Below are 144,179 nucleotides of genomic sequence, written 5' to 3'. Positions count from 1 at the left end.
GGGGCTTCTACACATATTAAAGCTATCTTCTAGAGACTGGGTAACATTTCACTAAATTCCATTTATCCCATTTTAAGGTGCAAATATTTCCATGTGGGCCAACGCACATCATGAACACCTTAGTGTGAAGGAGTAACTTACATGCTGTCTTCTAAGAGTGCAGATGCCAACTAAAAATACTGAGAGAGAGGTTGCAAGAGGAAAGGGGGTACAGAAACAGAAGCCATCCACTTGACTGTTCTTCTAGACCTGTCACTGTTTTAAAAAGTTTATTTATTTTGAGAGAGAGAGAGAGAACGACTGGGGGAGGGGCAGAGAGAGAGAAGGAGTGAGAATCCCAAGCAGGCACCACGCTATCGACGCAGGGCTCGAACCCATGAACCATGAAATTGTGACCTGAACCAAAATCAAGAGTCAGACATTTAACCCACTGAGCCACCTGGGTGCCCCCACTTTTTTTCACTGGGTGGTTTCCTGTTTGGTACATGTATTCCTTTGTTTCAAGGCAGCATTTTCTGGGTGTGCCTGTGCTCAGTCCTGGGCCCCGTAAGCTTTGATGATTTCAGTGTGTGGTTTTCAGGAAGTTAGAAGGTCTAGTTGGGTTTCTTGAAAATTCTTACATACATTGAAGCACCCCCTCCCCTCCCAGGTAAACAGTTTTGTTTAGAGAGTTATCAGGGCTTTACAAATAGTATCTTAGCATACAATGTCTGGTTCATCCCCTTTCTCCTTTCTCCCTTCTGTCTGTCCTTCACCTTTCTCCTTTCTCCTTGAGGTCTGTGGCTTTGCAGGTGAAATTACGACTCACCCAAGGAGTCTGTGGCCTCGGTGAGGAAATGACGTATTCTTCCTTGATCACGCACCCCATCCCCAATTTGTATCTTTCACAGAACTTTTAATAGCACCTATTATGCCTTGTCACTATTGTTTGTTCTTTTCTTGTTCTTTTCTTGTTCTTTTCTTGTTTGTTCTCAGCACGGGGCTGGCACCTGGAAGGTGTTCAGTAAGTGTGGGCTGAATGAATGCATGAGCTGATGAGAACTGGGGTGCTGTGCAGAAACCCCCGATCCTGGGAAGAATGGGCCTTGTCTGGAGTTTCTAAGGTGGGTTTCATAGGGGAGAAGGAGCGGGTGTGAACTCAAGCAGGGAGGGTTTGTAGGCAAGGTGGCAGTGTGCTTTCTTTCCATGTCACAGCCTCCTAGACCAGGAGCCAGAAGATGTTGGAGACAGGACCATCCCTGAAGCCACTTTCAGGGAAGAAGAGGAAAAGGCCCTTTAACCAAGCACTCACTTTGTACCAGCCTAACCTGCTACATCTCAGTTCTCTTAGTGAACACGAGTGGAGGAAGGTAGGTTTCTAATAACCCACCCTCCAGAGCCCCCATTTTTACCGCAGACGAGACAGACATGCAGGGTGGTTAGGAACTTTCCGGAGAGTGTGAAGTTTGCCCTCGGCTCTGAGCCCTGAGCCAGCGACAGCTCAGTGCTGATACCCCAAGGCCTGGGCTTTGGTCAGCCGTCTCAGTGTCTTAGCGAGGGCCTTTCTTTTCTCTCTGCTCGCGCTTCCTCTGTGCTTCCGCACCATCTTCCTCGTGTCCCTCCGGCGCTCCTCCCTGGCTCCGGGGGTCTGCTGCCTGTGGCCGGCCTCCCCTTTATCTTGTCTCCCCGTTTCCACTGCTATCAGCCATTATCTGGCGCGATCCCACCCTGGCCGGGCAGGGCAGGAAGCCGGTCTGTGACTCTCCTCTCTTTACTCTCCATCCTCTTCCTTCTCCAGAGACAAAAGCAAAAACAGCCTGTTCACAGATCTGCCGTTTCCCTTGGCTCCTTGACTCTCATTTCCCACTCTCATTTTTTTACAGGCTCCGCTTTTCCACCTCAGCTAGTGCTCAGGAACCTCTGTGCCCTGAGGCCTGTAGGCCCAGGACTGTCACTTCCTCGGGGACTCTCTGCCAGGAGGCCAGCACCCGTAGACCCAAGGCTGTCCCCTCTGTAAAGCCCCCTGCTCCCTGCTCTCTCTTATCCTTGTAGACATCAGCCCTGCCCCAAGCGGCTGGTCGGCTGGTCAGGGGTCGGTCAGTCGTCTGGCTGTCTGCACCAAGGATGGGGCGGGACAGTGCTCTGGCCTGGCTCATTAGCAGGCTGGCTGTGGCTCTGATTATAACCAAGGGAGGGGTTGTTTTTTGGCCAAAGAGCATCATGCATCCATTCATTATGTCACCGTTCCCTCAGACATTTACCGTGCCCTTCCTACGCTGCTGCTGGAGACCCAGAGATGAGCAAAATGCCACCTCTGCCCTCCAACAGCATGTAATTTGTGGGGAGTGGGGAGGTCACCGGACAGAGTTCAAGTGCTCTATCTAATGCATGGTAGCAATTGCTGAGTGCAACAAGAGGGGTGAACACGAGAGCACTCTGAGAGCTCAGGGGAGGGAGAGGTGGATGCTAACAAGGAGAGCTGATGCTTAGCCGCCAACTGTGCTAAGGAGAGCTGATGCTAAGCCGCCAACTGTGTGATTATCATCCTCAACTCGCAGACAGGAGGCTGAGGCTCAGGGAAGTTAAGTAATGAGTCCAATGCCTAGCTTCATGGCTAGAGCCTCATTTTCCTTGAAGGCCCAGTTCAAATGCCACCCTCATACCAGTTACATCCCCATCTCTCAAGCCCCTTGGTCTGGAGAATGTGCTGGGTGGGAGAGTAAGCTCTGGACCACACCTGTGGCTCGAGGTACTCAATTGCATTGCGTCTCAGTTTTCCTCATCTATAAAAGGGGATCATAACAGTACCTTCTAGGTTTGTTGTGGGTTTTAAAGGAACAGTGCATACAACGTGCTTAGCACAGTGACTGGCACAGAGTATATGCTAGGTAAATGTTAGCCATGATTATTTTGATAATTATTATTACCACTACAGAAAAGTTATCAGGAGGAGACGCTTCGCAAGAGAGTGATTTGAGGAAGTGGATTGTCAGAGTTGGTACAAAATTTGCATCTATTTTCCAAAGACCATGCGACACTTGCCCTGGGCAAGAGGACCCGCACTGGACACAATCCAGAGTCTGTGTTCCCATCCCATTTTTCTCTCAAGTTAACCGTAAGTCTCCCCAGTAATCAAAAAAAAAAAAAACAAAAAAAAAACAAAAAAAAACAAAAACAAAAACAAAAAACAAAAAAACCCCAAAAAACCCCTGTTAATTTCAAAGTCATCTGGGTCCCTGAGAAGCCTGAGTCCCTTCTTTTGTGATTATTGACCTTAATTCTTTTTCCCATTTAAAATATTGTGGTAAAGTCGATATAACCTAAAATTTACCATTTTAGTCATTTTTCCCTGTATGGTTCAGTGGCCTTAGGTACATTGACATGACTCTGCAGCCATCACCACTGTTCATCTCTAGAACTTCTTCATCAGCACCACGTGAAACTGTCCCCCTTGAACATTAACTCCCCACTCCCCCTTTCACAGAGCCCCTGGCAACACCCTTGCTGCTTTCGGCCTCTGTGAACTTGACATCTCTAGCTTCCTCATATAAGTGGAATCATACAGGATTTGTCCTTTTGTGACTGGCTATGTCACTTAGCATAAGCTTCCTCAAGGTTCATTCACATTGTAGCCCGTGTCAGAATTTCCTTTGCTTTTAGGGCCGAATAATATTCCACTGCATGGATAGGCCACACTTTGTTTCTCCGTCATTTGTTCGTAGACACTTGGGTTGCTTCTACCTTTTGGCTACTGACTAATGCTACTGTGAACATGGTGTACAAATATCTGTCCAAACCTCTGCTTTTGATTCTTTTATGCATATATCTAGAACTAGAATTGCTGGATCAAATGGTAATTTGATGTTTAATCTTTTGAGGAACCGTCACACTTTTCCATGGTGGTTGCGTGATTTTACACTCTACCAGCAGGATCCACATCCTCTCCAGGTGCCTCAAAAGAGAGTTTATTCTTTATAGGGGGTCGGGTGCAAATCTAATTGTTGGGAAGTTCTTTTATCCAGAGTTCAAATACTCTTGTATCCTTTACAGTTGGCCTGGCCTGGCCCTGAATCAGCCCATCTTGAGTCTGCTCCTTCTTTCCCTGGGTGTTTCCCTTCAGCAGCCTGGGTCAGCTGCTGCCCAAGCCATCAGCACACTGGCCTGCTCCCTGTGCATGCCTGCTGGCCCCTGCCTTGTTCTGAAGGATGCCAACCATGGGGCTTCCTCACTGATTGCTCGTGAGGCGCCTCCTGCCCTGAGTGGGTGCAGACGCCGACAGGACAGGGGGACTCCACTCCCTTTCTCAAGGAGGGTGAGTTATTGGAGGGAATGCTGGCTCCCTGAGGAGTTAAATCATCCCTTGACTCAGACAAGAGCCCTTTGCCCCACAGGAGAGCATTATTCATCCCGGCACCCGCGGGACCAGGCTCTATGTCAGGGGAAAGTGCGGCTCCTATTCCCCTCGCTCAGAAACTCATAAATCATCCCTACTAGAATTTCAGCTCTTCAGATAGACAAGGAACAGCTGGCCAAGCCAGGTTTCCCAAGTGCCCCAACAGTTTGTTCTAGGGGGTGGTAGGGGATGCATCAGAGGATCAGGGGACCCTGGACACCAGGACTCTGCTTGGACTTCCCTTGAGGCCAGATGACTTTCCCACTCCTGGTCCATGTGAGACAGAAGGACTTCAGGTCCAGCACCCCCCCAGGACTTGAATGGCCTTGGAGGGAATTCATGAAAAGCCTGAGTGTTCTGTTTGTGGTGGCCACCCTGCCCCCAGGCCAGCACTTGGGCAAGACCAGGCTGCCCTGAAGTAACATGGTTCTCCCTGTGCCTCAACTTCCGCATCTGTAAAATGGAAGAAAGACTGGACAATCTCTTTGGCTCCTTTCAGCTCTAACATTCTACGATACCAGCCATCCAAGAGTTCCTTGTGGACTGACCACAAGTCCAAATCAGCTGGTGCTGAGGTCTGTTTGGCTGTTTTAATGGGAGTGGAGGATTGGATTGACCATGCTGGAAGGTGTATAAACTATGAAGATAGCACCAGATGCATGAACAGTCACTTTAAAGAATCAACCTGATGTGTTTTCTTAGGCACAGCTGGATTCACAGGCAGATAACAGTGTGAGTGTATAGTGTGCCTGTCTAGTGTGTCCATTTTGAGGCTCTGGAATTCCTGACAGGAGATATAGTTTAGTGTTGACACCATTGCTAGCTGGAATGTCGAGAACAATACTGCCACCAGCACACCTTTGGATGTGTGGGGCGGGCCAGCTAAGTGGTTACAGGGAGTACTAAGGAGCCCCCAGTGTTGACCATGGCTGCAGGTGGATCTCACCACAAATTCTGGTTGACTGTTCTCCAAATGTGAGCTGTTGGCCCCCACATCTCCTAAGGGGTTGAAATAGCACAAATCATTGTCTAAACAAGGTCTATCAATGGGTCTAGGAATGTGAGCAGATGGAAGGGGGAAAGTACTGGATTAGGAACCAGAACGCTGGAGTGCATACCCACTAATCAGCTGGGTGACTTGGCAAACGGTGGAGAGGGGGAATGTTCTCTTCCCAGCCTCTCCCTAACCCCCAACCCTGACCCTGCATGAGGTCCAGCAGCATATGATGTCCCAAATATTTCACTCGTACTTAACTTTGTCTGAGTTGGATCTTGGTCACTTGCAGCTAAAGGAGTTGCAAAACAGAAGACCATGTCACCCCTAGCACCCCGTTGATTCATTTTATTCATTAAAATATGGGTACTGAAATAGATAATTGCTGACGTTTTCTCAGCTCTGTGATTCTACTTTTGCCTATGACAAGCGAGAAAACATGGTCCAGCTCAGTTAGAGAGCTTACGATTCAAATTGAAAAAATAAAAAGTAAAATAATTAAAAAATTGAAAAAAGGAGTGTCTGGGTGGCTCAGTCCATTAAGCGACCAACTTTGGCTCAAGTCATGATCTCACAGTTCATGAATTCTAGACCCGCATTGGGCTCTCTGTTGTCAGCACGGAGCCTGCTTCAGATCCCCTCTCTCCCTTTCTCTCTGTTCCTCCCCTGCGTGTTCTCTCTCTCTCTCTCTCTCTCTCTCTCTCTCTCTCTCAAAAATAAAAATAAAAAACGCTAAAAAAGTTTGAAAAAAAAAAAGAAGAAAAATTAAAGCTTACAACAAAATCTAAAAGCCAAGCTTTCCCCCCACCCCTCTCAAAATCTTGATATTTACTCCTGGTAGAAGGAAGATAAGGAGTTAATGATTGTTGACTGCTTACTATCTATAGGAACTGTAGACATATTTTCTCATTTAGTATTCACCATAGCTCTTTGAAGTAGGGATTAGCCCTCCATTTCACAGATGGGGAAGCCAAGGTGCAGTGAGGCCCAAGGCCACAGAGTTATGAGAACCAGAGACAGGGTTCGGATTCAGATCTGTCTGATTTGGGCACTCTGGCTTCCCTTCCTTCCAGGGGTAAAGTTTTTAGTCACAAATGATCCCACCAGAATTTTTATGTTGGTAAGGAGGCACCCCAGTGAACTAGCCTGGTTCTGAAGGCAGGTGATACAGTCACTGAGGCGATACTATCACTGAGATGATACTGTCACTGAGTTCCTCATCAGCCATTCTCAAAGGCTATGCAATTATTGCTGTCTGTGTTTTATTGGTGTATGAAGCAATTCTTAAGCAACCGAGTTCTTCCACTGGCATTTTAAAACCCCACCTCTGGCTATCTGTTTCTATCACGTCTCAAGATCCTACCTGGACTTGAGCTTCACACTTGGGTGGGATGTGAGAGGGATGAAAACTCTGGGGAGAAAGACAATGCCACCTCTGAGAGGCGTACACTGGACCCCGAGTGTGACCCTAAGAAGGACGGGGAGTGGCCTCAATCCTACCAATAGTGATTCCTCATGGAACCTCTGCTACATGCCAGGTCCTTTGTGTAGTTTTAGTAATCATTTTGCAAGATGTTATTGTCTCTACTTTATAAATGTCAAAGTAGAGGCTCAAAGAAGTGAAATAACTTGCTCTGCTTTTACGTGGTTTCAAAGTCCGTGCTCATGTTGACACATCACAGATGCACTAGCATGGCCTGGAGATAGATGCCTGGGGATTCCTGCAGAGGTGAAGATTACCCCATGCTGAAGACATAGACAGGGTCCAACAACTGGAGCAGGCAAGCCAGGGGTGGGGTCTGTACCATTGAGGGTGGGAGATCTGGAACTTTAGCTAAGGCCCCTCCTTTGACCACTAATTTCTCTGGCATCTCATTGCGGTTTTAACTACCATCAGTCAGGTCAACACATCTTAAACATGATGAAATAGCCACTACTTTCGGAAAATGTGTTCAGAGAGTACTAGCCATTCTGTTCTTCACAGTGAAATTGTTAGATCTACCATGATTGTACAAGGCCTTTTATTTTATTATTTTTTTTAACATTTATTTATTTTTGAGACAGGGAGAGACAGAGCATGAACGGGGGAGGGTCAGAGGGAGAGGGAGATACAGAATCTGAAACAGGCTCCAGGCTCTGAGCTGTCAGCACAAAGCCCGACGTGGGGCTCGAACCCACGGACCGTGAGATCATCACCTAAGCCGAAGTCAGATGCTTAACCGGCTGAGCCACCCAGGCGCCCCTGTTCAAGGCCTTTTAAATCTCAGAGTTCCCTCTGAGAGGTGGCTCCAAATGTTCACCCTTGGGGCTTGGAGGCTGAAAGCCTAGTCATCCAATGCCCCTCAACAGAACTTTCCGTGGAGCTATCCAAGGTCCTGCAAATTCTTTGACCTGTGCTTTGTGTAATCCACCATCTTTCTACCTGTGTTCTTGACTTTCCCTTTCCTGGCTTTGGACCTCATAAACCCTTTCCTGTCTCATTTACATTCACCTGCAGTTATTTTCTAGGTCCTGCTGAGCTGAGCTCACCTGGCTCTATTCATGTTGGCCTTGACTCCCACCCTCCAAGCTGGTCCAGGTCTCATTTTTAACTACCACTGCCCCTGCTGATAATCAGCTGACCCAACTGTCCAGCACTGCAGGTCATATCCCCTACCTGCTACCATAGCCACCTGGTTTCTTGAGTGGTTATTCCTTGGAATCTGATTGACTTCCAGGAGACACCCAATTTGTTGATTTTGTCCATTCTTCTTTCTGGCCCCATGACTAGCCATTTATGAACTGTTTCCTGGGGTTAGAGCAGTGGGGATATTCTTACTCAAAAAAGCCCATAACTTGAGGAGGCTTGTGGCTCTGTCCCATAATCTGCTCACATCTACTCTGTGTGTCTCAATCCATATTGATACAATTGATTCTTTAAGGAAAATCAGCTAGACAATGAGCTTTCATTGAAATGCATCACCTTGCTTTCTCATGAGAACTGGAGCTTTGGTGTTCTTGTCCTGGCATTGCCCCTGACTAGCTCTGTGACCTCTGTGGTAAGCCATTTAAGCCACGCATCTCTTTATTCTTTTTGTCATTCATTTGCTTTCTCATCAAATATTTACTGACCATGTAGCATGCATTATGTGCTAGGCTAGGTGCTGGGGTTGCTACAAAAAGAAAGATACAGTTTTTGTCTTCAAAGAACCCACAGCCTAATCCTGGAGACCAATATGTATATGGTTAAAGGAAAAGTAATGTGGAAAATTATTACAACAATAGGAACAAAATGCTAAGGGAACACAGAGGCTAGATCTGCACTTGCTGTCCCTTCTGTTTAGAAGGCTTTCCTCTCAGACACTTGTATGACTCACATCCTTACTTCTGCAGTCCTTTGGTCAATGTCATGTTATCAGAGAGACCTTCCATGACCACCCTATTTGAAAGAGGAAAACCACCCTTAGCCTGGCACCTCCCTGTGTCTCTCATCTGCTTTATTTTTTTTCCATAGCACTTATCATCCTCTGGAAGGAAAGGGTGCTCTCATCTGTGAAGTGGAGGACTGAGCTAATGATCCCTGTAGTGGGTTGAATGGTGGCCTAAAGAAGATATGTTTAGGTCTTAGCCCCCAGAACCTGTGAATTTCTTTTTTTTGGAAAAAGGGTCTTTGCAGATACACTTAAGGATCTTGAGATCGTGTCATCTTGGATAAGGCTGGGTAGACCCTAAATCTAATGACAAGTGTCTTTATAAGAGGCACAAGAAAAGACATGGACACATAGAGGAGAATGCCACATGAAGACAGAGGCAGAGAATGGAGTGATATAGGCAAAAACTAAGGAACATTTGGAGCCACCAGAGGCTGGAAATAGCTAGAAAGTGCTCTTCTAAGAGCCTTCAAAGACAGCATGGCCCTGCAAAAATCTTGACTTCAGACTCTGGCTTTCAAAACTGTGAGAGAATACATTTCTGTTGTTTGTCACAGGGTAATGATCATTTGTTTAGGACAGTCACAGCACAGGAATGCAATGTCTATATTATCTCTACGATCATCTTCAGGCTAAACAGCCTGCAGCCTAAACTGGGAATGCCATTCAACAATACCAACCTTTCTAATGACTCCTGAGCTGTATTTGTGGAAGCAGAGACAACTTGGGAAGGACATTGGGTGCTGTTGGCCACTCCGGGCCACACTGGGCAAATATGCATAGCAAGAGGTGGTCTCTTGCTGCTTCCAGCACAAAGAGAAAGATGCATGGTCATCTGGCCCTAGTGGGGACATGGACACCCACCAGCCTTGTCTAAAATTAAAAAAGGGGCACATATTCAATTACAGTATGGTTTATATAGAAAAAAATGAGAACCCCTCCAAATTTCTGTAAGCAAATAGTGGTATAAATCATATGACATTCTTACTTTAGAAACCCTATGTCTATACTCTATTTCTAGTAGATGAGAATAGTATATTAGAATAGCTTATCTCGCATACTAGTGAAGTATATTAGAAATATACTCTACTTCTAAATGTACTCATACATGCATGTAAATCCATTGAAAATGTCTGTAAGGACACATACTCAGCCGATAGCATCAGTTACCCTTGGGAAGGGACAGAGGTGGAGCAGTGTTCAAGAGTTTTCACTTCTCTGCTTTTTACAATGATTCAAACCATTTAAAAAGTTCTTTCATTTCAGCAACAACATCAAAAGACCGGGGGCCGCGGGGGGGGGGGGGAATGCATTCAGCTGAGGGTGTGATGTTGTGATTCCTTACAGCCTTGAAGCCAGCCAGTGTGGCTGGAGTGGGAGGCAGGGTTTGCTGTTCTCTGAAGCTCCACGCTCATAAATTTTGCCTCTCCAGCAAGTTCTTCTCCGGTTCCTGGGCTCTGTGACGTGGCCTTGACGTGGAACCTGTAAATGGACAGAGTCCTAGCACCTAGTGTTCTGGACAGAGAAGGCTGTTCTGGCAAACCAGTGAGGCACCTTCCTTTTATGGTCACTCTTGCAACCTGGGGGAGGTGCTTCCTGGAGCAACCCAGAGCCCACGCCTGCAACGGGCATTCCTCCACCCTGTTTATGAGGCACAACCAGTAACACTCCCACGCCAGCCTACTCCACTTCTGAGGCCACCCGGGTAGGTTTAGAGTGGGAGCTTCTTATCCAACCATGAGGCGTTGGGCATGGACCCGCGGGCTACAGTGGAGGTCCTGAGAGAGAATCGACGCCACTGAGCATGCGCAGCTGTGTCTTCTCCCTCCACCCCATTGGTGCATCGGGCCTCAGGAAGGGAGACGGCTTTTCACCTCTCCATCCAGTGGGGGCCGGAGGGCTCAGATGGTCCGAGGACCCAGGACACCTGGACCACAGAAGGGTTATTGGGAAGGCAGAAAGGACTCAGGCTGGGAAGAATCCTAAAATTGTGCATTTACTAAAATAAATTATTTATTATATTTGGTGCAAAGGGTAAAATGAGCTGGGAATACAACCAGAACAGGCTCTTAGACAATTTTTCAGTGAAAGGAGAAGTCTCATTTGTAACCGAGGTACGTTGCTGATAAGCCAAATGATACAATTCTGACAGAGATCACATTTTTCTCAGAAAATCTTCCAACTCTTTCCCCCACTCCCTACCTCTGGGCCTTGGTACTTTTCTTAGCAAATGTTATAGTTTTGGAATAAAAGAATCAGGCCAGAACTGTCACAGGCAAGAGGATCTTAAGGAGGTAAAAACTAAGGAAATTTGAATAAATTAATAATAGTTTATTATAGTTAATAATAACATATCAATAATAATAGCTTATAATAATGTATCAATATTGGTTCTTTAATTGTACCAAGTGTATCATATTACTATCAAATGTTAACAATGGGAGAAAGTGGGTGGGGGTATATGGAAACTCTCTGTACCTTCTTTGCAACTTTGCTGCAAATCTAAATCTAACGTTTTATTTTTTTATTTATTAAAAAAAATCAAGCCTGGCCTGGTTTAATGAATGCCCATGCCGAATGAAGATTACAGGTGGTAGTGAGAGGAGGTGAGTAGAATTTGAAATTTAAGGGGTTTATGATGAGTTTATTTGAAGTAAGATTTGAGTGCTCAGCCGTAAAATATTCTCCATTGTTGTACTTGACTCTCATGTCAACTGTGTGAAATATTATTATTCCCAATTTACAGATGAAGAAACCAAGCTCAGAGAGGTTACGTGGTTTTCCATCATCTGCCCCAGTTTGTGCTTCATTTGCTCCTGTAATCTGGATAATTCCCCCAATTTGCCACGTCTCTTCAGGTGTCAGTGCCCGCCAAACACTCAGTCACTCTTCTTTTCTGCCTAGTAAATGGTCCAGCCTTTTCCATCCTTTTATTTGTTTTTGTAAATGTTTATTTATTGAGAGAGAGAGAGAGAGAGAACAAGCAGGGGAGGGGCAGAGAGAAAAGAAGAGAGAGAATCCCAAGCAGGCTCCGTGCAGAGCCCCATGCAGGGCTCGAACTCAAGAACCATGAGATCATGACCTGAGCTGAAATCAAGAGTCAGATGCTCAGTTGGCTGAGCCACCCAGGCGCCCTTCCACCCTTCTAAAATTTCCTCAGGTTTCCCCTCCTCTAAGAAGTATTCCTTGATAGTCCCACATAACTAATCACCTCATACTTTGTGCTCATTCTTCTGAACCCCCCAAAATGAATTCTTTCCTTGAAATTATCTGCCTCTGCCTTGGACTGTGAGCCACCCGAGGGCAGGGACTGTGACTTTCTCGTCTTTCAATCTACACTGTCTGGCCCAGTACCTGGCAAACCGTGGCCGGGCAGCTGGTATCTCTTGAATTGAGTGAAATCATTCTTAGCTTGCTCAGGCTGCTGTCACAAATTACTACAGGCTAGGTGGCCTAAATAATAGAAGTTGATTTTCTCGAGGCCTGGTGTCAAGCTTACAGCATCTGCTCTGGTAGACGGGAAGAGCATTGATGCTGGAGGCCACAAACTTGGGCTTGCCCTGGAGTTGGAGGCTTAATCCAGCTGAAAGAAACCTCTGGGAATGGATATCAGAAGATTTGGCCTTAGTATATTTCCAGTGTGACTGATCAGCAGGCTTTTCTCCCCCAAGAAGGTGATCAAAACAAAGGATCATCTAAACAAGAGCTGTATTTTAAATATTTAGACAGTTACTTGTTAGCTGGTTTCTAGTTGAATCGGTTATCTATCTAGTTACCAATGCTGCAGTCGTGCAGTCACCGATACATTATTTAAATGTATTTAACTGTTAAATGCACTTCCCACCAATAATGCAATAGACCTTTATGAAAAAAAGAAAAGGTTGATTTTCTCACAGTTCTGGAGGCTGAAAGCTCGAGACGAAGGTATCGGCAGGGCTGGTTTCTTCTGAAGCCTCTCTCTCTTAGCCTGCAGGTAGCCATCTTCTCCCTGGGTCCTCCCACGGCTTTCCCTCTGCACATGTCTGCGTTCTAATCTCCTCTTCTTTCCGGGACACTGGTCATGTCAAGTTAGGGCCACCCCCATGACCTCATGTAACCTCAGTCACCTCTTCGAAGACCCTATCTTTAAATGCAGTAGCATTCTAATATCCTGGGGGTTAGGATTTCAACGTAAGAATCTGGAGGGGTCACGACTCAGTCCATAACTAAACCGGAGCAGGCTGTGGCTTTGGAAGGTGGTGAGGAACGATCCCAGGTGTCCCCCATTTAAAAGATTTGGATGACATGTGGGCAAAGGCCTGAAAAGTTCTCAGCTGGAGTCACGAGGGCATTTCTGCTATTCCAGGACAAAGGATGTGAGGGGGACTTGTATTGGGAAAACAATCTGAGGTCATAAGATGAAGGGGCTACGGAAGAGGCTTGTTTTTATTCATCACCACTAACAATTGCTTCAGCCAGAAGAGGGATCCTGGCAGCCTCCAGTCTGCACTGTGCTTTCCGGCCTTGAACCCCTGGCTCTCGCTGTGCTCACGGTCTCTCCCTCTTGTCCCTCTTTCCCTTGCACTGTTACTTTTGCCTGGTCCAGCCCACACAGCACACAGCGTCTTCAAGGCCTCACGCCCAGCACAGGGGGAGGCCCCAGGATGGAATTTCAGACTAAACTTGCATTGGCAAGCTACCTTCTCAAGGGCAAGGGGATGTCTCAGGCAGCAGCTGCAGCCGCCCAGGGAGAGCCAGAAGGTTCTAGTTGCTTGTAGTGCATTGAAGGGGATGGTCCTGACAAACAGCCCAATCTGGGGAAGGGCCTGAGAGCCCCATTCCCAAGGGGCCAATCATCTGGGATCCTGGGAATGCACAAGGACATTCGCAGGACCACCAGCAGCTGGCAACATTTTTTAACTGCTGGTCTTGTGCCATTAACACTGCTACTTTGGAAAGGAGGTTTTGTTTTGTCAGGCGGTGGCTACTTATCCAGCACGTGGCCAATACCATGTGGTTGGTGCTTCATGACCTAGAGTTGCCTCACAAACATCCCTCCATTGGATCTGCAAGGTAGAGGGTGGGGCAGATTTGACCGTTCGTCCGTACCCCCATCTTGCAGGTGAAGAAACGGAGGTTCAGCAAGCGTTGCTCAGCTGTTAGGCGGTGTGTTTGCATCTGGGAACAAGCCCTCAGGCTGCTCTCTGCCCGCATGGGCTCCTTTGATTGCCTCAACAACGCCTGACAGGAGATTCTGGCACTTTTCATTTCTCAGGTGAAGCTGATGGCTTGGGGATTTCGTGGATGCTCCCGATCACACAGGTTTGTGGCAGAGTTGACTTAAACGGACTCTGCTAACTTAGATCTCGGGCACTGTTTCCTCCACCATGCCTGGGACGGACAGGACCCAGCAGGTTTGGGAACAAGCCCTGCCCTCAATGTGCTTACAGTGCAGCTGCTTGAGATGAATGGTGGCTGGAAGGAATGGAAGGCGGTGCAGGTGGGAGCGTACGCCCTGGCGAGGGGCCTGATCCATCCACCCCCTTCCTCAGCTGCTACATCTCCTCAATGAGCCAGGGTCTGTGCTGGCAGAGGCTCTTGGACCCACAAACCTAGGAGCACCTTGCCCTTCCCCAACTCCTTCCTCTGGGGGTGACCACTCCCGGGAAGAGACATGAATCACGGGAAAATAGAACACGGGCTCGAGCGTCAGACACATTCAAGTCCAGATTCTGATGCTGCCACGGATGAGCTGCTCCACCTTGTGGGTGTTGGTTAATTTCTCCGAGTCTCAGTTTTTCCACCTGTAAAATGAAGGCAATAATGCCTACTTTGTAGGACTGCTCTGGGGATGAAAATGAGATTGTGTATATCAATTATTGGCACTATACCTGATGTGCAGTAGATATTCAGCAAATAGTAACTAACATGAAGATGATTAGCATGGTGGGGGCTGAGTCCCTGATGTACTACAGTCCTGAGAAAATGTGTTGGTGCCTGTGGCTCAGAACGAGGTGTTGGGTTGATGTGTGTGCTTCTCTGCACTCCTGTCCTCCTTGCTGGCTGACCAAGGGCCAAAGGCTATGTGAGCGGTGGTTACTAGCTGGGGGACCTCGGACACAGAGTGAGTTTCCAGTATACAGAGGCGTGATCATTATTGTCATTATTGTTCCCAGTGCTAGGTGGGCAGTGCGTGCCTGGGTTCGTGTTGAGAAGACTGGGGACCTTGTCACGGTTCAGCAGGGAGAGTGCCATAATTGATCAAGGTGATGTGCACTAAAATGGATTAGGAGCCTGAAATCCAGGAGTTTTCCTTTCCTGAAGTAGGTGGTCTGCAAGATCCTATTAAAATATGACTCTTCCCTACATTGGGTCTCAGTTGTCTTCTCTATCAATGGGGGAGTGGAGCCGGCTGACCTCCGAATTTTTCTTTAGTTTCATCATGCTAGGACCCCAGCGACTCTGTGCCTTGGCCGAGCCAAACATTACCGCAAATGCTCCTCTACAAAAAGTTGGCTGCAGCCGGGAACAGGAAGGAAACCAGCTCCTGCCTGGCGGGGGTCCTCTGGGAAGCGGCTCCGGGCCTCAGCAGGCAGTTTCTGATTGTCAGCAGGAGTCCCTTCCAGCCTGCACACACAACCCTGGAGCAAGCCCTGACCCTGTGTCTGTGTCTGGGGTCCCATCCCCGTGGGGAGCAGTGGGTGAGACTTGTTGCTGTGCTCTCTACCCCAGAGGCAGCGAGAGTCTGGTGGAACTTTGTCGGTATCAGGGCAGGCTGTTGAGTCTGCTTGTGTGTCCATGAAACAGGGCGCTCAGAGCTGTTCAGACCTAAGGAGCGAGGGACCTTGACCGCCAAGAGGGCCTGTGAACAGGCCTTACTCATCTTCCCAGAGGAGAGAAACATGGAAAATTAAACGTGGTCTAGAGAGGAGAATTAACATCTGCTGGGCTTCTACTCTGTCGGCACTGTGTGATTTCTTAGAATTTGAAGAGGAAGAAGACGAGAAGTCTACTGTCTAGGAGGCAGACAAGTTGCTTAGTTTTTAGAATTTTTTTTTTTTTTTTTTTTTATGTCTGTCTCCTCCAACTGGAATATTTGCTGCAGGAGAATGACAATTTCCTGCATCCTGTTCACAAGATGTCCTCTGGAACTGGCAGTGTCCCTTGCACATGGCAAACAGTCACTAAATATTGATTAATTGAATGGAACAATTGACAATATTTCAGAGTAAGACCGCAAGTGTGATCAAGGTTCTGGGAGAATAGTGGAGAAGGCACAAGCCTGAGAGGTGACAGCTGGACTGAGTTTTGAAGAGTTAATAGTGGTTCATCAGGGCATGAATGTAACAAAAGGTTGTTTGTTTGTTTTTTCAGTTAGATTTCATGATAAACTTTCTCTTGATGATGCCTATGAGTCCCTTAAAGTTATGACAGGAGGTGAAGGTGTGAGCCGTAGAGAAATTAGAATAAATGTCTTGAGGTTGCCACAGTGGGGAAAAGATATTAATAGCATGCCTTTTCTGTGCCCAGTGTTATGCCAGGCACTTAATGCCTGATATCTTGTTCCTTCTAACCCTCCCATGAGGTAGGCATTTGACAAATGGGAGTGGGGGCTCCGGGGGCTTTAGTAACTCACTCTGGGTCTCAGCGCTCACTAGGGCTGGAGGCTGGTTGAGACCCAGGGGCTTTCTACCTCCCAGAGCTCCTATTCTTTCCTGGGAAGGCTGGCCCTCCTTCAGAGCAGAGGACCTGGTCATCTTAACCACGGGGTAAATATATCAAATGACCCTCCAGAATTAGAGCCTTGTCTGAAAGCTCTAGGCCCCAAGGCCAGACCTTGAAAATAAACTCTAAGGCTTTGTCATTAAAAAGTTTTTTTGAGCCTGTGGCCTTTCTGCTCTGATCTCTCCCAGGCCACTCCTTTGCCCCCACTGTCTGCCCACCAGCACAAGGTCTCAGAAACACTCAGAAGCTCCATGAGGAGGCTGGAGAAGCCCCATCCATCAAGACCTTGAAAGGCCCCAGGCAGGTCTGGGCAGGGGGGGGGGGGGGGCCGGGGGCGGCCGGGGGGAGAGAAGGTCGGGGGGAGCCTAGTTGTTCCAGAAGGGAATCACAGCCTGGAGGTCCCTAGCCCCATTTCCCTGGAGGGGAGGGCCTAAAGTGTGGGGGTGGAAAGGGAGCGAGGGGCAGAGAAGGAGGGAAGATAAGCCAGTGATCATTTGTCTTTTTAATTGGCTCAAATGCTCAGAGGAGAGCTGTGTTGTTATCCGGGCTGGACCGGGTCCAAGCGCCAGGCTTTGGCCGGCCCGGCGCAGTGCGGGGCCGCAGAGGGAGGCCCTGGTCTGCCCTTCACCCGGGAGGGGCCCCCCGGGCAAGATGGTTCAGGAGACAGAGTGGGAGGCAGCAACACGTGGTCAGAGGTGGCTTTTGCTTCTCCGGCATTTCAGAAATTTAAAACAGTAATTCAGTGACTGAAATAGACATATTTTGAAGAATCCATGGCATCTGAAGGCCCCTCCTAATTCACTCTTCTGCCTGTGGATGAAGCCTGTCAGCCAGCAAGATGTCCACGGGAGAGTTTTGGAGCTGAGTTTTGGAACTTAGAGCTTTCTGTTCATAACAATATGACACTGTTAAAGCACCAAGGATAATAAGAGTGCTCCCTCCTATTTGGCAGCTGATTTATGATCGGCAATGCCCTGTGACATTTGTCATCCCATTTGGGTCTCTGACACCGTCTGGGGAGAAAGGCAGGACAGGTACACTGTTTCCTGTGTCCTGATTGAGGGAAGGGACTATAGCTCTGAGTGGTTAGGTGACATATGCAGGGTGGTTCAGCATTGTGGCTGGGACTCAAACTCAGGTCATCTAATTCTGTGTCTGGGGGAGGGGCCCCTCAAAGCTGTCCACACCCCAGAGGAACTGCATCGGTGGATGCCTGGTGTGCTGTGATGGTCCCCGATGGTGGTTGTTGGTACAGCCTCTAGGGGATAGATGGCTTGGTTCAAATGTCCGCTCAGAGCACATGTCGGGCATTGTGGCAGAAGGAAGAATGCCCCCAATGCAGGAGGGAAGGGTTCCTGGGAGCATGATTGGTCCAGAGAGGGGGGAACATGGGCAGGGAGGGGAGGGGGAAGATGGCATGGTCCCAGTTAGTATCAGGGTATTCAGAGAACTGAGATAGCAGATTTAGCTGGGCCTGAGCGGGTGTTTGTGGGTGAGGGCCCTCTGGAAGCTGGAGCCTGCTGTGATACCGGGTCATTCAAGATCTTCCTTCAAGGAGATGCGTTAACCTTCTCTGGTTAACACATACATCCATTGCCTCAATACATATAGGCCCAACGCACCCAGTTCAAATCTTTGAATCCAAAGCAAAGAAGACACTTTTACCTTCACAAGGGCTCCCAGACCCTTGTGAAAAGGTAGCTAAGCTTCAGAATCCTCTAGCTGGTGAGCCGGCAGCTTCGGTGCCTTTGCCCTCTGGTCCCAGCCTTGGCTGGTCTGCCATCACCTGAACAAAACTCCTCCTGACTCCTCTTTTCTTACTGGTCATTGGCTTCCTGCTCCTGCACCTCACGCTCCAGGGCACTGGGTGGGGGCCAGGGGGAGGTGGCTCTCATCTCATGAGTAGGAAAGTATATCCCCAGGGAGTGGCCTGGCCCAATAGAGGGCAGGCCGATGCCTTCTGCCCCCAGGGTTCTGGAGGACTGGAGAAGGAGTGAGGAGTGGGAGGACCAGCCTGTTCTCGCCCACGAGGCTCCGAGGCTCCGAGAGGGGCTGGTGAGTTAGGGAGGGTGACATCATTAGAGCCTGTTCTGCTTCTTGTGGTGCTGTGGGAGGGGCCACCTCTCAGGGTACTGACTGAGGAGCCAGCATGGAGAAGCCACATCAGAGAAAAGCCTCCGGTGGCAGGGATGGTAGTGCAGAGAGGCTCTGGGTTAGTCCTGTGTGGCATGGAAAGGACCCAGACTGGGGGTCAGCTGAAAGCCCTGCTGGGTGGGCCTCTGGAGGTGACCAGGCTGAGGCTGAGGAAGTGACCCATTAGGTGGATCACTCAGGCAGCACTGAATGGGAGTCAGAGGCAGAGGTGGGGCCACATCAAGCCCTGACCAAGTCCAAGAACTGATGGCCAGTTTGTCAGCCCCGGATCAACTTCTAGGGTGGACGGGACTCACCAGATCTCACCTCTGTGGTTTCCAATCCAAGGCTGGACCTGACCAGTGCAGACCCGTGTGGAGACAGAGAACCCAGAGGGTTCCAGCCCCTCCTGTAGGTTCAAGGGCCCAGTGCTGTCTCCAGGATGCCACGTGCAAGACACCTCTCTGTGGCCCCTCTGTACTCCTCCCCTCTCCACCTGGCCTGCTCCAGGAGCAGACCTGCGTGCACATTGGCCACCTCTGTGCCCTCAGGCTTCTGATGGGCTAGGGTTATGAGGGAAAGTTGCCCACGTCAGGCAAAGTTGTTTGAGAGTTCAGTAGCAGTACAGGGCAAGATAGGTGCTGAGCAGACCCCACTTCTGTCCTATCTTATTTGCCCTCAATTCCATGCCTTTGCTCCCTCTGAACAGGCCCACTCCATTCCCGTTTTCTCTGGATCTTTCTGGTTCCTGGGCTCCAGGAACATGTCTTCCTCCTTGACCCCCCAGGTGCAGGGTGGTGTCTTCCTGCACTGCTCAGCTCCGGGGACCTCGCTGCCTTTGTCAGGCTTGTCGCCAATTCCATCATCTGATTAACCAAATCTTCAGTGTAGAATCCCATTGGGCACCTGGGTGGTTCAGTCAGTTAAATGTCCAACTCTTGATTTCAGCTCAGGTCATGATCTCATGGTTCAGGGGATGGAGCCCTGCTATCAGAGTGGAGCCTGCTTGGGATTCTCTCTCCCTCTCTCTCTGTCTCTCCCTTGCTCACACATGCACTCTCTCTCAAAATAAATAAATAAACTTAAAAAAAAAAAGTCCCATGGCTTTAAGTCTCAGAACAGATTTCTTTTTCCAGGTTGGACCCCGACTGATGCATTTCCCGAGGGCAGTTAATGTTGACCCCACCTTACAGATGAGATTAGCCTAAGCTGAGGTGTCCAGTGACTTGATCAAGGTCCCATAACCAGTTGTGGAGAAGTTGGGATTTGAACCTGGATCTGGTGAGTGTGCAGCCCAAGTCCTTGTCATCACAGCCACCAGCACTGGTTTCACTGCCACCGCTTCACGCTCCTGTGGCTTAGAAGGCTGACAGAGGCTTTTCCACTTGGTCCTCATCGACAGCGAGCGGGCAGGGATTAGCATTGCCACACTCTGCCGAGGACAAGGCGGAGGCGTAGACACGTGGGGTGACTTTCTCTAGGTAAATGCTTGTACCGAGGATTTCAAACTCTGTTTCCGGTACAGACCAGAGAGATGCTTCGTGCCTTTGCTGCACCTCCTGAGTGCTGCCACCACTGGCCTCCAATCTCCAAATACACCTAACTTTTAAAAGAAACCGTGGTGGGGCGCCTGGGTGGCTCAGTCGGTTGAGCATCCGACTTCGGCTCAGGTCATGATCTTGCGGTCCGTGAGTTCGAGTCCTGCGTCGGGCTCTGTGCTGACAGCTCAGAGCCTGGAGCCTGCTTCAGATTCTGTGGCTCCCTCTCTCTCTGCCCCTCCCCTGTTCATGCTCTGTCTCTCTCTGTCTCAAAAATAAATGCTAAAAAAAAACTTTAAAAAATAAAAATAAAAAAAAATAAAAGAAACCGTGGTAAAATATACATGATCTAAAATGTACCATCTTGATTCTTGTTGAGTGTACAATTCAGTGGCTTGAAGTGCATTTATAGTGTTGTGCAATCATCACCACCATCCATCTCCAGAACTATTTCATCATCCCAAACTGAAACTCTGTACCCATTGAGTGCTAACTCCCCTGTCTGCTTCCCCCGGTCCTCTGGGAACCCCCCATCTACTTTCTGTCTCTCTGAAGTTGACTCATGTGAATCGTACAGTGTTTGTTCCTTTGTGCCTGACTTCTTTCCCTTAGCAAATGTCCTCAAAGTTCATTCATCTTGAAGCACGTGTCAGAATTTCCTTCCTTTTTAAGGCTGAATAATATTCCACTGTGTGGGTAGACCACCTCTGGTTTATCCACTCGTCTGTTCATGGTACTTCGGATTGCTTTCGCTTCTGCAAATCTACCTACCTTTCGCGGCCCAGCTCAAATGTCATCTCCACGAAAGTGCACTGCACAGAGTTGCTGAAGACGTGCGGGACTGGAGAATGAGAGCACTGGGCAGGCAGGCCCTCTCTCACCCAGCATCCCCAGGTGGCCTGAACAGGATAGACAACAAAGGTCTGCATGTTGCCCAAAGCTTGTGGCTAATCGGGGCGTGGTGGTACTGTATTCTTGGCACTGACGGTCGTTTGTTGAAAGCAACTGAATAAATCAGACAGAGTGGCCTTTTCTCCCAAGAAGGAAATGTCTGTATCAAGTCCAGGTCAGATACTCTACTGGGTTGGAAACTACTGGAGGATGGGATTGGGCCTCTTGTCTGCACCACATGGGTCCCCTGATCAGCCCTTAGAGCCTGAGGGAGTGAGGATGACTGAGTTTCTCTCTCCGGATTGTTCCTCATGGCTCAGGGTTAGAGATTGGTAAAGCTGGCTTATTCTTCAGCAAGATCCATAATTCATTATCTCACCCTCTCCATTCAATCCTGAACGAGGCAGCCGGGGTTCGGGCCCTGGGAATGAGGCATCAACATAGGAAAGAAGATAAAAAAGGCAGAGTCAAGAAAGTGAAAGGGGGTAAGAACAGAGGCTAAAAGTATCTGGAACTGTGAGATGCTTTCTGAAATTTAGGAGGATTGATCTAGATGCTTAAGAATTTTTTGTTTGTTCTTATAAAATAAATTCAAGAAATCACTTTGGCTTTAGCTTACACATCACCAACCCCCTTTCTGTGCTGAGACTCCTGAGACTTCTTTCTTCTCACATCCCATAGCAAATGGAAGAAAATAGAGAGCCACAGTGCCGTGAGCTGGCAGGAGCATGGTCCCCAGGAAGTGGGGCGCAATTCTGTCCACCACACAGGAGCTTGGTGTAGTCTTCCAGCAGGTGGCGGTAATGAGTCTTGGAGAGCGCCGCCACTTTCTAACTCACACAAAGGCCTTGTACGGGTTGGTGGGTGTACTGGGGTTGGGTGAGGGGCAGGACTCAACATTACCTAATTTTCCTTTGCATTTGACAGGTGTGGAGTATGACCTGCCAGTGGGTTAGAGACTACTTCACACAGGATTGTGGAGGTAGGTTGCCCTTGTTCTACTCGGCCTCAGAGACAAGGGGGAAGACCAGGGAGTGGCTGGTAAGGGAAAGCAAACTTTGGTCCAACACAGAAAGAGCTTTATGATAGTCAAGGTTTGTGGTAGTGAGGTGCCCATCACCAGATGTATTCAAGCAGATGATTCTTTCCTAGGGATATTGTAGAAGATCCTCAAACTTTAGATAAGGATGGATTCGACAGTCTTTCAGGATCTCTTCCAACCCAGAGAGCCTGCACAGTTATTTCACTGAGAAGAAAATGATGACAACATCTTGAGCTCATTGAAGGAAGGAATGTGCCTTATTCGTCATGGACTCACTATCCCTAGAACTTATGGGCACATATAATAAATGTGTCAGTAGATACAGTAGCCTTATTCAACAAATGAGGGTCAGAGAATCAGGATTGGGGCTGCTGCTTGCTCAAGTGAGCCACATGTGAGGTCCCCGGTCACCTGGCTGATCTAGTTAATGAGGCCCCACCCCATCTCTCTGCTGGTTAGTTACCCTATCTATGTTGCCACCTTGAAACTTTGGGTGTGCATTCAAAGAACCCCCACCTCCAAACAGTGGCCCCCAGCATCCACTGGACAAAAGATGGTCAGGGCGACAGTCCCCAGACGCTCTATCGCCCTTCCTTTCTCTCTCAGAGACGGGGCAAAGCAGGAGTGACATTGAGACTTCATAACAGTCTGAAGAGCTGGCCTAAATCTAGCCGTGGGCTCCAAGTGTCCTAAAAATACCAGTCCCCAGCCCAGGGTCCCAGCCCGGCCCCCACGTCCGGAAGTCCTGACAGTGACCATATGCCACCGCGGGGTCAGTCAAAGCAACCTTGGCAAATGTCAGCCACAGCTGCTTGTAATCTCCAGGGAGGTAAGGCGGTGCCAGAAGTGATCGGTTTCTTTATCCACATCACCCAGATATAAACAACATCGGGGAATCATGACAGGGAGATCCTTCTAGGCCAGTCTCCCTAAACCATTTCTTCCTGAGTGAAGTTGCCCTGCAGCTCAGGGCCCTAATGGCTCCCGGGGATTGCAGCCTGTCGCTCTTATCTGCCGGAGGCAAAAGCACCTCAGTGAAAGACATTTTTGGTGCCCTGTTCTGGATGTCTCGGTAATCCTCTCATTTATGTATGCAGACAAGGAGATCAAAGCCCCCCGGGGGTGCATAAAACATGTCAGGGCTGGGAGTTGTACATCCATTAAAGCTGACAAATGCTTTGTCCAGCTGATGGGCGGCCAGATAGCCACCCTGGGGGACAGGAGAGCGGCAAGCGGTGAAGCAGAGGGTGGCATCCTGTGGGGCGGGGTGGGGGTGGGGGGGACAGGGACCAGGAGAGACAGGGGCTGAGAGGACCAGAGCCGAGCTGCGCCAGGACAAACAGGGGATGCAGATGCCCCAATCTCCACAGGTACCCGCAGGCTCTGAAGCAGCCTTATAAAAAGAGCTGTGCAGAAAGTCGGGTTCAAGGTGCCCTTCCAAGAACCCAGAGACCCTTCTATGTGGACATTCCAGAATCAACAGGCATGGAATAGGGATGGGAAATCCTGAGTGAAGGGCGGGTAGAGAAAAGAAACAAGAAATAAAAGACAAGGAAAAAAAAAAAAAACCAAAACAATGTCATCGATACTCTTTTTTACAAATCACAAGACCGCATAGTTCACCTGTCGTCACGCGTGTCACTATTGTAGTCGCCGTCCTGTGCTCTGGTTCTTCCACGGCGGGGCGAGAATGTGCTCTCTGCAGCCCCGCCGAGAAGAGACTTTCAACTGGCATTGGCTTTCTGGGAGGTCACTCTATGAATGCAGGGGCAGAGTGTCCCTGGGGTGGCTTGTAGCTCTTGTGGCCTTTGGGAGGACACAGGCCACCACCTTCAAACCCCAAATGAGAGGTCCTAGGTGAGAATATGCTTGCATGCATGTGTGTGTGTGTGTGTGTGTGTATGCATGTGAGAGAGACAGAAACAGATATAGACACAGGGACAGACAGGCGGACATTGGCACCCTGCTCCTGCTCTCCCAGGACCAGGAACACAGAAGATGAAATTCATAGTTTTGGGAAACTGCAGTTGGAGCTGCTGAGCTGTACCGGTGCCTGCAAACATTATTCTGGTTTCCTAACTCGTGTGCCTTCCAGGGGAGCCTCCTGGGAACTGCACAGTCTCTTCCGGCTAACCAGACCCGGCTTCCTGCTGCACCTCTCACTTGAAAGTCCCACCTGTGGCCATGCCTTGCCTTTTGTTCTGAAGGTGCTCTGCCCAGGATGTGAAGACAGCCCAGTCACTGGGAGAGCAGCCGGTTTTCACAATTGCTCTGGCTTTGCCCTCAGCCCCTGGCTCCCTTTGTCCAGCACGGGTCTTGTGGTAGTATTTCTAGAAAGAGAAGTTCAATCACCGAGTTCTCTGTCTTCTTCATGTGAAGCGGTCAGGATCTGCGGTCCCCCTTGTACCTCCAGCTATCCCCACAGACCTTGTCTCAACTGCAAAGCTAGTGGAGTGATGGCACAGGCAGTCCCTGCTTTTGGGTGGCTTTATCTGCAAATCGTGACACGCCTCCCTGTAAAAACAACGTAATACTTCCCATCCTCCCAACCCCCTGAATCTATTAAATCCAGGGCCTCAAAGGCCATATATCTGCAATGAAAAGTCAATGCTATCGCAAATTCATAATTTAAGTGAACAAAAGAACAAGTTTGATAAAGTGGTCACTTTCCTTCCCCAAATGCTAGTTCCCGAGGAGAGATAGATTTAATCCGAAGCGGAGACATAGATGGGGCACTCATCTGAGGGGGCTTCTGAGCACCAATTAGTGCTGTGCTATGAAGATGGATGACGTTGTTCTGTTTTTTAAAATTGTGCTTAGCTTCAAACCTAATATGTTTTCCTTCCATTAATACAGACCCTTTGCTATCTGTTCCCAATTACGATTGGGGTCATTTAAGACAATCTCCTTCTGTCCCAAAACAAAATGCAGAAAAGCACAAGAGAAAACAAGATCAGACATGGGGGAGGGAGCTTTCCTCTGAGATAATTGGGTGAGAGCTAAGGCCGAGATGCAGGAGCTAAGAGAGGACGTGTGTATATGTGAGCACGTGTCTGATCGGGAATGTGCCAAGCTCTGGACGCAGAAACAAAGAACACTGCAAAGAGGTGAGGGCAGAGTGTTTGCATTCCTTCAAGAGAGAAGCGGGAGATGGCCGCCCTGGAGATCTGGTCTCCCAGTTTTTATTGCCAACCACCAGGTGGCAGCATAGACCAGAACAGTTTTGTTGCTTTCTCATCAGCTTGTGGAGGCAAGATGCAGCTCCTGTCAGGACCTGCCTGCTCTCCAGCTTTCATGAAGCTCCTCCACCTCCCCGCTAAGGCCATTCAATCACTACCTGCACCCCAGGCTTTGAAGCCAGTCTTGATCTTAGTTACCAGAGTTTTAAGGAGCTCTGGTTTTCGTGCTTACCCTCTGATCTTACTACTGTATCCCCAAAGCTTTGGATTTGTGTTCTTGATACTAACTTCTCATCCCAGTTCCCACCACCCTCTTTTGCCTCTTAACTGCTACTTCCTCTTCTTAAAAAAGCTTCCCTAGGTTGCTGTTGTATCTCCATCTCATCTCTCCTCGCTACCCTCAGGACTGGAGTCTTGTCCCCCAGTCTCATGCCGCGGGCCTTACACCTGGTACCAGAACTTCCTGAACGTCACTGCCTATGTAAAGAATGCCATCCATTGTTGATTTCTCTGATGAAAACTGCTTACCTGGATACTGCTCTTGACCAAGATGGTAGGTCTTGTCTGCAATCTCTCCCATCCCCTGTGCTAGGATTGTCTCTTTAGCACCTGTTCTTCCTGATCTGCCCCCCATGCTATTGCAGTTAAAACTCTTGTGCTGGTAATATCGTGAGGCGTGACTGTCGCATGCTTGGAGCCTTGTTGGTGCCACATTGCTTTTAGGATGAAGGACGCACTCTAAGGAATGGAGATGGTAGATTCCACGATCTTTCCGCATCTTCTTCTCCTCATTCGTTTATGCACTTTGCTCTAGTCATACAGAAACTCCTTTCCATCTCCTGGGTAAGTTCTTTTTGCTTGTGTTTCTGAGTCCTTCATAAGTGTTTCCTTCTTTCTAGGACATTCTCCCAATATAAACCTGGCTAGTTCCTCTACTTGACTGCAGAGCTCAGCTCAAGCAGCATGTTTAACAGGAAGCCTTCCCTAATTGCTTACCTGGCGTAGGTGCCTTCCTCCTTCCCGTGTGTCTCCAGCACCCTATGCTATCCTCTATTCCAGCTCCTATTGGATTGTTCTGTGGAATTACACAGCCCCTGCTAAACCAACTGCCCATAGCATCTCTTATGTGGTGTGTTTCTGGTGGACAAGGACTGCCTCTTCTGCACTTCTGCATTCCTTGTGTCTGGACAGCACAGTCCATCTTTATGAATAGGCATCAACTGTTTAATGAATCATGGGGTGTGTTAAGGATGTTTGAATGATATACTTAAGCATTTTCCTAAAGATATTCCAAGAAATTCTATTTCCATAGAATGATAGATATTGGTAGACACAGGTTTTTGTATTTGTAGAAAATTATTTTGGAGAAATGCTACATCAGGCAAAGTACTTGGGTTAGATTACTTCTTTATTGAAGTCTTTTTCACATTTTAAAATATGCTAATATGTATTGTTCTTTCAAGAGGTCTCATTATATAGGGCTGTAGAGCACATCCTTTGGGAACATCTGACATAATTCCTGTATCAATTCTCACATGAAGCGCATTGACTGGAAGACAACAGTGTGATTATTTTTGCGGGAAAAGTCACATGGCCATAGTGACGTTTATTCTGCTGAAATGTTTAATTAACCATGTGTCCTCTACACATACTGTCGTCATTGTCTTCTTCTCCTTCTCCTCCTCCTCCTCCTCCTTCTTCTTCTTTTTAAAAACATTTTTTAGTGTTTTATTTATTTTTGAGAAACAGAGAGAGACAGAACATGAGTGGGGGAGGGGCAGAGAGAGAGGGAGACACAGAATCTGACTCAGGCTCCAGGCTCTGAGCTGTCAGCACAGAGCCCTATGCGGGGCTCGCACTCACAGACTGTGAGATCATGACCTGAGCCGAATTCAGACACATACTGACTGAGCCACCCCGGAACCCCTGTCTTCTTATTCTTTTTAATATTTGTTTATTTTTGAGAGAGAAAGAGAGCACACATGAGTGCGCACGAGCGGGGACAGGACAGAGAGAGAAGGGGACAGAGGATCCGAAGCGGGCTTTGCACTGACAGCAGAGAACCTGATTTAGGGCTCAAACTCAGGAGCCCTGAGATTATGACCTGAGCCAAAAATGGACACTTAACAGACTGAGCCACCCAGGTGCCCCTCTTACTGTCTTGTTATACTAGTAATACTGGTTATTCATAATCTTTAAGATCTATGGAAAACTGATTAAATTTCAAATAAGGTAAGAGAACATTGGGAGATCAGGCCATCTCATCATTTCCTTATATTTTCAACCAGGCCATTGCCTTAGTCAGGGACCTTCTTCCTTCTTGTTGCCAGATATAAATCATTTGCTTAAGTTGTGAGTTTTGACATCACTTGTTTATATTTTCCCGTGGTGCCCTTTTGCTGTACAATTATTTCTCTGGGTTTTCAGTGAGACTCAGCAATCACTAATTGGCCTCCCTTTGGCTCCTGGAAACACACTTATTGGAGAGAGTCTCCAAAATGGCAGCTCACACAAACTGGGGGTCTTCAAAGGTGGCCTCGTTTGGCCTCACAGACTCTGAAGGAATTCCATGACGTGGTAAGGGAACTTCCTGAGGCCATGCAATCCATCTCCAGCCCCAGGGGAGACCTCACCAACCCTCATAACATTTTGTCTGGGCTGATAGTACTTAAAAGGTGGCTGAGTCCTATTCTTATCCAATATCCTCCCTTAGCCAAGCGTGGCACTCCCCTCCCCCACCCCCAACCTGTTTCTTCCAGGTGCCTCTCACGTCTCTTCATCTCTTCAGGGGTATGGGAGGTTTATATCAGAGCAAAAAAAAAAAAAAAAAAAAAAAAAGTTGAAGAATGTCCCATCAATCAAAGAGTGTTTAAAACATGACCCCGGGGATTAGAGTGACCTCTTCCTTGGAGGCCTTCAAGAACATAGACACTGATTGTCTGAAACATTTATTCCTAGAGGAAGGAGCATGAACAAATGACTTCTGACAGTCCCCTCCACATGGGTCATCAAAACCAAGCCGGCTGACCACCAGTCTCTGACAAGGATGGGGAAGGGAAGGTAGCGGGTGGAGCGGGAGGTAGGAATGAAGGCACACAGGGTTTCCACTACAGCATTCATGGATGCCTTCATTGATTCATTCACTATTTGCTGAGGGCCTGCCATGTGCCAGGCATTGCTTAAGGCCCAGAGAATAGTTCAGTGAGCATTTTGGCTGGCTCTCTCCAAACATCTGGAGGGCTGTTCCAGATTCTGAAACAAAGATAACTTGTCCGACAAAAAATTTTAGGGCTATTATTTACGAAGTTGGATGCCAACTTTAATTTTCTTTTGTTGTTTTTTTTTTTTTTTTTACATTGTGGCAAAATACACATAATGTAAAAGTTGCCATTTTAACCATTATGGAGGGCACAGTTCTGTGGTATTCACATTTCTGTGCAGTCATCACCACCACCCATCTCCAGAACTCTTCACCATCCCAAACTGCAGCTCTGTCCCCATTAAATAGTAACTCCCCGATCACCCTCCCCCAGCCACTAGAAATCACAGGTACTTTCTGTCTCCAGGGATTTGACGACTACAGGTGGAATTATACATTGTTTGTCTTTTTGTGACTGACTCCCTTCACTTAGCATAATGTTCTCAAGGCTCATTCATGCTGTAGCATGTATCAGAATTTCTCTTTTTTTTCTTTAAAGGTTGAATGTATCCCACTGTATGGATATACCACATTTTGTTTATCCATTTATCTGTTGATGGACCTCTGGGTCGTTTCCACTTTTTGGTTATTGTGAATAATGCTTCGGTGAACAGGGTGTCCAGCCAACTTGAATTTTACTGTGATGACATAGGCATGCACCACTTCCATGAAGAGCAAGGGGAAGAGACAGCCTCCTTGAATCACACGAGGCAAATTAGGATGTCATGTATCAAAGCTTCAGTCTCATGCCAGCAGAACTGTGAGGCAGGAAATAGAAGATAAGAGACTTCGAGGCAGATTCTGAACTCCTCTGAAGTGGGTCTTGCAAGTTTTGGTGAGGAGGTGGCCTGAGGAAGGAACTGTGAAACAGAACACGAAATTAGCTTGAGGGTCCCCATATCCCCTCAAGGTGAGTGAGGCCAGATGAGCACAATAAAGAATATGAGCTGATGGGCAAGTGCAAGACCTTCCTTGGAGAGCGTTCTGTAACTGGACAGAGAGGCTGCAGAAATGCATCAAGTTTCACCAGGCTCCAGAGTTCTTATATACGACAGCCCACTAACCTACTAGAACAGTCGTTGTGAGTACTGGAAACCCAGTCCTGACTGTTAGTTGGGGATTTTCCAGACCTCTGGTTTTCTCATCCTAACGTCTCTTGCCATCCCTTTGCTACTCTAAGACATGTGCAGAGGAAAAGAAATGAGGGGAAATGTAAGTCTTTTAACAGAGATTCTTAGGAACAGTTAAAAATTTTTTTTTAATATTTATTTATTTTTGAGAGAGAAAGAGACAAGTGTGAATGGGAGAGGGGCAGAAAGAGAGAGGGAGACAGAATGCGAAGCAGGTTCTAGGCTCTGAGCTGTCAGCATAGAACCCAATGCCTGGGTTCGAACTCACTAACTGTGAGATCATGACCTGAGCCAAAGTCAGACACTTACCCGACTGAGCCACCCAGGCGCCCCTCTTATGAAGAGTTTTGACCAAGGTGAATTGGTTAAAATAAAAAAGATTGAATTGAGCATGTGAAGATTTTGATTTGCTAAACGATCACTAGAATTCTTTCCTGACTCTCTATCCTCTCAAACAGGAGGAGTCTCGGTCAATGAACCTGGGATTCTGGGTCTGTACAGGGGACGTTTCAAGGCAGGAGGCAGGAAGCATGAAGCATGAAGCATGAAGAACCCCAGGAAAGCAGGCTAGGCGACGGGGAGAGAGGAGAAGACAAAGTCTGGAGAAAGTCCTTGAGCCACAGGGACCCAGAACAAACATGGCGGAGGGAAACAGGCATAGAGAGTTACAAATTTATTCATTTAACAAGTATTTGCTGAGAACTTACTATGTGCCAAGCCCCGTTCTAGGCCAGGGAACAAAACCAGCTGCTCTCACGGAGCTGACATTCAGGTAGCTTATACATGTTTAGAAAATGGGTGGCGATTTCTGGAAGCCAAGATGGGTTCCCTCAGACCTCGTGGGTTGGAACCTTTCCCTTCCTCCCTCCTTCTCTTTCACGCGTTAACTGTCAACTAGTTAATTGTGGAGTTGTTAAGTCGGTAGAGAAGGGGAATTGTTTCCTCTGTGACACCACTGATTTCCTGTGGGAATTGGAAGGAGAGGCTAGGAATCGAGGAGGCACTGTACTTGGAGAAGGGCACACAGTGGGGGCTGGAGATTGAGCCTCTTTGTCGCCACCAGGACTCTGATCTGGCTCGCCTAGGGCATGGCTGACAACAGAGCTCAGAAGCTGACAGGACTGTTCAGAAGTAAACCCAAGCAGCCTGACTCGGAAAAGACCATTCAGCGTTGGTGGTTTAAAAGGAAACAGGGCAAGATTATACAGAGGGCCAGAAAGAATGGCTCAAAGTTTTAGAATCACAAGAAGCTGGAAGATGTGCATGGAACAGAGGCTTAATCCACGGGACTAAGGAGACGGGAAGACTGTTTAGAAAAATGGTAGAAAACGGGCAAGAATTCTGAAGTCAGAAAGACCCACGCTGTGGTCCCATCTCAACTGATTGTCAGTCTAATTAGTCCTCAGTTTTCCCATCTGTCAAACGGGGATAAGAATCGGCCCCATTGCCAAAGGGCAGAATGAGGTCATAAGACCAACCTTGAGGGGTGCAGTGAGCACTCAATAACTGGCAGTGACCATCGTTTTTGTGGTCACGATTGTGACGAAGTCATATTGTCCTGGTGGGCAGGGTCGTGCCTGACTACGTGTGTGCCCCTTAGCACAACACAATACCCGGCATGTGAGGCACACGGGAAGGCTGGAAGGGAAGTCAGGGCATCTGCATCTCGGGGATGGCGGGAGAAGGACAGATTCACCGGGAAGGTGCAGGGCCTGCACGCAGGATGCGGCCCCCACAGGTCAGCTGTTAGTACTGAATTCGGAGCGGCAACGATGGAGCCTGGCTTCGACCCCAGGACTGCACGGCCCAGATCCCCGCACTGGCCACCCCACCATTTCTGTGGGCCAGGGAAGGGAGGAGGCACGAAGGTCAGGCTGGGGAAGTCTGATCCCAAGCTAAGTTGGGGGAGCACTTAGCTACTTGAACCCCAGAAAACAACACAAATAACTAGTAGGAACTTTAAATTTACGAGGCACTTCCTTTTACCTCATCTCATTTATGTGAGATTGGCAACGCAGACCTTGTTATTACCACCGAAGCGGAGACAAGGACCCTGGGGCTCGGAGGCTGAGTGCCTGCTTGAAGTCCATACAACCTAAAATCGCAGATCCGACCTGAGCCAGGGGACCTTTATAAAGTAGAAAGATGTGGCTGGGCCAGCCCAGCTCTGCAGGGGCCTTTCAGCATCAACGTTCTGAAATGCCATCATGTTCTCTCTGCTGAGAGACATCACAGGCCAGGCTGCCTCTGCGGCCCATCCCAGGGATCTTAACAACTTGGGAAAGGACTTTTGGAGAGGGCAGAAGCCCCAACAGGAAGGTACTGAATGCTTCTCTGTGCTGGGCACTGCACTGTCCGTGCTTACCGTCACCCCCGGCTAAGTAGAGAGGACACAGTAGCCCCCATTCACAGAAGAAGAGACTGAAGTTCACAGTGGTCCCACAGAATTCAAAGGAGTATAACAGGGAATTTCAGGAGTAAGTGAGCCAGAGGGGCAGTATTTTGGGAAAGGAGGCTTTGGAGACTATCCCTTCACCCACCTTGGGCACACTTGTGGGACACTGGGTCCTTGGCACAGGTGCTCCTGTGCTGGGATGCTGCCATTCTTGGCCAGCATCTCCTCCCCCTGGCGCCCGTGGCTTCCACCAGAGGGAGAGGTGCTTCCTGGTTCATTCAGATTTGCTGCGGGTGCTGTCGTGTCCCTCTCAGTGTTTACAACGTTGTCTCTGAGACGAGAGCCTCAAGCCTCCAGCACGGTCCCCCAGGAGCAGGGAGCAAGGAGACATCGAAGATGCCTGACCAGCTGCTGGCCCCAGGCTGACCCCCATGACCCCAGAGTGATCACAGGGAGACAGTCCTGTGGTGGGCCCAGGACCACCAACGATGCAGCCAGGACAAGGGCAGTGATGGAGCCAAGGGGGAAACTAGGGGAGGATCCCTCAGGCCCGTGGTCCCAGTCCTGGCTCCACACAGGTGCTGAATAAATAAATGCCCACTGCTGTCATGCGCAGTAACCCAGACACTGGCTACCATCAGCCGAGCACCTTACAGACGTTTCTCCACTTATCCTCTCAACAGCTCTTGAGGTAGTTACCTTTACCAGCCAGGTTCTGTAGCTGAGGAAACTGAGGCATGCAGCGGAGGGACCGTTAATACTCCCTGTCACCTGGGAAGTGACAGCAGCAGGATGGTGATCCAGGTGGGCTGGCCTTCAGAGTGCTTATCTCACTCTGCCGCCCTGGACTGAAGCCCACCCGCATTCCCACCATGACTTTATTTATATCAGTGTCTGGGGTCAGGAGTCCTTGTGGGACACAAGAAACACAGAGAGACAAGTGAGGTAAGGATTGAGTGTTTCCAGCGTTGGTGAGTAGATCACCCCCCAGCGTTCCCACCCCGGCTCCACTCTCCACTCTCCCGGCATCACCATCAACCCACTGCACATTAGCATTAGGGCTCTTCCAGCCACGAGGGAAGGAACTTGCCCAAGACCGGGCACCGCCTCCTCGAGGTGGGGTGGTAATGGTGTAGGTGGTATCTCTTGAGGCCCAGCCATTGTTTCAGCAAGACTGATCATAATGGCGATTAAACTCCAGGGAAAAATCATAGGATCCTTGAGCTGGACAGAGGTCTTTCTTTCCAGTCCCTGTCTCTGTCCATTTTTTTTTCTTTTTTGCACAATTTTCCCAACTACTATTGGGTGGATCCACATGAAATTGCTAATATTCAATTATTTTTGACCAACAAAAAATGGCAGTTTCATATGGCCCAACTTAATACCTGAGAGGGTCACACTGATCCAAAAAAATTTTTCTGGAAAGCCCCTGATTGGAAGTCTGAAATCAGACTACTCTGAGTCTTTGCTCACCCAGCTGACTTCTTGACACAGTGTTCTCCAGAGCCAATTGTGTTGTGAGTAGCTGGGTCATGGTCCTAAAGGGGGTACAAGACTGGAAGTCTAAAGCCACGGTGGACAATTCACCCAACCTTCCTGAACCTCAGTTTCTTCATCTGTGCCTTCTCATAGGGTTTCTGTACCATTACGCACAATGAGACATGTCAAGCATCTGGCTCCATGCCAGGCTCCCGGTGAGTGCTCTTCAAGGGTGTGTTGGGTGAATCTGAGTCACCACGAACAATGTTCAACTCAGAAGATGCATGTCCCAGAATGGACATATTGGCATCGATCACCGCCACCCCAACTCTCCAGCTGGGGGACACCTGCAGTTTCCTGAAGTGATTGCTGGTTACTGCCTGTGTCCACTCTAGCCTTTCTCCATCCATCTCCTTTGCCCACTCCGATCTCTTCTACCAGCCTGCATGGATGTCTTGCCAGAGGCCTCACAAACATGTCTGACCTCCGGTGGGGGCTCCAGGTTGAGGAGACTGATGCCCTCTAAGACACACCCCCACGACCCACCCAACCTTCCCTAACCTCCCCCCAAACATCCCCACACCAAGACACCTACACCTCCAACACACCCATCCCTCCATGAAACTCCACTCCCCAAAGCCCACCAGGTGCCCATGACACACCCACCACTCTTTGATCTTCTTCCTGAACCCTGGGACAGGGTTCCCAGCACTTTTAGTCGCCTTGGGAAATGATCCCAGCGGAACGGAGCACAGTCACCAAAGGCCTCTGGGAGAGCCAAGGAGTTGTCCATGTTTCCTCAATCAGTTCCTCTGTCTTGATCGGCATCTTCAGCCGCTAGGGGGCGCTAGGTAAGGACTTTCTCCATGCCGGCCTTGCACTCAGCATTGCCAGTAACCTCAGGAGATGGAGTGGCTACAATTTGCACAAGAGGAAACTGAGGCACAGGGAATCTAGGTAAGTTGCCAGTGATTGCTTGGAGGTTGGGCCCAGGCACAAGAGATTAGGGGAACTCGGCCTTTCCAGCTCTGACGGTCTAAAGGCCCCCTCTATGCTGAAGCCTGCAACAACTTTCCCCACCTGCAAATGACGTCACAACCTGTAAGAAAGCTGTAGTTTCATGACCAAGTAGGGATGGAGCTAGGAACAGGGGTCAAGTTTCTGAAAATCCAGGTAACTTTTCCAAATTCCTGCTCCCTAAGCCCATGAAGGGGTTTTGTCCAGAATTTTCCAAAAATTTCCAAAGCTCCCTAAATCCCAAGCTCCCTCACATTTCCCCGAGACACCACACAACAGACTCCTTCTCCTGTTCAGTTATACCAACCCTTTCTAGTGGGGTAAAGGTGAGCTTGACTCACAAAAGCTCTGTGGTGGGAAGTTGATCTTAAAAGTAAGATTTTCCCAGGTCGCCTGGGTGGTTCAGTCGGTTGAGTGTCTGACTTTGACTCGGGTCATGTTAGGCTCTGTGCTGACAGCTCAGAACCTGGAGCCTGCTTCGGATTCTGTGTCTCCCTCTCTCTCTGCCCCACCCTGGCTCTCACTCTGTCTGTCTTGCTCTCAAAGATGAGTTATAAAAAAAAAAAAAAAAAAGTTAAGATTGTCCTGATACTTTCAGGGATATAAAGTCACTTGAGGAAGGAGGCTAATGGAATTGCCAGGCAATTGCTTTCCAAGTAGAAAGCACGTTCTACAGTTTTCCAGAGGTTCTTGGAAGACTTAGGCAAGTTGTTGCCTCAAATACTCAGAAGTATCTCCCCTGCAGTCTCGTTACTCTGGTTTGGCCAATCCTATTGTTTTCAAAGAAGGTACCAAAGCAACTTCACCTTGGCTGGTCATGATTATAAATATAGTTGGGAGAACCCTAAAAGATCATCTAACCTTTCCTCTTGACTTTACAAATGAGGAAGCTGAGGCTCAGAGATTGGCACAAATGAGGGTGGTAGTGATGGTGGTGATGATGATGATACCACAGTTCTTGACACCCATTTACTTGACACCTAAGGGCATGATGTACATCGATTCCTCCTTTACTCCCACAGGTACTTTTATTATACCTATTTTACAGATGGAAAAACCGAGGCTGGCAAACGGCACGGCTGAGGTTCAGGGAGGCCTGTCAGGTCTCTGATCCTGGGAAGTGTTCTTTTCACCCCAGTCACTTCCTCAAAAATTCTCAATTAGCTGGGCTAAGTTTAATGACATTTGTGTGAGCCACCCCCCATGGAGAGGGTCCCTCACTAACCACCAAGGATAAGGAGGCAGAATGAGTCACTTCTGGGGTGTGAGGCACCTGGGGGTGACCCAAGGCTGGAACTGATGAAGTCAGCTGGGAGCCCCTTTCTGGACAGAAATCCCTTCGGTGGCCCAGGTCCAAATCCTGATTCTGTCACATGTTTGTTGGTGGCCTTGGTCACTCATAGGTCTGAGTGTTTCCTCATCTGCGATGTGGGCACCCTGGTACCTGTTAGTGTGGTGTAAATACTAAGAAGAAAACAAAGCATGCTCCTTGCCTAACGCAGTGGCTGGTCTGTAGTAGGCATATACGATCAGTGTTAGGTGCTGTTACTGTTATAGGAAGAGAGGGCTGTCTGAAGAATGTCACAGGGATGTCACAGTAGTAGAAGGCGGAGATGCCGGTGGTCGGTCGGAAGTTGTTCCCCTACCCCCACCCCATTAGCAAGCCGCCCTGGGCTGAGAGGTGGGGGCTCCTCACCGTCCGGCAACGCCAGTCTACCGCTTGTGACGCGCAGTCTCCGGACCTCCCACCGGCCTCGCTCAGTGCTGGCCCGATAAGCCGATAAGCCACGTGATGGCACATGAAAGGCGTGGTGCGGGGCTCGGAGGCCGGTGATAACCTGGTGGAGGGTGCTATCTGGAGAGGAAATAGGCTGGGGCTGGGTTGGGGGGCGGGTAGGTAAGTGAGGCCCAACATCAGGAGGCCGCTTACAGCCCCAGGGCGGGACCCAACCCCAGGGGTCATGTCATCCATTCTCTGCCACCAGGCACAATTGCACCGAGCAATCCATCACTGACCTCTGCCTGTCTTTTTTTTTTTTTTTTTTTTCTTCCTCCAAATGCATTAATGCATTCTCATACTAAAAGTTTGGAGCAGTTCCGAAGGACAGGATGAAACGCCAAGTTCCCTCCCTTATCCGCCTTTGTCCTATTAACCACACCCCGCCCCTGGAAGGTCACACAGGGCTCTGTTGGGTGGGTACCACTTGGATCCCCTTGCCACACCTCTGCATACACATAAATGTGTGTGTGATAAATGTAAAATCGTATGTGTGTAAAATCATGCCACGTGTATTTTCCTCCGCCTCTCTACCCCCCTTGACGTGTCTTGGACGATTTTCCTTATCGGTGCCTATAGAAGTGCCTTGTTCATTTTGATGACACGACAGTAGTCCACGAAATACATGTGCCGCAATTTACTTACATCTTCCCCACCGTTGTACCTTTACGTGGTTCTCAGTGTTTGCTGTTGGCAAACCTGTTGCCATGAAGGGGATCGTACGTATATGTTTGGGAACAAGAGCATGTTTGGGAGGTGGATAAACTTTCTGGAAGGACAACTGCTCCATCACGGAGTAGATGCATCTCAGATTTGGGGTGTTACTGCCAAACACGCTCCCCAAAAAGGCCTTATCAGATTACACTTCCAGCAACACTTGATGAGGGTAACCCTTTCCCCGTGACTTCACCAGCATTATTGGAATTAGCAGTATTTCCATGTTGTCATTCAGAAGGTATTGCACTGCCATTCAAATTGCGTTTTTCCATGTACTGCTGCGGTGGGGCGCATTTTCCTATGCTTATTAGCTGTTTGGAGTTCTCCTTTGGTGCAGTTCCTTCCCGGGTCTTACCATTTGTCCATTTGTTTCCAGTTGTTTAGAATGGGGAGAACTCCTTAAGTTTTCTTTGCAGTAATGCTTTTGATATGGGTGCCACAAGTGTTTTCGCCTGTCTAATGCTTGCTTTGAACTCGTTCGCCTGTCCTGCATGAGGTTCTCCTCTGTATCTTACGTTTCTGGATGCTTAACCCACATTTCGTCTGTGGGAATCTGGTAAAAATATTAACAGTTACCCTTCTATTGAGTTCCCATTGCATGCAGGCTTCCCGTGGAGGGACTGGGGAGCCACCGACTCGTCCACTCCAGGCAGGGCCTCTGACTAGTGGATGCACTTGACGAGCTGGAATCGGCCACCCAGCTGAGCAGGACTTGAGGCTCCAGAGGTTTGACCCCTGTGTTCTTTTCTCCCCAGTCTCAGACTCCTTGTCAAATATGGCTCAAACCATCCTTGCCTAGCCCAGAGGGAGCATGTTTTGACTTATCCGTTACTATCTATGGGATGTGAGCAAAGAGCAAGATGGTAGCTTGTCCCTGTTCATTCATATATTTGACAAATAACCATTGTGCACTTTCCAATTCCAGGCCCTGTGCCAGGAGCTGGGGACATGATGGGAAAAAGAATAGCCCAGCTCAAGAGAGGGGACAGTCTAGACAAACCGTTCTTTATTTGCTTTATCATGTGTTTCCTCACTGAATAAGTATGTGTGAATCACCTGGGATTCAGGTGCGGTGCATGGGGTGGGTTGGGCCTGCTGTTTAATGCTAAGAACTAGAAATGAGTAAGATGATGTCATCAGACATCACATAGGAGCCTTGGAAGTAAGAAAGAAACAACACGGAGAATGATACCAATGATGAAAAGCGTGCGCAATTCTGTGATTACATCTCCTCCCCGGGGGCCCTGGTTTGGTTAGTTATGTGTGTAGGCATGTCCATCCATGCACACACACGTACACACCCTCATATACCCACCTCACCCTCTTGTCCAGTCTCCCGAATGGAAACACACATTCTGTTTGCTGTCTGGAGAGCAGAGGGCATGGCCTAGGCCCTGTCTGTACAAGGTCAGGTCCTGGTGGTTCACGGGAAAAGGCCATTCAGTCCAGAGCAATGAGCAGGAAGCTAATTTTAACCAAGAGATGCAGAGCGACCTTGGCACAGAAGGAAGTGCCTCCAACTCTCCAGCAGAGAAGCCCCTAAATGGTACCCTTGCCCTCCTAGAAGACATCAGGCTGAGATTAGGGAACTCCTTTACCCTCCTGTCTCCCCATCTTCCCAGGCCGTGCTGTCAGCTCATGGAAGCAGGCCCTCTCCACCTCATCAGTCCTCAGTAATCTGCCTTCAGACCCCTTGGGACTGGCTCCCATCAATCCCTGTCATCCTGTGCTGCCCACAGGGACCTGGTGGCCTAGGGGCCAAGTTGCTGATTGCAGATGGAGGCAGATGGGATGGGGATGGGCAGGCTGGGCTCCCACACAGGCTCTCAGGTGACCCCAGGGAAGATGCTGTCTGGCCTGAGCCTTGACAGGAGCAAGGGAGTGTGCATATTTTGACATCCTACTGCATGCACGACCCTGTACCCAAAGCTTTATCTATATTATCTCAGTTCATATGTTTGTGGTATGTTTGTGCCATTTTAAGGATGATGACATGGAGGCTCAGAGAGTTTGGATAATTTGTTAGAGGAGTAGAGCCAAGAGGTAAAGTGAACACACTGCCTGATTCCTCCAAAGCCTCTTTGTCTACAACACGATTTGCAACTGTCAAGGAAGAGAGGTCAAAGGGCTATGGGCAAAGCCCCCACCAGTGGGTTCTGGAGCCCATTCCAGCTCTGCCTTCAGCTTGTGGTGTGGCTGGTGGCCTTCAAAGCCTTAGCTCCCTCCCTCTGCTAAGGAATTCTCGCTGGGGGAGGCTCTGCAGAGAGGCTGATCTGGGCTCGAGTCTCAGCTGTGTGAGCTTGACAGATGACCTCACCCCTCAGAGCCTTGGTTTTCTCATCTACAAAAGGGACCAGCAGTAGAACCTACTTCCGAGGGTTGTCTTGTGGGCTAAATGAGTTTGTGCGCATAGAGCGTAAGTAGAGCGCCCGACACATAACGAAGGTAGGTGATGTTGCTACCACCATCCTCGGTTGTGAGCGTGGTGATGTGAGATTTCAGCTTCTGTGGACGAGGGCATATTTAAGAGTTCTTTCGGGGTAGGTTCTTGTCCTACTCATCGCCATATCCCTACACGGTCAAGAGATGACCTGAGGTCACTAGGTCCCTACAGGTGCCAGTTAGACATTTTCCATGTGCACCCACCCCTCTGCCCACAAAGTCAAACTTTCCCCCATTATCTTCTGGACATTCCCCGATGGCTATTTTTAGGTCTTCGGCTGATGTCAGGCAGAGTTGTTATGCCTGTGAATCATCGGCACATTTCCTGACCTCATGCATGGGGACTCTGGCCACCTCACCTCTCCAGGGACGGCAGTTACTGTCGCAAGTATGAGAACCCATTAAGCCCAGTGGCCTCATAAGTGCCAGATGTTTCTCTTCCCTGCTTCTTTTCCACCGGACATTCACAAAACCTCCCTGTCATCCTCTCCGAACGGTTTGCTTAACCTTATTAAAAGGATTGCCCCGTGGGGGCCACTCCACAGGCCCTGTTCCCCACTTCTCAAGAGCACTTTTAATCTCAGTGCACTTGCTGGGTCCCTCAAGTGCTGGGCACAGAGCCAGGGGCCCAGGATTTGCGCTCCTGCCCCTCCACTCTCTAGTGCTGTGATGGTGAGTGACAGGCCAGCATCGCTGCCTTCCTCCTGTCCTGAACAAAGAGAAACGACAGCAAACACCCAAGGCAACACAGAGACAGGACACCCCTTGGTACAGTGGCAAGTGCTGCACCCGTTCGTGCGAGTAACTGTTTTGAAGGCCCTATGCTCTGTTCCATGACATAAGTAGCTATTCCGGCATGGCCAAGGAATGCAGTTTTCCAGGGAACCAGGGAACCTGATTTGGAGAATTCTCAGTAAGGATTTCTAATTTTCAGAAAACCCTGGAGTAAACGAACTTCTGTCTACCAGGAAGCTGAGGGCGTTTGGGTGGACAGAGAAAGGACCTGGCCAAGTGTCTGGAGGGCTGGGCCCTGGTGTACGGGCCCTGTCTGGCTATGGGCCCTTAACGAGGCTTCAGTTTCCATTTGTGAGATGGAGAGGGTGGGCAGAGCGTTAGACTAGATGACTGATCTGCGAAACAACTTGAGAGCCGCACTGTGTTCAAACAACCCTTGTAACGCAGCTCAACCGGTGAAACAGATGCAAGAGGGGCCAGTGCCTGAAGTGAGTGGGTGGAGCCTTCTCGACTCCCACCTCCATCCCACTGTGAGCTTCCGACTCCTGAGACCCCAGCATAGATCCCCAAGGCCCCAAAAGGGGCACCGCTTGAAACATCTAGACCAGATTCTTTCTGGAAGCACGGTTAAGTGATGAGTCCTCACTCCATCATTTATCAGCTGTGTGGCCTTGGGCCAGTTATTCACCCTCTCCGTGCCCCAGTTTCCTCATCTATGAAATGAGGCTCACAGGACCTACCTTTCCAAGTTGTGACGGCGGTTTAGACCCAATAAATGTTGACTGATCATGAAGGTCTTATTCAGCTAAGATTCGAGACATGGTATCAAGGGAGGCTCTTTATTCCAGAAGAATTTAAGAGCTCAGCTTGGCCACAGGGTGCACCGGCAAAACTTTCAGAGGTCCCGGTGTCCGTCACCTTCCCCGATCTGCCTGGGGTCACGGTGGTGGCTGCCTTCTGCTCTCTCCTCGTCACCTCTGTGCTTGAGCGCCCCAAACTGGACATGGTTCTTTCTGGTGACGACTGAGATACTGTGTGTCACGCAAATCCTTGTGAGCGCTGCGAGGCAGAGGCCTGAGCACGTGCCCACCAGGGTGCAGGCCCAGCTGGGGATGTCTGGTGAGAGGCTTTGACAGGTTCCAGGAGCCCCTGAGGTGGTGCTGTGTGTGTGTGTTGGGGTGTTGGGGGCGGGGGATCACCCAGGGGGAAAGCTGAAAGACTTTCCTCGGAATAGAGTCCTGTTCCCCGCCCAGGCACCTCCACCCAGCTGGGACCTCTCAGCCAGGCCCACGAAGCCCCTTCACTCCCAGCGCCCAGTGGGAGACGGCAGAAGCATCGGCCTGAAAAGGTTTGTCATGAGCACATACTGGGGAAAAACACACCCCTAGAAACTCAGAATCCCCTGAGGGTGTCTCCGAGAGCGCTGGGGTTCTGCGGGGCCCAACGTCGGAGGAATTTGGGTTATTGCTGTTAAATGGCACTATTCGCCTGACACCTGCTAGGAGGGCGATGTTGAAACAGCAGAAGATATCAATGCGAGAAAACGGGACCCCTTGTGCGCTGCTGGGAACGCACGGCAGTGCAGCTGCTACTCAAAACTGTAGGGCAGCTCCTCAAAAACTTCAAAATAGAACTGCTCTCTAAAGACCGAAGACAAAACAATACATTAAAAACAGGGGAGGAAAAAAGAAAACTAGAACTGCTCTCTGATCCAGCCCTACGTCCTGAGGAGCTATTTGTCCACTCACGTTCAGAGCAGCATTACTCCTAACAGCCAAAAGGCAGAAACGGCACCAGTGTCCCTCCACAGACGAATGAATGAACAACGTGCGGTATTTACAACACACGGTGGAATAGCATTCAGCCTGAAAAAGGGAGGAAGTTGTGATGCAGCCTACAGTGTGCAAGATGGCACTGGGGGAGGTTCTGCTGAGCGAGCTAAGCGGGACACAAAAGGACGCATGCTGTGTGATTCCATTTACGTGAGGGACCTAGAGACAGAAAGGAGAATGGGGGTCGCCAGGGGCTGGGGGAGGGGGAATGGGGAGTTGGGGTTCACTGGGGACAGAGCCTCAGTTTGGGAAAATGAACAAGTTCGGGAGCCGGGCAGTGGTGACGGCTGCACCACACCTAGTGTGGTTGACGTCTCTGAACGGTTCACTTAGAAAGTGTCTACAGGGGTAGGTATATTTTATGCTACGTGTTTTACCACAATTAAAAAAAAAAATTGACAGCATGAGCCCTGAGGAAACTTGAATAGCACTTTGAAAGTACCTCAAAGAAATGTGGTAGAAACTTTTATAAAATACATCATTAAGGACAGGTTTCTCTTTTGTGGAAATCCGGACTATCGTATATGAGTTTGCTTAAAGCTGGCCCACAGTGGTGTGCCCGGCTGGCTCAGTCGGTAGAGTGTGCAACTCTTCATCTCAGGGTGGTGAGTTCGAGCCCCAGGTTGGGTGGAGAGATTACTTAAAAATAAAACCTTAAAAAAAACCCTGGGGGGTGCTCAGTCAGTTAAGCGTCCAACTCTTACTCTTGGCTCAGGTCATGATCTCACAGTTCACGTGTTTGAGCCCAGCATGGGGCTCTGCGCTAATGGCATGGAGCCTTCTTGGGATTCTGTCTCTCTCCTTTTCTCTGCCCCTCCCCCACTTGTGCTTTCACTCCAAATAAATAGATAAGTAAATAAATAAATAAAGCTGTTCCACTGGTATTCCAACTTAGCTTTGGATCTTACTTATTTGTAGCTGGGAGTTTATCCACATCAAATATTCCTGATTCTGAAACTGATCACTAGAATACACGACATCTACTGTGGGCCTCGTACTGGGTAGGGATAGGAGAACATTCAAAAGAAGAAATAATTATTAACTTTACGTGTTACTATTTGATATGGGTTGAATTGTGTTCCTCCCAAATTCCTATGTTGAAGCCTGAACCCCCAGTACCTTAGGATATGACTATATGGAGATAGGGCCTCTAAAGAAGTAATTAAATTAAACAAGGTCATTGGGATGGGCTAAGATGACTATTGTCCTTAGAAGAAGGGGAAATTAGGACACACACACACATAGGGAAGGCCACGTGAGGACGCAGGAGACAGTGGCCATGTGCCAGCCCAGGAGAGAGGCCTCAGGAGAAATCAATCTTGCCAACACCTTGATCTTGGAGTTCCTGTCTCCAAAGTTATGAGAAAATACATTTCTGTTGTGGAATCCCCTCCAGTCTGTAGTATTTGTTATGGCAGCCCAATATACAATTCCATTTTAAAAGTACTCCCTAGGGGTGCCTGGGTGGCTCAGTCAGTTAAGCATAGGACTTTGGCTCACATCATGATCTCACAGTTCGTGACTTTGAGCCCAATGTGGGCTTGCTGCTGTCAGCACAGAGCCTGCTTCGGATCCTCTGTCCCCCTCTCTCTCTGCCCCTCCTTTACTCATTCTCTCTCTCTCTCTCTCTCTCTCTCTCTCTCTCTCAAAAATAAACAATTAAAGCACTCTTTATATCCTTAAAACAACCCTGCAGGGGAATCATTGTTCTGTCCTGTTCATAGACAAGGAAGTTGAGGCTCAGAGAACTTGAGTTCTTTGCCCAAGTTCACACAGCTGAAAAGTGCTGGATAAACATAGGTCTTTGACTTCAAATTCTGTGTGCTCTTTTTGCAGTTCTGCTCGAGGGTGGGAGATGCATGAAAGCAAAGAAAAATCAAAGAAACAAATAGAGAAAAACACTGGGAGTACAACTAGAATTCCAAGCCAGGAGACATATCACTGAGGACAGGGGAAACCCAGCTAAGGGTGCTGGAGTTTGTGTTTGAAGACCTTTCTTTGGGGGCTATACTAACAATAATAAGAGCTAACATCTCTCTCTCTCTCTCTTTTTAAAAATGTTTATTTATTTTGAGAGAGTGTGTGAGTGAGGGGAGGGGCAGAGAGAGACAGAGAATCCCAAGCAGGCTCTGCACTGTCAGCACAGACATCAGGGCTTGATCTCAAGAACCATGAGATCATGATCTGAGCTGAAATCAAGAGTCAGACACTCAACGAACTGAGCCACCTGGGGGCCCTTAAGAGCTAACATTTCTGAGCATTTACCAGAAGACAGGCACTGTGATAAATGCCTCACTGTGATAAAATACTATTTTGTCTAAACCTTGAGACAAGCCTATATTTCAGATGTTTTTAGTATGTCCATTTTATAGATGAAGAAACTGAGGCTCAGAGAACTCAAGCAAAGAATCTACGGTTGTATGTCCTGGGAAAGGAAGTGTTTGGATTTGAACCCAGGTCTATCTAACCCCAAGGATGTTGTTCATTTTCCAATAGCGATGCAAATGTGTCCTGGCTGTGAGGAAGGAGAGAGAAGGGAAGGCACAGTCTCTATCATGGGCAAGAAGGCATCTGGGGTCTCAGGCTGGGTATGCTCCTCTCCAGGGCTCTGGGTGAAGGGCAGCGATCGGGCGTCTCAGGCCCTGGCCCCGCTTGCAATCTCCTCACGCATGCGGATCATGGCAGGGAGAATACGGCCTCCACAGCCATGAGTAAGCTCCCCTTCCCCTCAGAAGACAAACTCGCAGAGCAGGAAACATTGCTTTTGCACATTCAATACTCTCTCTGTCTCTGTTTCTCTGCGTCTTGTCTCTCTGTCTCTATCTCTGTTTTTATCTCTGTGTTTCTCTCTGTCTTGCTGTATCTCTCTCCACATCCTCTCACACTTCACTTTGTGGCTGGGAATTGAAAGGCTCCTTGTGCTTTATAAACTTATGTAAACGCCTAACAACCCCCCCCCCCCCCGCGGGGACCCCGCCCCCCTCAGTTCTGGGCACCGCCGAGGCAAGTGCGCCCCCTGGTGGGGAAATGTCTCACGGGTCCTTCAAAGTTTGCCTCCAGTTTGACCCCCAGGAAACCTCTGAGAATGTGCTGATCTTGTGGGCTTCTTTTCCATTTTCTGCAAGTTCTAACTTGCATGTAGAACTGGGAAGAGCCACAGACACGAGCTGGTCCTGCAAATGCAGGACCTGAGCCTCACACTGGAACCCCAGGTACCTTGCAGCCTGCCCTCCTGGGAAGGATACTTCCAAACTCCACACAGCCTAGCCCGGGGGTTTCCAGTCCTGGCTGAACTGTAGTACCAGATGGGGACACTTACAACGTGCCACAGGCCTGGCCCCGCTGGGAAATCCGGGCACTGGTATTTCCAGGTGTGCCCTCCCCCATGTCCTCGTCTGACCTCCACTGCACTGTGATTTGAACTGCAGCCAGGGCGGAGAACTATAGAATCACTTAGGGTGCTTAGGAAAGATGAGGTTTCTAGATTCTACCTTAGACCTGCTGGATCAGAATCTGAGAGAGGGAGGTCTAGAAACCTGCTTTCTAAAACGAAGACCTGAGGTGATTTTTATAAATCGTGAGGTTGGCGAAGCACTGGGAGACCATCTTCATCTTTAGGGGAAGGTGGTGGGGTCCTGGGAGGTGATGAGCCAGCCCTGGGCCTTGCAGCTCGTGGCCAGCTGGGGCCCGAGTCTTGGGAAAGCACTTCAGAGGGACCATGAGAGGCAGGGTGGTGGTGCCCAGGCTGTAGGTCCAGGCTGCTAAGCCAGAAGGAGGGACTCATTTCTTATCCTAGCTCTTTTCAGTCCTACCTCCAAAGGCACTCTTAGGTCCTCTCAGAGTCCTCCTCATCTGTGAGCCCTGAGGGTCAGATTTGTCTCTGTCTGGTGCTCCCCCTGACCCTCCACAGGGGTGGTCTGCTCTCTGGTGCCCTAAATTCCAGCTTAGCTCCCACCGGCCATGCCCCCTCATCCCAGGGTCTGGGTGTGACAGCCCCAATTCCAGAGATTCTGGGGGAGATGGGGTGTGGCCATAAGCCCCCTCCAGGGTGGGGAAGGCCGAGTCACATTTTTCTTTCTTGACAGACTCAGCAGCCACCTCCCCCAAGAGCCCTTGGTTCCTAGCGGGTGGGGGTGGGGGCCGCAATTCTCTGGGGGCCCCCACTGCCCCATGGACAGAGTTCCCTGTTCCTGGAGCCCTCTGCCTCCTAAATACTGGACCACCCAGGGGAGATCTGCCCAAGCCCCAGTCTGACCACATTGCTGGCTACACACACACACACACACACACACACACACACACAGGTCTCCACGTGAGACTTACTTGGTGATCCTGCCTGATTTACCGGTACAAACACCTCCTACTCCTGAGAGTGCTGTGCTCCCTACGTAACAGCTTATGGCAAGGGGCCGGGGGCAAAGAATGGGTTCAAATCTGGGGTCCAGCACTGGCCAGCTAAGAGCCCTGGGACAAGCTGGCGGTGTAGAGTCTCTGCCATTTACTTCTTGTGTGGAGAAGAGTGTAGGCATAATGACAATGGTGATGCCTACTTCCCAGGGCTGTTCAAGAAGCTATAGACAGTTTGGGAATGTACTCTGGAAATCACAAAGACTATAGGGACACGTGTCCTTCTTTGCTTAGTCACCTCTGTTTCCCTGCAGAGGCAGCCCCCTCTGTGAGGTTCTCCCAGGCCAGCAGCAACGCCCTTCCCCTCCCCCAGTACTCTGCTGCTCAGTCCAGCTGGGTCCACATCCCCATCCCAGCACTCATGAGCAGTGTGACCTTGGGAGTACTACCCAGGCTCTTTTGTGTCTGGGTTTCTTCCTCTGTACGTGGCATGGTAATAGTCCTACCTTCTTGGGTTATCACAGCGTCTGACGTTATCAGAAGCGTCAAAACATGGCAAAGGGATGGCCAGGGATTCAAAGGGTGGGAGGGAAGAACGAATACCAGCACAAGGGATTTTTAGGGCACTGAAACTACATATGATAGTGTGATACATATAGTGATACATATCATTTATGCATGTATCTAAACCCATAGAACACAACACAAAGAGTGAATCCTAATAATGTATTAATGTAAACTATGGGCTTTAGTTAATAATAACGTGTCGATTTGTTTCATCAGTTGTAACAAACGTACCACACTATTGCAAGATGTTAGTAACAGGGAAAATTGAGGGGTGGGGTGAGGGGTAGATGGGCATTCTTTGTACTTTCCGTGTATTTTTCAGTAAACCTAAAAGCTCAAAAAAAACTACAATAATAAATCTATTTCATAATAATCTATTATAATAAATCTATTCTAAATAAAACAAAAAATAAACAGCGAGCCGCCTGAGCGGTGCGAAGCCTTGAACGGTTTTGGTGTTACCATCGCCTGATCATCTGCGCATCGTTAATGCGCCTGGTCCCGAGACTGGAGCCTGGGGCGCTCCCTCCTCTCTCTGCGTGCACCCAGCACCTTTGTAGCTACCGCCGTCGGAGCAAAGCATCCCGGAGGCCAGGATTGCTGAGGTGAGGGCGCCACCTGCTGGCCCTGCTCAAGTCTCCCCTAAAGGCAATGACCGTGGAGTCTTCTTCGGTGTTGTCCTTGGAGCTGCGAGTCCCTTGCTGCGCCACTCATGCAAACCACCTATGTCATGTAGCGATGTCCAGGCTTGTCACCAGTAACGACACGGCAAAGGTCAGATCTTGTGACTTTATTACAGAAGAGTCCCAAAGTGCTGGAGTGCAGTCTAGGTCAGAGCTACCTGCCCAGAGCCGAAGCAGGTGGACACTTCTCGGAGCGGACATCTCGGGGGACCCAGTACTGCTTCTGGGGTAGTAGAGAGGGAGCCGCGCCGGGGCGCGGTCCGCACAGGTGGGAGCAGCGCGATTCCTAGCCACTTGCCGCGGACTTCTCGCTTTGGGCGCCAGCACAGGGGAGTCTTACAACGATGCCAAACACTTAACGGTGTGCCAGGCGCTATTCTGAACATCTTACTGGGGTTAACTAATGTAATCCTCTTGAGGAACATAAGGAGGTAGGTACTATTATGGTTCTCCCCCGCTGTACAAATGAAAGAGTGGAGGCACAGAGAGGCTAAATAACTTGCCCAAGGTCACACAGCCCAAGAAGGGTGGGACTGCGATGGGATCTCCGGAGTCCATGCTGCGTGACCCACCTGTGTGGCTGCCTCTCTCCTTCTCTCATCTAGAAACGGGACTATCATTTCCTCCCTGCCCTTCCAGTCGGCCTGGGGCTGGGGTAAGAGCCTCGAGGTGAACACGCCTCGTCAGTTCTACAGGTTGGGCCGGGGGGGGGGGGGGGGGGGGCCGAGCCGTCTCCGGGCCCTTCCGCCGCTGGCCAGACCCGTGTCCTCGAGCCGGGCCTAGGGCTGGAGCTCGTACTGCCCTTCGGTGGCCGTGTGGAAGTCCTCGAGCACCGACTGCAGGAACTCGAAGGTGGGCCGCTCCTCCGGCCGGCTCCGCCAGCACTCGGTGATGACACCGTGGTACAGCTGTGGCGGGCACGTGTCGGGGCGCGGCATGCGGTAGCCGCGCTCCAGGCAGCGGATGACCTCGGGGTTGCTCATTCCTGCGGAGGAGATGGAGAGCGAGGCTGAGGGCGGGGCCGAGGTGAGGCGCACAGACCGGCGTCCCCTCCCTGGCAGGTCACCTGGCTGTCTGGCTAGTGCCACCCCTAAACATCCCTCTATTCACTTTTCATCGCTTGGAGGACAGCTGGAGAGGAGGCTGTGGGGCCGGTCCTCCGGGTGGGGAACCCTGCCTTGCTTAGCTGGGACTTCCCCGCCGCGGCCCAAGCCCATCACTCACTGGGAAGGCACTTCATGACGGCGCACCAGCCTGCTCAGGGACACGGCTCTTCGGCAGGCGGCTAAGCTGCCCACGCCCCCCAGACATGGGACAGGGAGACTGGGAGATTTCACAGTCAGGAGAGGGCTTTGGGGAATCCACCCAAGGTGGAAGGCCAAGGGGGAGACGACCTGCCCCCAACGGAGAACAAACCAATTCAGGGTAAACTTGAGTTCAGACCCTGACCTGTCCTTACTTCCAGGGTTCGGAGGCTCACTGACCTCTGCTGACCAAAGGGCATGCGGCCCCGTTGCCAGAAGCAACGTTGAGGAAGGAGGTGGAACCTCCGTCCCCAGAGTGACATGCATGGGTCTCTGTTCGGACAGCGGGACTCCATTCTGGCACGTGTGTGGGCAGCGCCAGGCACTAAGCATGGGATATCTGTCATCACAGCCATTTCAGGACAGCAGGGAGCCCACCTAGTCCCTACAGGATGAAGCCACCTACCTGGGTAGGGTACACGCCCGTAAGTGACGATTTCCATCAGGAGGATTCCAAATGACCACACGTCTGCTTTGATGGTGAACACCCCGAAATGGATGGCCTCTGGGGCAGTCCACTTGATGGGGAACTTGGCACCTGTGAGAAAAGCCATGAACAGCTTTGTGAGGCCATGGCTGACTGTCCCTATGCACCTGCTCCCTCCCCTTGGCAGGGCTTGGACCACTGTATGCAACGGAGATGCTCCCAGAGAGCCACTAAGCCCCACTAGGACACATGGCCAGGCACGTGCAGACACTACTAGGGCTCCATAGCTCAGAGGGACAACGTGACACAAATGCCACCTCCATCACCCCAATTGGGTCATTGCCCAGTGGGCTTCAGAGGGCCACCAACATGTGTTTCCACCTGGGACAGAAGAGTCATTCTCCGCCTCATGTGTTTAACCACAGGAATCACGGCTTGGGCAAATCCCCTTAACTCGTCCCTGCCTCAGTTAATCCCTTCCTGCCAAATGGAAACGATGACGGATGACTCATGTCCCACCTGGGGTCCCAGTGAGGAGGGGATTCCAATCCTGCTGTCCCAGGAAGCCCTGTGGACGGCTGCAGCCCTGGTCAGCATTCAGAGTAAACTGCACAGCTCAGCCCTGGATTTCCCCTTACCTCGCCTCGCTTTCTTGGTCTCTCCAGCCAGCTTGAAGCTTCCTCAGCTGACGAGCCCTATTGATCCTTCTCCCGTGCCAACTGATTAACATGCTCAGCTAATATTGCTTGCTTGCCAGCTTACTTGATCGATGTATTGGGCCGTTTCAAGTCCCCTTGGGAAGAGAAGCCCCACCTCGGGTATACTAAGGAACTAAAGCAGAGTGCTCTGTGGGAACCCTAATTCAGCTATAAGCGTTTGCTGCTTTTCCAAAGTGTGTTCTGCGAAAAGCTAGTTCTGTGGGGCATTGACAGAAAAAGTATCTCGGGCTCCAATTCGTTTGGGAGCGACCAGGCGAAGCCCACGTACGCCATTCCTTTGCTGCAAGACTTCTCAGGGCCTTTCGTATGTTGGTGCGCATCAGGAATCTCTGAAGGAGGCCTGGATGGACCATGCAGCATCTCCAAACCTCCTTGACCCAAAACCATTCCTCTTAGTGCCCTGCAGAGCGCCTCTAGGGAAACGCTGATCTAGGTGGGTGTAAGGCCAGAACTGTGAAAACCACAAAGCTTCTCAGATCTCTTCACACAAGGCTCTGCCCTGTAGCAATGAGGAGAAGTCCAAGGGGGTTTAGGGAGGTGGGGAAAGTAAGGCCCAAGGTCTCCCTGTAGATGGGGGCTCTCCTCACCTTCTTGGACAGTGTATTCACTGTCAATGATGCGGGCCAGGCCAAAGTCAGCGATTTTGCAGCACAGGGACTCAGACACCAGGATGTTGGCCGCCCTCAGGTCGCGGTGGATTGAATTCATTTGCTCGATATACGCCATTCCTTCAGCAATCTGAGGGAACAGGTCACACAGTGAAAGACAGCAGAGGGACCTCCGTGCGAGGATGGAGCCCACCCAGCGTCCCCTGCACAGCCCCTGTCAGCAGAGGAAGGACCCTGTCTGGAAGGCCAGCCTTCATCCTCTCACAGCCTGGAAGGGGCAGGAACGCTTGGGAGTGTGTGTCGGGCTTGTTGGTAGGTGCATAGAGGGTGGTTCTGCTGCTGGGGAAGGAGCAGCTCCCTGAGTGGAGACGGAAAATGGCTTCAACCACTCCTCCGTTAGACAAGCCAAAAACTCCAGCCGCCTAAAAGCCCAGCAAAGCATATCTGCTGGTGTCAGAGCCAGAGAGACCTGAACCCCCACCCACTTCTCTCTCCTTGCAAGTGTCTGCAGGGGAGGAAGATAGCAGCATGAAAGCGGGAGAAAATGAAGGTCTCTCAGGGGGCAGGGGAAGAGGACAGGGAAGGAGGGAAGGGAAGGGTCTCATCTCCTTGCCACGCTGGACTCCCTGTTCCTGGAGCGGCGAGCCCTGGATTGGAGTCCTTGACCTCCAGCCCCGGAAGGTTGCTTAAACTCTCTGAGGGGTCACTGTTCTGACTAAGAATTGAGCGAAGGGGGCTCCAGGGTACGGAGTTGAGGTGAGCATTAGGTGGCCAAGGCCCTAACCCAGCACCGCCCGAGGCAGGCGCTCAGAGCGTACGCAGAATCCCAGTGGCACCCAGGCAGTTTCTGTTTCTGTCCCCGATCGCCAGCTCTGGGCCAGGACTAGCTGCTTGAGTTGCTCGTGTGTCTTTTAGTGGAGGACACTCATTCGGGTTTTATCCACGGTGCTCCCAGTTGACGGATGAAGACACTGAGACTAGAATGCCGGTTTCCCTCCTCAGACCTGCTATCGCCAGGAAGCCAGCACTGGAATTTATCCCACTTCTCCCTATGTGTCTGTTTGCATTGGTTTATTCGTGAAGCCATTCACTTATTTATTCTTTTGCTAAATCATTCCATCAATATACATTTATTGGTATGGTTCTGGCCAGGGGGCTGTGAAGCTGAATACCAAATGCCTGGTATCTAGACAGCATTTACTGGTACTCATCCCATTAACAAATATGTATTCAGCAGTACCAGAAATGATTTTTTTTAAAAAGGTTGAGAAGGACCCAGATGTGCTTTCGAGGAGAAGACTATACGGCGCTCAATGCCAACAGAAACGCGTGCACCAAGTGCTCTGTGCCACTTTCCCGTCCAGGGAAATTTAATTTAATTTAATTTAACTTAAGTCTTGAACACCGATCAGGAGTTTGCCAGATGAGTTTGCCACTGATCAGGAGAATGCCAGGGTTCTGCCCAGGCATTCTGAGCAGAGGGGGAGCCTGAGCTCACAGGTGTGACAGCACGTTTGGGACCTTGGTGACTCTGCCAAGTAGGGCACGTGGGTGGTGGTTGTAGGGGAGGTTTGAATTACATCCTGCAAAGCAAGAAAAGGAGTGCCCAGAAGGGTAGTGTGTGTGTGCACGCACGCATGGTGAGGCGCTAGCATGATGAGAATGTGGTTAGAAGCCGTTTACCTGGAAGGTTCTGATTTTCTGGTTTCCTAACCCTTAGATTCTTGGCCACATCTAGGTCTAAATGCAGGTGGCTTTTCATATCCTTCGTCCCTTAGTGATCCAAGATTTCTCCAGGGATTGAGAAAGAGACAGAAGAGAGCGAGAAAAGGAAAAGAAAGAAAGAAAAGGGGTGGACAGGTTTATCACTGTTATGTGGTTTGAAACTGGTTAGCAGCGTGAATTTTCCGAGACCACTCACCAGCTGGCTCAAACCCATCTGTGCTTACCTCAGTGGAAAAAGGGCATCGTGACATCAGTTCCTGAACTGATACTAACAGCAGATAATACCAGATAAGGTGGAGATGGGGCGGTGTGGGGTGAGGGGGAGGTTTCCTTTCTGTAGCCGGATGTGTGTGTGTGTGTGTGTGTGTGTGTGTGTGTGTGTGTTTATGTGTCTCACAGGCTGACCACAGACCAGAACTTTTCTGCTGAGGGTCCCAGTTTTAACAGACATACACACTCAGGGCCACCAGATGTGTTTTCCTGCCAGTTAGAACCCTCAGCTAACTGAGGAATCCTCGGGGAGGAAAGATGCCTCCTCTCCGTTTTACTCTTCACTTCATGAAGTCTGGATTGTGATTCACCTGCTGTAGAAGGCATTTCTGGGCACCATCAGAGGAAGAAGTGAGGTAACAGCAAAACATCTGCCTACAGTGTTAAATGGGATTCATGTGAACGGATGGGCTTCCCACACCATCCATTCTCCCTCTCTAGTAATAGGACTCACCTCATCCCATCCTGGCTGCCCAGAGTAGAGATTACATTTCCCAAGCTCCCTTGCAGCCTAGGTGTGGCCAGGTGACATGGTTGGGGGGGGAAGAGGAGGGTGTTAAAGCAAGTATAGTAGGTGACTTCAGGGACACGTCTCTACAGGGAACATGGTGGGCTTTCTTCCCCCTTACTTCTTCCTGCCTGCCGAGGAGAGGACAAGATGATGAAGTGTGAACAGCCGTCTTGGACAATAAGATGACATATGCTAAGTACCCAGCAGGTGGAAGAATCGTGTGGCTTTGAGGGGCAGACCCACCTACCTGCCCCAGACTGCCCACCTCTGGATGTTTATGCATGTAAACCATTATTGCTTTGGGTTTTCTGTCCTTCACAGCCCAACTTAAATTTAATGGATACAACCTCTAAATAGCTGACTTTGTTAAGCCATAGGGCACAGAGGAGAGGGCCTTGGGTCCTGGGTCCTTTGGGGCATCATGACTCTCGGGAGCTGCTGCCCTCGGTAGCTCACAAACCTGGGCTGACATGTCGATCAGTCTCGGGAGGGACAGTCGGCTACCTTCATCTGTCTTCAGGAAATCCAGTAAGCATCCTACGGAAAGAGATGTGGCATCTGCCCTTCTGCAAAATGATCCAAACCTGGCTGTGCCAGCCTCTCCCAAGCGTGGAATGCTCCCCACCTGGTGTCAGGAAGTACGGGGCGCCCTGTCAGATCTCTAGTACGTCAAAAGGAACCCACCCATCGCTTCAGAGTGCTTTCTTCTTTACAGAAATTCTACCCACAGTCCTCATAACACCCCAGGGGGCAGCAAATGTATTCCCAGCTGCTCAGAGGAGGTTGGGTTTCATCCAGGTTCGGGATCACCCAGCCAGGGAACCAGGTACGGAACCTGCTCTTTGACTGTAAGTTCAGTGCTTCCTCCTCACGTGACTTTCCAAAGTGTCTCCTTGCCCCCTTCATCCCTTGTTGGTAGAGATTCTGCCTCCGAGGACCAAGGGGGCAAGAAAATGCGAATGGAGAGACCTGTCCCTGGGGTTTGGTGCAGGAGACCAATGCAGCTCCTCTTTGGCATCTAAGAGCTGGGAGGGACGGTCACCTGAGGTGGGGCTGAGAGGTGAGCAGGGGAGCCATCGTACTCCCAGCTCAATGTGGGGTCCCCTTCACGACGATTTCTAAGGAACTGTGTTATCATGGCACCTTAGGATCCTATAGGAAGCAATGGGCAATCAGGATCACAGGAAGGGTAGGAAGGAGGTCACAGGCTGAGGCCCGACCCCTGGCCCACTGACCTATGAAACCTTGACCCCACCATGGACCTCAATGGCCAGCTGGACCAATTTCTCTTTTCATCCATGTCAAATGCTCATATGGTTGTCAAAGGTCCCACGCCTAGTAAGTGGCAGAACTGGGACCAGAACCCATGTCTGGATGCCCGGCTCGCTACTCTTTGCGATGCTGTGTCCTCCCGAGTGGGCATCAAACAGTGCTGGGCACAGAAGATGCCCTCCAAAAGTGTGGATTGAAGTGCTCCTGAATGGAGGACACAGTTCTGTAAGAACCACTGACCCATCTTGTATCTGATCATCTGCCCTCCTGCTCCCCAGGCACACGGAACAGAGTGGACGTTGGCTAATTGCTCCAGCCCGTGGCCGAGTGATCCCCCATGGAGATCCCTCGCCGGCAGACCCACTGTGGCACACCAGCCTCACCCCTGTCCACCCCTCCCCACCCCTGAGGGATGCAGCCCTACGCAGGGCACCACCTCTGGCCATGTACTCGGTCACGATGTAAATGGGTTCCTTGGTGACCACGGCGTAGAGACGAACAAGCCTCTCATGCTGGAGAGTTTTCATCAGGTTGGCCTCACCCAGGAAGGCCTCCGGAGACATGGTCCCCTCCTTTAGAGTCTTGATGGCCACTTTCACGGTGTTTTGGTAATAACCTGAGCACCGGTAGGGGAGAGAATAAAGAAGCCATTCAGAAGACCCAGAGGTTGTGGAAGGCGATCCCTTAACCAAAATGTACATAAGCTTCCAGGATCCCTCCTCATTCTACAGGTGCAGGACTGAGGCCAGAGCTGTCCCCCTAGGAAGAAGCCCTGGGCTAGAATGTACAGCTTCGGAGGGTGAGCTGGCTTATTTGACAGGATGCCAGCCTGTCTCAGCCTCTCGAGCTCAACTGGAACCTCAGGCAGTTAACCTCAAGAACTTACCTTGCCTGGGAGGGGACCGTTTTACCTTTGCCCCGAGGGATAAAATAAAACATGGTCTTTTATAGTCTGATAGTGCCCATGGTGAACAGGGGAGTGATCATCAACTATACACACAGGAACCTGAAAGTTAAGTGACTTGGCCAGAGTCACACAGCCACAAACAGTGGCTTGGTCTATTATCAGACCCCTGGAGCCCCTGGTTCACTGCTTACTATGTTTAACAGGTCATTTCTGTCTGGCAAACCAAAGCTAAGAGGAGATAGCCTTATGTTCAAGTTCACACACCTGTCAATTGCAAGCTAGCCCTGGACAGTGAAGAGTGAGTGAGGGAACCAACCAAGGTTTTGGGAGAGCTGGATTCTATTCCTGCTGCATCATCACAGTGTCCTGAGGGGAAGTGACTTCAATGTCCTAGCCTGCCATTCATTATCTCATCTGTAAAATGGGTATCATGGCCTCTGTCCCTCTCCCGAACAAATGTTTTGGGGAAGCATGATGAACTGTGCGTATCTTGAGCCTTCTGTGCTTCGGGACACAGGGCAGGGAGAGAGAGGCTTCTGGCTGCCACATACTCACCCATCCAGACTTCGCCAAATTGCCCAGACCCGAGTTTCCTGACCAGCTTGAGAGACTGCCGGGGGATTTCCCATTCATCTTGGACCCACAGGTCTTGGGAAGCCAGGCTGACACAGGGTTGGGTGAGCCTCTGGCATAAGCCATCCCCTTTCTCTGCATTAGGGAAGAAGAGATGGGGCTGGAGGTTACCAGAGCAGCCAGATCACATGTCTCCCTTGGGGACCATGTCCTTCCCAGCTGTGTCCCCCTCTCATTTTTGCCAACTATACTCCCCTTTCCAAGTACACATGTGCACGGGCACACACATACTACACACACACTCAGCTATTTGCATTCATTTTGTATAAAGTGAGGCATGCTATCATTAACCTGCTCTCTCTAAGATTGAAAATACTTGTTATTCTCCAAGTGGTCACATGCTGAGCCAGGAGAGGGAATTAAGGACATAGACTTTGAGTCATTATGTTGACATTTGTCCAGCCTTGGGATAATCCACCCCCCCCCAAGATGGCACCAGTGAGTCACATGATCGTGAGATCTTAGTGATAGATACAAGGGGTCCTCTACTCCCCACCCCCACCACATCCTCTTCTCTTACGAGAATAATGTTGCACCAAAGCCTGGAGAGTGGGGAAGGTGATGCGGGGGGAGATGTAATAGCCCCCTTCATCCAGGGAGCGGATCTTGTAGTGTTTGATCACCTCCCCCTGGGTGGTCACATCCTTCACAGTCAAAGAAAAGGCACCTAGACGGGTAATAGAGATACACGAATGAGAAGTAAGGCATACAGAGGGAAAATCAGGATTGGGATTTGGGCTTCATTTCACTGCCACTGGAAATTCTGCTCCCCTTCCACCATAAGTTACTTTTTCTTTCACTTCAATCTCAACCCTCCAAAAAACCTTTACTATGATCTCCACCCAACTCTGACCTTGATATTCCTCCCCCAATTTCCTAAAATTCAGTCATGGGATCACAGAACTCTGGAGCAGACAGGATATTCTCCCAGCAAACACGATGTCCCTCACATGGGCCCCTGGTCATTCGGGGACACTTTGCCATGGACTACTGAGAAATGTAGAGTTATTGGAGGGACTAGGGGGTTGATTGATTCATTGATTCATTCGTTCATTCATTCTAGCTGAAAAGGCTGACCTTACCTCCACAAGCAATAGCAAATCCCAACCTTGAAGCACTCATGTTTGTGGAGGAGAACATAAGCAGCTATTTACTGGAGTTCTGTACAAATTTATACACACACCTATGCATTTTGTCGTGTACAAGGGGTAGCAGGTGCTAAAAGTTAAGAACAATTTAGGAAGCAAGAGTTCCCCATGGAGAAACTTCCTTTCACAAACTTGGTGTTTTTATAAAATGCCTCTGTCCAGCTCTCCGGGTCCCACACCTGCCACTCTTATGCAGAAGATGAGGAAACTGAGGCCAAGAAGGGGAATGCTGTTTGCTCCTGGTCACTCTGCTGGTTAGCAGCAGGCTTCAGGGCTCCCGATCCTCCCTGAGGACGTGTTTACCGCAAGCAATACCACTCTGCCCCGCCAGGTGTCAGGCTCGGACACCTCTTTTTCCGGTGTGGACCCTTGATTTTTCACTGTGCTGTTTCCATCTCAAACCCCCTTTCCCTCTCATCTCCCTTAGGTATCACACCTCTCATCACCTACTTGCAAAAGGATGCAAGATGTGTGCACACCTTGCCGCTGCTAAGCCCATTCTCTGCCCATGACACCAGCCCCAGCCCGAGTGCTGCAAACGGTCTCCCCCATGCCCCTTGGTAAGTGCAACTGTGCCCCAGTATCTAAAAACCCAGAGAGTGGCTCTAGTAAGTTCATTTATCCTCGCGTCACCCTAGCAAGGAAAAGGGTCTTTCTCCTCATTTTGTCAGCTGCACCCTGTGTAGGCTGCATCATAAGTAGCCAAGGAGACCCTGCTTTCATCCACATAGGACTGCTCTCCAAGCTCGTGATTTGGGGCCTCCCTCTTGCCCTGGTTCATCCAACAGCCTGCCCCTGGTATCTTTTGACAGCTCAGTGTTCTTCTTAAAGGGGACCTCCAGATCCAATCAGCTTCCGGTTCAGGCTTCTTAGAGATTGAGATTTCCTTTTTTTTTTTTTTTAAAGTTTATTTATTGAGAGAGAGAAAGAGAGAGAGTGTGTGGGCCCTGAGTGTGGAGGAGGGGCAGAGAGAGAAGGAGAGAGGGATTCCCAAGCAGGCTCCATGCTCTGTGCAGAGCCAGACACGGGGCTCGATCTCACGACCGTGAGATCATGACCTGAGCCAAAATAAGGAATTGGATGCTCAACCGACTGAGCCACCCAGGTGCCCCCAGAGATTGAGATTTCTTAACACTGGCAGAACTGCCTGCCTTCAGACAGGGAAACTAGTTGGTCCTCATACAGATATGAATAAACTGAGGCTTGAGAGGTTAAGGGACGTCCTGGAGGCCACAAGGGGCTAGAGTTCACTTCCCTTGCTTCTGAGGGCAGCATTCCTTCCCTGTCTGGCATCCTCTGGCTGTGGCTTTCAGATGCACTTGTTTTGGAGTTCTGAGAAGTATGTGTACCTGTGTGTGTGTGTGTGTGTGTGTGTGTGTGTGTACGTGTGTGGGGGTGGTGATGCTGGGATGGTCCTCAGCTCCAGCTCTATCTGGCCAATTTCCAGCTTAGACTAGTGTGGACAAGGACAGGAGGGGATACCCCTACCTTTGGAGAACCCCCTCCTCCGTACTGAGGTCATGAGTCCCTTTCTCTCCACTGGGCACCTTAGCAATAGGAAATGATTAAAACATCATTTCCAGGGTGAAATGACACGATTCTGGAGCTTGCTTCAACATAATAGGGATGGGTGGGGATATACGTGAAGTAAGATTGGCTGAGTGATCATTTGTTGAAACTGAGTGTTGGGTACCAAGGCTTCCATTATACTATTTTCTCTGCTTCTGTATATGTTCGAAATATTCTACAACCACAAAACATTATGTCATCTCCAGTGATTTCCATATTGTTTTTTGATCATAGGTGCTTTGCTGTTAAAATGGAATAGTGGCAATATCTTAATGTGTGTGTGTGTGTGTGTGTGTGTGTGTGTGTATAATTTAATGCATCCATTGGTGCATTTCCAGAAATTCTGCACAGAGCACCCAACTTACCAATGCACCCCTCCTTCTCCTCAACCTGACCCTGACTCCCTTTTTTTTTTAAAGTTTGTTTATTTATTTTGAGAGAGAGAGAGAGAGAGAGGCAGAGAGAGAGGGGGAGATAGAATCCCAAGCAGGCTCCACACCATCAGCGTGGAGTCACATGTGGGGCTCAAACTCACAGAAGCATGAGATCATGACCTGAGCTGAAACCAAGAGTCGGACACTTAACAGACTGAGCCCCCCAGGCACCCCAGCCCTGACCTTTTGAAGGGCTGGGAGGCCTAGGGATCGCCCCTGAGCCTCACAGGGTGTAATGAGCATCTCTCTTTGTCTAGCTTTTGCGGCTCTGGTGCTTTCACTCGCCGCATTTCTCAAGCCATGAATGGAGCTGAGGGATGAGTCCGGGGTGGGGATGGGGGGTGGAGGGGCTCCTACTACCCAAACCTATCTATTCTCATTGCCCAACCACAGGGTATCCACTAACAATCCAGCCATCCTCTCTCGTCCTCCTCCTCTGATGTCACTGTCACCACCTCCTTTCTCTCTAGTTAAAAATTGGCCACGAGGACGTCATAGGTCCCTATGTGCCGTATCCTGATAAACAAATGATTACTTTACACATCTTGGGAAATTCCCTTCCATCACCCAGGTTAGGCCAGCTTGACACATTTTAGAGCCGTTTTTTCTTTTTAAAATTTTTAAATGTTTACTCATTTTTGGGAAAGAGAGACAGAGAGAAAAAGAGAGAGAGAGGATGTGGGGGAAGGTCAGAGAGACAATCCGAAGTGGGGTTTTCCAGTGACAGCAGCGCCCAATGTGGGGCTCAAACTCACAAACCATGAGATCATGACCTGAGCCAAAGTCGGATGCTAAATCGACGGAGCCACTCAGGCGCCCCACATTTTAGAGTTTTTGACGCCTCTTAGATGAGTTGGGATCTGAGCTTTGTTCACTGTAGGCCTCATGTGAGTCACTTCCTCCCTTAGGGACTCATTTTCCTCATCTTCCAAATGGGGGTATTGGCTCAGCACCCCAAAGATGGCAGACATGTACCAGGAAGCATATATATATTAAGGTTCAGAGCAACATGTTCACAACAGCCCCAAAGTGGAAACAACACATGTCTACCAACATTAAAAAGGAGGAATAGCTTATGGAATATTAACATGCTGGATTCTGGAGAGCAGCGAAAGTGAACAGACTATTGCCATACTCAACAACATGAGTGGACCTGTTATGGGCTGAATTGTGACCCCCCCACCCCCACCCCCGAATTCTTACGTTGAACTCCTAACCTCCAGTACTCAGAATGTGACTATATTTGGAGATGGGATCTTTAAAGGGGTGACTACGAGGCCATTGGGGGATTCTAATCCAATATGATTGGTGTCCTTGTAAGAAGAAGAGATTAGGACACCGACTGAGGAAAGACCAGGTGAGGACACAGGGACAAGAGGACCATCTACAAGCCAAGGAAGGAGGCCTCGGAAGAAATCAGTCCTGCTGACATCTTGATCCTGGACCTCTGGCCTCCATCCCTGTAGACAGTACATTTAGGTTGTTTAAGCCTCCCAGCCTCTGGTACTTTGTTATAGCAGCCTGGCAAATTAATAACGAATCTCACGATGCCAAGTGCAAGGAACAAGACACACACACAAAAAAATAGTACTATTCCACTCTCATAGAGTTGAAGAACAGATGAAACATGGATGGTAAAACTGTAAGGAAAACCAAGGAAGGATTTCCCCAAAGGTTGAGATAGCAGTGACCTCTCTGGGGGGGCGGGGGGAGGGTTGTTGAATACAGAAGGGGCACAAGTGGAGCAGTGAGAGGGGTTATGGATGTCTGGAATGTTCTCTCTCTTGTGGTTACACAGGCATTTACTTATTACGACTCTGTATGTATAATTATGGACTCATCTATGATTTATGCAATTTTTATATGTTCTATATTTTATAACAAAAGGAGCTTTAAGATGGAAAGAAGGAGAGAAAATTAAATGAAAGACAACGAGAAAGCCCAGTGGCCTGCGGATGGTGGCAGAATTGTGTCTCTCAGTCAGCGGGTTTGAATCCACGAGTGCTCCCAGTTCTCCACAATGGCCACCCCCTTCCTTCATCTCCAGCCACAGGCCATTCTGCAAACTTATGTTATCTTCCAAGCTCCTGGAAGTGTCTGTGGTCACAGCGTTCGGCTGAGATTATCTCTAAGGAGTCTCAGCTCTCAAATCCTTTGATTCCAAATGTGGCTCTGGGTTGTGCCCCTTCTTCAGACCCCACCAGCCTCAGCACCCCCGCTGAGCCAAAGATGGTGCGCAGTGGCCCTGGGTGGAGACAGCTCTCCAACTGCACCTCCTACTTGCACCCTGTACATTTCCAGCCTGGCCAAGGGACACCTGTTGGCACTGAAGCCTCCACTCAACTACTAGGCGCTAGATGGGCTGTCCAGGCAGGGCCTGAACTGGAAGGGAGACCAGAGGCCTGGAAGCCACTGGGCTCTCCTGGCTGGTGTCTCCCTCCCGTCCTTCCCTCCCAGACATAGCCTCAGGTCGGGGTTCCCGGGGACCACACAAGAAGGCCATGCTGGGCGCCATGCTTACCTTTGTTGGTTTCACTCTCTCTGATAAGAAAGGAGCCCGCCTTATTGATTGGAGCCAGAAGCTGCCTCTCAGCATCTTTCCGGCTAATTGATCTAAAGAACCACCTGAAAAAGGAAGGCAGACAAACCTCAGAGGCTGGTCATGCTCCGCAGAATATTCTTTTTCAAACCTCCCTCCTAAGCCGTATGCCTCACCCCGAGAAATAAAATAGTGTCCTACTGTTTTCGACTTAACCATGAACTAATAACACTCCTCACATCTTGATTCATGAAAATGCCCCTTGGTCCCTGTGCCTCTCTTTTCTTCTCACTTCCCATCAGGGGATGGACTTACTATTTTCTTGAAATGAGAACGTTTTGGGGGGTGCCTTTTGTTAATTCTATTCTGGGAAAATGCACCCAACCACCATCCCTTAAAGGACATCTTGAGGTACCTGGGTGGCTCAGCCAGTTGAGCGTCCGACTTCGGCTCAGGTCATGATTTCACAGCTTGTGGGTTTGAGCCCCGCATCAGGCTCTGTGCTGACAGCTCAGAGCCTGGAGCCTGCCTCAGATTCTGTGTCTCCCTCTCTCTCTCTGCCCCACCCCCATTTGCTTTCTATTTCTCTCTCTCTCTTAAAAATAAATAAACATTTAAAACGTTTTTTCTAAAAAGCACACCCTCCTCAAGGTCAAGTCTCTGAATTAGACAAAGTGCTGAGACTCTCAGAGCACAGATTCCTGCCGTGTTCCTCTCAAGCTTGGACCAGTCAATGTGGAAGTAAGTGCCCATGGTCCCACACCTTTACAGCTTTCTCAGTCCTTGGGCAGAGTCAGGCTGTGGGTACTGTTTGCTCAGTGCGTGCTGTGTGAGGGAATGAATGACTGAGGCCCTGACTGGCTGAGGTAGACCTTCCTGGTGTCGTGTGGAAGTAGGTTATGAGGACATTGGGGAGCACTGCCCTCTGTAACCCAATTCTGAATGAGGTCACCACTCTGTGAGCCCCCGTGAGGTCTGAGCTCCTGAGTCCTGCCCACTGGAGGCTTTGGAGGAGAAGTGCTGATCACTGTGCCTTGATGTTAGCTTTGCGAGGCCATGGACCAGGAAAGGGGCCAGGAAAGGTCCCATTTCACAGATGGGAAAAGTGTGCTCAGCACGGCGGGGTGGCTCCCTGAGCACCAGACACCAGACAACACCAGACACTCAAGATGACCTGAGGGTCATCTTGAATGGTGGACAAGTCTTCCCCAACAATCCCAATTCCCTTTCCCTTTCCTGTCCCCTCTATTCTGGGCTCACAGAGGTTCTCTTTTCACCTCTTTTGGCCCCCTCCCTGCCCAGCAACCCCCAGAGCAGCAGCAGCAGCAGCAAGCAAGCCTCTGCTTTTGAAGGGCCTTCCGATGGTCCACCTACTTTTCCACCTCCAGGGTCTCTACTCGGGCCACAAAGTTGCTGGGCACGTAGCCTTCTCTTCCTGTGATGAGAGACCTGGCCAACCACCAGTCTCCAACTCTACGGAGGAAGAGGAAAAACAAAAATGAGATCGTGGCTGCTGCGGGCCTCTCCTAGGGGGCAGCCCCCAGCCCTCGGCCCGGGCCCCCCCCCCCCACCCCAGCAGGATCTCATCCCAGAGGCGGAGGATTCAGAGGGCTGGTGAGAGGGAATCTGGGCAAGTTGCTCAGGGAGGGGTTGCTAACTTGCCGAGCATCAGGCCGGCCCAGGGAGGAAGGAGATGGTGCGGCTTGTCCACACGGCCTGGCCACCCCAGAGGGCCCCTGTCTTCCCTGAGTAGCCTTCCTCTGGATTAATGGGACAGAGGAAGAATTTAGTGAGTTGGGACTGGACGGGAAAGCCAAAAGCAGGAGGAGAGCTGTTCAGAGGAGGAGCCGGGCTCCCTGCAGCGTAGACCCCGAAGGCCCGGGTTTTCGTGCTTTTGGTTCAAGGCCATTGCAGAACTTCAAGAACAAAAGCAGACCCCCAGGGCTCCACAGGACAAGCCAGATGTTCGAGAGAGAACCGGCTTTGGAGGAGTTTCTGAGAAGGAAGCCTGGAAATAAAGCTGATTTCATGAGTGGAATCCTGTGTGAGATCTTGTCCAGCAAGGGAGACACACAAAGCTGTGGTGGAGCAGCTAGGCAAGCACTGTCAGAGGGCTGCATGGAGGAGGTGATGTTAGCAGTGGGTTTTGAAGGAAGAGTAGGCTTTTGGCAGTGGAGCAGGGGATAGAGAATGGAAACCACCACATGAGGCAGACTTTGGAATGGTAGCTAGAAGGAAGACGATTGGGTCAAGTTAAAAAAAAAAAAAGTGGGTGACTGGGCTGGGGCAGGGCAATGGAGAAGATCCTCTGGACGCAGCCATGGAGGGTGTGGGTGTGGGTGGGGAGGTGGACGGTGGGGTGGGAGTCCTGCCATGACAGGGAGCCACCGAGGCCTCTGACCACAGGACAGCCTTCCAGAAACTTACTCCTTTAATATCTGTAGCTTCTCCCCCTTCAGCATTTGCAGGTCCCTGTCATTCACTGAGGTGTAGTCATACTGGGCCACCACGAAATGCTCCTCTAGAGTGAACAAGGAAGAGATGGGCACCCCCCCCCCCGGGCCCACCAGGTAAGTCGGTGCAATGGGCCATCTCTGGCTGCTAAGGGGTCAGGATGAGGCAGGGACATAGGGGAGGCTGTGGTGAGCTTTCTTGCTCACCGGTGCAGCACAGGCAATTCCTGTCCGGCAGATTGACCTCCTGACCTTGCTGCTGGGAACAAGGAAAGGGCTGCCCCTCAGAGCCCATCCTGGCTTCTCTTCTGCTCTCCACATAGGAGCCTTAAGGCCTGGACAGGGTACGGTCTAAGGGAAAGGACAACCCAAAGATCTAGGGAGATTGGCCACATGGGTCTGATGGCTGCAGTCCCAAGTCTGGAAACGAGTGTTGGCTGATTCCTTATTGCCTCAGAGAACATGAGCTTCCCTACTCTTCCTCTTCCCCACCTGCCCCTTCCCACCTCTTTTCCAAAGAGGGTAGTGGTCTTGGAACATGGCCACTGTAACCTTGACCTGTAACCATGCCCAATGCCCTGTCCCAGTGCTCTTGGCAGGCAGTCTCTCTGACTTGCCAGTGGTTCCTGGAATGGACATTCAAATGACCACTGCTAGTGAGGAGGGCTTTTCTGCAAAGCTCCAGGGAGCCAAGACCCGCCTGGAAAAGGTCAGCTGGAGACTACCTCGTTTACCTGGGAGTAGATCACCCAGCTTTGTCACCAATGTGTGGTGTGACATTGGGCTCATCACCTCCCCATGGTGGGAAGAGGCAGTTGGAATAGATGACAGTGGCCCCCTCCAGTCCTGAGATTCAAGTTATTGCACCAAAGGCAGTTCATTTATTTTTCGCCCCCTGAGATTCCTTACTGGAGATATGAAGTTCCCGGCAGGAAGTGAAGGGTAAACCCTGGTAATTAATGGTGAATCATGGTAATTAATCATGATCCCCAGTAGGATAGGATGAGGAACACCAAGTAGGAGAACTAATCTCTGTTTAGCATTTTGCTCATGAGTTTGACAGACTCTGAGCTCTTTCAGGGAAGGAGGCACGTCTTACTCAGTTCTACAGTTTCTCCAGGACTCGAACCCGGCCAGTCTCTGGGTACTTACTATTTGCTCTGTGTGTGCTGTGTGAGGGAATGAGTGACTGAGGCCCTGACAGAGCTCTTGGTGCCATGTGGAAGTGGGCTGTAAGTGCCTGTAAGCTGATTCTGAATGAAGCTACATCCTGTGAGTGCTCCCAAGGTCCAGAGCCCTGACCCAGGAAGGCCAAGGTCACTCATTATAGGACCCCCAACTGTCCTATCCATCAGAGTGGAAGTAGAGACTGGGGGTGAGGGAGGATGGTGTGAGTGGTCAGAAGGTCAGCAGTGGCCTTGAATAGTGGGGAAGAAGTGGGAAAAAAGATGGTGATGGGACGCCTGGGTGGCTCAGTTGGCTGAGCGTCCGACTTTGGCTCAGGTCATGATCTTGAGGTCTGTGAGTTCGAGCCCTGCGTCGGGCTCTGTGCCGACAGCTCATAGCCTGGAGTCTGCTTCAGATTCTGTGTCTCCCTCTTTCTCTGCCTCTATCATCTATCATCTATCTATCTATCTATCAATCATCTATCTATCTATCTATCTATCTATCATCTATCTATCTATCCATCTATCTCTATCTCTATCTCTCGGAGGAAAAAAAAAAGATGGTGCTTCCATTCACAGAATAGACTGAGGGCAGGAGGGAAGACGCAGACCTATTATGGGCCCTCGCCCTTTGAGTTAGGAGTTAGAATCTTTGAAAACTTAGGTTTGTTTGTATGCCATTTGTATTTACTGTAATGCTTTTTCTTTTTGTCCCATTTATAGTCTGTAAAGTCCTTTTTTAAAGAAAACCCACCCAGGCTCAGATACAGGAACTGGTGCTTGGTTCCTGGAGAGGCCCCTACGGGCAGGTGAAGACTGGGGCAGAGCTGTGCCCGGCTCAGCACCCCCAGCCCCAGCCTCCTTTCTGACCCTAGAAGGCCCACCCAGTCCTTTCCAGGAAGTGGCCCCCTACTGGGCCCCTGTGTTGACTGCTCATGGTCGGGAGGGGAAGATGGCTTGTGGAGCCTCAGCTTCCAAAGCAGCCCCTTCTTACCTTGGTCTGGGTGCATGTCCGGAGGTGAAGGAGCCAGGTGGTTAAACAGGACCTGAAGTAGAGACACAGGAACGCTGCATTAGTTCAGCCCCGAGGCCTGGGCAGGCCTGGTGTGGCAGGAAGGTTGCTGGGCCCGGCAGCTGGGTGGTCTTAGGGGTGCTGCTGTCAGCAGGAGGTTGCACAGGTAAATTGTGCACACGGTGCCACCAGTCTCAAGTACCACTGCCATCTCACACAGTCCCTGGACCGTACACAGGGTTAGAGGAGGAGGGTGTGGGGGCGCCAGCTTATTCATGTTAGGATTCACTCTGTCTCTCTCTGCCCTTCCCCTGCTCGTTCTCCCTCTCTCACTCTCAAAATAAATAAATAAACATTTAAACAAGAAAGAAAACACAAACACATAACATAAATAACACCGAGAAAAAGGGTCTGGCGGCAGGAGCTCTGGAGTGCGAACTCTGGGTATCCTTGGCGAGTGGGATGATGAGTTATTTACAATTTTTCTCCATAATTAGTATATATTATGTGACTTTTTAAAGTAAAAAACATTCCAGGTTCTATTACTTATTAGCATAAGTAATATGCTAATATTACTCTATGTAATCTGAGTTTACCCCGCCATCATTCATTCATTCAACAAACATTTCATTGTTCTGTGCCAAGCCCTGGATTACGTTGGGACACAGATAAAATGCCTAGTGGTCTAAGAAATGAGATTAGCAATCCCCACCCTTCATCAGGTCACTGTTGGAGTAAAGTGATGACCATCTGAATGTGCTCCTCGAGGCAGAGAGCAAGAAAGCAGGTTCCAGGCATGACTCACCGCTGCCCAAACCAAAAAGGAGTAGGGGGCTAGGTGGGGGAAGGGGGTGTCACAAACAATCATCTAAAAACGCACTTTTGGAACGTAGTAGCCTCCGTGCAAGGGTGCTAAACGCTTTGTAAACAAGACAGAACTGCATCACCAGCTCCAGGAAGGGGACAATGACTTCCAGGAGCTTCTGGGTGGGAATGGGGCAGCAGATGTTGCTAAACGCCCCAGACCCTTTCCCACCACACCCTCCTCTCAAGCTGACCTTTTTGATTTCTTTTTCTCTTCAAGGCTCCCCTTGCGAAATGAAAACTGGGTAAGAATTATTGGAAACTAACCCGATCCTGTGTAAAGGTAATATATAATGGGATTGCACAGTTGTATAATACATGTACTGTTGCATCCCTGTCAGAAAGGCACTTTCATTATACCCATTTTACAGATGCAGAAACTGAGGCATGGGGGAGTTAAGTAACCTGCTTCAAAGTACACAGCAAATCCATGTAAACACTGGCAATCTGGAATGTTCCACTATCTTGCCACACCAACATGAGGTGGGTGCCACGTTTTGGTGGCAGTGACAGGGGGCTGATTTGTCAGAGCCCTGAATTCTCTAGAGGTGGCTCTGCGCTGGCTGGAAACAAGCAGCAGCCCCCAGGGAGCCGCCCTTGCTCCCTGCTCTTCTTCCTCCCCCTCCCTCCCCAGCTGGGAACAGCCATCACTCACCAGGGGAGGCAGTGGTGGGGGATCTTTGCTCTGGGTGCTGACCTTCACAGGGCTCCAGAGGCCCTTACCTTTCTCCTTCACCTGCTTTTTGCTGCTCACCACTCCCATCCTGTCGGAGAGCACACAGCAGATTGGTGATGTGAGTAGGTCTTCAGAGCCTCAGTACAGAAGAGCTCCCCCAACTCCTTCCAGGTGGCCAATTAGAAAGGCGGGGCGGAAGTGGGAGGGGCAGTGGAGGCCAAAATCAGAACATGAAGCCAGTAAGCGGTTGGGCAGGCTAAGTTTGCATCCATCTTTTTTTCCCAGAGCAGGAAGAAGTAGACCAGAGAGGACAAATGACTGGGTTTAGGACAGAGATCATCCAGGTCTGAGCGAACTGCCAGAAACTGCTGGGGTGAGCCCTAGTGCCTTGGGGATAGGAACCATCTAGAAAGAGTCTGACCAACGTGCCTGATGGTCCGGGTTTAGCCTTCATTTTGCCACTGGCTGTATTACTTGGGAAGGTCAAGTTCCTCTCTTGGTCCATGTTAGGACATGTCTGAGGTTCTTTCCCACTCAGATTTTCAGATGAGATGCTATAAATTCAGGGCACACTGATGGTATAGGCGTCTGAGGCCAACAGCGTCTTCTCAGTAATATCAGAGAGTCTTCCATAAGTGAGAGAGATCGGCCAAGATTTTTCTTGGGTAAAGGATCATAGAGTTATAGAAGTGGGAAAGATGCCAGAGACCACAGCCGACACCACCACATCAGCACCGCCCTCATTCCAGGGGCAGCTATTAGGAAGGACTTACTCTTGAACTTCACAAAGCCTATCTCATGTCATCCTTTTAACTCTAAAGTAAGTGTAAGTAGGCATCATCCCTGTCCCAGAACTGAGCTTTGAGGTGTTAAATAGCTGGTTCTTGGTCAAACCAGTAACCAACCAAGAGCCAACTGTGGACCCCTGGCTGACCCCAGACCACTACAGTCCACCTCACACCTGGCCCATCCCCAAGACACAGACATTTATAGAGGAAAGGACCTTGAGTCCCTGTTCTTGTCGGAAGGGCCATGTGGTTGATGGAGAGTTCCTGACTGTTTTCGCATGTGTTCATATTTCATCGATTCCGGGATGCACCTTTTTTCACTCAACATCTCTTGAAACTGCATTGTGTTTTACACCCGACGATGATTCATAAAGTAAATAGCAGCATCCTTTTTCCCTCTCTTTTAGTGATACATAGAATAAATGTTAGTCTTCCAAACAGCGGTGTCTTAGATTTACTGAAACGCAGTGATGTTTTCTTCTAGAAAGTTGAAAGCACATGTCTCATATTAATTCTCCTCAAACTCATCTTGAAAAAAAGGAAGACTGGAGTAATTCTAAATATAGGAGAGAGATCCCCAATAACAAATAATCCATAATTTGTTTTTTGAGCGTGCTTTGCGTACAAAACATGTAATACTTCACATTTGTAAAGAACAGCACTTCTCTGTATTCAAGTAGTTTCTTTATGTCAGTTCGCATAAACCTTAGCAGTAAATGAAATGCCAAAGTTACAGGCCAACATTTTACTTTTCAGAGATTTCTTGTTATCAGAATTTTGGAAAAGGGATTATGGATTTCTGTTAAGAATTGATACTGAATCTTATCAGGTACCCTATTTAGTGTCTTTTAATATGATCGTTTTCTTTAATTTGTTGATGTAATAAATTATGTTGATAAATTTTCTGCTACTGAAATCCTTGTGTTCTGAAATAAAAGCTATTTGTTTACAGTTCATTAGTCTTTTAGATATGTGGATAGATCCTATTTGCTAATGTTTTATTTCAAATGAAAATCAATTATTCCCAAGTGGGGTCTGTCTATGAGGAGTTAACATTAAGATGATGCTGACTTTGTAATATTAGGGGGTTCTCCATCTTTCTTCCTATGGCTTTGAATCATTGAATAACACTGAGACTCTCTGTTCTTTAAAGGCTGGATAGAACTCAGCCAGTAAGTCATCTGTTCTGGGGTCCTTTTTTTTTTTTTTTTTTTTTAATGTTTATTCAGTTTTGAGACAGAGAGAAACAGAGAATGAGCAGGGGAGGGACAGAGAGAGAGGGAGATACAGAATCCAAAGCAGGCTCCATGCTCTGAGCCATCAGCACAGAGCCCAACGTGGGGTTCAAACTCACGAGCTGTGAGATCACGACATGAAGTCAGATGCTTAACCAACTGAACCACCCAGGTACCCTGCTCTGAAGTCCTTTTAAAAAGTAGATCTTTAATTTAAGAAACAAAACAGATGAACATAGGGAAAGGGCAGGAAAAATAAAGATAAAAACCTAAAGAGAGGCAAACCATAAAAGACTCTTAAATATAGAAGACAAACTGAGGGTTGATGGAGGCAGGGTGATGGGCATTGAGGAGGGCACTTGTTGGGATGACCACTGGGTGTTGCATGAAAGAGATGAATGACTCAGTTCTCCTGAAACCAATACTACACGGTATGTTAACTAACTTGAATTTAAATTAAAAAATAGGGGCGCCTGGGTGGCGCAGTCGGTTAAGCGTCCGACTTCAGCCAGGTCACGATCTCGCGGTCTGTGAGTTCGAGCCCCACGTCAGGCTCTGGGCTGATGGCTCAGAGCCTGGAGCCTGTTTCCGATTCTGTGTCTCCCTCTCTCTCTGCCCCTCCCCCGTTCATGCTCTGTCTCTCTCTGTCCCAAAAATAAATAAACGTTGAAAAAAAAATTAAAAAAAAAATTAAAAAATAAATAAGTAAAATCTTCAAAAAGAAAAAAATGTAAAATAAATTTAAAAAGTTAAAGAAAACCAAAAAGTAGATCTTCTAGTGCATTTCCAATTCTTCTACAGGAATTTGTTGGTTCCCATTTTTCCTCCTCTTTGCACCATTTTGATGATTATATGATTTATTAGGAGACCTTTGATTTCCTCTACATTTTCTAATTTGTTGCCATAAAGTTTTAGGTAGTATTGTCTTGTAATTATTTTAATCTCTTCTCTTTCTTGATTATGTCCTCTTCCTCATTCCTAAGATAAATTAAATGTACTTTCAATAATAATTACAATTTTTAATTGGATAAAATCATCTGAAGTTTTCTATGGCCAAATACAATTTTAATCTAGCTTTAAAACTATGAAAAAGAACACTGTAATCAAAATAGCATACAGTTGGAATAAGAATAGAGATATAATCAGTGGAGCAGAATAATAAGTATGTAAACAGATTCTAGTACATTTGGAACTGCATATATGAAAAAGGTAGCATTTTACTTCAATGGAGAACTGATAGTTTATTTTTAATAAATGGTATTAGGAAAATGGTTGTCTACCTAGAAGAAAATATAATCAGACCCCTACCTCACACCATATTAAAAAATAAACTCCATGTGTTCTAAAAAAAATATTATTTTTTTTTAAATTTAATTGAAAGAAAATTTAGGAGACTATACATATGATCCAGAGTTCAGAGATAGCAATTAACAAAGACAGAATAGCCAGAAGCTAAGAGAGGACAAAAAGACATGTTGATAACATAAAGACAAATTTACAAACACAAAAGGTATTTTATGGTAAAAAAACAAAAAACAACAACGTTATGAAATCAGTGCATAAGCAACAGATTGGGGAAAAGATTTGCAAACCATACCACAGTAAACGTCTATTTATAATATACACAGAGCTCATGAAAATTAACAAGAAGTATGGGTCTAGCATACAATCTACTCGATAGAAAAATGAGTAAAGTTTATATAAATAGGCAGTTTATCCAACTCAAATCCATATAGCTAAATAAACATGTGAGAATGTTAAAATTACTTACCAGTTGGAAAATGCAAATTAAGATGATAAAATATCACATTCTATCAATAAGTTTGGGGAAAAAAAGAAATGGAGTGATAATATCAGTTGTTGATGATAAATCAAAGGAGAATTGTGTTTTCATACATTTCTGTAATTAAAGTATTTATTATAGTTATGGTTATTTCATTTCTTCTTCTCCACTGTATTTCTCGGATGAGCCTTCCATGAGGGCTGGGATCTTTGTCTTACTCATTGTTGAATCCAAATTGTTAAAACAGTGCCAGTCAAGGGGTAAGGGTATAATAAATAGTTATTAGAAAAATAAAATATGAAATGTCATCAACCGTGTAGAAATTTTAAAAATTCTATTAAAACTTAAAAATACAGGAGCGCCTGGGTGGCTCAGTCGGTTGAGCATCTGACTCTTGATTTTGGCTCAGGTCATGGTCTCATGATTTGTGGGATCAAGCCCCGAGTTGGGCTCTGTGCTGTCAGCGCGGAGTCTGCTTAGGATTCTCTCTCCCCCTCTCTCTCTGTCCCTCCCCCACTTGTGCTTGCTCTCTCACTCTCTCAGTCTCTCTCAAAATAAATAAACTTAAAAAACTTAAAAAATGCATATACCTTTCAGTTTACAATCCCACTTCCGGGATTCTCACAGAGTATCAAAACATCATTATATACGAATGTATGAGATATAAAAATGCTTATTGCAGCAATATTTATAGCTGCAAAAAACAAAACAAAACAAAATTTTGTAACTGCTCACCATTTGAATAAATCTGCATTCTCAAAGTGACTAAATATTATGCAATTCTTAAAAAGAATATGCTAGATCTTTACAGGTAAAGCTAAAAGGAATTTCTGGGGCGCCTGGGTGACTCAGTTGGTTAACCGTCAGACTTCAGTTTAGGTCATGATCTCGTGGTTCGTGATTTGAGCCTCGTGTTGGGCTCTGTGCTGACAGCTCAGAGCCTGGAGCTTGCTTCGGATTCTGTGTATTTCTCTCTCTCTCTGCCCCTCCCCTGCTTATACTCTCTCTCTCTCTCTCAAAAGTAAATAAACATTAAAAAAATTTTTAAGAGGAATTTCTACAACATGCTGTTACATGACAAAAGCAAGGTTCAAAAAAGTGCATGAAGTTATCCCATATTTGGAAATACCAAAAATGAGAAAAGAAACCTCTATAGGTAGGCATATGCATATGTTTTTATGTTATGTAGAGAAACATTTGGGGGATAAACACAAATTTGTTTACTTTCGTTATTGATGGGGGAGGTAGAAACAGAAAAGGGAGGTGGAAAGGTAAAAAAACAAAAAACAAAAAACAAAAGTGAATTACAAAAACCGTGTGTGCCTGTGTGTGTGTGTGTGTGTGTGTGCATGCGTATTGTAGGTGTCGATGCAAAGCAGTGCCCCCAAAAGATCTTTCCAAAAATATTAATGTTGTTTATCAGGTGACAGGACTTCATGCAACTTTTACCTTCTTTCTTATAATTTCATATGTTCCATGAATTTTTTAATAGTAAGCATATATTGTCGTTACAAGCAGAAAAATCAAGAGAATGTAGACGACTTGCCCAGCCACAGAGAGTCATGAGGCCTGGAGGCAGGGCCAGCACCTGTTCTCAAGAACGGCCACTGAGCAGCCCCCAGGGCTGCCTGAGACTCACGCCTTTTCCGACCTGTCCCAGCCTCCTGGCCTAATGAAGTGTCAGCAGGCAACAGCTTCTAGAATTTTCCCAGCTTGGACTCCATATTGCCACCAATTTTAAACTTCCTGAGCAAACATTAATGTCCATTTAGGGGCGCCTGGGTGGCGCAGTCGGTTAAGCGTCCGACTTCAGCCAGGTCACGATCTCGCGGTCTGTGAGTTCGAGCCCCGCGTCAGGCTCTGGGCTGATGGCTCAGAGCCTGGAGCCTGTTTCTGATTCTGTGTCTCCCTCTCTCTCTGCCCCTCCCCCGTTCATGCTCTGTCTCTCTCTGTCCCAAAAATAAATAAACGTTGAAAAAAAAAATAAACAACACAACTGATCATCTAAATAACTTGACACGCAGTAAAATTCCTAAAATGAAATCACCCACTACTCACACTTCTTTGTCCTTTGACTCCTTAGCAGTATATATACGGATGCTTTTCCATGGTTTTTATAAATACATAGGTTCGCTATGGGTCCCTCCACCCCAGTGGTTCTGACTGGAGATTAGAGTTACTCAGAAGGCCATTTGATCACCAGAGCCGCGTCTGGGTGCTGGGCTGCCGCCCTGCTGTGATATTTTAGCAGTTTCAGGCTGGGTGGAGCCAGCAAATGCAGAAGTCCTTGCAAAACTGAAGTGTGACATGTGCAGGTCCTCAGTGGTTCCAGATGGCTTTGCTGCACTGAGAAGGCACTGGTCTCCTTTCCAGTGGTGAAGGACAGATGAGAGAAGGGTGTGAGTTCGTGTGTGTGTGTGTGTGTGTGTGTGAGAGAGAGAGAGAGAGAGAGAGGGAGAAAGAGAAAGAGAGAGGGAAGGGGGAGAAGGAGGGAAAAGGAGAGGGGTGGGGGGAAGAGCGCGCACTTGTGCACCTGTGTGTGTGCATGACAGAGCAAGCATGTGCACGTACCCATGTGTGTGTGCTTGTGGGTGTGTGTGTAGTGGGGTGGGGGGTGGCAAGAGAAGAGGAAGATGAGGGAAGGGGGCTTCTATTTGTTTATTTGGAGTGGATTCATCCCCGCTGTGCAGACTTTGACCAGAGCAGGGAGATCGGTGTTTGCCCCAGGGGAGATGCTCAAAGCCCAACACACAGCCGCAGCCTGACAGAGGATGTGGTGGAACAGCAACTAAAAATAGAGAAACTAGAAACCCTTTATTTACAGTTGCCCAGCAGTTCACAGGTAGAAAAGCACTTGGCATATACAATTTGTGTGATATTCAGGAAGGCATCCATAGTTTGATTACGATTATCCTCATTTTATGGCTGAAGATAAAAGCGGCAAGGTGGCTTGCTGAGGTCACACTGAAGGTGGCAGAACCAGGAGCCGGAGGGTGTTGTCTGCCCCAGTGCTGCCTGGAACTTGCTGCTCAAAGCAGGTGCACAGGTATCCCTGCCTAGGGTTCCATCCCCCTTGACCCACAGTTCAGGTTCAGGTTCAGATACCCAGTCCTCTCCTCTGTGGGGGCTGCCACTTGCCTCAGAAGCCTTCCATCTGGAGGAGAGACTGGGAGGAGAGACCTCGGGGGTTGCTGCTGGAGCTGGGAGGCCTGTGGGCCGCTCTGGAGTTCAGGCACACTCAAGCACATTTCTCCCTTCCCTGGTGCAGTGGGGGGAAGACAGCAGTTCAAGGAACCTGGACTCGAAAGCAAGCTAGGCATTGGCCGTGTGAACTTGGGCAGGTCCCTTTAATGTCTCTGAGTCTCAGTCTCCTCTACAAAAATGGGGAGGTATGAAACTGTTCCTCGTTTTTGTACATAAAGCCTTCCCGCAAAAGCATACTCAAAGGTGAATGCCAAAAACAGCAAAACGATCGACTTTGCTGTTTTGTGGGGAGGGAGCAGTTTTCTACAGAATTAAACCACGTTACGAAATTCTCAGTTACGTCTCGCCCATTTGGCAAATCTTCACAATCTGTTTTCAGTCTTTCGCAGATGTTTTTTTAATGATGCACTCACCCATCATCGTGGGCATCAGTTCAATGACTATTTGACTAATTTGTGTAAAATTAGAGAACAATGCACCAAAACATTAAAACAGTTGTGCAAACACTACTACCCAGGCGAAAAGGGTTGTCCTGCCAAGACCGAGCTGCTGGCAGGCAGTTGCAGGCCCCCGTGAGGCTGGGAATGTTCATTCACCAGCTGACGTGCTCAGGTTCAAATGCAGCATACGGAAAATATTTGGGGATATTGACACACAAAGATGTATGTTTTATAAAGGTCAAGACCAACAGCCTGTACATAATTCTCACGGTTGTCATGCAAACTAGCAAGATGAGGGAGAGAAAGGAACAGAGCATAGAGAGTGGTAAATAAATGTTAACTAGAGGCCACTCAGAGCAACTTGGGTGACATTTTCCCTTCCCAGGGCTTCATGATGCCCAAAGGTGGCCCTGGGATCCATTGGGATTTCCTACCTTTTTTTTAGGAGGAGGGTGCCGAGACCCTGGTGTTGGAAGTCAGGGTATTTGGTGGTGGAGATGGGCAGGGGGACAAAGGCCAATGTGGATGGTGGGTGCTGTGTGGCCCAGAAGAGTATTGACGGCTCTGAGTCCCTTTATCCGCATTGACTGTTCCAGGCATGTTATTATTATTTTTTTTTATTAAATTTTTTTTCAATGTTTATTTATTTTTGGGACAGAGAGAGACAGAGCATGAACGGGGGAGGGACAGAGAGAGAGGAAGACACAGAATCGGAAACAGGCTCCAGGCTCTGAGCCATCAGCCCAGAGCCTGACGCGGGGCTCGAACTCACGGACCGCGAGATCGTGACCTGGCTGAAGTCGGACGCTTAACCGACTGTGCCACCCAGGCGCCCCTCCAGGCATGTTATTTTAGAGGCAGGGGGGATGATTTGGTTGGAAAAAAAGTCTCATGCATGAAGTTAGCTGTGAAGTGCATATAATTTTATGACTGAAAACTCAGGTAAACTCTGGTTTACCTTTTATTTCAAAGTTTATTTATTCATTTTGAGAAAGACAGAGACAGGGCTAGTGGCGGAGGGGCAGAGAGAGAGAATCCCAAGCAGGCTCTGGGCTGAGGTGGGGCTCAAACTCAAGAACCATGATATCGTGACCTACATGAAACCAAGAGTCGGACGCTCAACTGAGTGAGCCATCCAGGTGCCCCTCTAGTTTACTTTTTTCAATAGCAGGTGCTGTAACGTGTTGAGTGTTCCCCATGTGCCATACCCAAAGCCAGACATGCTACATACACTGTCTTGTTGGAGAGACACCACATGGCACACTAGATAAGGATGCTGAGCTCTGGATCCTGGTTCTGCTATTATCTACTTGGGTACCCTCGGGCGAGTTGCTTAACTTGCTAACTTCTGTCTCTTAGTCTTGAGATAACAGTTTACAACAGAGTGTGGTAAAGGTTAAATTAGTTGTTACAGGCTATTAGGACATCTTGGAATGGTGCCTGGACCACAGTAAGTATTTAATAAAGGTTTTACTATTATTCCACATTTACAAATTATCAGTAATGATTTCTTCAGTAACTGTGTAAGATAGGTGTTACTACCTTCTTTCTACAGATGAGATGAACTTGGGACATGAAGTGTCTCTCCAGGTCAAACAGCTAGTAATTTGTGCGGATGGCCTTACCTCCAGTTTTGACTAACTCCTAAGTCTGCAATCTGGAAACACCTTGCCTTGTTATTAGCCGAAAGCTTTATCTTTCTGACTTGACCTGTCAGACATGGAAGGGAGGCATTGAGGTGGAACAGCATTGAGCCTATTAGCAAAGCCAGGTCTCACCCCGGGGTGCTGGCTGCCATGCTGAGATAGTGTCTTCCCTTCAGTGAGTTCTCTCGTGGAGTCCTCACGGAATGTTTGCCAACGTCTCGGCATTCCAAGTCCTGCCCACCTCCTAGATGAGAAAACTATAGTAATGGCCCTGTGACTCTTAATCAAAGAAGAAGCCAAAGAACTTGAATTGAAACCCATTTTTTGAGTCTCAAGTTCAGGATAGCTCAACTTGAATAATATGGATCGCTCCACATGCGAACATAAAACAGTAGCAGTGCTGGCTCTTAGAACTCTATATCGCTGTGTTCATTCAGTCGCTGCCAACTATGTACTGTGTCAGGCAAAGACAGCGAGAGGAAATAAGGAAGGAATCTGCCCTCGTGGTAGGATAAAGAGGTGAGACGTATACGCAACTCACAGCAATTCAAGGTAGGCAGGATTATATAAAGAAGAGAGGTTTTGTGAACTCAGCAAGAAGAAATCACTTCCACCTGGGGGGAAACACTAGCTAGACCTTAAAGGACAATTCAGATACAGTTTTTTGGGTGAAAACTATTTTCAATGAAAAATTTCAAAATATAAAAAATAAAGAGTATAACGAACACCTGCATACTCATCACCCATATTCAATAATTATCTTTAAAAATTATTTTCTTGTTTGAAATATTTGAGGACAAATAATTTTCTAAAAAAAGGATTGGAGCTTTTTGAAACGAAATGAAAGGAATGGCTTGAAACATGCCATGTTACCTCCACATATTTTGCACGTGTCTCTAAAATGTGGAGACGGTTTCTTACATAACCACAATGTTGTTATCACACTTAACAAAGCTAGTAATAATTCCATGGCATTATCTAACATCCAGTCTATATTCAGATTCCCCCAATTGTCTCACAAGTGGTTTCTTGTTGGTTTGTCCAATTCGGGATTCAAACAAGCTTCCTACATCACATATGATTGTTATGTCTCTCCCTCAACTGGAGTAGCCTGCACCCTCTACTTGGGTTAGTTTCGTGCCATCAATTTGGAAAAAACACGTTGGTGGTCCTATAGAAGGTTCTACATTCTAGATTTTGCTTCCTTGTGTTGACTTGTTTCTCTATCTCCCTATTCGTAGTGCATAGAATTAACTCTACGGGCTCCATAGACCTAGATTCATTTTTGTCTCATGGGGATGTCTTATGGAGGGAGCACATGCTCAATATCGCATACTATCAGGAGGCTCACACTGTCTGGCTGCACCACTTTAGTGATGCTAAGACAGATCTGGGTTCAAGTGATGCTGGTCTGACGTCTCCATTGACAAGCTTCTCATCAGCACTTCAATTAATGTTTCCATTAGGGGTTACTAAGTATTACTAAATACTGATGTTCTCATTCCATCATTCTTTCCACGTTTGTTAGTTGAGAAAGTAAAAGATCAGAAAGAAAAAATGCCATGCGTAATTCCACCAGGGTTGAATAGTTTTTGGATATAGAGAAACAGTGCTTTCCCAGAGACGTGGTGATAGGAACCTAATTCAGGAAACAGAGTTTTTCCACTGGCTGGATTGTAGAGTGTATGATAGAATTATTCAAGAAACCTCAGTCAACACCTCGTGTGATACTTTTAAATACCAGTAGCATATTTGACCACCACTGGTATAGGACCTGATACAGAGCTGTAACTCCTGGCTGAGTAGGTGAAGCCCCTGGGCACATACAAACCCCTGCCAGGGGGCAAGCTAGCAGTGACACCTTGCGACGTGGTTGTGCTCTTGGTCAAAGTGGCTGCCAATTTAGGCACAGTGAGGAGGAGACACACATGTGGCTATTTCAGTTTTGTAGAGTGAAAATTTTTCCACTGTGGAAATTTGCTCCGCACCATGGTAAAATTCATAAAGAAGATTTTCAAGTGGTAAAAAGTTTGAGGGTGCTGAGCAAAGCTTCAGGAAGGAAGACAGCACTCTTGTGAAGCTGTGTTAAGTAAACTACAGACACGTGTTTACTGAGTCACTGACATTTGATTCTGCTGACATAGAGAAGCTTGAAATTTGGTAGGCAATTATGAGGAAAAATGGCACCATGTTGATGTCTAAGTTCTTGTTATAATTACTAACCTGTGAATAAAACTATTTTTTTTGAAGGCACCATGCAAATTTATATTTTCAAAACACTCACAGTTGTGATAATTAAAACATTCCACCAATATGGCAAAACATAAATACAACTACTGTTGTGCTTTGTATTCATGGCACTATGAGCCTTAATCTACTTTGTAATTTCTAAATTTCTTTGCATTGTTTTCCTTTAAAAAAAAATTAACCAAAAAAAGCAAATCATGAGTTCACTACTGTCTAATGGAGTCCATTACGCTTCCTTAGCCTAACTGTTCTCAAATCTCAGTTTGCATTACAAACATTCGGGAGTTTGCAAATTCCTGAAGCCCAGGCCTAGCAGTTCTGATATTGGGGCCAAGGTGGGGCTCCAAGGTCTCCATTTTTAACAAGTGTCCCCAATGATGCTGATGCAGACAGGTTCACCAACCCTGCTTCATGAAGACCCTTTCTTTCTTTCTTTCTTTCTTTTTTAAATTTTATTTATTTATTGAGAGAGAGAGAGAGAGAGAGCAAAGGAGGGTCAGAGAGAGGGGGAGATGAAGAATACCAAGCAGGCTCCACACTGTCAGCATAGAGCCTGACGCAGGACTCAATCTCAGAAAGTCAGATCATGGCCTGAGCTGAAATCAAGAGTTGTACACTTAACTGACTGAACCACTCAGGGGCCCCACGAAGACCTTTTCTTAATTTGGCTGCACTTTTGGAGTACTACTTGTAAAAAGGATTAGAAGTATTGCCGACCTTGGGTATTTCTTCATATGAGTGCCTCATAAATAATGCTTATAGTTCTCCTGCCAGTGATCTGCTTATCTTTAAATGAAATGAATTTCTTCTATCCTCCCTACATACATTCCTTACATATTAATATATTTCTACAAGATTTTGACAAGGGGGAAATAACTTCCCTTCCTGTAATACTAGCTGGCATCTCTATGATACTTGGCAATTTGCAATTGATTTCACACACTGTATCTCAGAAACCTCAAAATGAGCCTATGAGCTAAACAGACTCACCATCCTCCTCCTCGTCCTCAGACAGAAGACTGAAGAAAGAGGTACAGAAACTAAAGTACAGAACAAGGATTTGAGTCTCATCTCTGCCTTCAAAGCCTTGCTCTCTCCCACTGAGCTCACAGGTATCTTTTCAGATCTATATGTTCACGACTTGAACTTCTTTAAAAAGACACTATCCATTATTCAGGCTTTTTGAGCCACCTCCCCCACGTTGATTAAGCACAACCCAGAGACGGAATTTGTAAAAAGAAGGCAGGCTTGTGCAGAGAAACACCTCTATCTACCAGGTTTTGGGGGTAGGGTGTGCACACTTGGACTAGAAACATTGGCTCTATTTTATACTTTCAAAGATGAGCCTGGAAAAGGTTAGAGACAGAAAAAGAAAAGATTACAAGGGTCTCAGGCCTCTGACATCTTTGGGTTAATCGTGATTATTGAATGGATCTAGAGACACAGATGTCCAGCTAGAGATACAGAGATTTAGAATTAATGTATAAAAGTCTTTGTTGCAGGATTTGCCAATACATGAAAATATGAATGCTAATGATGACTAGCACAGTGCCTTGTACTCTTTCCTACTCAAGGCTAGACACTGTGCTGTGTTCTTTATGTACAGTATGTCTATGCCTGACAGCAGATGCAGTCCCTCCCATTTTACATGCAAAGAAACCAAAGCTCAGTGAGGTGTAAGGACTTGCTCAAGACCACACAGGGAGCCATATATTTAAAAACCAATTCTATCTGTCTTTAAAGTCTGGTTGACCCACTCTGTTCCAAAGTATGGGAAGTAATGAAAATAAGACACTTATGATGACATCTGTGAAAAACATGAAACTGATTAGAAAGTTATGTAGGAGTGCTAGACAAGAGAAGGTAGATTCTGGTAGGATTTTAGGATAGGAAGGGCATCTTGGTGGGGCGCCTGGGTGGCTCAGTCAGTTAAGCATCTGACTTCGGCTCAGGTCATGGTCTCATGGTTCGTGGGTTTGAGCCCCATGTCGGGCTCTGTGCTGACAACTCAGAGCCTGGAGCCTGCTTCTGATTCTGTGTCTCCCTCTCTCTCTCTCTGCCCCTCCCCTGCTTGTGTTCTCTCCCTCTCCCTCTCTCTCTCTCAAAAATAAATAAACATTAAAAAAAAATTTTAAGGGAAGAGCATCTTGGAGAATTTCAAGAGATTCATTTATTTATAATTACTGTTGTAAGTCTCATTTTGGGCCAGGTTTGTTATCCCAGGGTCAGGCGATTGTGTCTGAGTGAGCCACCCTACTGAGTAGTGCTAAAGGATAGATTGATCTCACATTGAGGAAGGACTATAGTGGCATGCTTCAGAGTTCTATCTTCAGCCTCTCTTAGTTAATATTTTATTAACAATTTGTGTGCAGACTCAAAAATTCTGTTCATTAGATTTTCGGAAGACATAAAATGAGAGGAAAAACTAACAGAGCCAGATTAAAAAAAAAAAACAACCCTCAGGAATGATTGACTGAAGCTAACAAGTTGAATTAAAATAAGAGTAAAAATGCATGCAATTTAAGCTCAAAAAAATCAGCCAGCGAGGTGTCATAGCACAGAGGCCTGACTCCTTAGTAGTGTGTGAGGGACAATGTGGCGGGTGTGATGCAGAGAGTACTTCCCGACTTTGGAAACTCACAGAATTGTGTGGACTCCTGGATTTTCTGCTTAATAGCCGTTTGGTAGAATGATGTGATGTATTAATCCAAACCTCTGTTTCCTTGCCTGCATAATGGAAATAGTATGCTAACCTTGAGGAATTATTGTAAGGAATAAAGATCGTATACCCAAGAGGCTGGCATGTAGTTTGTGCTTCATAAAAGTAGCACTTTTTGACTGGAAAGGACTTAGAAGTGCCAGCAGGCATTAAGTTTACAAATCTGGGTACAACCACCGTCATGACGACCATGGACAGTTATAGTAACTAACATGAATATTGGTGCCAAGCATTATGATTAGCTTTACAAACCTTGTATGGCTTTTTAAGAATACAATCTTATTGCCTTCTTATTTCTCACACCTTCAGGAGGTCCCATACAATTTATGCAAGATGCATACAGACTGTCATTCCATTCAGGGAAGGGGCCTGTGGGGAACTAGTCTTGCACAGCTGCAGAGTAAATCCATATCAACTACCAATACAGAACAAAGTCCTTTATCCATAAATATAAACAGCAACCCAAGTGTCAAAAGAATCAGAAGAAAATGAGCAATATTAAAGATAAGGTTAAAAATAAACAAGTAGAAAGCAGAGACAGAATGCAGAAAATGACTTTTAAGAAAACCTCTAATTAGTGTCCTTAGAGAGATTATACAGGATAGTGTATAAATTTAAGAGGAATATGTTGATGTGAGAAAACAAAAATTATTGTTAGAAAAGAGGAATTATTGTAAATTAAAAATGTGATTGAAAAATATTAAGATGGATACAATGGACGTTCCAAGTTAATGATCTAGAATATAAAGTCAAGCAATATCCTAGAAAATAACATAAAAAGACCAATGTATAATATCGGGAACAATCAAGAATGTTCATTGTCACCATTCCTATTCAATACCATACTGGAGGTCTGAGATAATGCAATAACACAAGAAAAGGAAATAAAAGTATAAAGATTGGGAAGGAAGAAAAAAAACTGTTTGTTCACAGACGACATGATTGTCTATGTAGAAAATCCCAGAGAATCAACAACAGCAACAACAACAACAAACCCTCTTGGAGCTAATCAATGATTATAAGAAGGTTGCAGAATAAAGGTTAATATAGAAAAGTCAATTGCTTTCTTATATACCAGCAATAAATAATTGAAATTTAAAATTAAAAACACAATACTATTTACACAAAACAAATGAAATTATAAACTATAAATTAAACAAAATATGAACAAGAAGAAAACTATGAAACTCTAATAAAAGAAATCAAAGAAGACCTAAATAAAAGAAAAAATATTCCATGTACGTTGATGGGAAGATTCAAAATTATTAAGATGTTAGATTTTCCAACTTGATCTATAATTTTCAAGCAATCCCAATTAAGATCCCAGCAAGTTATTTTGTGAATATTAATAAACTGGTTCTAAAATTTATTTAGAGAGGCAAAAGATCCAGGATAACCAATACAAAATTGAGGAACAAAGTCAGAAGACTCAACTTTAAGACTTAATATAAAGCTAGAGTCATCAAGACACTGTGGTATTGATGAACAAATAGATACATAGATCAATGGAACAGAACAGAAGGCACAGAAATAGATTCCCCACAAATATAGCTAACTGGTCTTTGACAAAGGAGCACAGGCAATTCAATGAAGAAAGTATATTCTCTTCAACAGATAGTGCTAGAACAAGTGGACATCCACATGCCAGAATATGAATATGAACACACACACACACACACACACACAGACCTTATACCTTTCACTAAAATTAACTAAAAATGGATCATAGACTTAAATGTAAAACATGAAGTTATAAACTCTTAAAAGATAATAGAGAAGAAAACTTAGTTGACCTTGCTTGGTGATGACTCCCTTTTTTTTGTTTGTTTCAAATTAATGATTTTATTTCTATGTTTAATGCAAGCAGAGGGGTCCAAAACAGACTAATGTACATGGATATAGTTTAAATGTAACAACAACAACAAAAATATTTGAACTACATATACCAAAGAAGGGAAAGGGATTCTTCCATAGCAGCCTTGTCCTATTTTGCAGTTTCTAAATAAGCAGAAACTAAACACACATTTCACCCAACTTAACTCAGGATGAAGTAATACAACTTTTTTGATCAACTACTCAAGACTTCTTTAAGCATAAAACTTAAGAGACTTTGAAATGGAAGTCACTGTATTTTTTAGTCAATTGGATAAATGGCCTCCTTGGCTCCTGAAGTCTGATTAACAAAAAAATCTTTCCATGAAGCTCAGAAGGAACTCAATGGAAATGAGGTCCAGTTAGGGGATGGACACTGTACACATCATGCTAATGAAAACTGAGATGCTTCTGTCCTCCTTGATGCCAAGTGGAAAAACATTATTATTTTTTTCCAAACTTACAGGGAATGGAGCCAAAAAGTTAAAAAGTCAGAATGAATACAATTTTTCTTTTTACTCAGAGAAGAGGGACACTTTTTCATTCCCTTTTATTATTATTATTTTAATTTAATTTTAATTTTTTTATATATTTATTTATTTTTGAGAGACAGAGTGAGACAAAGTGAGAGTGGGGGAGGGGCAGAGAGAGAGGGAGACACAGGATTGGAAACAGGCTCCAGGCTCTGAGCTGTCAGCATAGAGCCCAACGCGGGGCTTGAACCCACAGACCATGAGATCATGACCTGAGCTGAAGTTGGATGCCCAACCGACTGAGCCACCCAGGCACCCCATTATTATTTTAATTTTAGAGAAAGAACATGAGCAAGGGAGAGGGGCAGAAGGAGAGGGGGAGAGAGAATCTTAAGCAGGCTTCATGCTCAGTGCAGAGCCCAACGTGGAGCTCAATCCCATGACCCTGGGATTATGACCTGAGTTGACACCAAGAGTCAGGTACTTAACCAGCTGAGCCATGCAGGTATCCCTTTCATTCCTTTTTAAAAAGAATTCCATGCTGAGTCCTTGCTCCTTTAGAACTGTAATCTAAAGGTCAGTTATTGCTAGCAAAGTCAGATGTGCCTCTTTGCCAAACTTGAAAATGATTCACATGAAGAAACTATTGGTTCAGATCTGAGGAGGCACTGATTTCTTTACTATACTTGTAGCCTGATAATGTATAATATCGGGAACAATCAAGAATGTTCATTGTCGCCATTCCTATTCAATACCATACTGGAGTTCTGAGATAATGCAGTAATACAAGAAAAGGAAATAAAAGGTATACAGATTGGGAAGGAAGAAAAAAAACTGTTCACAGATGACATGATTGTCCATGAAAGAAAAAAATTGATAAATTGGACTTCATTAAAATAAATAATTTCTGCTCTGTGAAGGATCCTATTGAGAGAATGAAATGACAAGCCACATTCTGTGAGAAAATATTTGCAAAACATATTTGATAAAGAACTGGTACTCAAAGTATGCAAAGAACTCTTAAAATTCAACAGTAAGAAAACAACCCAACTTAAAAATGGGCAAAAGTTCTGAACAGACACCTCACCACAAAAATATATACAGATGGCAAAACAGAATATGAAAAGATACTCAACATCATATGTTGTTAGAGGACTGCAAATTAAAACAACAGTAAGATACTAATAAAATGGCTAAAATCCAAAACACTGACAATACCAAATGCTGGTGAGGATGTGGAGCCATAGGATCTCTCATTCATTGACGGTCAGAATGCAAAATGATACAGCTACTTTGGAAGACAGTTTGACAGTTTTTACAAAGCTAAACATACTCTTACATATGATTGAACAAATATACTTCTCAGAATTTACCCAAGGAGTTGAAGACTTAGGTCTGTACAAACACCTGCATGTGCATGTTGATAGCATGCTGATGTTGATGTGCATGTTGTGCATGCAACATGATGTGCATGCTGATGTGCATGTTGATAGCATGTTTATTCATAATTGCCAAAACTTGAAAGCAGCCAAGATTTCCCTCAATGACATGAAACTATGGTAAAGATGATGTAAAGTTATTCAACATTAAAAAAAAGTGAGCTATCAAGCAATGAAAAGACATAGAGGAAACTTACATGTATATTGCTAAGTGAAAGAAGCCAATCTGAAAGGTTACATACTGTATGATTCTAGCTTGATGACTTTCTTAGAAAGGCAAAGTGATAGAAACAATAAAAGATCAGTAATTGCCAGGGATTCAGGAGGGGAAGAGAGAGGTAAATAGAGCACAAGGGATTTTTAGAGCAGTGAAATTATTCTTTATGGTAGTGTAATAGTAGATACATGTTATGCATTTATCAAAACCTATAGAATGAACAACACCAAGAGTGAACCCTAATATAAACTATAGACTTTAGATAATAAGAATGTATCAATATTGTCCATCAACTGTAACAAATGTACCACATAAATGTAAGATATTAATAATGGAGGATAATGGAGAGAGCAAGGGAGGTATATGATAACTCTCCCCACTTTCCATTCATCTTTCTGTAAACCTAAAGCTACAAAAAGTAAAGTCTACTGACTAAAAAAAAAAAAAGATGAATATATGATCAATTCATATAAGAGAAATTAAGAAATACTCATTAGGAAAATAACACTAAGAGTTCCACTCATACAAGGAGAGAATCAGAACAGGAATAAAAACTATAGAAAATAAATAATGTAAAAATAATGAAAGAAATTTACAAGAATTAAAAAAAAAGTCTTAAAATGGAAAGATCCCTCTGATAACTGAAAAGATTTTTAAAATATATAAACATATTTGATAAAAATGTTAGAGCTCCAAGAATACATATGAGGCCCTATAATTTTCTATTTCTCTCTCTAGAAAAAGAGTTTTCCTATAAGGGAATGTGCATCAAATGTTCATTAGATTTGATGCTAGAAATGGAGTCAGGCTTTGAAGATTCCTCATGGGAAATATTTCAAGCCTAGAATTTCATACCTAGTAAAATGATCAACCCAGTTTGAAGATAAGGACAGTTTTGAAAATGCAAGAATTCAGAAAAATCATCAAGACTACATCGTATATATCTCAAGAGATTTCTGCCTCCACTCATGAGTAGTTAACTCTACAAGAATTGCTGTATCCCCCAAAATGAGTAGAAAATTTGACAGAAAACTATTTTCCGATATTGAACAACAGGCAGCATGGAATTATGATCCCTGGGAAAGGGAGAACTAATGAGGTCCTATAATTGCCCCAATTACTGCCAGAAAGCAGTTCCTAAGCCAGAGATTTGAGGAACCCAGGGGTTTCACTGAGTTGAGGGAACAGAGATCAGAGTGTGAAGAGGCCACGTTGTCTAGAATTTGCCGGCAGAAGAGGGAAAAAGAGCGGCTCACAAAGAGAGCACACAAGCCACAGATCACAGAGGGGTGCACTCTTTGACCTTCTCTTGAATACCAATTTATGCATGCATGCAACCACCAGAAAGAACCACTAGCAAATAGTAGTCTTATCAATTCTCAGAGTTTACACAGGGCTGGAAATAGTTCAACTTCCCACCATCCCGAGTAGAGAGGCTTTACAGTACATACGGCATTGGATAAAGTCATTTGAAAGGTCTTGCGTTAATAGTGGTGCTAAATTGGCTGTAAAATAAAGGCTCTGAACAGGCCCTAATAGAGCTTAAAATCAAGCCTTGGAATGATCAGATTGGTCCACAAAAGACTTAATAGTGTGCCATAATAAAGCCTAATACTCTTTAAAGAAACACCAATATTCAACACTCATAAAATTCAGTGCCTGGCATCCAATAAAAATTAGTAGGCATGCCATTTGCAACAACATGGATGGACCTAGAGGGCATAATGCTAAGTGAAATAAGTCAATCAGGGAAAGACAAATATCATGTGATGTCCATCATATGTGGAATTTTAGAAACAAAACAAGCAAACAAAGGAAAAGAGAAACAAACAAACAAACAAATCAGACTCTTAAATACGGAGAACAAACTGATGGTTACCAGAGGGGAGGTGAGTGGGGGATGGGTGAAATAGGTGATGGGGATTAAGAGTACACTTATCTTGATGAGCACAGAGTAATGTATAGAATTGTTGTATCACTATAGTGTACACCTGAAACTAATATAACATGGTAGGTTAATTATACAATTTTTAAAAAAGAGAAGAAAAATTACTAGTCATGCCAAAAAAACCCAGAAAAACATAATGTGTAACCAGCAGGAACATGAATCAACAGGAACAGAACTAGAAATTACAGACTGTATAAGTAGTAGACGAGAACCTTAAGACAGTCATTACAAATTATATAAATAGGCTCAAGAATATAACTGAAAATAATGAATTATAATGAGAAGAGAAAAGAAAGACCTAAAGACCTAAATCGACCTTTAAAAATACGATCTGTAAAACAAACAGACCAAAAATCACCTCTAGAGGGGATTAATAGCACATTAGACCCATAGAAGAAATGTCAGTGAGCTTGTATGGTAGTAGAAATTATCCTCCGCGAAGCACAGAGGAAAAAAACAATACTGGGAAAAAGGAACAGCACTGGTGAGCTGTGAGACAGAGTTACGTGGCCAAAAAAACCCATGTAATTGGACTATCAGAAAGAGGCTGGAAGAGAAAAAGAAATATTTGAAGAAATGAAAGGTGGAAATTCCAAATGTGTTGAAAACTATAAACCTAAAGATTCAAAAAAGTCAAATCAACCTCATGTATGCAGAAAACTATATTAAGTTATATCATAATCAAATTGCTGAAACCCAGTCATAAAGGGAAAGAAAATCTTAAAAGGTGCTAAAAAATATATACATTATATTTCTAGAAAAAAATATAGCAGAAAATCTTTTTGATTTTAGCTTAGGTAAAAAAATCTTTTAGAATATAAAACCATGCACTATAAAAGAAAAATCGATAGACTTTTTCAAAATGGAAAATGTTGGCCCTTTATTTATTTTATTTATTTATTTTAATGTTTATTTTTGAGAGAGAGACAGAGTGTGAGTGGCAGAGGAGCAGAGAGAGAGAGGGAGACACGGAATCTGAAGCAGGTTCCAGGCTCTGAGCTGTCAGCACAGAGCCCGATGTGTGTCTAGAACTCACAAACCATGAGATCATGACCTGAGTTGAAGTCGGAGGCTTAAGCAGTTGAGCCACCCAGGAGTCATAAAAATGTCAGCCCTTTAAAAGACACTGCTATGGAAACCCCAGATAGGGAAAAAAAAATATTTGAAAAACATATATCTGATATAAAAATATATAAATACATTTTATAACTTCATAAAAGAAGACAAAAATTCAATTTGAACAAATACTTGAGCAAAGCAGATACATGAGTGGCAAACAAGCACATGAAAAGATGCTCAAGGGTATCGATTTTTAGGAAAAGGACTTTTAAAGTCACAATGAGATATCCCAACACACCCACTTGAATGGCTAGAATTGAAGATTGATCATACCAAGTGCTGGCAAGGCTGCGAAGAAACCGCCATTCTCTTACAATGTTGATGCAAAGGTGAAATGGAACAGAAACTTGAGATAACAGGTTCAGAACTCATGCTGTGACCTAGATATTTCATTTCTGGTATTTATCAAAGAAAAATGAAACCATATGACCACAGAGAGACTTGTACACCTCTGTTTATGAGTTTTACTTATATTAGCTCCCAAGTGAAATTGATGAATGAATTTAAAAAATTATGGCTGGGGGCACCTGGGTGGCTCAATCGGTTGAGTATGGGACTCTTGGTTTTGGATCAGGTCATGATCCCAGGGTCATAGGATCAAGCCCCCAGTCAGGTTTCACACTGAGCGTGGAGTCAGCTTGAGATTCTCTCTCTCTCTTTCTCTCTCTCTCTCTCTCTCTCCCTTCCCTTCTCCCCGATTTTCTCTCTCTCCAAATATTTTTAAAATTGTGGCTGTAACAGACTACTGATACTATAACAACATAGGTGAATCTCAAGAGCATTGTGCTAAGAGAAAGAAATCAAACGTAAAAGAAAACACATTGTATGACTCCATATAGATGAAACTCTGTATAAGGCAAAACTATAGTAACAGGAAGCAGATCAGTGGTTCCCAGGGGCAAAGGGATGGGGTAAGGGGATTGAACCAAAAGAGGCTTAAGGAAACCGGGAGGGGCGATGGAAATATTTCACATTTGATTGTGGTGTTATTCCAAGTGAATATATTTGTAAAACTCATAATTGTACACTTAAAATGGGTGAATTTTATGAAACATGATCTATACCTTATTAAAGCTGACTTTTAAAAAAAAGAGCATTTAAAATCTATTGAAGGGTGTTGAGCATTGCGTATTCTGGGTGGGGGGGTGGGGTGGGGTGTGGGGTTGAGTTCATAGCATGACAGAAAAGACTTACTCCTGTCCAGGCATCTTAAATGAAGCCTTGATAACAATGAAATCTCCCCTCGCATACATGTACAAGCCCACACATACACAGGGGAAAACCAATGACACTATGATATGAAATAGATGACTCTAGAAAAAACGGGGGAAAAAAAGTTTCGAAGACAGAGGATGGCGTGTGAGATATAAGAAATAGCGGCAGCCGAGTGTGACTCCAGATACATAAAGGAAAACAAAAGAGGCTTCATTAAACCTTGATATTTGGAAAATTCCTCCTCAAATGACAAATTTTAATAACAGGGTGTCATAGGTCCTTCTTTGTGTTCCCAATTATTGGGCTTGATTCTACAGAAATGATTCACGTAATCAAATTGTTATAATGCCTGGTTTTCAATTTTTAAAATTTTGAGTATTAACCTGTCAATGAGGTACTGTAAAGTTAATAAAGGCACAGAATAGAATATACACATTGGGAACCTATGTAAAAATAGTAACAACAAAAAGTAAGATGTGAAGTTGAAAGGAGGACGTGTATGTGTTGGGAGGGAGGGGTCAGTAGATACAGTTTAAAGTTGATAAATCAAGATATAAAGACTTAAATATATTAATTTAAATCATGAAGTCAATCATGAGAATGATGAAACATAACTGATAAAAGCTTAGGGGTAGGAGAGGAGAGGATACAGGCAGAAGGAAGGTAAGGAAGTGCCCTCTGAATCTTTCATGGTGGAAATCCATATAATTAGCCCAGAGATATATTTAAAAGTGTTAGTATTCTTTAAAGTTGTAAAGGTAATGAAAAAAGAGATTCAGCCACAAAAACTATTCTCTCTCTCTTTTTTTTAATGTTTGTTTATTCTTGAGACAGAGGGGGACAGAGGACAAACAAGGGAGGGGCAGGGAGAGAGGGAGACACAGAATCGGAAAACAGGCTCCAGGCTCTGAGATGTCAGCACAGAGCCGGTCCGGGGCTCAAACTCACCAACCGTGAGATCACGACCTGAGCCAAAGTCCGACGCTGAACTGACTGAGCCACCCAGGCGCCCCAACCATAAGAACTTTCCTCGTTGCTGATTTTTGTGGTGATGGCAGGGGAGGCAAACTTCTACTCTTCAACTGAGACCTTTTGGGGCTGTTCCCATTTTGAAAAACAATTCTCATGGATAACTTATATAATAATAAAATCTAGCTCAGTAAATGAGTGGGTAGATAAATTAGTAGAAGAAGAAGAGATCTAACGAGCCAAGGCAAATGTCCAGAATACATTACTGTGAAGTGAAAGACTAGGATTGCAGGATGTTTTGTATAGTACGATCCTTGTTGTATAAAAGAAAAACGAGGGGCGCCTGGGTGGCGCAGTCGGTTAAGCGTCCGACTTCAGCCAGGTCACGATCTCGCGGTCCGTGAGTTCGAGCCCCGCGTCGGGCTCTGGGCTGATGGCTCAGAGCCTGGAGCCTGTTTCCGATTCTGTGTCTCCCTCTCTCTCTGCCCCTCCCCCGTTCATGCTCTGTCTCTCTCTGTCCCAAAAATAAATAAACGTTGAGAAAAAAATTTAAAAAAAAAAAAAAAAAGAAAAACGAGGCGTGGCGGGGGTTGGCGGTTGGCAGGGAGGTGTATAAATATATTTGCAAATGAAAATGTCTGGAAGCCCTTCGTATAAATGAAACTGCTACCAGAGCCACTTCTTGAGAATGAAATTCACAAGCCAAAGGACTAGAGGACTTTATATTTTTGCTTTACATACCTCGGTGCGGTTTGGCTTAAACACACAACACAGGATACATGTTACACACACGTATGTATTAAATACACTCAAAAACGTGATACCATTAAACATCATCTTAAAATGTGAAGTTAAGAAACAAAGAAACTAGCCAATTACCTAAAAATACATGGGGACGTGCGTCCTTGAGTGACGTCAGAAAGGATGAACGAGGGGACAGAATTCTATCCTTTATGTGTTCCACCTCTGCTTGGAGGACTCAGCCTCCTCCTAAGAATCACGTTAAATATGCTTTCCTCTCTACACAAATAATTTGCTTTTGTTACAGGAAATCCAGAAGGCAGAGAGGAAGGTAAAAATTGCCTACAACACCATCATCCAGAGATCACCACTATCAGCATTCTGGTATGTAATTTTCCATCGCCAGTTTTTTTTTTTTTTTTTAAGCCAAAGCTGGGATCATTATCTACATCCTGTTTTGTGACCTGCTTTTAAAAGAGTGTATCGTGGCCATCTGTTCATGTCAGGACCCATTTTTCCTGTGACATAGCAGGCAAGGCTGCAAGGCGTCTTATTGGAAAGTGGCACCCGTACTTCTTGTACCATTCCTTTTGGAAACGCGCAAGCTGTTTCCATCTTTTTAGTATCAGAAATAGAGCTGCAAGGATGCCCTTTGCTCATGTCCTCTATTAATCCGGGTTGAGGTTAAAAGTCCTAAAAGTGGAATTGGTAGGCCCAAGACCATAACATGTTAGTTTTCTGACAGATTTTGCCAAATCAGCCTTCAGGTATTTCATATCACAGGATGTGAGTATGTCCTTCCCTGTACTTTCTCTGATAAAGGTTATTATTCTGTTTATACTCACAAAGTTAATTTATTTTTAAGAAGTTGTCTTTTACTTTTTAAAAAAGTTTTTATTTTATTTGAGAGAGAGAGAGAGAGTGAGCACAAATGAGCAGGAGAAAGGGGCAGAGAGAGAGATGGAGAGGGAATCCTAAACAGGCTCCATGCTCAGCACGGAGCCTGATGCAAGGCTTGATCCCACGACCCTGGGATCATTACTTGAGCCGAAATCAAGAGTTGGATGCTCAACCAACTGAACCACCCAGGTGCCTCTGTCTTTTACTTTTTAACCTAGTTTTTCATAAGCAAGTAATACATGCATGTTGAAAGTCAGAAAAATTCAGATCCATGCAAAGAACAAAATAAAAATCATCTGTAATCCTACCACGTGTAGAGAACCACTATGAACGCTTTGGTGATGAATTTCCAGAGTTTTTACAGATGCATATACACTTTTTAAAAAATGGGGCCAAATTTCAGTAAGCAGTATAGTAAACTATATATAAATAAATACAATTTTGAAGCCAATATTATTAACTGTATGCCACTGTACAGACTCAACATTAATTTATTTAACCACTATTGGTCAAATAAGTTATTTGCACCCTTCAACTATTACAAATAAACCTGTAATAAACATCCTTATAAAATATGTATTTAGTTGTTGGTCTAACATTTTTAAAGCTGTATTTCTATAAGTGGAATTACTAAGTCACAGAAGACGCACATACATAAGGATCTTCATCTCTGATGGTGGGTTGATTTCTACAAAAGTAATGCTGATTTACATTCTCACAGTGAAGAAAGAAGCTCATTTATCTGGCCCTTCGTCAGTGGCTTTTATCAAGTTTTCAAGAAATCTTTGTCAATCTGCTCAACTAAAATGGTAACATAGTTGTAATTTCATTTTCTAGTAATATTTATGCTGTATTTGTCAACCACTTGTATTTCTCACGTGATGAACTGGCTGTCCGTATCCTTGACTCATTTTTACATTGCGGTGTTTATCATTTTCTTGATGATGTACAGGGCCTCTTTAGACGATAAATATATTTAATTCCTACATTAATTTGTCACATATATTGTAAATATTTTTCTCAACTTATCTTTCGCTTCTTAATTTTATGGTATTTGTTGTTCACAAAAGATTATCATCTTATGTCGATTTATTAATCTTTCTTACCAAGTTTTGCCTCTGCTGTTCACACTTAGGAATATCTTCCCCATCCCAATATGACAGGAATATACAAGCAGTCTAAAATTTTTTCACTATTAATTATGAATATTTTATATGTATGAAAAGAACAGAAGCTAATGTAACAGCACTAATGTCAAACAGATATTTATATTTTGTACATTTACTTCAATTCCCTTTTTCTTCTTCCCCTCTCTTTTTTTTTAAAACATAATTTATTGCCAAATTGGTTTCCATACAACACCCAGTGCTCATCCCAACAAGTGCCCTCCTCAATGCCCATCACCCACTTTCCCCTCTCCCCCACTCCCCATCAACACTTAGTTTGTTCTCAGTCCTTAAGAGTTTCTTGTGGTTTGCCTCCCTCCCTCTCTGTAACTCCCTCCCCCCCGTTCCCCTCCCCCATGTCTTCTGTTAAGTTTCTCAAGATCCCCATATGAATGAAAACATATGGTATCTATCTTTCTCTGCCTGACTTATTTCACTTAGCATAATACCCTCTAGTTCCATCCACATTGCTGCAAATGGCCAGATTTCATGGTTTCTCATTGCCAAGTAGTATTCCATTGTATATATAAACCACATCTTCTTTATTCATTTGTCAGATGATGGATCTGTAGGCTCTTTCCATAATTTGGCTATTGTTGAAAGTGCTGCTATAGGGGCGCCTGGGTGGCGCAGTCGGTTAAGCGTCCGACTTCAGCCAGGTCACGATCTCGTGGTCTGTGAGTTCGAGCCCCGCGTCGGGCTCTGGGCTGATGGCCCAGAGCCTGGAGCCTGTTTCCCATCCTGTGTCTCCCTGTTTCTCTGCCCCTCCCCCTCCATCATTTTGCCCCATCCTACCCCTCAAAAATAAAAAAAAAAAAAAAAAAAAAATTTGAAAAAAAAAAAAGAAAGTGCTGCTATAAACATTGGGGTACATGTGCCCCTAGCATCAGCACTCCTGTATCCCTTGGGTAAATCCCTAGCAGTGCTATTGCTGGGTCATAGGGTATTTCTATTTTTAATTTTTTGAGGAACCTCCACACTGTTTTCCAGGGCAGCTGCACCAGTTTGCATTCCCACCAGCAGTGCAAGAGGGTTCCCATTTCTCCACATCCTCGCCAGCATCTATAATCTCCTGATTTGTTCATTTTAGCCACTCTGACCGGTGTGAGGTGATATCTCATTGTAGTTTTGATTTGTATTTCCATGATGAGGAGTGACATTGAGTATCTTTTCATGTGACTGTTGGCCATCTAGATGTCTTCTTTGAAAAAGTGTCTATTCATGTCTTCTGCCCATTTCTTCACTGGATTATTTGTTTTTCGGGTGTGGAGTTTGGTGAGTTCTATAGATTTTAGATACTAGCCATTTATCCGATATGTCATTTGCAAATATCTTTTCCCATTCCATCGGTTGCCTTTTAGTTTTGTTGATTGTTTCCTTTGCAGTGCAGAAGCTTTTTATCTTCATGAGGTCCCAATAGTTCATTTTTGCTTTTAATTCCCTTGCCTTTGGAGATGTGTTGAGTAAGAAATTGCTGTGGCTGAGGTCAAAAAAGTTTTTTCCTGTTTTCTCCTCTAGGGTTTTGATGGTTTCCTGTCTCACATTCGGGTCCTTCATCCATTTTGAGTCTATTTTTGTGTATGGTGTAAGAAAGTGGTCTAGTTTCATTCTTCTGTATGTTGCTGTCCAGTTCTCCCAGCACCATTTGTTAAAGAGATTGTCTTTTTTCCATTGGATGTTCTTTCCTGCTTTGTCAAAGATTAGTTGGCCATACTTTTGTGGGTCTAGTTCTGGGGTTTCTATTCTATTCCATTGGTCTATGTGTCTGTTTTTGTGCCAATACCATGCTTTCTTGATGATTACAGCTTTGTAGTAGAGGCTAAAGTCTGGGATTGTGATGTCTCCCATTTGGGTTTTCTTCTTCAATGTTACTTTGGCTATTCGGGGTCTTTTGTGGTTCCATACAAATTTTAGGATTGTTTGTTCTAGCTTTGAGAAAAATGCTGGTGCAATTTTGATTGGTATTGCATTGAATGTGTAGATTGCTTTGGGTAGTATTGACATTTTAACAATATTTATTCTTCCAATCCATGAGCATGGAATGTTTTTCCATTTCATTGTATCTTCTTCAATTTCCTTCATAAACTTTCTATAGTTTTCAGCATACAGATCTTTTACATCTTTGGTTAGGTTTATTCCTAGGTATTTTATGGTTCTTGGTGCAATTGTGAATGGGATCAGTTTCTTTATTTCTCTTTCTGTTGCTTCATTATTGGTGTATAAAAATGCAACTGGTTTCTGTACATTAATTTTGTGCCCTGCAACTTTGCTGAATTCATGTATCAGTTCTAGCAGACTTTTGGTGGAGTCTGTCAGGTTTTCCACATAGAGTATCATGTCGTCTGTGAAAAGTGAAAGTTTGACTTCGTCTTTGCCAATTTTGATGCCTTTGATTTCATTTTCTTTTCTGATTGCTGAGGCTAGGACTTCCAATACTATATTAAACAACAGTGGTCAGAGTGGACATCCCTGTCACGTTCCTGATCTCAGGGGGATCTGTGTTCCTGTGTCTTTATGTCACAGACAGAACTAAGGCTTGATCATTATTTTCTCCCCTTTGTATCCAAAAGTAATCATTACCTTGAAGTTAGTGAGTGCTATTACCATGTACGGGTTTGTACATTAGTGACATCTGTATAAACAGCCACAAACAATATATATATGCTCTTGCTCAGTATGTTTTGCAAAAATGGCTTCATAATGCATGTAACCTTTTTGCAACTTGCTTTAAAAAAAAAAACGTTGTTTTTAAGATTTGCTCATCTTACTACATAGATCTCTGGTTCTTCTATTTTTGTGTGATTTGATTCCAATAAGTGGATAAACCTCATTTTATTTATCCATTCATTCATTTTTTACAAATTGCTGTGTGATGAGCATGTCCTCTCGTGCACATCTATGAGAGTTTCGCTCACCAATGTGGCTTTAATTTACTTTGTAGACTTAAGGGCAGTAGGGCGAGCTCTTTCAGCGCTACTGTGAATTCCCAAAATGGTCTCCAAAGTACCAATTTATGCTCCCACCAGCAATACCTAAGAATTCTCATTTCCTCATATTCCCACCAAACCTGGTGTTATCAGACCAGGGTTTTTTTGGTTTTTTTTTTTACTTTTAACTAATTGCATGGGTGATAAATGGAATTTTTTTGTTTTCATTTCTTTTTCCCTAATTACTTTTGAGATGTTTTTTGATTATATGGGTTTTCCCTCTGTGTATGACCTTCATATCCTTTGACCATTTAGGAAAGTGCAATTTTTTTTTTTTAAAAAGAGCTCATTTCTAATACCAACTAAAAATAGAATTGCTTAGAAATATATGTAACAAAAATGTGCAAGTTTACATGATGATATAAATTTAATTGAAATACATTAAAGAAGTATCCTAAGGAAAAGGAGAGATATACGTTGATCAAGATTAGGAAGACTCCTATCTTAAAGATGTACATTCTCCCCAAATCACTCAAAAATTGAATTTATTTTCAACCAATATTCCACCTGTTGTTTTTGAGGAACTTTATAAACTGGTTCTAAAATTTTACCCAAGAGCAAAGGCCCAAGAATGGAAAATATATTCCTGAGGAAAAAGAATAAGATAGGAGACCCCTATGAGATACCAACAGTTATTAAAAACTGTAGCAATTAAGAGTGGAGATACACAGGTAAAACAGGGAGACCAGACCCTCACCCACATGGGCAATAGTACATTCCAGAAGAGACATGGAAGATCACCAGGAAAATAATGAGCCATTCAATGAATGATGCTGGGACAACTGGTTTTCTACGTAGAAAAACATGAAACTGTATCCTTACTTTATAATCACTCTCAACTGTCCTATCCAAACTGATGGAAGAATTAAATATCAAAAGCAAGAATTAAAACTTTTTAAAAAATGTATAGAATATCTCAAGAATAAAGAGAATTTTTTTGTTGACAAATCAAGTGTTATATAATAATTTTTTTTAAATCCATCCTTCTCAATGATTTGAAATGCTTCCCTTATCACATATTAAAGTTCCACATATTCATGGGCCTATTTCTGGACTCTGTTTGTTCCTAAATATTAATTACTCCAGTTTAATAATACAGTTCAATTTCTTCCTTTAAGGCTTTCTTTATTGGGGTGCCTGGGTGGTTCAGTTGGTGAAGCATCTCACTCTTGATTTTGGCTCAGGTCATGATCTTATAGTTCGTGGGATCGAGCCCTGCATAGGGCTCTGCGCTGACAGTGTGGAGCCTTCTTGGGATTCTCTCTCTCCCTCCCTCTCTCTTTCTAAATAAATAAATAAATTTAAAAGAAGACTTCTAAAAAAAAGACTTTATTATTCTTTCTTGCTCATTTTTCTAATATAATTTAAGAATAATTTTGACACGTTGGGACGCCTGGGTGGCTGTTGTTTAAGTGTCTGACTTCGGCTCAGGTCATGATCTCATGGTTGGTTAGTTTGGGCCCCGCAGTGGGCTCTGGGCTGATAGCTCAGAGCCTGTAGCCTGCTTTGGATTCTGTGTCTCCCTGTCTCTCTGCCCTTCCTTCCCTTACACTCTGTCACTCTCTCCCTCAAAATAAATAAACATTAAAGAAAATTTTTAAAAAAATAATTTTTGACAACTTAAAAATGACTGTGTTAGTTTTTGTTGGTATTCCATGTTTTATTTTCAAAAAATTGGTTTTCTAATGTTAATATTAGAAAAAGAAACCTATTGGTTTTTGTATATTTGAGTTATTTTTATTAGTTCTGATAGTTTTTGAGTTACTTGTCTTAGATTTCTCAGGAAGAAGAGATATCATCTGTTACGTCTTTTCGTTATATATGTAGTTTTACTGCTTTTTCTTGTTATATTACACAGGCTAAATTTCCAAAACAAAGTTAAATAATATCAGTGTTAGGCACATCTCATTTATCTTGAATTTGTCTGTTGGCTTTCAGTAGATAATCTGGAAAGTTTTCCTTTTCGCTGGGTTACAAGAAGCTTTTACAAGAATGTCACTGAATTCTGTTGAATGTCTCTTAAAATACCTACCAGGACAATTGTCAACAATTACCTTTCTATTTTGACTTGCTGGTGTGACAAATTACACTAATACTTTTCTTAATGTTGAATTCTCCTTTCACGATGGGATAAATTCTACTTAGTCACAATATATTAAATATCATATTTGACTCAAATTGATTTTAAAAAATACTTTTGCTTCTGTATTGATAAACCGAATTTACCTATAGATATGTGTGTGACAATTTGTTTTAAAATAAAACTCAAAAATTTGTATAAAAATAACATGTACTCATGATAGAAAAAAATTTAAATGTAAGTAGTTACAAAGAAGATCATTTCCTATAATCCCAACCTCAGAGGCAACCTCTGTGAATATTTTGGCGTGTTTCTTCTTAGTCTTTTTTGGGGTATAGGGGAGGGAGCTTTTCCAAAGCTGACATCAGTAGGGACCATGGTGGAACGTGGAATTTTTGAAATGGACTTAAATCCTGACTTTATGATTTATAAACTACACCACACTCATCAATATCCCTGATCTTTTGAAATCTCACTTTCCCAGCCAGTAAAATAATAATAACTGCCTCACAAGCGTTGTTGAGAGAAGCAGAAAAATATAAGTCCTTGGCATGACGTCTGGTACAAATAGCCTCTAAATACATATTAGTTCTTATCGGGCGGTATGTACACTTTTGTCTTCCTCTTATCACCGAACACTACATCATAGGCTTTTGTTCATATCATTCAAACTTACAATAAACACAATTTAAAATTGTCCTCTTCCTGTATGTGTGTGCACACACGTACACACACACACACACATAGAGCTTTATCTAATATTTGTGTATAAAATTGCTGCCTACATTTCAGATTCCCACCCCCAACCCTGGTTTTGGCTCTCAGAAGGAAAACTGGTTGGGACAAATACTGTATGGAACTGTTTCAGGATTCCTGATCCAAACTATCAAATTGCTTTCCAGAAAGACTGTGGACTCCCAGCAGCCGCGTGTGAGAATGAGCACGGTCCTCTGGCACCCAGCACAGGCTAGAACTATCTCATTCCTCCTTAAGAGCACCTCATTCTCCCCCCACGCCTGCCCTAGCAAATACTTTTGAGCACAGACCCCAGGGCACCCTGGGGTGAGCATCAGACACGAGTGAGAACAAGACAGACCAGGTTCCTGCTCCTGCTCCAGAGCTCGCTTTCTAGTTGACAGATGGCCAGTAGAGCAAATAAGCAAAAGTAAATGGCCAATCACTTTCCAAAAGAGGTAAGCGCTGTGCAGAGAGTAGAGGACAGTGTGATAGAATCACCGCAGAGGCACGGGGTTATTCAGAGGATCAGGAAAGACCTCTCCCAGGGGGTTGTGGCCTTAAACTGAGGTGGCAGCTCTTGCAAGGTCAGGAAGGCCAGGGGAGGTGAAGGCAAAGGAGGGAGGCAGGCGAGGAGTTGGGCTTTCTTTTGAAATGCCCCATTTAACTATTGTAAGCAAGGCTGACTTACCTTTTAGAAAGATCACTGTGGCTGTTGTGTGGATGAGGCTGTGGGGCGTGAGCCAGGAAGCAGGGTCGCTAGGCGGGAGACCTTGGCAGGAGGCCCAGTGAGAAGTGGTGGGACAGGGTATTGTCAGTGGAAATGGAGGAAATGCATAGAAAGCGTGAGGTGCTAATGACAAGGTGGGGCTGACCTTCACATGTGGAGGGGAGGGGAGAGGAAAGAGATACCCCTCAATCCTCCAGAAGAATTAGAACCTTCCGCTGCACTCCCAGCCCCCTGCTGCGGGGCCTCTGCATTCAGAATTCAGAAACCAGCATCCAGCAGGGATTTGACAGATCCATTTGTGAAAATTGAACACGCTGCATAAATACACACGCAAGTGGGTATTTGATCTGGGAAGCCAAGCTCTGCCAGGAGCACCCACCATCTAAAGCCTTAGCTGGAGCCCAAATTTGAAAGTTGGTCTGTACCTAAAGGATGAAGGGCCCCCAAGATCTATGTGAAGCCACAGGGCTGCTCAGTGGGGGCAACCAGGAAAACCGGGTTCTAGGCCTGATCCCACCTTCGACCTGCTGTGGATCCTGCACATTCCTTTGCCCTCTCCTGGCCTCAGTTTCCTCTTCTGTAAAGTGAGTTTTGAGAGCCTGGCATCCATGGCGCTCACTGACAGCCAGCCATCTGAGGATGCTGGCTCCCACATCTTTCTGATGACTCTTCCTGGAGCTCCCCCCATTGTGGGCACAGAGCTGGGCTACTCTCAGCGCAGGGAAAGGGTATTTCTCTGGCTTTCCAGAAGCCCCTCTCAGCTCTGAGAAGGGGCCCTTGACTCAGGGCCCAATTCTCGGTGTATAGGATGCCACCGTGTCACAGGGCCAAGAGCCCAGACTGCAGAACTCGGGCTGCAAGGGCTCGGCTGGGCTAGGAGCATGGTCTTGAGGAACTGGGCAGCTAGCTTCTGGCCCCACACGGTGCCACTCACCTCCACATGCCTAAAAGAAGCTCTCTCTCAAATATGACTCCAAAAGCAGGTGAGGCACAGAGGAGCAAGGTGTAAGGTGCAACGGCAGGAGGCTGTCCGAAGTCTAGAGGTGTCTGGAAGGTCCACGTGTGCCTGGAAGCTGGGAGGTCCATGGCAGTCATGGATCACACAACAGTGTGAATGTGCTAGTGTCACTGAACTGTGCACTTAAAATGGTCAATGGTATGTTATGTATATCTTACCACTCACAGACACACACACACACACACACACACACGCTCCAGAGTCATTAGGAGCCACACCCTTCTCTTCTCCCTCCTTGTCTCCTTCCACTCTCCCTGTTGCGCACTCTGCTCTCAGCCCACTGGCTTCCTTACTGGCTGTTCAACAAGCAAACACGCTCCCACCTTAGGGTAGTTGCTCTTGTTCTTCCTCTGCCTGGAACATTCTTCCCCAGATATTGCCAGCCCCTTCACCTCCTTCAGGCCTCTGCTCAAATGTCACCTGAGTAGCAGAGGGACCTTCCCTGACCTCTGAAGATGACACAAGCCCCATCTACCCCCATCCCAGGCACTTCACTCTGATTTATTTTACTCCATAGTCCGGATCACCATCTGACACTTTGCATTTACTAATTCGCTCAGTTTCTGTCTTCCCCCAGTAGACGGTGAGCCCCGTGAGGCTAGACCTCATTGGGTATAACTGCAGTGCCCGCACCACGTAGTAAAAGCACACAGATGTCTTTGAGTCACTGAATGGATGGCCCCTCTTCTAACATGGCCTCCATCCTCTATGTGGCTGGCAAGTGAGTGTGTCATGAAACGTGGTCTTTGCAACAGCCTTGGGGGGCTTGGGGGGTGGGTCCCATGTGTGAGGATGGGAATCTCATCCCTTCACTGGGTCCATTGCCATTGCCTTTTCACTTCTCCTCATGGCCCAGAGCCACTGTTGTCACTTTCCAGGGGGTAGCAGGAGGAGTAGGGATTTAAATCACGGTGAAGGTGTTGAAGTCCCAGCTCTGCCCCTTCCTCGCGGAACTGCACTCTCCTCATCTGGGCCACTCTGGGGGTGGGGGTGGGGGTGGGGGTGGGGGAGCTCTTGGCATCTTCTGTGCACAGCACTTTTCGGGAGTTATAAAGCCGGTGCTAATGGTAGCTGCTTTATTAAACACGCCAGACACTTTCACTTTCAATCGGTCCCCCTCCATAATTGCTAGAGAGAGAGAATGCTTCCCTTTGGGCATGCCTGTAGGGCAGTTCTCAGCCACTTCTCCTTCCCCAAAAGGAGAGCTAGGGGGTACTCCCTGAACACCCAGCAGAATGGGGTGCTTCTCCTCGTTGCTCCTACAGACCAAGCCTGAGATTTCCGGACCTCTGTTCAAGCCTCGGGACGGCTTCCAATGAGCCTCTTAGCTTCCTGAGGCTACGGAGGGTTTACGTAAAATCTGCATACCTGAGAGATCTGGACCAGTCCATCTTTATTCCCATCTATCTCCTTCCTTCTGCGATTCCTCCCTCCATTCCTCCATCCTTTCCTTCCTTCCTTCCCTCCCTCCGTCCACAGTTACTGAGTGTGCTAGATACTTGTCATTTCTTTTCCCTTCCACATCCGTTGAGTTTTCAGGCTTTAGTCCTTGGGAAAAATGGAAAAAGGTGGAGGACGTATAAATCCTACTAGATCATCTCTTTCTCAATAGACACCAGTGTTTCTTGAGATCAGGAAGACCCCTGGGAAGTAATAGGTCACCAGCAGCCACTCTGCTGAAGGCTCTGTGCCCGCACCACACCAGGAAGGGAGGTCTCCCTACACAGATTGCAGGTGTCCTCCCTGCGCTGTGTGCTCTGAGGTTGACCACTGCAGTGTTTATCAAAATTCTTTGCCTCTTTCACAGTGACCCTCAATAAGAAATACTGTACATCTATAAGACAGCACATACCCAGGTACACATATACACACCCTCACCCCCGCCATGAAACAAAGGTTCATGATTTTTTTTTTACCCTTACATCAAGCAATGCACTTGGATATATTCTATTCTACTTAAAAATATTAATTTATTTTGAGAGAGAGAGAGAGAGTGCACGTATGTGTACGTAAGGAGCAGGGAGGGGCAGAGAGAGAAGGAGAGAGAGAGAATCCCTTGGAGGTTCCCCACTCTTAGTGCAGAGCCTGACACGAGGTTTGAACCCACGAACCATGAGATCATGACCTAAGCCGAAATCAAGAATCAGACACTGAACCTACTGAGCCACCCATGGGCCCCTATTCTACTTCTTTTTTTTTTTTTTTAATTGTGGTAAAATACACAGAACAGAAAATTTACTATCTTAATTTTTAAGTGTGACAGTTCAATGATGTTAAGTATATTCACGTTGTTGTGTAACCAATTCCAGAACTTTTTCATCTTGCAGAATTGAAACTCCATGTCCATTAAATAATAACTCCCCCTCCCCCTCCATCAGCCCCCAGCAACCACCACTCTACTATCTGTCTTTATGAATTTGACAATTGCAGATACCTCAGGGTAAGTGGAATCATTCAGAATTTGTCCTTTTGTGACTGGCTCATTTCATTTGGCATAATGTTCTCAAGGTTCATCTCAGGTTGTGGCGCGTGTTTGAATTTCCTTCCTTTTTTTTTTTTATTTTTTGTTAACGTTTTATTTATTTTTGAGACAGAGAGAGACAGAGCATGAACGGAGGAGGGGCAGAGAGAGAGGGAGACACAGAATCTGAAGCAGGCTCCAGGCTCTGAGCCATCAGCCCAGAGCCCGACGCGGGGCTCGAACTCACAGACCGCAAGATTGCGACCTGAGTTGAAGTCGGACACTTAACCGACTGAGCCACCCAGGCGCCCCAGAATTTCCTTCCTTTTAAGGCCGAATAACATTCCATTGTGTGGATATGCAAGAATTTACCTGTCCATTGTTTATCCCATGTGGTTTATCCAACCATGGCTACTGTGAACAATGCCACTATGAAAATGAATATGCAAATTTTCTTTGAGACCCGCTTTCAATTCTTAGGGGCATATACTTAGAAGTGGAATTATTGCATCATAAGGTGGTTCTATTTTTAAGTTTTTGAGGAACTGCCATACTGTTTTCCATAGTGGCCACACCAGTTTGCATTCCCAACAGCAGCACATGGGGATTCCAATTTTTCCACACCCTTGCCAAAACTTGTTCTCTTCTTTCTTTCTTTCTTTCTTTCTTTCTTTCTTTCTTTCTTCTATCTTTCTTTCATTATAGCCACCCTAAAGAGTGGGAGGTGATATCTCATTGTGCTGTTAATTTGCATTTCCCGCAACAAGTAGTGATGTTGAATATCTTTCATATGCTTGTTGGACATTTGTATGTCTTCTATGGGAACATGTCTATTTAAGTTCTTTGCCCATTTTTGAAAAAAACGTTTATTTATCTACTTTGAGCGTGAAAGCAAGCAGGGGAGGAGCAGAGAGAGTGGGAGAGAGAATCTCAAGAGCTCCATGCTCAGCATGACTGTGAGATCGTGACCTGAGCTGAAATCAAAAGTCAGACGCTTAACCGACTGAGCCACTCAGGTGCCCCTGTCCATTTTTTAATCAGGTTATTTGTTTTTTAGTTTTGAATTGTAGGAGTTCTTTACATATTCTGGATATTAATCCCTTATGAGATATATGATTTGCAAATACTTTCTCCTCTTCTGTAGGCTGTCTTTTCACTCTGTTTATGTCATTTTTGAAAGGCTCATGACAATCCACTAAGTTGATTTTATGAATAACTAAAGGTCCACGATTCCCCATTTGAAACCACTGCTCTGAAGAAAACAGAGGTAAATGAAACAGCTCAGGGACTTGATGTCCCCCGCAAGCTCCCTGCCTCTTTCAACATGACTACATAGAATACGAGGTAGAAAGGAGTGCCAAGGGCTAAAATTGTACTTCTGAGAAAAGTTACATTTTATATTTTTTTAATGTTTATGTATTTTTGAGAGAGAGAGAGAGAGAGCAGGTGAGGGGCAGAGAGAGGGAGACACAGAATCTGAAGCAGGCTCCAGGCCCTGAGTTGTCAACACAGAGACCAATGTGGGGCTTGAACTCATGAACCATGAGATCATGATCTGAGCTGAAGTCGGATGCTGAACCGACTGACCCAGGCACCCCGGAAAAGTTTTATTTTAAATGCATATACTACTATTAGAAAAGGCAAGGACCTGAACATGAATGGGCTGACTGAGAAGAATGAAGTCAAAGAAAATGGAGGGGAGGTGAAAACAAAGTGCACATATTAGGGCAACAGCAAACAAAGAAAGGAGAGGAAAGTAATGTGAGAAATATGCCAAATTAAAAGCAGCAAGGGAAGAACCAATGGGTACCAGGTGCCCACTTGTTCTGGGCACTCCACTAGACCCTGGGGGCATAGAGTGAAGTCACAGACATGCTCCCTGGGCTTTCGGCACTGTGTTCTAGCTCCCATTTAATCCTCACCACCACCCCCCACCCAGGAGGCAGGCATCGATTACCCTACTTTACAAATTAAAAACTGAGGATGACAGAGGCAAAATTTGCTTGAGGTCCCTCAGCCAGATGTGGAGTCGAGCAGGGCCGCAAACCAGGGCTTGTCCACCATCATTCCTCTGCTATGGTCACCTCCACTGCTCAACCAGGGAGGAATCGCATCCTCATGTTGCCTACTGGCAAGACAGCAAAACCCTGAAGACATGTGCATAGGACTGTGGGTGTTTGTGGTGACTGCTGGGCCCATATGGGGGAAGCAGGGGAAGGATTCCCAGAAAAGACACCTGATCAGGGAGTGGTGGGACGATTCCAAAGAAGGCTGAGGCCATGTGTGACTGACCCTGGAACAGGAGGTGGCCAGGAGGGGGCAGAGGTGAGGCCAGTGGGTCCCTATTCCTGTGCAGGGAGAGCACCCTGGCTGCTTGTGTTAGGTACCATCCGGGACTGTAACAGATTCCTGCGCTCCTCACACGATGCAGAAAGTCTGAGGTGGGGCCAAGAATCTGTATTTTTAAAGCCCTCCCGGCTCCCCCAACCCTATGTGTGGCCAGCTCCACAGGCACATTCACCAGCAAAGCTGCCAGGAGACGGCAGTCTAGGGGTTACCCTAGCTCAGAGGTGGCAGATGGGAAGGTCGCAGGGGGTTGGGTGGGCAGAGAAGGCCCACAGGGGCAGGGCAGCCAGGAGTGTCTCCGCACAGGCTTGCTTCCCACCCCACTTCTCTTCCCACACACTTCTCCCCTCTCCACCTCCCACCCCTCAGAGCTCAGCATTCAGAAAGGGCCTTCACTCTGCTCTTCAAGTCTTGGCAGAACTGAAGGGGCTTGCTGGGCCTCAGACACCCTCAAAACACCCGTGCAGGTCTCTTCCCTAAGGCACCCAGACACACTTGTCCCCACATTTAGTTCCGCTTATGACTATGACTTCAGAGCGGAACTGAGACATGAATGCCTCCTTCACAAAGGAACAACTGGGCTTTCTCATCACCGAGCTGTGATGGCAGAACCATGTGGATAGACCGTGGCCCTATTGCTTAATTGTGTTTTTCGGCCGAGCTGGAATGACCACTTTGGTAAACTCTAAAATTCACCTTGGCTGGGTGGTGGCTTGTTCTGGTTACCCAAAGTCTTGTTCATGCAACACCCCCATATACAACACAGGGTATGTGGCCAGCCAACTGACCAAGTTCAAATAACTTGGCATTTAATAAATGCTCCCCACTTGTTCCAAGCATGTCCTACCTCTTTCTGAGTGTGCAAAAGGCAATTTTGCATCTTGTAATGCCTTCAGGGCCTCACTGGGTCATTCAGTATCAACTTAGTAGCCCATGGTGTATCTCTGGCCAGTCACCGCACCTCCTTGCTCCCCCCTCTTCGTCTGTATGACGAGGGCTCTGGAAGGATGATCACCACGTGGCTCCCAGCCCTAATGTGGTGGGCCCATAATTCCTTTGCAGATTTCTGGAGGTGCAGAGGAACAGTGGGGCCTAGGGGGTAACCTGGGTTCTGCTGAGGGCTCCCTAGAATGACAATGGAATACAGAGATGGTCTAGCCCCCACATTCTCATTGCCCAAAGGAGCCCAAGGTGGTGACTCCGAGGTCCCACAGAATGGTTCTCTGGTTTCTCTTCCCTTTTCAATCCCCTCTCTGCTCTCATCACGTCAGTCCGTGAATCACTCCATCTTTATTTCTGCTACCCTCAGGCTGTTCCCCTGCCTTTGACATCTCTATCTCCCAACCTGCTGTGACACTTTAAGATCCAGGGTCCTGGTTCCCGAACCAGCCACAGAGTGACATCAGCAGTGTTAGCCAGACCCAGGATGTGGACGTGCACTGGAAGGGTTCGACTCCAGGGCAAATCCAGGCGGAGGGTATGGAGGTAAATTATGATAAAACATGAAAATAAATATTCTATCAAGGGCCAAAAAATTTTGAGAGAAACTCACTTCAGCCTTCCTTGAAAAAATAACCAATTTTTTAGAAAGGCAGTCATGTTATGTTGCCCAGAAAATCTTGAAAGTGAATAATCTGGATTCATCTGTAAGATGGGGCAAGCACTGAAAAGCCAAAAATGCTTTTATGAAGGGAAGTTCCTCAATGATTTTATATTAAATAAGATGAAATATGTAAAGTACTTAGAATAGTGCTTTACCACATAGTAAGCATTAAATAAATGTCAGTTATTGTTATTATAACATGGCACAACAATATATTATAGTGGTGACCCCAAATTATCAAGAAATCCTATTTATTTATTTAGAAGGCTGTGTGATTTGGGACAAGATTTTTAAATCGCTCTGAGCCTCCGTTGCTTTGTCTATAAAATGGGGCTAAGACTAGGTTTCCCAATTGCCTTAAAGGATCAAATGAAATCATTAAGGCAACTTGTAAACTATAAAGTACTATCTAAAAAATCTCTGTTGAGACCACAGTTAAAAAGCCCAAAAGTTTAGAACCATCAGTCTTCCAGACTATCCACATTTCTGTCGGGTAACTGACATGTTATCAGGTTGATTTCAGTGAGGATTTTTGCATGCTAACAATCTTGATTAGACCACGTTAAGAAATGATAATAGGTTCTGGAAAAAAGCTAAAGAACACCTAACATGGTTTTCTTGGGTGTCGTTCCCTGGGTCTGATTGAACAATAGTCTTTTTTTTTTTAATTTTTTTAAAGTACTTATTTATTTTTGAGAGAGACACAGAGACAGAGCATGAGCAGGGGAGGGGCAGAGAGAGAGGGAGACAGAATCCCAAGCAGGCTCCAGGCTCCAAGCTGTCAGCACAGAACCCGACATGAGGCTCAAACTCACAAACCGTGAGACCATGACCTGAACCGAAGTCAGACGCTTAACCGACTGAGCCACCCAGGGGCCCCTGAAGAACTAGTCTTAAGACTTAGTCCAGATATCAGCAGCTCTGGGGAGGCTTTCCTGGCACTCTGTATCCAGTCACCCCTCCCCTGTGCCCACAGAACTTCTTACACCACCAACCACAGTATATTAGGCCCTTGATTTAATGCCTGTCTCCTAACTTACACTCCTGTGAGTGTCTCAAGGGATGGGGGTATTTTTTTTTTAACCTTTGTATCTTCAGGGCCATTGACAGGATTTAGAACATATTAGATACGCAGTGAATCTTTCTCTTGTTTTGAATAAATGGATGAATTAATTAATCAGAGAAGCCCAGACATAAGAAAATGCCTTTTGGGGAGCTTACGTGGCTCAGTCGGTTAAGCGTCTGTCTGTGTTGACAGTGCGGAGCCTGCTTGGGATTCTCTCTCTCCTCTCTCTCTGCCCCTCCTCCACTCTCAAAAATAAATAAACATCAAAAAAAAAAAAAAAAAAAAGAAAGAAATGCCTTTTTATCCATCTCCCCCCAGTACTCCATTGCCATAAAACATAGACAGTTTAATTTTCCTGGACAATGACAGAAAGGTGTCATTTATACTAAAGTCAGTATTATTCTAAATACCGATTATTGATCATTAGCCAATATTTTGGGGCCAAGAAAGCACATTGATTTAATGTTTAATGTTGTATTACATCTAAGATGCCCAAAATTAAATTATAATTTCCTTTCTTTTATCGCATAATTATTTCCCACATTTCAGGAAGTCTTCCGCTCACCTTTTTTTTTTAATTTTTTTTTTAACTTTTTTTTAAATTGATTTTTGAGACAGGGAGAGACAGAACATGAACAGGAGAGGGTCAGAGAGAGGGAGACACAGAATCTGAAACAGGCTCCAGGGTCTGAGCTGTCAGCACAGAGCCCGACGCGGGGCTCGAACTCATGGACTGCGAGATCATGCCCTGAGCCGAAGTCGGCCGCTTAACCGACTGAGCCACCCAGGCGCCCCTCACCTTTTTTTTTAAATTGAGGTGTAGTTGACACACATATTACACTACTTTCAGGTGTAGCACATAGTGATTTGACAAATCTATACGGTCCCCTTTGCTTACCACAGGTGGAGCTACCGTCTGTCACCACACAAACCATTAAGGAAGCCTTCCCCCTTTAAGGCCTGTCATTGCAGTAGTAATGAGTGGCTCATTTAGCAGAGATTCCCAGAAGAAGCAAAGAGAGCGAAGTTGAATTATGCCCCATCTACACATACCCAGGTATGTGCTGGAGTTTAAGAAGATGTAGCCCAGGAATACCAAGAGAAAAGAAATCAACACATTTAGGAAGCCAAACTCACTTGCTGGTGCCAAATGCTTTGTTGTTAATAAAAACGTTTGTTCAAAAAGGCCCAGTGACATTCAGGGAATCACGAGCTGAAATCTCCCACCGTTGGCTTTGGTCTCTTGAATTTCAAAGTTTCTTTGGCTCCTTAAGCCTTGAGTGACATTTCAGTTTGATAAACAACAGCTCACCTCCTATGGTTAACGCTTGTAGCAGGAAAGAACAATTAGCCAGCCACAAATATTTCTGTACCCGCCTGCCTCCCTGGAGAAAAATGCAAGGCTTTCAAAAATGCCAAAACATTTCCTTTAGTTAAGCACCATGGATGGCCATAATCATAGCAGAGTCTCTCACTTTAACGCATTAGCAATTAGCTTTGGTTAAAGAAATAAAAACAGAAACAATTCTTTTAACCATAGGGCACTTTAGTAAAATGGGTATGCACATACAGACTTGCTAGTGAAACAGACTTGGGTTCAGAACCAAGGCTCCCTGCATGCTAGCTCTAGGCCCTTGAAGTATTTATTTTTTTGTAAAAACTTTTTTTAATGTTTATTTATTTTTGAGAGAGAGACAGAGTGCGAGTGGGGAAGGGGCAGACAGAGACAGAAACCGAATCTGAAACAGGCTCCAAGCTCCGAGCTATCAGCACAGACCTCAAAGCCGGGCTCAAACTCACGAACTGTGAGATCTTGACCAGAGCCCAAGTCAGACACTTAACCGACTGAACCACCCAGGCACCCTGCCCCTAGAAGTATTTCTGAGTCTCAATTTCCTCATCCTTAAAATGGGGATAATAGGTTCTCCATACCATGACTGGACCTCTGCATATAGACATAGATTGTTAGGGTTCTTTCATTTCAATCCCAGAGTCCCAAAAGGAGCAGTAGTTGGGGTAGGAGGTGGGGAGAGAGAGAGAGAGATCAGTTGTCTTTTAAAGCATTTTTGGCATCGGGGTGCCTGGGTGGCTCAGTTGGTTGAGCACCCAACTCTTGATTTCAGCTCAGGTCATGATCTCAAAATCGTGGGACTGAGCCCTGTGTCAGGCTCTGCACTGAGGGTGGAGGTTGCTTGGGATTCTCTCTCTTTCTCTCTCTGCCCCTATCCCTTCCCCCATTCTCTCTCTCTCTCAACTAAATAAATAAAACATTTTTGGGGTCGCAGCCTTCTTTGAGAATCTAGTGAAAGTACAGATTTTCCCCAGAAAATACACTTTCGTACATACATATTATATTTTGTGCCCAATTTCAGCACCCTTCCCCCTAAAAACTCCCACAGCACTTCACAGACCTCTGATTAAGAACCTTGGGACAGATGAGGCCAAAGCCTTGGGTTTTCTTTCTTCATGAGTCATTTCATTTCATAGAGAGGAAAGCCTATTCTCTGGCCAAAGACCACATCGGTCACCCTGGCCAGCAAATATGGTTGCTGACAACAAGGAATTGATGGCAGAGGATGAACTCAGGCCACTATCACCATGACGTAAAATGCAATCCCAAATCCACCCGACTCCACCCTCAAAATGAGCATTTGGGCTCCCTGTGTAATTGTCTGTCCATCCTTGCAGGGATTAGGAAAGAATAGCCTTCAGCTGTGTCATGGGGTTCAGCATGGCTTTGCAAACTACATGTTATTTTGTTTTTAATCAAAGCCCTCTATGATGTTAAAAAAAAAAAAAAAACAAGCCAATGTCCAGTTGAAATGGTGAAATTAGAGTTAACACAGTGAAATGAAATTATGCAGCCATAGAAATGATCATTGTGAAGACATACAGCCACGGAAAAGATGCGTTTCCAAAGAATCCAAGAATCCAAACTGCCACGTCCCTTGTGATTCCGGCCGTTAAAAACCGTATCATGTGAACCAAGACAAGTAGCTCTTGGGTAAAAATGTGAGGTTAGTAGAATTATTGATGGTTTGTAGCTGCTTTCAATTTTCTTTTTTGGTGTTACATAAAGTTTACAGTTGTGAGGTAAGGAGATAAATGATAAATCTGTACAAAATTTGCCTGTTCTTCCAAATGGCTGTGGCACTGTCCCGCCTCCAAGCACCCGGCTCTTTCTGTGGCTTCCCTTCTCAGCTGGCTGAGAAGGCAGGCAGGGTGGGCAGACCCCGTCAGAGCTCCGCCAGACCCCCCTACACACAAAACCAAGCGAGGGACTGAAAGAGCAGTGAGAGCACATTCATTGTTCCTGCCTTCCATCACCCACCCTGGCGGACCCTCCATGCGTTAGGTCCTTGGCATCTGAGTCCAGCCAATGGGGAGACTGGTTCATCCAAGCAGCCTGAGGACTTTGTGTCTAAATCCATGTGAGCCTCTCTGGTGTTCAGATTCATGCCATGCACAAGTGGACTGACCCACAGAGTCAGAGGTAAATGACTTGTCTGATGTTTGCTGATGCTGTAAACAGGCATGGAGTCCCCAAGGGGTCCCAGTGGGCGCTGGGAGGTTGGCTGCTCTCAAACAGACACGAAGAGAAAATTACAGAAAAGCTTCCTGCAGTGCAGCTTGCTGGAGGGGCAGCAGCTTCGGGCGTCAGGAAGCCACTTGACCTTCTTAAAGGTCGTGGTCAGCATACTAGTCATTAGCACAGAGCCTCCCACGTAAAAGCGGTCTTGCGCTCTGGCTCACTTCCCCCGGGCTGAGCCCCAAACTGCCTCCCTCTCCTCTGGGCACTTACCGCTGGGGAATGTGAACAGTAGGGGGCGGTAGTCCCCGCCCCAGAGCTGCACGCAGGGGTATTGGGCCCTGCGAAACCCCTCCTCCTGCAGCTCCTCTATCATAGTTCTTCTGGCCCCTGGATAAATGAGTGGCTTCCTCATCTGATGTCCTCAAAGCGTGTCGCAGGACCTCGGCGACAGCCCTGTCACAGACGGATGGGGGTGGGGAGGATGGCTCTTCACGTCTGACTTAGCGACTCTCATTTCTGTGTCCTCGGGGCCTAGCATGTATCTGGCTTAGCGCGTGTCACAATAAGTAACAATGGACAACTGACAGTTTCAGGGCAGGGAGACAATGGGGCAGGAGGAATTTCAGGAGATGACTGATCCCTAAGGGTGGGCAGATGTGGGGAGAAACAGAGAAATGAAAGGTGATGTCACGGAGGCTGGAGCTCCTGGGTAGACAGGAGCGATGCTCAGACAGCAAGGGAAAAGGCAAGTTGACAGGTGCTGACCTAGCCCACAGGACAAGAGAGGCATTCTCTGGACAGCAAGCTTGTGCTGGATGCCCCCTCGGGCAGAGGTTTCCCAGATGCCAAGTGAACGTGACGCTGCGCTCCTCCACGCTTGGCGGCCCATTTCTGCTCAGTTGCTGTGTGTGGCTGGGCCAGCTGCAATTTCACAGCAGGGTTTGGCCTCTGCCTCGATACCGGCGATAAGCTTCTCTTGCCCTTACTGTTGGCCTGGGTCAGTGCTCTGCACACAGTGGGCGGTTGATAGACTGAATAATTGAAAGCGAAGAGCACCGGTTTTGGAGTCACACAGACCCGAGTCTGCATCTGGGCTCTGGCCTTCTGGCCCCGGGGCCCTCGGTGGGGTCCTGATGACAACACGGGACTGTTGCAGGAATTAAAGGAGTTCATTGCACAAAGCACCTGGCACATTTCTTGGCGCTCAAGTACTGGCAGCTATTCCACATTTGATCGCTATGCATTATGTGCCCAGTAGACCCAGCAAAGGGTTGACTGGATGGAATGCCCAGAGCCCACTTGGCCTACCCCCTCGTTGGCAGGGTCGGGACCTGAAGACCAGAGAGAGGAAGTCCCCCAGCCAAGATGGCAAGACCAGTGCCCAGCTGTAGAAACGCAGCCTCAGGGACAGAACCCGCTTGGCACAGGCTGGCATTCTTGGGCATCCTCATCTCAGCTCTCCCAATTTCTTCCCCCACTGGTTTCAGGCTCCTCCTCCAGTCCTAACGAGGTCACTATCCTGTCTTACTAAAGTCATTTGTACCCCTAATGCCTGGTTGATCTTTGGCACCCATTCTGCTTTACCTCCACACGAACCCTCAGATCTCCCCCTCCCCAAACTCTCAAGTCTGCCCACTGGAATCCTCTGGCCCCTTCTAGATTCCGAGTACTATCTGGCTTCCTGAGCTGGATCCTTTATCTCCACTGGGATCACGAGGCTCCTGTCTCTTTAAAGTTCCTTTAGAGTATTGTTTCCCTTCCTCTGATGGCTCCCAGAAGCTGAGGTGGGTGGTATCTTCCCTTCCAATCAGGGCCATCTGTCCTCCTCAGAGGCAGCGACAGGCCCCCACCTCAGCAGGAGCCATCAGTGCCCACCTGCATCTCGATATCCTCCTGGTGGTCCAGGCTGGACTCACTGGATGGAGGATCACTCCTGGGGGTGGGATGGTCTACCACAGGTAGGAAGCTAGGGTGTTCTGCTTTCTTTCCAAGTTCTCGTGTCCATTCCTCCCACAGCTGGAGCTGGTTGGCAAACCATCCGTCCTCCCTCGTCTGCCTCAGTTCCCTTCCCCTATTCGTCCTGATCCATGGGCACTCTCACAGTTCCCTAAGTTTGTAGACACAGTTTGGAAACAAGATGTACATTTGTACTCTATGTTGGAACAAAAAAAATCAAAGCAACAAGTCCAGTGTTGCTTACCCAGGGTTTCTGTCAGCAGAACGTTTTTGTGAGATGTGAATGGATTTTTTTCTTCTTCTATTCATTTATTATTTTCCTCCTCGCCCACGTTTAAGCCACTGCCACAGGGAAACAGAAAGGAGAAACAAGAGAACTCTCCTGGCTCAGATTGAGAGAAATGCGGTGAGTTGGTCTGGGCAATACAGGAACCCAGGTGGTCTCACCCAGAGTCCCTTGGTCCAAAGTTGGAGGGGAGCAGCGTGATGACTGCAGCACCCATGATGTGGCATAGAAGTCCTGGAGGAGGGCTTGACCCAGGTCAGAGGCTGGAACTAGACATCCTAGCAGTGGCCTGTGTGGATTGATGATGAAGACCAGATGTGTTGCACTGCCCCAAAGTCCTAACACCCATTAGCACCCCCCCCCCCCAGAACTGGGGCCCAGCCCTGGAGAAAGGGAGAGAGCACTGAGCTCACTGGGGCTATTTTCCACTACCAGCAGAAATCAAGATGTTCAGACTAGATATTCCATTTTTGCTCATCAAGTGTGGACTCAAGTCTACACTCACCCCACATGAATTTACTCTGTCATGACTTCACTGAGCCCTCCAGATGTTCTTCCAGAGGCCAGGACCACCTTCGTAACAGACTCACTCAACCTACTCTTCCACTTTCTCTGAAGTCGGTGTCCTTATCAACAATTCCAAAGATTCCCCCTTAGCCTCATTGTTCTCGCAATCAGCACGTTCTTCTTCTTCTTCTTCTTTTTAAATGAATGACAAATGAGCAAAATACGTATTTCTGAGTGTTGACCTTTGGAAGGTAAAAGGGAATAAAGCAAAGGGACAAATTCAGCCATGCATTGTCTACCCCTTAGATTTGCAAAGGGGTCATGGGAGAGTTTCAGGGTGGTTTGAAGGCTGTGTTAGAGACACCCTATGGTGTGACCAGACAGAGTGAGGAGCTAGGAGGTCCAGCTTGAGGGTCAGTCTGGTCACTGATTATCTGTGTGACCTCAGAAAAGGAACTCTGCTCTCTGGGTGTGCCACTGGGAACTGGCGATACAGTGGGGTTGTGCAAACAGGGAATGAGGGTGTGTCCTTGTGTGTGCATGTGCCTGGCATGAGGCCCTTGCTACCCTAGCCCCCTGCTGCGCTCATTAGAAGAAGCCATCAGCCATGCCTGCTGGTGCCTGGGCCAGGGTGGCACAGTTATAGGAAGACTTGTGGAGGCTGAGACCTTGGGATTGGAACTTCAAGGATGCACAGGAGCTTTCCTCACGGAGATGGGAATGTCAAGTGGAGAAGAGGGCTCAGCACAAGCTCTGAGGTGTGATGGGCAACAGGGAGTCACTGGGGACAGGACTGCTGGGCCCAACGTGCCTACAGAAGAACACCAGGAGAGAAGCTGGAACAGGAGACTAAGACATCTGGTCCCAGGAGGCCTGGGTTTTGTTCTCAGGCACTGAGGAGTCAACAGAGATGTTCCTCTGGGGGTGCCAGGGCCACATTTGAGCTTCAGAGAGACCTTGCCAGCCACAGAGAGGATGGACTGCAGTGCAAATCACTGCAGAGAAGACAGGAGCTCTATGGATGTGGCAGTCATCTAGTCTAGAGGCAGGAAGGGCCTGAGTTAAAGCAGTGGAGATCCAGGGACAAATTTGAGAAAGGAGGAGACAGATATTATCACAGATGTTATCACAGCATTGCCCTCAGTCAGGGAAACCAGTGAGTGTTCTAGCCCACCCTCTGGCCTTTGCTAAGGCTCCCACTTTCCCCGCACTTTAGGTTTCTTCCACAGGGAACAGAGCCTCCTCCAGAAGATGCTGGGGTAAAGGTTGGGGTCGGGGGACAGGGGGGACTCAGTCACCCTTAGCAGGGCAGTGGAAGATGAGGCAAAGATCCTGAGGATTTCAGACCCTGCCTCTTCAGTGTGGAGTTGGGTGAAGGAAGGCCAGCCCCAGAGAAAGAAGGAGATGGGGCCCCTCCTGTCACCCCCATCCCAGCATCCCCATGGAGCTGCTGGCTGCCAACACACCATTCTGGGCTCTGAGCTGAGGGGAGGAGGAGGAGAATGCTCCCTCCCTTCTCAAGACCCACTCAGACTAGAAGACAGGCACTTCTTGCCGCTTGACAGCAGAGAACTTTGCATGATGAGAGCAACAAACGAGAAGAACTTTAGGGAGGAAGGTGCTTTAGCAATAGGATTGCTACAAAATGGATGAAGCTTGGAAACCTCTTTACAGGGCAGACTTTATTCCTTACTCTGTCACAATGGCCTTGGCAACAGTGGGTTTGGGCATGTTTTGTTGTTGTTGGTAGGTATGTGTGTCACCTCTGTGTGCGTGCCTCCGTGTGTCTGTGCATGTGCTTGTGTGTGCATGTGCCTGTGTGGCTGTGTGTGTTCGTGTGTGTGTGAGATGGAGAGAGAGCATATCCTACATCAATAACTTCTTCCCCTGGAGAGATTTTCTTTTTTGTTTTTCTAGTTATAACATCTTTAAAACAGGGTCCGAAATGGACAACTTCCCCTAAACACCACCTGCCAGAGAGCTCCAGGACATCCCAGGCTGGAAGTAGAAGCGCTCCCTTCTCAGACTGAATCTCAGGTGGGGCAGGTGGGAGGTGGGGGACACCCTCAGTCACTCGGGCAATCTCCAACAGCAAACCACCACACTGGAGACATTTTTGAGCACGTGCTCAGTGGAGGCTGGCTGGCGGCCATTCCCACGTGCAAGGAACTAAAAGCATGGAACCATGAAGATTCACAGAAGTCCATTTAAGATTCGTTGATCTTAAATATCAAACTTATGACAACACTCTATAGGGACAGAGTTAGCTCCCCAGAGCCCACAGTTCTTCCCCATCCTTTTTCATGCCTTTTCTTCATTCAATTTCCAACAGGCTTTCCAGTTCGACAGGAAAGGAAGGACCAAACATGGAGATGTCAACTTTCTTACATACAGGCTGTCTCTCCGTGGCGGTTTGGACAGCATACAAATAAATAGGAGGGGGGAGTTGGCAGGAAGGTGGAGCACACGTCATCAGAGAGTGGCTTTATGTGCAGGCAGCAATTAGAGGAATCTGATTTGAAAACAGAAGGCTCCAGACCCACTGGGATGAATGTCACAGTCATTTTGCAGGAATCCAATGAACGTTGCATTGCAAGCCATGTGCACCCTAATCAAGGGGCCTCATGGAGAAAGATTTTAAACCCTTTTTCCTATGCCACAAAGGAGTATGACCTTTCTGTGAGGAAACTATTGTGCAAGCAAATGAGATTTCTCTAAAGGCCAGAGTCCCAGCTCTGAGGAAGACATCAGTCACAGGGCCTGTCCTTCATCTCTGAGCCAGAAGCCTCTCTGGGGGTGTTACTTTCACTTCCCATTTGCTTGTTCTCAGAGGCTACTTGTCTGAGTGACAACATGGAGCAAAGGAGCCTCGGAAGACTTATTTGACCAGGAGGAGAGTTTGGGAGCTGGCTCCTTTCTCTGACAGCCCAAGAGGCTAGCAGCTTCAGCTGAAGTAAGGTCCCAGCAGAAACATGGGTACAAGTGACACCCCACCCTTACCTCCTCCACACCTGTGACAGAGCCACCAGGTCTGGTTGTTAAGGCCGATATGAGCAGGTATCTCCTTGCCAATCTCAGCCTCAGACAGTTGCCGACAACAAGCACTCTGTACCTCACAGAGCCCTGTTTAACGTCTCTGCTTTCTACGTCTAACTGACGCTGGTGGCAAAGGCCTCCCAGGAGTGATTCTTGGAGCAGGAAGAGAATCCCGTGTTGACTCAAGAGCATATGGGAAAGCCACGTTCCCCCCAGGAATTAACCAGAAGTCAATTCTTTCTGTACCAGCAAGTCCCAAACCCTCCTGGATGGATGAAATCTGATGAAAGCCAGAAATGCTCTTTGTAGAGGGTTGCCTGTGTTCACAAAAGTTTACATGCAAGTTAAAGAAGCTTATAAGCTCCATGAAATGCCTCAAGGGGCTATGGTCTCCCAAAGTTAGGTCACCAGCACCAGCAACTGGTGCAGGGGCATGACCATTGTGGGAAGAAAGTCTCTATCCAGGGCCATACACTTCCCCCTCTTTCCCTGCCACCAAGCAGACAGCAGGACCCTCTGGGTACCTGGGCCTCTTTTGCAAGGCTCAGGACTCAGGAAAGCCCAGGTGGCAAGCTATTCTCCACTGGTCCCTGCTTCGCAAAGCCAGATGCAGACAGGACGCTGATCTGTGGTTTGAAACTGAGGTATCCTGCTTCTCATCACCAATGTGCTGGGGCCAACTCGTGCAGGTTTGTAAGAGCCAGTTGTTAAATTCGGGGGAACTTTATGAGCCATTTGTTAAGCACCTCATTATTCAACACCAAACCATATAAAATGAAAATGATCTAAAATCAAAATTAAATTATATAAAATACAATTAAATGAGTTATATTAAAAACGAAGGTAGTAAACACCCAAATGTCATCATTTCCCAGCTATTTCACTACATTTCACTATTATCACTGAGGTCATTTACATCAGTTGTGTGTGCAGTGGAAATGCTGTATAATGGTGCGCTGTTGCACATCTCTTCCCGGCCCCATGTCCAGCCAGGTCACGTTGGCAGCTTGAAATTGGCAATCTAGGAGTGTTTACACCACAGGAATAGGAAAGGGCTTCTGGGTTGATTTGTTTTTTTGTTGATTTTTCAGACTTAATACCGTGATGGAGAAAATGTTAAAATAATGTAGGTAATCCTTTAAAATGTGCCCTATTTATATCTGTTAATAGCACAAAGGACTTGAGAAAAGTGTTTTGAGTAATTAAAAACTATTAGCCAATGTAACAAAGACGCCAGTGACATCACTGCCTCATGAGTGCAATTCCAACATGTCTTTGTCACATTGGTCTACTTAACATAAATGAAAATACCAATGGATGTTCATGCCAACACTATATTTGTGCATCAGTTGCAGCCCATGGATATGAGAATCTGGCAAAAGTCAACAAAAACATTCTGTGGAGAATCGATCGCTCTATGGTATTTATAATGAATATTTTATTAAAATTGTTTTCATGTTTATTTATTTTTGAGAGAGAGAGAGAAAGAGACAGAGTACAAGCAGGGAAGGGGCAGACGGAGAGGGAGACACACAATCTGAAGCAGGCTTCAGGCTCTGAGCTGTCAGCACAGAGCCCGACATGAAGCTTGAACTCACAAACCGGGAGATCATGATCTGAGCCGAAGTCAGAAGCTTAACCGACTGACTTAACCCAGGGCCCCAAGAACGTCACATATTTTATTTGTAAATTATGTGTTACATATTCTTTATACCAGTAAAATGTTTAATAAACTTATGTGTGTACATATGTGTGTACATTTGTTTCCCGGAAAGCTGGTTGTTGAATATTTACCAGCATCTGACTGCTCTCAGTCTAGGAGATACCTATCTTAACCTAATCTCCCCCTGCTGTACTGGCAGATGGCAGGATGTCCATCAGACAGACACCACAAGGGGGAAATGATTCCTTTCCATGTCAACACATGGGAAAAAGGGATTTGAGCCTTTCCCATAAAGCTACCCAAATAAAACCATGAAATGGGTTATTGTTTTTGATCCCATCTTCAAATGAAATAGGTTTTTTTTGTTTGTTTGTTTACTTTGAGAAAGAGAGAGTGAGAGCAAGGGAGGGGCAGAGAGAGAGAGAGAGAGAGAGAGAGAGAGAATCCCAAACAGGCTCTGCACCACCATCACAGAGCTTGTTGCAGGGCTCAAACTCATGGACCGTGAGATCATGATCTGAGCCAAAATCAAGAGTGAGACGTCGCTCAACCGACTGAGCCACCCAGGCACCCCTCAAATGAAATAGTTTTTTTTTTTTTTAAATAAACATCTTTTTAAAAATCTGATTCTACTATAGAAATGGTGGGAATTAACGGACTCTTCCCATGGAATAACTACATCTAATCTTTGTAGCAGTACCAAGAGGAATATCTGTAAGAATAGGCAGTGAAACAAGCTGCTTGTGTATGTCTAACAGACCCACAGCTGAATATCTCACCATAGGTGGCACCCTTGTAGAAACAAAACAAGCCAAACAAAAAACACAAAGAATTGGTCTATGTTTTGTACACAGAAAGGAAACTAATTCTTATCGAGCACCCATACCATGCATCAAGCGCTTTCAAAAATGCTGTTCTGTTTTTGTTTATTGACTTACTCATTTTCTGGTGCTTCCAAAAAGATTTGAAGCCACTTATAAAAATACGTATGAAATGATAGCAGAGGAAAACAAATGAAGAAATCAAGACCAAAGGACAAATTCGGGCAGGAAAACAAATCTGAGCATCAAGCTTGTACACAGGAATACAGACCATGAGATGCGCTGCCCAATTGCTAGTGGTTGGATGCAAATTAGGCTCTCAGTGTCCTGGAGTCCAAAGCACAGAGTGGGAAATCATCGGTTTGAAGAGTCAGTGTCTTTGAGACATCCTTTGCTCCGGAGAAGCGTGGATTTTCCAGGTTTGGAGCCTGAGAGTAATCATCCTGCAGCCGTTCGTAGGGTGATCCTGAGTGTCATGGTGGACAGCAGTCTCAGTGGCATCCCAGCAATGATGACACAGTGAGGTCCCTACCTTGTGTCTTATAGCAGCCTTCAGCTGGAGCCTAGGATGGCATACCCTCACCAGGAAAGGGTGCCAAGCCTGATTCTGGAATGCAATTCCCTGAACACTCCAAGCATTGAGATCCAGACACACAGCTCTCAGACTGACTAGCTTCATGGTAGGGGGAGGGGGTGAGGAACACCCCAAATATCTAGATTTATGTTTCTCAATCATATTGACCTCATGGCCTCTTTGAGAAACATAACAAAGCCATGGTCTCCCTTTTGCAGATTTCAAGATAAATACCATGCATAAAAATAATGTTAAAAGTTACAATGTGAACTGTGCTTTTTCTTTTTTTTTTAATTTTTTTAAAAAACATTTATTTATTTTTGAGAGACAGAGAGAGGCAGAGCATGAGGAGGGGAGGGGGAGAGAGAGAGACACACACACACAGAATCCGAAGGAGGCTCCAGGCTCTGAGCTGTTTATTAGCACAGAGCCCGACGTGGGGCCCGAACTCACGAACCGCAAGACCATGACCTGAGCCGAAGCCAGACACTCAACCGACTGAGCCACCCAGGCGCCCCTGAAATGAGCTTTTTCAAATTACAAGGACTCCTCTGGTGGTTCTCACACAGAGAACTGAATAGAATCTAGGTGGAAACTCTTCAGTTTCAACTCACCTAAGAGGGCATTGAGAGTTTATTCTTATAACCCTATGATGGGCTGCTACCAACAAGTAAAGAGCTAAGACTCCAGGGCAAAAGTAACCTACCTGAGTTATGCCAGTAGAGACTGAGGTCAAACTATTATTATTTCAGAAAGACATTCAGTGACTTGTCCAAGGTCACAGCAGGGCTAAACATTGAACCAAGCCTTCTGGCTCACAGGCTGGCCATCCACTCTCTATGCAAGAGAACCTCTCAGCCACACCTGCTTTGTCATACTCCTATGCCCAAGTTCTTTCTAGTTCTGGGATCCACAACACATTGAGAGATAAAATTAAATTATCATTACTAAATATTTGACTTGGTGATTCCAAATATTTTGGGTTGGCAGATGCTTTCAGGACTGTGATAGAAGCCAGGAGCACTCTGTGGAGAAGAGTGAAGAGTGTGAATGTCCACAAAAACTTGCAGACAACTTCACAGCGCTCATAGACCCCATGGAACTCATTAAGTTTCCATGATCTTGGAGGTCAGAATTCCTGACCCATTAAGGACAAATCATCTCATATCTTTGTAGGCACTACACAAACATGCACAAACATTTCCTGCACTTGAGCACCCCTGAGGGTGAGGGCCTCCTTAAATTCTGCCTCCCAGGTGCCTTGCTTGCCTCACCCTTGTCCTAGCCCAGCAGCCCAGGTATCAAGGTATACAAAGAAGCCAGAAGAAAGTGGTGATGACAAGGCACCCAAAGGAGCCTCCTTCTACCACATGGCTTGGGAAACATCAGCCCTTTGGTGTACACAGTGGCCTGTTGTGAGTGAAGGTCATGCAGGGTCAGCAGGGACCATGGCATAGCCTCTTCTATGCCTCCGTCTCTGGCTCCAATCATCTGGTTCAATTTAATTCTCATATCTGTGCTTGAAGCTGGGTGCACCCTTACAGAGAACTGGGCCATTTGCTCACACCCCCCAGCTGGAAGTGGCAGAGCCAGGTCCTGGTGCAGAACTGGTTGGCCCCAAGGCCCAGCATCTTCCTCTGGCCAGCACCGCCTTGCAGACACCTGCTGACAGGCATCTTCTTCTTCAGGGGCCCCTATTAAAACCCCCGCATGACCATGGCACTGGAGTTCATTGGGCTAAGGGCGATCATTAAATCTTACACGTTTTTCCTCCTTTGAGCTTTCTTCCTCATAGTTTAATCTTCACTTGCATTCAAAAACTTGTCCTTGTTTCTTTCACTCAAGGACCATTTTGCAGGGTACCTGCCCTGAGTCAGACGTTGTCCTGAGTGCTAGGACCCAAAGAGAGATGAAAGGGGGACAGCTCCCTGTCCTGGAGGAGCTCAGATCCAGAACTCTTACAAACAAGTAGCCCTAAGCATGTTGCTGGAGGTTCACGGGGACAAGGAATGGATTTGGACACTGGTGACAGAAGAGAAGGAGGTGGGATTGGTCAAGAGAATTAGAACAGGTGGGCCTTGCCCAGATGACAAAGTGGGGAGGAGGTCCCAGGCCAAGAGAGCAGCAGGAGCAGGTGCCACCTGCCCTGTCCCCCCACCCCGGGCCCCCATGCATTTCAGAGAAGCGAGTGACCGGCCCAGTCAAAGTGCATATAGGTTAGCAGTGGGGGCAGCAGGAGATCTGACAGGAAAGGTACTTTAGGCCCAGTGGTAATCACTGTTCTTGGTTTCGATCTTCATCTGAGTGTTGTGATTTTTATCTAGGTGCTGTCTTCCTACAGCTTCACGATTCTTTCTTCTTTCTCACTTGCTTTCTCTAATCTGGTTGGGACATCACCCCAGAATGAGGGCACACCTGCTCTACTGGGCCTGGTGGAGGGGGGCATGTGTGGGGGTGGGGTGGGAGAAAGGTTTCTCAGTCTCCCCTGTTACCTCCCCACACACCTGAACTTTCCAAACAAGGATGCTGGCCCCTGATGGCTCTGTCCAGCTGCTGCAGATTCTAGGGCAACACGGTGAGCTCTCAAGGCCATGGCGTCACTCCATCAGGAGCTGGTTCTACGTTCCTCAGGCCACAGCTTAGTTCAGGGAATTATTTTCCAGCACAGCTCATGGCTGCTTGGCTGGCCACAGATTCTGTGGGGATGGTTGGGACCAGAGGATGGCAGATTCCATCCTGGTATTCCACACAGGGTTGGGGCTCTCACCTGCCTCCATTCTGGCCTTCTCCTTCCTCACTGAGGAGAGGTCAGGTTTGGGTCTCTGGGCATGCACTTGGAGGCCTGAGAGCCTGACCCAGCACAGTGAGCTCTGCTGGGCAAACAGAGGATGGGATACTTAACCCTGAAGCCCCTGACATAGAGTGAGGGCTCAACACATGTGTGCTGAATGAAAGAATAAATGAGTGATAAAAAATGCCACAAAAAGAAATATAGAAATTTCTAGGACTAAGGTTGGGAGAGACAATGGTAAAAAAAAAAAAAAAAAAAAAAAAAGCAAAAGTCCTGCTATGTTCCAGAAACTTCAAAGTGAGCGTAGGGACCACTGGACCATGCTCGGTTTCTCCAAGCATGTTCACATTTTGACCATGTCTGCTTTAGGGCAGGAGCATAATTTTTTTTAGCTTTTTATTTTGGAATAATTTTAGGTTTATAGAAAAGTTACAAAGATAGTGTAGAGACTTCCCATATACCCTACACTCAGCTTCCCCTAATATTATCATCTTACCTAACCATGGTACAGTTGGCAGAACTAAGAAATTCACATTGGCACAATGGTATTAATTAAACTCCAGGCTTTATTTAGATTTTACCTATTTTCATTAAGGACTTTTCACAAAGACATTTGGTGACTTGTCCAAGGTCACACCGCCAGGAAGCATCCAATCCCATCCCAGATGTTAATTCCAGATTTAGTTGTCAGGTGTCCTTACTCTCCTCTGATGTGTGACAGTTTCCCCATCTTTCCTCATTTTCCATGACCTTGACAATTGTGAAGGTCAAATGTTCTGCAGATTGTCCCTCCCTTTGGATTTGTCTCATGATGAGACCGGGGTTAAATGTTTGGGGGAAGGACAGCGCAGAGGGGAAGTACTTTCCTCCTTTCACCGCAGCCAAAGTTACACAATATAACACGACATCCCTCGAGACGTTAACCTTGACCACCTGTTTAAGGTGGCGTCTGCTGATGTTCTCCACTACAGAGTTACTGTTCTTCCCTTTCCATACTTCATTCTAAGTCCCTTCCGCACTCAAGGTGAGCAGAGTCAAGCTCCATCTAGAGAGGAGAAGCATCTACACATATCATGTGGAATTTTTCTCTATAACAATGGAAGCACAATGGCAATAATTCTTTTTTTAATGTTTATTTACTTATTTTTGAGAGAGAGAGAGAGAGAGAGAGAGAGAGAGAGAGAGAGAGAGTCCCAAGCATACTCAGTGCTGACAGCACAGAGCCCCACACAGGGCTCAAACTCACAAACCATGAGATTGTGACCTAAGCCAAAATCAAGAGTTGGACACTTAATGGACTGAGCCACCCAGGCGCCGCAATGATAAAAATTATTTAGTTTCTTGGTAATGTGGATAGTTGAAAGCAGTGGTCAATTATGAAATGACTAGAACAGTTGTCAAAACCTAAGAATTGGGGGTGTGGGTTAAATGGGTGATGGGTATTAAGGAGGGCACTTTTTGGGATGAGCACTGGGTGTCACATGTAAGAGATGAATCACTGGGTTCTACTCCTAAAACCAAGACTACACTGTATGTTAACTAACTTGAATACAAAAAAGCAAAAACAGACCCCAAAAAACCCAACAACTTAGAATTTTAAAAATCCTCTCAAAATATGTTAGCAACTGTTCTTTCCTTCTCAGAAATGGCTCTCTTAGCCAAAAAAGTCATCATTAAACCTATTTCATCACCCAACCCCTGATGTCTGAGAAATGGATAAACTTATTTAAAAACAACATTTAGAAAGGGCAACAACCAATCATTTACGTTGAGCCAAACTGACACTCCCCTTCCATCACTGCTAATCTCTATCATGTCTGCCTCTTAGGTACAATTACCCTGGTTTATAGAGAGGCCGAGTAACTTGCTTGGAGCCCCACAGCTGGTATGTGTGTGCCCACCCATATTCCCACCCCTCAGTCTTCTCCTACCTTTCCTGTGGCACATTCACTGACTTTTCCAGCTTAGAAAACCCAAGAAGCAGAATCTACCTGGATGGATAAGCTTTTATTAAAAAAAAAAAAAAAAAAGAGAGAGAGAAAGAAAAAGAAAATGAGGAGCTCCTGGGTGGCTCAGTCGTTTAAACATCTGACTTCAGCCCAGGTCATGATCTCACAGTTCATAAGTTCAAGCTCAGCGTTGGGCTCTGAGCAGATAGTACATAGCCTAGGGCCTGCTTCGCATTCTGTCTGTCTGTCTCTCTCTCTCTGCCCCTTCCATACTTGTGTGCTCTCTCTCTCAAAAATAAATAAACATAGAAAAATATGGGGAAAAAAAGAAAGAAAGATAAAGAAACACATAAACACACACAACTAAAAAACTCTCCAAAGTAGAAACCAACAAATGATCGGACAATCTATTCATAGCTATGGCTCAGATCATGTTAATGTCTTCTCTCTCTGTAACATCCAAAGTGATGTTCCTGACCACTCTCCCAACCACAGGCCTCAGAACACTGTTTGCACAGTTTAAAAGAATAAGATGGTCAAAAAGGTAGAAGATGCAGTCTTACCTTGACAAATGCTCAGTAGCTTTTCACCATGGCTTTTTAAATCCCGGCACCCTTGTGATGCAACAGCTTTCTAGCTATAACCAGCAACTCTTGATGCAATCCCAAAGAAAAAACCCATGCCTGTTGTCTCAATCGGTTCACGTAGCTTGTGGCTTCCTGCTGGCAGCGAGCACCAGGCAGAGGTGGCCGGCTCCTGGGTTTGTGGTCAGAGCTTCACCAGCTTCCCCCAAGGAGCCCTGCCCTTCTCGCTGAGCTCTTTGAAGGCTTCTGTGGGTTCACTAGGTCCAGTGGGCACTGCTGACCCAGAAAAACCTGTGAGGAAGGACCGCAAGCAGCTGGTCTTTCTCAGGCCCTGGGCTCCACTGGTCCCGATGACTCTCTGCCACTAAAGTTTTCTCATGGGGTTTTGGTTTAGTGACATGGGTGGTGCCTTCCTACACCAAACTGGGCAGAGTTAGTAAACCTCCAAGCTAACTCTACAGGGTATTTAGCTCTGCCTAGCAGTATTTATCCGCAAGACAAGAAAGAGCTTGGTCTCTGATGCCTTGTGCCATCTGTATGAGCCTGGGCAGCTGTTCCCTAGCCTTGTTCGTTTTGTTTTGTCTTCCAAATAGTGCCGATGATACCCAGCCCAGAGATACTATGGGCACAAATGATAGAATGGGTGGGAGTGACGGGCACAGAATGGGCTCTCAATAAATGTGAATTCTCATTTCTAAAACAAGTGGCCCTCTAGCCAGTCATTGGTTCTGATTGCAGAATCCTTTCAGTAGTGCCACTTCACTTGACTCGGAACACTCAGGGGAGCAGAGAATGATGGACCTAACAATCTGGAATGGTGAGGTGGTGCCTGTCCTGTACTATACCAGCTAAGGGACCAACAAGACCAAGTTGCTGAGACAACCTCAGGAGGCTTGCGGGTCCAGCCAGACATGGTAAGCCACTGGTCACCTGCTTTGTGATCCAGGGACAGAAGGGAGCCCATGGGCAAGCTCCTTTCCTGCCTTTATGTCTGGGAACCTTGGCAGGGATGGAATTCAGATAGGCTTGCTTTACTCCTGGCCTGGGACCACAGTCCAGATCTCAGTTTCCTCATGGATTTTAAGACTAAGACAATAAGTTGCTGTGAGTTTTCAGTAAGAAAGAGCTTTTTGACAGATATTCATAGCAACAGCAGCAGCAACACAGTTTTTGGGTTCTAAGCGTCCTTGGAAACAATCTTCTTAATTTCTCCAAAAAGTTTTTGTGACAGTAAGTGGATTAATGCATAAAAGATTATATCTGTTACAGTATTTAGCAATAGTAAACTCCAAATAACCAGTAGCTGATGTGAATACACCTAATCCAAGTTCCAAATCTAATCCTTATCACCGCTTTGTCTTCTATTCTTGGTAGTGAAGAGCCCCAAACAGTGTCCAGAACCACTTGTGCTCAGTGCATCATAGCTCTTATTAATTTATTACTTATTCATCTCTTGACACCTGAGAGTTGGATCTAAGCGTTAAATGCAAGTTGAAAGGATCCCAAACTCCTTAAGCATATGATTTAAAAAATTGCTGACTTGAGATGAGATTATTTAGTCTTTTTATTTCAATTCAATTAACACAACAAATTTTGTGAATGTTTGCTCTGTGATAAGCACACGTCAGAGGCTAGGGGTAGAGATATAAATAAACATGACCTTCCTCTGAGGGAGTCAGCCTAGGGAACCTGGGAAGGGTGTCTGGTCGACAGACATTATAATGGGGTATGATAAGTGTGGCTATAGAAGCCCAACAGGGCAGAGTAGTAGAACAGAGGCAGGAGCTATAGGAGCATCAGGGATTATTGGGGGGAGTTACCAAGGAGATGATTTTGAACATGATTTGTGACTAAGAATCCTTCAAACGCTCAGAGGCAGATACCTAGGTTGAGTCTTCTACTGAACAAGGACTCAGTGATGCTGAGTTATGTCCAACTATGTATAATTAAAGAAATGACTAAATAAGTGATTTGGGGACAAAATTTTATATTGAGAGCATAGTGGGGAATAAGAGATGCATCTTCCTAAGGAAAAAAAATCTATGTTCCTCTGACTCTGGGTCATCCATTCAAGATTGGAGTGCAAGGGGATGTGAGTGTTTGCAGGGAAGGGAGGATAAGCTGATGTTTTAGTGGTCTGGAAAAAAAAATTGTCACCTTTCTATCCACCTCCAAGAGACAGGGGTTCAAAAAAACCAAAAATGGATTCTAGCAGCCACTCAGAAAAGAACGAGGAAATGACCTTGCTCTTGGGTTTCACATGTCTGAGCAGAAGTGAAAATTAATTTCAGCCATTTTCACCCTCACAGAGTCATAGAATCCACCAGAAAGGCAGAGGGGAGGCAGGGGCAGGACCCAGGGGAGAAGATAGGAAGCAGTGAAACGTGTCAGGTGAGACTAAGAGTGTCCTTATTAGACATGTTTGTTAGAGAACCTCAGAGAGGGCTTTTATGGCTGCACTGAGACTAGACTCTGAAACCCCCATTTAGTGTTCAGCCTCACTGCCTCCCCCATTTATTTTTGCACTTTTGAGATGACTCATGCAAAATTTCCTCTCCTTCCATGGATCTATACCAGTCTCCTGACACCAGTACATTTCTGATCAAAATCAAAAGCTGTGTGCAATAAAATATTTGAGTAGAAGAAACATTAAAATAATCCAGTCCACGATTCACTGCAGGAATAGTGGCGTGAGAAGCTGGGCGATCTCCCTTTGAAGAAAACAAGTATAAAACTAGACACAGTTGTTGAAACCAACCATCTCAGAGCACTGGAAAATGAGCAGAGGCAGATAACAAATTAAGAAGGTTTAACCTTGGGGTGTCTGGGTAGCTCAGTTGGTTAAGCGTCTGACTCTTGATTGCCGTTCAGGTCATGGTCTCACAGTTCATGACATCGAGCGCCACGTAGGGCTCCGCATTGACAGTGTGGAGCCTGCTTCGGATTCTCTCTGTCCTCTCTGTCCCTTCCCTGTGCACATGTATGCTCTCTCTTTCTCTCTCAAAATAAATAAACACTAAAAAAAGAGAAGAAACTTGAAAAGAAACTTGAAGAACTTGAAGAAAAGAAACTCAAGAAACTTGAAAAACTGCTACTACATTAGAATGACCGTGAGTCTGTGGTCTTCTTGCTTATGTGTTCTACTGCTTTTCTAGTGGGAATGAATGGTGGGCTTGGTTTGAGGGCTGTTAGTTAGTGATACCAGTGGCTTTACCAGCTAGTGGTGACAGATGCGGTCTGTGATGGGGAGATGAAAATTGGTAGTTTTATGGGTTAAAGGTCATGGAATCAGTTCGAGACAGGAAATGAAAATCTGCAGCTTTACTTGCTTGAGTTTGTATCCTCGGTTCAGAGTGGGCAGAAAATCACCCAGAAATGTAAGGGGGAGGTTCTGGAAGTGAGAGAGCCATGAAAGGGCTGAGCTAATAAACACCCCATACATATTTGACTGACTGCTCTAATATGCATGAGTTGGGGAGAACTGAGAGAGTGAAGCAAAAAGTGAAAGTCAAGGGAAACCTAAGGACTTTCTGTAGATTTGAATTTTTTCCTCCAACCACACACAGCTGGGGCAGCAGAAGGTGGAAGGTTTACATATTCAAGGTGTCTGAGAATAACTTCTGTCCAAATAATTGCCTGACCATTAAACAATGCAGAAGCAGGGGTTACCCTTAGAAAGCTAGACTAAAAAACAAAATAAAACCCTAAAAATAAAAATGCACAGTGGTGCCAGTGGCTGCACACCATGGAGGGAAAAAAACTTCACAATTTAGGTGTAGTTAACTTAGTAAAACAAAACAAAACAACAAAAAATCAACAGCTTTCAGGAAAATAAAATAGAATTCAGAGTCACTACAATTTTCCAATTTTCCAACTAAAAATTACCATACATGCAAAGAAATAGGAAATTGTGACCAGAAAAAAAAAAATCAGTCTGATTCCAAATGGGCCCAGATGTTGGATTTAGCAGACAGACTTCAGAGCAAATATTATATTTATGTTCAGGGAATTAAAGACCAATATTCTTGGGGTGCCTGGGTGGCTCAGTTGATTAGAATCAGACTCTTGATTTCACCTTAGGTCATGATCTTACAATCATGAGCTTGAGTCCCATGTCAGGCTCCATCCATGTCATGGAGCCTCCTTAAGATTCTTTCTTCCTCTGCCCCTCTCCCCTGCTTGAACTTTCGCCCCCCCTCTCTCTCTCTAAAGAAATAAAACTAAAATAAATAAATAAATAAATAAATAAATAAGTTTCAAAAGGACAATGTGCTCAAAAAGTGAAAATAATTTATGTTAAAGAGCCAAGAAAAAGGGATTCACAACAGAGAAACGGAAATTATAAAAACAGAATCAAATGGATTTTCTAGAGCTGAAAATTACAAAAACTAATTGAAAATTCACTAGATAGGTTCACTAGCAGATCTGAGATAGCAGAAGAAGCTGTGAATTTGATGACAGAGCAATACAACTTATCCAATCCAAATAACAATCGCAAAAAGAAAGACAAAAAAAGAAAAATTAAAACAAATGAACAGAGCTTTAGAGATCTGCCAGACAATGTAAAGGGTTCAAATATAAATTTAATAGAAGCTCCAAAGGAGAGGAAAAAGAAAAAGACCCAGAAAAATTATTCGAAGGAAACATAGCTGAAAATACCTCAGTGTTAATAAATAACATTAACTTAAAGAGTTAATGCTATCATCTGAAGGCTTGTGTCTCTCCAAAATTCACGTGTTGAAACCTAATGCCCAGTGCGGTGGTATTCAAAGATGGGTCGTTTGGGAAATAATCAGGTCATGAAAGTGGAGCCTCATGTAAGTTGGATAGAATCAAATTCCCTCAGTAGTATTTACCTGGAAAAGAATGAAAATTAATGCCATTATACCCCAGGAGAGCCCCTTCCTCCCTTCCACCATGTGAGGTTACAGAGAAAACATAACCACTTATGAAGTAGGCCCTCACTAGACACCAAATCTATTGGCACCTTGATCTTGGACCTCCTAGCCTGTAGAACCGTGGGAAATAAGTTTATGTTGCTTATAAGCCACCTAGTCTATGGTATTTTGTTATAACAGCCCAAACAGACAAGGACAAGCAAGAAACTGAGTGAACTAGGGGCGCCTGGGTGGCTCAGTCAGTTAAGCATCTGACTTTGGCTCAGGTCATGACCTGCACTGGGCTCTGTGCTGATAGCTCAGAGCCTGGAGTCTGCTTTAGATTCTGTGTTTCCCTCTCTCTGCCCCTCCTCCGCTCGTGCTCTGTCTCTTTCTCTCTCAAAAATAAACATTAAAAAAAAAAGAAAGGAAAGAAACTGAGTGAACCTAATATAACATAAACACAAAGAGAACCACACCCAAACCTCATGGTTAAAATACAGAAAACCAAAGAAAAAAGATAGTCTTTCAAGAAAGAAGAGGAAAAATAATGCATCACATATATGTCAACAATAATACAGGGGCGCCTGGGTGGCGCAGTCGGTTAAGCGTCCGACTTCAGCCAGGTCACGATCTCGCGTCCGTGAGTTCGAGCCCCGCCTCAGGCTCCGGGCTGATGGCTCGGAGCCTGGAGCCTGTTTCCGATTCTGTGTCTCCCTCTCTCTCTGCCCCTCCCCCGTTCATGCTCTGTCTCTCTCTGTCCCAAAAATAAATAAAAAACGTTGAAAAAAAAATAAAAAAAAAAACAATAATACAACTCATGGTTTACTTCTTCTTGGAAATAATGGAGGCTGGAAGGCAGTGGAATGACATATTTAAAATGCTAAAGGAGGGGTGCCTGGGTGGTTCAGTCAGTTCAGTGTCCAACTGTTGATTTCAGCTCAGGTCACAACCCCAGGGTTGTGGAATCGAACCCTACATTGGGCTCCACGCTGAACATGGAGACTGCTTAAGACTCTCTCTCTCTTTCCCTCTGCCCCTCTCCCTCACTCATGTGCTCTCTGTCATTCTCTCTATAATAAAAAATAAATAAAAGCTAAAAAAAAAAGTTGCCACCTAAGAATTTATTATCTAATAAAACTATCTCTAAAAATGGAGGTGAAATAAATCCTTTTCTAGATGAAGAAAACTGAGAGAATTTTTTTTATCTAACTTAAACTACAAAAAAAAAAAAAAAAAAAAAAAAAACCTAAAAGAAATTCTTCTAGCTGAAAGAAACCAGATGGTAACCAGTTCACAAAAAGGAAATGAAAGTTACTGGGAATGGCAAGCATGAAGGTAAATAAAAAATACATATACAATAATATAAATACATATTATGTTTTCTTCTCTTAAATTTTTAAAAACACATAGGATTTTTCAAAGCAGGAATGATAACATCACTGGGGGTTTATAACACCTATACATGAATATGACAATAATAACATGGGGGGGAATGAGAAATGGAGCTAGACTAATGCCAAGTTTCTTTTTTCACCAAAAAAAAAAAAAAAATCAGTTTTAATTTAAAGTAGATTGTGATAAATTGAAGACGCATATTGTAATCCCCAGGGCAGCGACCAAAGGAAAAAAAATTCAAAGAAACTTAGTTAAAAGTAAATCAAGAAGTGATCTTAGCAAGTTAGCACACTAGGACATCTCAGTGTGTGTCCTTCCCGTAAAAGACAATATCCACAAAAGTATAGAGTAAAGAATTACAAACAGATGAAAATAGCACTGGGAGAAGTCTGGAATACAATGAAGAATTTGCAGCAACTCGGTGGAGCACAAATCCAAAAATGGTTGCATAGAAAAGCATAGAAAGTATCTTATCTAGACTACTCTATGCTCCAGTCTGACATAACTCAGTACCAAGAGAGGTTACCTCAACATGACCTCCCCACATTGGGGGAAAAGAGATCAAGAGGATCCCAGCACCCCTTACCACTGCTGCAGACACTCAAAGCTTTCACCATCAAAGACTCCCACAGTATTTATTGGTGCTGCCTTCAGATGATGAAGATGCCTGGAGTTGATACTGTTGATACTGCTGTGCCCCCCACTCAGAGAAGAAGCCACTGCTATGCCCCTCCCCACCAAGAGAACCACTGCCATGCTCCCTTCCCTGAGAAGGTGCTACTGCTGTATCCCCCACTCCCCCTACCCAACAGTAACACACATGCCTCAGACCTTAGCTCAGCAGCTGTTCCATGTATAGTCGTGCCTCAGACAATGGCATGACCACTACAACAACTGTACCTGTGTCCTTGATCCCAGAGCCACGGTCAGTTGACATGTGCTTACATCTTAGACACCAGTACTCCTGCTTCAACAAGCATGTCTGCATCCCAGACCCTGGAGCTACAGTGGCCTGCACATGCTCACACACCACACCTGGCACTATGATCACTTGAATGTGCATCAGACACTGGTACCATCACTGTAGAGAGCATGACTGCACATCAAATCCAGCACCAAGAAAGATCTTCTGGGCCACAACATTGCCCTGTGGGGAATAAAAAGAACAGGAGGACCCCAACAACCTTTGCTAAGATGGACCCCAAAACATAAAGACCTATCACCATCACTGTGAACACCTGCCACCTTGGCTGCTAAGAACCTCCACAGTCTTTGGTGATGTTGACCTCAGCTTCCAGAGCCGCACAGAGACTACACCACTGTGTCTTCCCCAGATCTGGAGCTAAAACTATGCCCCCAGAGCTGGAGCCATAGCACCTCACCCAGCCAGTTCCCTAGAACCCACCCAGAGGTGAAGTTCTTTCCCCACTAAAGCCAGTTTGTAAAGTGTGGAAGAGCTTATGGCTTCCTTAAATGTGCAGACATCAACATAAGGCTCTAGGGAAAATGAAATATCAAGGAAACATGGCACGATGAAAGGAACACAAAAACTTCTTAATAACTGACCTCAAAGAAATGGAAATCTATGAATCTATGATAACAAAATAACTGTTTTAAGGAAGCTTAGAAGCTATGAGAGAATACAGACACATAACTCAGTGAAATCAGGAAAACAACACATAAATAAAATCAGAAGTTTAACAAAGAGATAGAAATCATTAAAAAGAACTCAACAGCTGAAGAATATAATTAACAAAATGAAAAATTCAATAGACAGTGTCAACCACAGACTTGATCAAGCAAGAATAATCTGCAAACTCAAAGACTTGATAGTTTGACATTATCTAGTTAGAGAAGAAAAAGGAATACAAAAGTGAAGGAAACTTATGCAGTTTACAGTAAACTAGCAAATAAATCAATTTATGCATTATGGGATTTCTGGAAGGAGGAGAGAGAAAACTTATTTTTAAATATAGTGGCTGAAAAATTCTCAAATCTTGGGAGGAGAAAGGACATCCAGATTCATGAAGCTCAAAAGTCCCTAAGTAAGATTAACCTAAAAAGGACTACATCAAGAAATATTATAATCAAATTGTCTAAAGTCAAGGACAAAAAGAACTTTGAAAGCAGCAAGAGAAAAGAGACTCATCTCATATAAGGAAATCCCCATAAGACTATCAGTGGATTTCTTAGCAGAAATCTTGCATTCCCAGAGAGACCTGGATAATATATTTGAAGTACTGAAAGAAAAATATGCCAACCAAGAATACTATAACCAGTATAGTATCCATTAAAAGTGAAGGAGAGATAAAGTTTTTCCCAGAGAAACAAAAACTGAGAGAGTTCATCATCACTAGACATGACTTAACAATAATGCCCAGGTTCTTCAGATTGAAACAAAACATGCTAAAGAGGATTGTATCAAATGAAAAAAGCTTCTGCACAGCAAAGGAAAAAAATCAATGAAGTGAAAAGACAGTCTATGGGATGGATGAAAATATTCACAAGCCATGTCTGATAAGGAATAATATCCAAAATATATAAGGAACTCATACAACTCAATAACAAAATAAAACAAAACAAGAAAACAAAAAACAAATGGGCAAAGACCTGAATAGACATTTCACAAAAGAAGACACACAAATGGCCAACAGGTACATGCAAAGGTGCTCAACTTCACTAGTCATCACCAAAATGCAAATCAAAACCACAATGAAGTATCACTTCACATTTTTTAAAATGGTTATTATCAGAGGGACTAAAGATAACAAGTTGGCAAGGATGTGGTGAAAAAGGAATCTTTGTACACTGTTGGTGAGATAGTAAATTGGTACAGGCATTATGTAAAACATTGTGGAGTTTCCTTAAAAAATAAAAAAAAATTAAATTACATTACGATCCCATTTCTGAGTGTATATCCAAAGAAAATTAAATCGGTATTTCATTTTTTTTTCAACATTTATTTATTTTTTGGGACAGAGAGAGACAGAGCATGAACGGGGGAGGGGCAGAGAGAGAGGGAGACACAGAATCGGAAACAGGCTCCAGGCTCTGAGCCATCAGCCTAGAGCCCGACGCGGGGCTCGAACTCACGGACCGCGAGATCGTGACCTGGCTGAAGTCGGACGCTTAACCGACTGCGTCACCCAGGCGCCCCTTAAATCGGTATTTCAAAGAGATCTTCATTCCCATGTTGATTTCAGCATTAAAAAATCACAATAGCCAGGATATGGAAACAATGTGTTTGTTGAATTGATGAGTGGATAAAGAAAAGTTTAATATATATTAAAAAGAAGGAAATCCTGCCATTTGTAACAACATGGTAATAAATAAATGAACAGCTAAATAAAGCTGAGGGAAAAAGTAAAGAGGTACTAAAAAGGTATACCAAAAATATTTTTTCATACAAAACAGGCAATAAAGGATGAACAAAAGAACAAAATGGAGATGACACAAGTAGAAAACAAACAGTAAAGTCATAGCTCTAAATACAAATAATTGCATCAAATACAAATGGATTAAACACTTCAATCAAAAGGCAAAGGTCATTTAAGACTGAAAAAAAATAGCAAGCTAGCTACAAAACATGCACTTTAAATTCAGACCAACATTAAAGATAGACCAACAAGTAAATTAAAAGATATAAAAATGTATATGAGCAAACAATAAATATAACTGGAATGTCTATGTTAATATCAGACAAAATAGACTTTAAAGCAGGGGCTATCACTGACAAAAGAGGTTTAGTTTATAGTAACAAAATGTCAGTAAAGCTAGAAGATGTACAAAATTATAAACGTGTATGCACTTATACAACAACAACAACAACACCCTGAAGCGTATGAAGTAAAAACTGACAGAATGAAAAAATGTAGTGTAGGGGTGCCTGGGTGGCTCAGTAGGTTAAGTGTCCAACCTCAGCTCAGGTCACAATTTCATGGTTCGTGGGTTTGAATCCTGCATTGGACTCTGTGCTCACAGCTCAGAGCCTGGAGCCTGTCTCAGATTCTGTGTCTCCCTTGCTCTCTGTCCCTTCCCCACTCACTCTCTCTCTCTCTCTTTCTCTCTCTCTCAAAACTAAATAAACATTTAAAAAAATTTAATGTAGTTTATAATACAAAAATTATAGTGAAAATTTTGATAGTGTTCTTTCAGGAATTGATAGAATAAGTAGAAAGAATATCAGTAAGGTTAAGATCTGAGAAATGCTATCAACTAACTCAATTTAACTGATGTGTATAAACACTCCACCCAGCAACATCAGAATACCTATTCTTTTTAAGTCAGCATGGGGCATTTATCAGGAGACTCTATGCTAGGCCATAAAACAAGCCTGCAGTGACTGTGAAAAGATTAAAATTATACAAAGTACATTCTCCAACCACAAGAGGTACTACATTAGATATCAATAATAGAAATAAATCTGGCAAATCTCCAAATATGTGGAAATTGAACAACACATTTCTAAATAACTTCAAAAAAAGAGAAATTAGAAGGGAAATTAGGAAATATCTTGACCTGAATCAAAATTTTAAAAATGCACATCGAACTTTATGGCCACAACAAAAATTTATAGCTTTAAATGTCAACATAAGAGAAGAAAAGAAATATCTAAAATCAATGAAAAAGAAGAGTAAGTCAAATCTGATGTAAGCAGAAAATAGGAAATAATAAACATCAGAGTAGGAATCAGTGAAATAGAAGGCAAACTAACAAAAAGAGAAAATCAATGAAACCAAAAGGTAGTTTTGATAAGCCTTTAGCTAGAGCAATCAGTAAAGAAAAGACCCCATTTTCAATACAGAATCTCCAGAAGATTCAGAAATTTAAAATGAGGGTAAAAGTATACTAAAGAAAAAATAATTAATGTAAGTTTACTTAAAAAGCAGTTAGACTCCACCCTCTTGCTTTTTCTGTCCTACTCAGCACACCTTGGCCTTTGCCTCTCCTCATCCCAGCAAAAGACTGGAGGTTTATTTATTCTCTGTTGAGGTTACAACAAAGAGACTCTGTACTGGGAAACTCCAGGCACAACTGAAGACACAACTTATATACTGATCTTAGAGGGATTAAGTGAAAATTTGCTTACTGAAGATTGAGAACTGCCAACCTCAGCTTTCTTCCCAACGCTGTATGCAGAGCACAGGCATCCAGACCTGTGCTTCCAAGCTGGAGAGTAGAAAGGTCTTCTTTGGGTACTCTGACCAGCCCAGAGTCTAAAGATGCTATCATGAAGAGTTTTCATGGAAACATCCCAAGTCCTGTCATTCTATATTGAGAACAATCCCCCTGCCCCCACCCATGGGCTCAGTGCTTCCAAAGAGGTTTTTGGGTATACCACTCTGAAATATGGGCAACCAATCAAGAATAAGTATTTGAAAAAAAAAGCATCTACTCACTACATCAGACAAAAACAAAGCAAACAGGAGGGGAAAGAAAACAACTTGGAGGAAACAGAGCCTATGCAGGAAGGGGCAACTTTGAAAAGACTATTACTGATATTCTTAGAGAGTTAGCAGATAATACTGAACCATGAAACCAGAAAAAACAGGATGTTTAAAAAAAGGAGAAACAGAGACTTTAAAAATAAAAAGAGTCTTAGGAATCAGCAAAGAAATGGAAGGGCTGAAAGATAAAGCTGAAGAAATCTCAGAGAAAGAAGATAGAGAAAAGTGAAAATTAAAGAACCATAAAGGAGGTCCAACTTTCAAATAACAACAAGAACAAAAACCCCACAAAGATAGAAAAATAAAACAGAAACGTGGAAATTATCAAAGAACTAGTTAAAGAAAATGTCTGAGTTGAAAGACGTAAATTTCCAGATTGAAAAGGCCCATTGAATGTTCAGCTCAGGGATAAAGATAAACCTACACCGGCACTGCATCACAAAATCTCAGAACAATGAAGTAAAAGGAATATCCACGCATTTCCAGAGAGAAAATCAGTGAACAGAGGACCAATGGCCAAAATACCTCCGGACTCCTCAAAGTAACACCAGAAGCTAGAAAGTACCATAATGTCTTCAAAATTCTAAGGGAAAGCTATTTCCAACTTAGAATTCTGTCTTAAGCCAAACTATTAATTAGTGTGAGAGTAGAATAAAGACATTTGGGGGCATGCAACACCTTACAATGTTGATTCTCAGGTGAGGTGCAGGGAAATCTCAAGAAAACAGCTGTGAAACAGGCTTAGGAAGAAACCCATACATTTTGGAGAAGGTTAGAGGCCTCTGGGGGATTTCTCCAGTAAGGCGATATTACCATATTGCTTTGTCATGTTTGAACGTGTTGAGAAGAGATTTACACAACTAGTGACAATTAATTTGGAGGGGGCTAAATTAGTGATAAGCACATAGATAATTAAGCAAATGAAAAATCAAGTCAGTTATATCCAGGGAAAACTTAATATTGTGCTTTAAAAAAATAAGCATAGTATACTATATCTTTCAACTGTGAGTAGGGTTTATATAATCATAATACAAACAATGAATATTTATCTAATAAAAATTATTATATAGCTATACTGGAAAGATGGTGCTATAAACAGGGTGTCTCAGACAGACTAAGAGCTAAATTTATTTCATAGTAAGAAGTAAAAAGGTCTTGTCCAAAACTGAAAAATCAAGAAATAACAGTCTAAGCATGCTTTTTGGCAAAATGGAGGTAAATGTCACACATATCAGTTGGAAATGCTAAGACTAGGAAGCAGAAAATGGCAGGCAGTTGGCAGAGGCAAAAAAAAAAAAAAAAGGCTTTTGTTTTCATAGCAAGCCTCTCTTGAGTCTTTAAACCACATACATGTATTACTCTGATAGACACTAAAACTAGATTTTTTTAAAAGAAGAATCAAAAGAGAGATGACCCAGAACATGGGGAGGAAATGTTCTCTGCCCACAGGTGGACTAGTGCCCAGACACAAAGGGAGAATCTGGGACTGTGGCTCTGAGAAAAATTGCAGAGCACTGGATGCAAAAGGCAGCAAGGGAATGTGTTTTTTAGCAGCTATCCTGAAGTTGACCAAATTGGTAGTCCTGTCCCTAATCCTTGGGAATTCCAACAGGAAATGAACTTGTTTCAGAAATAGCTCAATTCAAAACTGGAGAGGGTTCGGGGCCTATCATAAGTATCATAACTCCTGGGTCCTAGAGAAGGTGCCTGAAACCAAATGGTCAGAAGAGCACAGAGCAGTGGCTTCCAATTTTTTTTTAGTGTGACTCAGTTTACATTACAGCTCAGTATCTAAATGGGAATAACTAAATGCAAAGTTTTACCAAAAAACACTTCTTTTTATGTGTTTTATTTTATTCTACTGTATTCTATTTTTATCTCTTCTTTCTTCTGCGTGCTTTATTCTTTTCCGAGCTATTTCATTTTTTAAAAGGCTGGTTTTGACATACTAAATTGATTCTCACTACCATTCAGTCATCGAGTCCCAAGGAGCCAAAAACACTGGCATGAAGGACCGTGAAGGGACTTGTGCTAGCCTGGGAAGCAGCTGGATCCGGAGTGAAGAGCACAGGCTTTACTACCACACAGTTTGGAGCTGAAATCCCAGTTTTATAAACTTACTGGCTGTGTCACTTAACTGCCCCCAGCTACAACTTTGTCGTCTCTAAAACTAACATAACGAAACCCAGCTCTGAGGGTTCTTGAGCAGCAGATATGCAAAGTGCCTAGCCCTCAATAGGCACTCAGAAAATGTCCATTATCTTCTCTTTTAAATCAAAAGCATAATGCCCCCAAGAATGTGGGTCCTTACAAGTAAGTCCTCACATATCCCTGAAATAGCTTAAGGGTTAAGACCTTGGAATCTGGAACAAGACTACCTGGGTCAGACCCTGCCCTAGATACTTAACAGCCCCAAGAACTTCGGCAAATGTCTAACCTAGCTGGGGTTAGTTTCCTTGCCTTAAAATGGGGACAATGATAATGCCTTAGGATCTCTTAGGGTTTTGTGAGGATTCAATGAGCCAATATATACAAAGCATTGAGAATGATTCCTGACATATGAATACCATGCACATATTTACTATCATCATTATAATGACACATGAATGCTATGTAGACATTTATCATCACATTAACAACACTTGAAGGTTGTGCAGAAGTTTACCATCATCACTACAATTGTGTTGGCTGGGCTTATGAAACAAGTGACAGCGAGGGGGAATCCAAGTCCCCCAGGGAGGGCAGGGACCACGAACTATTTGGAATGTCCACATTGGCACAGCTGCACTAATGGTTTGCAGCCAGACACTATATTGACTTGTCGGTGTCAAATCTTTTGAAACGCACTATAGGGATACCTAGGTGGCTCAGTCAGTTAAGTGTCCAACTCTTGGTCTTGGCTCAGGTCATGATCTCACAGTTCATGAGTTCAAGTCCCATGTTGGGACAGTGCAGAACCTGCTTGGGATTTTCTCTCTCCCCCTCTTTCTGTCTCCCCCGCTTGTGCTCTTTCTCTCTCTCAAAATAAATAAATAAACTAAAAAAACAAAACAAAACTGTACTTGTACCTATTTGCTTAGAAAGGCCTCTCAACCCCCTCAAACTGCCCTCCCTGCCAGGGATGAGAAAGCTGAACATGAGGTAGAATCCAATTTAGAGTAATATGCAAAAACAAGGATGGGCAGAGCCTTGATATGGTTGTTTAGGATTTTCTAAGCACTCGGATTGTCCTAGGATCTGAACTATAGTATGGATTTGGGCAGTTGGCCCACTCATCCATCAGAACCAGGCAAGAAATGAGTGGCAGATGTAGAGTATATATAAGAAAGTCATCAAAGATGTCTGCTAGGGAAAACTGAGAAGGGTTTGCAGCAAAGTTTGCACTGGTAACTTTCTCATGCCCAAAAGACAGAGATGAGAGGACCCCCATCATTGCCTAACTACCAGGAGTGGGCAGCTGAGAGGGTTGGAAAATGTCATAATATCTGTAGTTGCCTAGCTAATGTCCACTCTCCTTCCCCCTTCTAATAAAACTCATTTTTGTGCAGGAATACTCTTCTCTCCTTCAAGTCCAAGTAATCTGAGGAAATCTGGCCCCAAACTACCCATGAACCAATCAGTATATTTCATCCCTGAGACCATAGCTATCATTTAAATGGTGGAAATTGTTTTAAGTGGATCCAACCAGGGTGAAAAACAGAGTTCTTGCTTGGAATTATAAGATAGGAGGGCTTGACTTGAACTTCCTACTTTCACTAATTCCCCCTCTCTGTGCAATGTGGGAGCTCATGGTAGCTACCTTAGGATCATAGAGGAGTAGGATTAGAGTAAAGCCAACAGTGCAGATGGAAGAGAAGAGAAGTGTAAAGAAATCAGTCCTTTTGGATGTTGTTGGCTTGCTGGATTAAACCAAGCCTGAAGTCTTCCCTACTTCAAGACTTTCCAGTTTTGCGAGACTGTAAATTCCCTCTAGTTGAGTTTTTAGTTCTTTGCAGCAGAAAGTCTTGATTGAAAAACAAAACAAGCATAACAGGGGTTGCTGGGAGTGGGGGCGGGCAGGGCAGAAGTCGACACAGGATAAAGATGGTTGGCAAATGTTCAAGTCTTCATGTGATATTGTGAAATATATATTTGATCTTTGTTCCAGTTTCTAACACAGGCTCCTAAAATCCTTAGAATTTCTTAAGTGGTGAGATGACAAAGGTGTCTTTTGTTATGCTAATGAGGTGGCTTTTGGAAAACCCCTAGGTAGCCTAAGGATGGGGGCTGGTTGCCAGGGAAACCAACACGTGATTTTACCGTGTGATTACAGCTTTAGAACTTTCAGTCCCACCCCCCAAACTCTGGGGTGTGGAGAGCTGAAGATTGAGTTCAATCACCAACGGCCAATGATTTACTTAATCATGCCTACGTAATGAAGCCTCCTTAAAAAAAACGGAAGGACAGGCTTCTGAGAGCTTCCAGGTAGATGAAGACATGGAGATTTGGGCATGGAAGCTCCAACCCCTTTCACCTTATTGTGCCCTATGCATCTCCTCCATCTGACTGCTCTTGAGATCCTGTTGGTGATTTCCGAAAACCTCCTAAAGTCTGTATTCTGTACATTCCAGAATTCTGTGCATGGAATTAGTCCTGGGCTGAACTGCATCCTCCTCAAAATACATATGTTGAAACTCTAATATCCAGAACCTCAGAATGTGACAGTATTTGGAGACAGGGCCTTTAAGGAGGTGATTAAGTTAAGAAGAGGCCATTGAGGTGGGCCCTACTCTAATCTGACTAGTATCTTTATTAGAAATAGAAATTTAAACTCACAAAAGAGACTCAGGACATGCAAATGAACAAAGAAAAGGCCATGTGAAGACACAGGGTGAAGGTAGCCATCTGCAAGCCAAAAAGAGAGGCCTCAGAACTAAACCTGCTGACCTTCATCTTGGACTTCCAGCTTCCAGAACAATGGAGACAATAGATGTCTGTTATGTAAACAATCCAGTGTGTGGTATTTTGTTATGACAGCTCTAGCCAACCAATACAAAGTTCCATGACACTCAACTCTAGATGGCCACAGGCTAAGTGCTCCTGAGATATCCATTTAAGTTGACTACTATTGTCTAAGACAGTAGACAAAACAGTTTGGGGCAACCTGTGGATGACGTAGAAGTTGTTGTTTTTACTTTTGCTTTGGTTTTCGTTTTGTTTTGTTGACTTTTTCTAACTGCCTCTCAAAATTTCCCATCTCTCTACCTCTGGTAAGAGACATGTTCCCTAGTCACAGGGGAGGGCAACAACCCAGGGCCTGACCAGCCATAATACCTTACCTCTCTGACAACAAGGATTGGTTTTAGATCCCAGCATAGCCAACAAGAGCTCCTTGATTGCTGTATAGATAACGGTAATAACAGCTGACTTTGATTGCACCTTACTATAGCCACCTTTTTTTAACACCCTTTAGTTCTCAAATAACTCTACAAGATGGTTTCTTTCACTATTCCCTGAGAGATTGAGTGACTTACCCAAAGTCACTTGGTTAGTAAAAGGCTGAGCTGAATAAATACCCAGAGAGTCTGGCCTTAGTACCCATCTCTCTGCTGAAGACACTAGGCTAGAGCCACTGGATGGGTGTTTTTCCCACAAGGCAGAACACAAAGAAGCTAGGTCCCCGAGCATGAACTGTTCTCTGCTGGACCCTTGGGTAAGTCAGAGCTCATCTGCCCTCTTGCCAAGATCCCAGACCTTGTCCTGGAGATGCAGTAAAGATCCCAACTTGGCTGACAGTCCCAGGTCCCTCCTT

The 144,179-nt window shown here is 45.7% G+C and overlaps 1 protein-coding gene across 4 annotated transcripts; it reads right to left on the bottom strand.

Moving 5' to 3' along the window:
- Positions 1 to 47,675: 47,675 nt before the first annotated feature.
- Positions 47,676 to 127,006, bottom strand: BLK (BLK proto-oncogene, Src family tyrosine kinase). 4 transcript variants are annotated; one of them, XM_040469902.1, is made up of 13 exons: positions 126,646 to 127,006; positions 67,800 to 67,908; positions 66,263 to 66,314; positions 64,077 to 64,170; positions 63,024 to 63,122; positions 61,632 to 61,735; positions 56,480 to 56,626; positions 55,882 to 56,034; positions 54,856 to 55,035; positions 53,608 to 53,684; positions 50,621 to 50,771; positions 49,294 to 49,425; positions 47,676 to 48,568 (listed from the first exon to the last, which is right to left on the bottom strand). In XM_040469902.1, exons 2-13 carry the CDS (start codon positions 67,905 to 67,907, stop codon positions 48,363 to 48,365), a joined length of 1,503 nt encoding a protein of 500 aa, XP_040325836.1. In that variant the 5' UTR covers position 67,908; positions 126,646 to 127,006; the 3' UTR covers positions 47,676 to 48,362. The 4 variants fall into 4 exon arrangements, with proteins under 4 accessions (XP_040325836.1, XP_040325854.1, XP_040325845.1 ...); XM_040469920.1 differs by lacking the exon at positions 126,646 to 127,006 and adding an exon at positions 100,435 to 100,753; XM_040469911.1 differs by lacking the exon at positions 126,646 to 127,006 and adding an exon at positions 73,685 to 73,941.
- Between the last annotated feature and the right edge of the window lie 17,173 nt (positions 127,007 to 144,179).

This window comes from Herpailurus yagouaroundi, unplaced genomic scaffold (genome assembly GCF_014898765.1).
Source record: "Herpailurus yagouaroundi ecotype Mexico unplaced genomic scaffold, PumYag 28, whole genome shotgun sequence".
Classification (NCBI taxonomy): domain Eukaryota; kingdom Metazoa; phylum Chordata; class Mammalia; order Carnivora; family Felidae; genus Herpailurus; species Herpailurus yagouaroundi.
The sequence above is the reverse complement of the archived record's forward strand: the minus strand, read 5'-3'. Positions and strand labels throughout refer to the sequence as shown.

What these genes read in the sequence shown, in the direction of transcription:
- BLK (XM_040469894.1), bottom strand. Translation starts at nt 68,951, where the DNA reads ATGCAGTTTCAAGAGATGTTGAGTGAAAAAAGGTGCATCCCGGAATCG. An exon ending in AAGCTACAGATATTAAAGGA is followed by an intron (nt 63,123 to 64,076) that starts GTAAGTTTCTGG and finishes CTTCCTCCGTAG; the next exon opens with AGTTGGAGACTGGTGGTTGG. An exon ending in AGAGAGTGAAACCAACAAAG is followed by an intron (nt 56,627 to 61,631) that starts GTAAGCATGGCG and finishes TTACCCGTCTAG; the next exon opens with GTGCCTTTTCTTTGACTGTG.